This window comes from Anastrepha ludens, chromosome 6 (genome assembly GCF_028408465.1).
Source record: "Anastrepha ludens isolate Willacy chromosome 6, idAnaLude1.1, whole genome shotgun sequence".
NCBI classification, from domain to species: Eukaryota; Metazoa; Arthropoda; class Insecta; order Diptera; family Tephritidae; genus Anastrepha; species Anastrepha ludens.
Window position 1 is genome coordinate 33,688,613 of NC_071502.1, and position 120,854 is coordinate 33,809,466.

Consider the following 120,854-nt stretch of genomic DNA (forward strand, 5'->3'; position numbering starts at 1 on the left):
CGTGCATTGTTTTATTTTCGTGAACCGCTGCTTGAGACGCATTCTACGTATCTGGTGGCCAGACAACTGGATATCTAACACCGAATTGCATAGACGAAGCCATCAAAAACCAATCGCAACTGAAATAAGATAACGTGAAAGCAAAATTAATAAAAACATTTTTTTAATAGCGGTCGCCCCTCGGCAGGCAATGGCAAACCTCCGAGTGTATTTCTGCCATTAAAAAGCTCCTCATAAAAATATCTGCCGTTCGGAGTCGGCTTGAAACTGTAGGTCCCTCCATTTGTGGAACAACATCAAGACGCACACCACAAATAGGAGGAGGAGCTCGGTCAAACACCTAACAGAAGTGTACGCGCCAATTATTTATTTATTTATTTTTTTTTTAAATGAAGATCGCTTGGCCATACCCTACGGAAAGGTGGCACTGAAATAAGATGACAAACGCTGAACTGGAACCCCCAAGGACAGCGCAGAAGAGGCAGACCTAAGAGCTCTTGGCGTCGCTGCTTTGAAGAGGAATACAAAGCCGTGGACAAAACAAGGACCTGGCAACAAGTGAAAAATATATCCGGGAATGACACAAATGCTCCGCAACGGAGACGAAGGAATGATGATGATGACTGTTTTATTTGAATTTATGGGAATATGTGGCAAATGCGCAACATTTTTAATTCATTTTTAACTATCGCAGGTATACTGGTATACTTTTAATTTCTTACCTTTTTCATTAATTTTGGCATGCATTGAGCTACCTATAGAAGCAAAATGAATCACTGAAAATATTTTGTTTTGGGAAAAAAGGATTTGTTCGTATCGTTCTTTATGTTGACTCATTTCGAAGAAGGTTGAAGGAAAAAGTTGTTACAATGAAATTTATTGTAAAATATGAAATAATATTTATTTATAGATTGGGGGAGGCAAGCAAAGCATGTATAAGAGATTTTTGAATGCTGCAGAGTGTATCGGCTCCGATTGGTTGGTTGACTACAATATTCTCAGGGATATTAATTATGTAATATATATTTATATATAATTGGCGCTTACACACTTTTTAGGGGTTTGGCCGAGCTTCTCCTCCAATTTGTGGCGTGCGTCTTGTTGTTGTCCCACAAATGGAGGGACCTATAGTTTTAAGCCGGCTCCGAACAGCAGATATTTTCTATGAGGAGGTTTTTCATGGCAAGAATACACTCGGAGGTTTGCCATCGCCTGCCGAGTGGCGACCGCTATTAGAAAATTGTTTGAGATAGTATTTGGTTTGTTGAAAAATGATTCCATAGCCAAATGAGTAGTGCATTGAAAAACCACGGCTGGATTATTCATATGATTTTCGATGTTTGCAAGGACCAATGTGTTCGATAAAGTAAAGGGCTTTTCAATTGGCGCGGGTCGATTGTGGCGCTCTGTGGCAGCCATTTTGTTTTGGTGACATCTGTCAAATCTTTTGTTTATTATTCAGTTGTTTATGCCAAACCATCATGGCAAGTTACACGATTGAACAGCACGTTCAAATGATAAAACTTTATTATCAAAATGAGTGTTCATTAACGCAAACGTTGCGCGCATTGCGCCCATTTTTCGGTAGACGTGGTGGCCCTTCCAATTTCTTATGGCCCATATTGAACCATATGGACCTATACGACATGTGGTTCCGCAGAACGGCGCTACGTGCCACACAGCAAACGCCATTTTATTCCATTTCAACATCTACCCGCCCTTATTGAAAAACCCTTTAGTAAAAAAATTTCGTCTCGCAGCCCATCAACTTCCTTGCAAATACAAAACGTTGCCAATGCCATGACATCCAATATGTTGCAAAAGAAAGCAAAGGTCCATCGACTTGTTGGCCATTTTGATGTGAAGTTTGTGACCATTTAACACATGCAATCGACGCCAGCTTTGTGTGCTTTATAATAAATAATAGACGATGTTTTTTGCTTCGCCTTCACAATCTTTGGTATAATGAACGGCGGAAAGTAAATTAACCACTATATTCTTTTTTGGTGTATAGCTGCTGATTGTAACAAGATTTTCATGAAAGCCAAACAATGACAAAAGCGTTGAGCGAGAATTGCTCTTTTTCATTTCTGGTGGTTAGGTATTTATTGAAATGCACACAAAGCTAAAAGTCATTTTGGCAAATCCAATCCAATTCCATTTTCGTATTTTTATTTCCGAAGTGATTGGGCAGCTTTTAGTAACCAGAAGAATTTCCATAAAACTAAAAGAGGTTTAAAAACTCATAACCCTCCCCAAGGATAAACTGAGAATGCTCATGGGCATAGGCCATTGCAGACTGCGCAGTCATCTGCACATGATCGGGATATGGTCCACAGACTCCAATGCACCCTTTCCTTGAATACAGCGCTATAGCGCGGAGATGGTTAAGGCATCTCGGTCATTTGCAGCCGGTCAAATCGGTCATACGCTCAGTCCAACCCAGCACTATCTTAAGTTTAATAAGGGAACTGGGTCTGGCTGAGGCACTGTGATGTCTAGAGGGCACAAAAACCCATGAGGTCGAAGTGCAAATCTCCAATAAATCTTAATCTAATCTATAGCCAGACAAATTTTATCCTAAGACTCTATCAACCTAAAGTTTAATAAACGTAATAAACGTTGAAGTCTGAACTTGCTTCAAGTACAACTATCGTAATATACCCACATGAATCTTTACCTTGACATAACCAAAAATCATTAGTACTGGCATTTTTAAATTTAAATTTAAACAGGAAACATAATTAACTTACAACAGCTGTTTCAACTGATTATCGAATTCAAATCAAATTTAAAATAAAATGATTTCGAAATTTTCGAGCTCACTTGGGCCACGAAAACGCGTCAGAATGAGTTTCGTTTTGCTTTTCAAAACGAATCAGAATGCAGAATAGGTCTGCATATCTCGTAAGATTACAGAGCATAATTTTGCTTCATTTCAAAATGTACTAATAGGACTATGAATAAGTTCGTGCGGTTTTTTTTCGAAATTTGAAACTTTATTGACGTAAAATGGTTACAAATTCAATATTCAAAATATTGTCCATCGCTTACTACTACTTTTTCCCATCTTTCTGGCAATTCACGGATTCCCTTTGTGAAAAATTCGGTCGGTTTTGCCGCAATCCACGAATCGATCCATTTTTTGACTTCATCGTAATTACGGAAGTGCTGGTCAGCCAGGCCATGTTGCATCGATCGGAAGAGATAGTAATCGGATGGCGCAAGGTCTGGACTATACAGCGGGTGGGGTAGGACATCCCATTTGAGCGTTTCTAAGTATGTTTTGACCACTTGTGCAACATGTGGCCGAGCATTGCCATGTTGCAAAATAACTTTGTCGTGTCTATCGGCGTATTGCGGCCGTTTTTCTCGCAGTGCTCGGCTCAAACGCATCAATTGTCGTCGGTAGACATCCCCCGTAATCGTTTCATTCGGTTTCAGTAGCTCATAATACACAACACCCAGCTGGTCCCACCAGATACACAGCATGACCTTCAGGCCATGAATATTCTGCGCCGACGTCGATGTTGAAGCATGGCCAGGGTATCCATACGTTGCCCGACGTTTTGGATTGTCGTAATGGACCCACTTTTCATCGCCAGTCACAATTCGATGCAAAAAACCCTTTCTTTTGTGCCGTTGAAGCAGTTGTTCGCATGCCATAAAACGGCGTTCAACGTCTCTTGGCTTCAATTCATACGGCACCCAATGGCCTACCTTTCGGATCATTCCCATGGCTTTTAAACGTTTGGAAATGGTTGATTGATCAACTCCCAAAGTTTTTGCAACCTCTTCTTGCGTTTGAGCCGGATCTTGATCGAGCAATTCCTCCAATTCGGTATCCATGAACTTTGGCGGCGCACCCTCGCGTTCTTCGTCTTCCAAGCCAAAATCACCACTTTTAAAGCGTGCAAACCACTTCTGGCACGTTCGCTCAGATAGAGCATGCTCACCATAAACTTCCACCAAGATACGATGACTTTCGGCTGCTTTTTTCTTCATATTAAAATAATGAAGAAGAATTCCCCGCAAAAACACATTATTTGGCACGAAATTCGACATTTTCAAGTGTGGTAAAAATATTGTTGTTTACGCTTCAAATAAAAAACTTATACTGACGTTTGTGCCTTACGACAGTAGCTCTCCAATGAATGTTTGGAAATGTGGATCGATGGAATAATAATCAAGTTACGCCATCTGTTGTAAAACCGCACGAACTTATAAATAGACCTATTACAATACGGCAAGAAAAGAGGCACTGAGTGTTAAACAAAATTAAAGTGTTTGTCATACTTTTCTTTTTATTTTCAACATCAGTTAAGGCATCAAATTATATTTTTTGAAGCTTACCAACACGCACTTACTCATTTCTCTCACGCTTTAACAATCAAGCGGAATTATAAATAAATAAATCACAATGGTGAACGAATCAATATTAACTGAAATCTTTTCGTCAGAATCCTGGAGTTATTTCAATGAGTTCGAATTTACGACTAGAGATCTACGACTGCGATGAATTGTTACTTTTCTTGATTAAGAGAGTTGATGAACTCCTCTAATTTCTCTTGTATATGCCGGACTTTAACTTGAAATAGAAAAATAGAAAAGTTTAGCGTAATAAACATTTATAAATGCGATGTCAATTCAAAGAACGTACTTAATTCCTCTGCGAGTGTGACACGCTTTCCAGTTAATAACTGCGACTTTTTCTCTTCATCATCACTAAACTCGTCTAAGACTTCTTTAATTTCTTTGTCTAAACGACGCGCCTCGCGGTTGATGACTTGCTGTCTTAATGCATTCGAAGTAACTTTAATCACTTGTTGAATGCGCCAGAAAAGCACAACATCGCTACAACTTATCTGAAAAAAAAACAAGAACAACGAATGAAATTGTATTTTACGTATTTATTTGCATGAAATATAAGAACCAAGGCAAACCAGCAGCAAAGGCTATCGGCCTGAAAGTTATACATCTCTGTAATTCTTACCTCACATTCTGCACCCTGCTGACTGTATAGATAGTAAGCCTTACGACAGTCGTTTGCACGATGAAGTGCCTGTTTGAGGAAGTGTCTGTAAGTTTAAGAGAATCGCAAAATAGTTTGAAAAAATATTGTTAAGAAAATTTAATTCACTTATTCTATATAACAAAATGCTTTTCTTGTACGAATTATACCTCCTGTAAATGGGAAACCACGTTTGCCGAATATAATCGGTATCGACTTCAACGCCATCACGCTGCAAGTTTTTCCGAACTGTTGTTAATTCGTCATAGGACAAAGTGGGTAAGTGTTTCTATAGTTTAAAATCAAAAAAATGGCAGGTATAAAAATTCCATGTATGTCATAAAATGTCATGGAAACTAACATCGTCATTTCTCAGTACTTTGTCCAGCTCAGTTTTAACATAACGACGTTTAGATTGATCTTCTGTTAGCGATTTCCAGTGCGTCATGCGCGTAAATTGCCCCGGACCCAGCATTTCATTCAAGGTCTCTTCAGTCTGTGCAAGTTTAGCCTTTACAGAAGTTTCTAGGAATTTTACAGCTTGGTCCCACTCAGTTTTATCATGAACGAACCTATCTTCCAATGTGTTAAGCTGTATAACTCGCAGCATATCGATGGCCTTATCTTCCCATGAGTGTCGACGGGTGGCTTCGTCTACCACTGTTCCTTTGAGGTTATCAAATATGTCATCATGGTCCGGTGACTTTTTCGCCTTTTCCATCAAATTTATAAATTCATTTTTAAGAGCCTCCCAGCCTATGATAACATAAAACTATTACAAGACACGCACTTTTGAATTGTGTATACAACGTACCTGCTTCCACCGATTTGGCAGGCAAAGCTTGCTCTGCCCATTGCCGCAGCTTTATATCCACCATCGTATTGAAGGAGTCTGTAAAAAATGTATCGTCAATATAATAAAATGAAACATATGAAGAACAAAAAATGTATGAATATTTCAATATCTTCAAGCATATTTCAACACTTAATGCAGTTAATCACTTTGTAAAATGTACAAAATAGTTAAGTATGCAAGTGAGGTGTATTTCTGTATGTTATTTACTAGTATGCAGAACGATCCAAACTTATACGCGCCCGTTTGAATGCCTATTTAATAACAATAATTAATTACTCTTTCTTCTAATATAGATAACTTGTTAAAATGCATAGCACAATGGAAAAGAGAGTGGCGAGCTCGGCTACAATAATTTCTACTTTATATTTACATAATATTACTTTGAGAACCTGACTGTGCGGCCGGCAGGTAAATATTCTCAAAAACGTAGTTAGATAGCTTGTCCCACAGCTTTTCCGTCAGGGCCTCTTCCCATTTTTTAGCTGATATTTGTGAAAGCGTGATTACTTCATCCAAGATTTCGCCCTTAGCCTTGTCGAACAATTCATCTCTTCCCGATTCTCGAAGTCTGCATGTATTAATTTGATATTTAAATTAGCAATTTTCAACAAATAAATAAGATTTCGTTTACCGAGGGAAATTATTTTTCCATTCAGTTTCCAAATTAAATCTGGTAGCTTTAAATGCATCGGCTTGTTGTTCTATTGTCTCGCGCACCATTTTCCAAAATCGATCGGATACAGCCAAACTTAGATTTCGGCTAGTCACTTGATGCGGCATTATTACACCTCGCCGGCTAAAAAAATATCCATAAAAATTTGTGAGAAACTGTGTTAAAAGTAATTACTTACTGGAAAAGTTTCGAGTTTTTAAAAAAGTCTTCTTCATATTGCCGGATGGCTTCAATGCTGTCATCTTTGCGACCGCGCCCAGTCACAACAGCGTAGTAGCCTAGTGCTTTCATAGGGAATAATTTGCCCGAAAGAATCTTTCGAATCTATTTAAGAATGTTCCCGTAATATAATTATAAGGTGTTGCAGCCATCACAGTAAATTACTTACCCTGTCAGGATCAGCAAGCTCTTCCGCCAAATCCACTTTGGTTAGCACAAAAATGGTGCGTCGTCCTAGTGGATCACACTGCATCACGAGATCTGTCACATTACTTCGTTCGGCATCTACTGAACCGTCTTGAATGCATAGAATAATTGCATTCGGATTGCTCATGTAATGTTTGGTCATTTGATGTATTGAATCCTTTGTATCAGCCGCCATGTCAACAGTCATTGTCTATGCAAAAACAAACATCAGAAATAGAAGTATATTTTTAATTGTTGTTGATTTGTTTTTAGCAATTTTTATTTATAACATACCGAAATTATTCCAGGCAAATCTACCAAAACCATTCTTTGCAAACCAGGACCTTTAACTGTCATCGAAATTACTTCATTGCTGACGGTTTTCCCACCACGGACAGAAGCACGCATTCGTAATTCAACTTCTCGCCGTAGCTCTGATAGGTCAGATTCCTTATTCAATTCATATTCACGATCAGAGTCACGAAATTGGGCTACGTGATATGGCCCTTCTGCGAGTGTTACTTTTACTGGTGCGCGCGTCATCATTTCTCCGCTGCCTCGCGGAAATATGCGTGCTTTCGCAATGGATTCCAATACAGATGTTTTGCCACTACTTTGATCGCCAACAACAACAACGCGTGGCAAATGATCCGCCATTGAGTAACTTGTGTCGTAGCCTGAAAGTTCATCAAGCACCTCTGAATACATATCTATAAGCGACTTTTTGATTTTTTTAGCTGTTGTTTTTTTATTGGCTTTGAGTATTAAATACTGTTGCCTCAATTCTCGATTTTCCCGCTCCATTTTTTCCAATTCTTTCTGGTATTTAATTTGCACGTTCATAATCTCAGTTTGCAGTGATTCTACTTGGGTTTGCAAATTTTCTGAAACAAATGTTTGTCTAAGTAATGATTTAAGATCAAGATAATGATAATAGATGTGAAAGTTGCGCACTCACCATACTTTTTACGGCTTTCGTCTTTCGATAGACCCAAGGCCGATACAGTTGATTTGGATTTAATATCATCTTTAGCTAATTAAGAGAAATAATGTGAAAAGAAATTACTTAACTTTGAAAAAATATGTGTCTTTATATAGTTGTGATGCTTTTGAAATTCTCTCACTTTAATATATAATTTTTGAAAATGGACCTACATTCAGTGATACTAGCATTGCTGCCTTGATAATCCGCGGCTTCTATTGCATCATCCAGACGATTATCGAACCACACTTTCCATTCTGATATCTTCTCTTCCCCGAGTTCCTTTAGTTTAGGATCTAAATACGAAGACAAACCCACATAAATTACTTATGAAAATCATTACTTTTAGTAATGCACATCAGGTTCAATAGAATGTGGAAATTAGTTAGTTATGCCCAATCGAATATGTAAAATATTTAAATAACGGCTAATGGAATATTTTATTACCCTCCCAAGCCCTTAAAGTGAGAGAATATCTAAGCCGCACTTCTTTGCACTTCTTACCTATTTGAACAACATCCTTCATTACACTGCCAACTTCTATCAACTTTTTTGAAAAATTACTCCACCTATCACCTTGCGGTAAGACATCTTCCAACCACTTCATATCTGGCAGACCATCTTTCCATTCTTCATATTTCTATAATAAATAAAAATAAAAATATTTAAGTATATAAAGTGTAATAATTTTTGTTCATTTATACTAACTTTACTCAGCGACACCCCTCCACCGATAGCTCCACCAAGTACAATGTATCGAAGTTTTAAAGCCCCTCGTAAAATGCGGGCCACTAACATGCCGTACTTGCGCGACGGCGGGACATACCAACCATATCTACCGTACTGTTGAGGGCTAAGAAAGTCAACAGGAGCACGTTGTTGACCTTGTGCTTGTCGACCATATTCGTCGTACGGCGGTCGACGTACAGCTTTGTTACATAGCGTGGAATGATTGGAGCATATGACTTTTGTGCAGAGGTATGTGGCACGTTGGGCGGTTTCCCTGAGGGCATAGTAAGAATTATAAAAAATTAATACACGATGACGACATTCACACTAAATATCAGATGCCTGTTTCATAATCTCCCCTATACGCTTTTCTTACCGATGTGACTTCCTTAAATATACTCGTAACATATTTGCTAGTAGTATCTTTGAGCCGATCCTTATACGCGTGAAATACGCGCTACGGACAACAAATTAGTTGGAAAAATAATTATTTTCGCAGACCGTGAAAATATAACTTTTATTTTTCACTCGATTGTGTTGCTCTAAATTTGACATATAGCTATTTATGTTACCAGACTATTTATTGTAGCTGTGTTCGTTAAGTGCATAAAAGTGAAGAACAGTACATTGCAGATCAACCCTGATATTTGTCAAAGAACATTAGTACAAAATCTCGAAAAAAGGTACCACTTTGAGCACACCGGCTAATTTATAACGAGGAAATAATTTAAAAAAGGCTCGAAATGATTTGTGGTGTAGTGCGTTGATTGACTTTGAGTTGAATAATAGTGAAATTATTAAGGAATGCAGAACTTATATTAAAACATTGTTTGTATACGAAGAATTTTGTTGATTAGTGGAGACCGCAGTGGACACGCCGAAATCAGCTATCTCAAATGGTAATATACGTATATACATATGTGTGCACTACTTATTTAAGAGCAACTGTAAAAAGAGAATGGGCACAGGTACAAAACTCAAGATAGTGTTTGCAGAGTTATATGAACTATAGAAAATATAGTTTGTTTACTTCAATATTGCCTACTACAGTGTCCTTTCGTTACCGGAACGACCCGGATTTACTATATATACGGGCAACGACTGTCACTTCAGCAGCACTCCCCGTACAATTATGGGAATGTTATTGCTGCTACAACAAGAACAGTGTTTTTTCATAAACTTAGCATGTCAGCTACCATTATAATGAATCGTATCTAAAAAAAACACTAAATATAAACTACTTATTCTTCAATATCAATTCGTTATTTTTTATAACCTGGAAAACTGGTGAACTGACAACCATCTATATACATTTATAATATATATATATTGTCCGAGGTTCTCCTCCTATTTGTTGTGTGCCCCCAAAAAGGGTGTAGGCGCCAGTTATATATATAATATATTATATAAACTATAAGTGACTGGCTTCAAACGACGTAAGTAAAATTTTAGAGAAATGAACGGTAATAAACTCGCCCAAACTTTGTACACGTATTGCTCACAGCCTTTTTTAAATTCGATTTAAATATTATCGTGATCGGAAACCATCCTCACTTTTTATGTGTTAAGACTAAATTTCCGTCCGTCCCTCTGATGTTACAAGACATAACTCCCATTGTCAATGAGTTCGTTTCATTCAAAAATTAACTGATAGTTCAAATTAAGCTATACTAGAATGTGCGCGAGTATATGAAGTTCGGTCCGGATGGAATTTAGTACTCTTCTACTTATTGAACATGTTTAAGTACTTTATTATATAATATTATATATTCATACATGTGTGACTGTTAGCATCCCATGTACTTTATTATTGTAACAACGTTACACTTTCCCTAAAAAATTTTGAAAGATACTTGAAGTTATATCCCTCGATGGGTCTTAAATCCGCGTAGTTCAGGTAACGAAGAATCGGATAATTTTTGTAGTAAGGATTGTTGTGGCGTGCTCCGGTTTTTAGCTTATCTTAAACGAAAAAGCAAATCTGGATGGTGGAATCTCGTCTTTGAAAAAATTTTTTATATAATATTTTCCTTATTTAGTGTCTATTGCACTCTGAAATGTAAAGGTTGGAGGAATAAGATAGATAAGTTCTTGCTCAGGTAGGATAAGTTAGTATCAATTGTTCAAAGCTTGGCTGTGTTAACATTAAACATTTCCCATACATTTTTGAGGAAAGTTGGTGGAATGCCGATTTGTTAACCGGGCCCAAACTGTTATTTGAATGTCCAATCTAGTTCAGAGTATTTCAGAGTGGTCCTAAACGCCGTTCAATCAATTTATTTAGTGAGGTTCTTTTGCCAAAAAGGTAAAATGAAATATTTTTTTATTTTTATGAGTTTATCTTTAAATACTTACAGATGTCCTAAACATTTGAATATTTTTTTTAGTTTTTCAGTACGAGTTCAACTGTAGTCATTGTACAGAATTACAGGTTAAAACACTCTTCTTCTTCATATTTGTTTTGACAGGTACTCTAGGTGTGTAATAGAGTGAGTGATTGGCCTTTCTGCGTCAGCGTATGCGCGGGGCTGCTATGCCAAATAAGAGTTTTTATGCTAACATTAAGAACATTAAAATATCCCTAAAAAATAATACAAAATAAAATCTTTAAATTTTACAAGAAAAAATATTTTTAATATATTTCTTAGCTATAATAATGCTTTTTATTGAGAAATTTTGTTTTGGAATCAGGTGATCTCAGCTGTGAGCATTTTTTAACGACCAGTTGGGAGGTTCTACTTGTGTATCTGTACAATGACTGTGGTATATATCATATTTAAGCTTACTTTAAACTTACTTTACCGGCTACTTAAACTTATACTGAAGAACTCACTCTTAAGCATTAACGCAATCTCCTGAGAATCGAAAAGCAAAGCTATTCCTAAACTCATGTAATTTATAAGTACAAAATGAGACAAGTTATTGTAGTACGTTTAGAACGTGCTTAATGCATGTGACTTTGTTGCGATTTATTTATAATTACTAAGAATATTGCATTGAATATTAGATTATAATTTAAGGTTTGAATTAATTTAATTAAAATATCTATTTATATTTTTCATGAATTCTGCCTCTGTGTGAGTAGTTGTTCTGTTGACACATATGGTATTAAGAAAAATTTACTACGGGAAAGTATTTGCCTAGCTTACGAATCTTCTTCATCGTAACAAAACATTTTGAGCCAGTAATTTGCATTGCTTTTGTTAGACTTTTTTCTTCTAGAATTAGGTCAATATCTTCTATTGAATTCAATTCACAAATGCTTCCACGTTTTATATGAATTGAGTTGTCTGCTGCGAAAATGCAATTGTTTTTCAATTTGTCTGATTCAATAGAAACGGCTTCCTCGTCATATTCTTCCTTAGTTTCTGCAACCGTAAATGAATTAAGATTAAATAACGAATTCCTTAGATCGATTTGCAGATCAGATGTAAGACACTTTTGACGAAATTCATATTCTTGTGCCTCGGTTATGCGATCCAGCGACTGGCTCTCTCGAACACGACGGCGCCCTGTACCGCACATTAGCGATTCTGATTTTAAACTATTACCGATGCGAGTATTTTTCTCCTTGTCATCTTTTTGCTGTTTCTTGTGCCGTTCAGTATGCGAATTGCAATTTTTCCGCGTGTCATCGGTTTTATGTTGCTAAAATTTAAACTTAGTATTATATTTATGCTACTTTGGTAAGAATGAAATACAAATTATATGATCCCTTATAATTTTTTCCACAAAATGCCATTTAAATATGCTAATTTACCTCTTTACTGTGTTTTTGGTTTTCTTTTTTGCCGCTCCCGTTAGAGTTACTGCCGGCAACTAAATGCCCCGGTGGTATTTGGGATCCAGATGGAGGACAAGACTGATCTTGCGAATCACTTGAGTCATCGTGAGAATCTCGCCGATGCATGCGAAATCTTGTTGGAGTGTCACCAACAAATTTATTCATTTTTTTCTTGCTGCGCGCCTTAGTATCATCGTCTGATGCCTCGGAGCTACTGCATGATGGTGTTCGAATTTTGCTTAGTTTACTACGTCTATGAGTCAGTACCGGGTTTTTGTTACTCATTGGCAAGGGATTTAATTTCCCTATTTCGAGGTCTTTCATTCCCCTCACTGCGTCATCCACTGTTACTAATTTACCGGTGCTATGATTTACTGCGCCTTTTGTCACATTTGTATCACAGACGGCATGATTTTCGATTTGGTTAAGCTTATGGACTAAAGTAGCATCAACCGATGCAGTCATTTTTTCACGATCATCTATTTGCGTTATAGTGTTTGATTTTGTTCGCTCTTGAACAACACAATTCAAACGACCATCTGATATTGATTCACGCCGTGTAACAGCTATACGTAACTCATTGGTATCATTTGTGTTCTCATAACCCGACTCGTCTTCGTCCTCTTCTCGAACAATACTACACTTTCTGCTACGTTTATCCTATATTAAATATTTACATAAAAATATAGTTTTTTAGCTTTCAATTAAAAAAAACCATAAACATTGAACTAACCGTTTTAGATTCGGTTGCAGGTCGGGTTACCATATTTATGGGCAATATGATTTTATTCGAATCTGTAGATTTTATCTTGATATCTGGTATCTGCCCGCGCTTTATATCTGATAGGTTAGACCTGAAAAATCGGATAATCAATATTTCGTGAAAATTTTACAGGTATGCTTTTTTATGTAATACTTCGTCGTAACCACATCTGGTAAGAGAATAGGTGCGTGTTTTTTGGGATATTGTTCTTCGCGTCGCTTCCGAAGTTTTAGCTCTGCCAAAAGGAAATATGTCGCCGTGATGTGATTGTACTTGTTTTTATCTAACGCCCTGTATTGAATTGTAGATAGTTTAATGTTAAAATAACTGGACAGATCCCCTCGTACTTACTGCAAAATCTCTTCTTTTGAGGCGATATTTCCATTAATCATTTTCTGTACAATGAAGGCATGATCTTCATCACTGAGCTGCTGTCGGCTTATCAATGGAAAACTATCAGTTGCATCAAACTCAGAGATTTCATTTATCCAGGGGTGCGCCGCGATCTGTTCCAACGTAGCTCGATTTTTTGGGTCACGCACTAGCATTGAGCTAATTAACTGTTTGCAGTTCTGAGATATTTGTGGGGGTACCGTATATTTGCAGTCCATAATCATGGTTAGCGTCTCTGAATCATTAGCTTTTTCAAAAGGTGGTTGACCACAAACTAGCATATATAGAATTACGCCCAATGACCATATATCTGTTAAAAAACACAAACAATTTAGGTCATATGAATAAAAGTCTTTGACACTATCAATTTTCTTTTTAGTACTCACCAACTGCTGGTGCATCATAAGAATCGCCTAAAAGTATTTCTGGCGCAGAATAAGCCAAACTACCGCAAAAAGTTTCCAGCTTCTGACCCGGGGAAAACTTGTTGCTAAATCCAAAGTCAGTCAACTTAACTACACCAATTTTTTCAAAAAACACTACGTTTTCTGGTTTCAGGTCTCTGCAAAGAGAGTATAAACTATTTTAGAAGGTAAAACGAGAAACAAATGCATTTAATCAATGCAAAGATTCATAAACTTGTATTCAGTGCAACAACTTGTAACTTCATTTTGGTCGATCATAGACTCATATGTATGCACGGTGTGATGCCTTCAGATTTAGATCAAATAGAATTGCTCACCTGTGAACAACATGCAGTTGATGACAATAGGTGATAGCCCTTAATATTTGTTTAAAGTATTTTCGAGCAAATTCTTCGCTCAGGCCTCCTTCATGTTTCATTATGTAATCATATAGATCGCCACCATCACCTAATTCTAACACCAAGTAGAGTTTTGTTGGTGTGTCAATGACCTCATATAGTCGTACTACATTTGGATGCTGCACCAGTTTCATGCACCTATAAAAAGATACAAATGGATGAATATCTTATGATTTCTATAATTACAAATTAATATTTAAGATTTATTACCGCACTTCTTGAAATAAATGAGCTTTAGAAACGTCATCCAACTTTGTCTTGTCCACTACTTTAACAGCTACTTTAGCACCTGTAAATACATGTCGAGCCAATTTTACTACAGCAAAGTGCCCAGAACCTAATGTTTCTTCCAAATCATACAATCCAGCTATTTTCCCATCGTAGGAACTACCGCCACCAATGCTCATGGATTGAATTGATGTTGTTGATGCTCCAAACGCCATACTTTCGTCAAAATGCATCCGCAAATTAACTCAACAATCTTTATCGCAGCTGGCGTGTTATTTAGGCACAATAGACGTAGCAAAACGGGCGAAGGCACACAGCCAGCACGAAATGCTTACCTCATTTGGATTAAATGCAAAAACTAGACATGTTACAAAGGTCCTGTTTTTATCTTACGATTCTGATCCTTATCCAATTAATTAACCAATATATCGCGAGAACTGTAGTTTATTAGAGTTTTTTTAACTCATGCGATAGCGGATCAACGGCAATAAAGCAAACAAATTCGAGGATGCGCAACTGTAACTTATGTATACGTCTGTGGTGGCCCAGTAAAAAACTGGACTTTCTGACGGAATTAAACACTTATCGTTGTTTTCCCCATATAAACTCATAGAGCCAATTCACACTTCAGTGAATGTTATTTATTAATAACGAAATGTTTCCTGAATTCTTCACTGGATCTAATATCTGTATGCGATGGGCTCTGGCTGTGCCAAATGCATTTGCTATGGAAGATGCCAGACCGGATAAATAAAGCAAAGTCTACACTTTGTAGATTTTCCAAACTAGCAACCTGCTATGAGTTAAAACTCAGTTAGTATAGACATAACTTGACTAAACTTAAGAAAATATAAATGATTACATAACACTTCAATGTTTTGTTTTTGTATCTTCTGTCATATCTGTTCTATAATGCCACAACGAATAAAATTATTAAAAAAAATGTACATTTATTTATTAATAAGAGTTATAAAATCGAAGATATAGCAAACCTGATTCTCTTACCGCTATCACATATACGAAGTTGTCAAATCAGATTGCAATAATTAATCTACCCGTTTACACAGTATTACCTAAAATTAATCAAATTAGTAGCCAAATTTGTATACATTTTCTGCTCGGAGATTCATGTTGCTTAGTTGACATTGAGTATTGATAAATAATATGAAGAAAGGTAAAGATTTGGTTAGGCCCAGTTTTTCGTTCCTAGTTTAGCTTAAGCTTAGTTTGCTTGGAAAAAATAGTTATTTGTGCTTTGGGGAACTGGTCGTTAATACTACTACTACGTTTCCACGATAGTCGGTTCTACGTTACCGAAACAACCCGGATTTATATCCGGCCAAGGATTATCTCTCCAGCAGCATTCCCCGTATGTAAGTATGGTGAATGTTTATGCTGCTACAACAACAACAACAACTACAATTAAACGCCAGTTGTAAAAAATGCCAGAAATCAGAATAAAGTGACTACTAAGATTGCAAAATATTTGTCCTTTGTCGTTTAAACCAAGTTTCACCTCAGCACGCAACTGTTCAGTACATTTTGAATGTAATTTAATCTCAGGTTTAATGTTCAGCTGTTTTCTGTCTTGTTGTTGTAAAACATTCTTCATTCATTCATAAAACATTCTCCAAAAATTGTTGGGGAATGCTGCAGAATTAATAATTCTTGGCCAGATTTAAATTTGGGTCGTTCTGTTAATGTTTGACTGACTGTCGACGGAACGCTGTTTGCTCTCTCGTCGGCTGTGCAAAAAAGTCAATTCATCGTCTTTTGCATTCGGTCTGTTTAATTCTACTAATTCTATAAAAAAGTTCACTTCACTTTTTGAAAATGATTGCTTTTGTCGGATATTTTGTCATGTTTTATAACGTTTCGCTTTGTATGCAAATTTTTCCAACAATAGCATAGAAAATATAACTAAATATCGAAAAAGCAGTGTTGCTGCACAAGCACTTTACATATAAGGCATATTCCAATTGATAGAAAAGTACTCTAGAATGTAAATTTTTGACACCTATGAGGTGAATTTGTTTGCTAGCCAAGAGGAAGATTGAAAAACGTTGTATTACACATGAATATGTAACCCATAAATGAATTTTTGTGGACCTGTTATGACCAGTCATGTTACTCTTTAGTATTTTAGAATAAACGCCTGGTTATATGTACAAAATATCCTAAAAAGACAATCACATATATATGTTTGATAGGAACAATGATTCGCAGGCGCTTAAGCTAAACCAATTGCAGCTCGTAAATTTACGTGGCTTTTACAAAGTATCAAATAGGTTAGATGAATACCCATAATATATATTTAACGTGTGATAAAGAATGGCCTTAAATGTGAAGACTTAGAGACTCTGGAAGCAATGACGATTAATTATAAAATGTGGCATCATTGTTCTGATTGGACATTCACTTGCATGCAGGAAGATTTCCGAAAATCACCAGGAATTTCGCCTTGGGTTTCATGTATCGTTCGGAAATTGGCAAGTTGTTATTCTAAACTATGGCACACAAAAGGAGCAGGATGTGCCCTCATATTGGCAGTCATCACGTGTTGGAGATAAAAAAGCTTGAAAAGGTAAAAAAGAAGTGAGCTCTTTTCGCAGTATCATTCTTTCTTTTAACGGTCCCAAAATATTTGGTACTTGGAGCAGGTGAAGACGTGTGCGGACTGCGATTATTCTGGTCCTAATCTATGGATATGTCTGCAAAAAAACTGTTTACGCGTAGGATGCTCCGAGCAAGCTAATGACCATAGCACAGAGCATTTTCAGCTTAATAACTGCCACTGTCTCCATATGAACATGTCATCTCAGAGGCTTTGGTGCTACTTATGTGAACGTGAAATCTTCATTGATGTCAAACCAACATTGATAGAAGATCCCTTCATAAAAGCAATTAGGTCGGCGGTTGCTTTGCCCAGGGATGAGAATGATAACAGTGATGGAAACGTTGAGGAGGGAGAAGATAATCAAGAGATGTCAAATATTTCTACGGGGTTGGTTGGGTTACAAAATATCGCTAACACTTGTTACATGAATGCAGCTTTACAAGCGCTAAGTAATGTCCAGCCTATGACACATTACTTCCTCAATTGCAATGACTTAGTGGATCATATTGTCGAACAAAGCTCAATTCGCAATAAAGTTGGTTTGGCTAAAAGTTACCAGCGTTTAATGAATGACATATGGTGCATGGATGGTGTTGGTAAAGGTATGTATCGAAGCGAATTGTTAGTCCTTAGTATTTGTAATTTTTTAAAATATAATTCAAGATTACATTGCGCCTCGGGGAATATTATATGGAATTCGAAGTGTTCACCCAATGTTTCGCGGCTTTCAGCAACATGATACACAAGAATTCTTGCGCTGTTTTATGGATCAATTGCATGAGGAGTTGAAGGAAAATAGCCCTACATTGCCGATAATAACGAGTGCTGAGGTAGCATTAGCTGAGATGCATACTTCGGAAGAGCCGCTTGACACCGACTCTGTGTCTCAGTCTAGTTCAGTGTCGGACTCTGAGTATGAGACATGTGATAGCAGTCTTTCACAACATTCGAATCAACTCAAGGGACAGTTACACTCAGGTAGCACAGAGCGCAGTAGAAGACCGCGGAAAACACATACAAGCGCATCCCAGCCACAAGCAGTTGTGCATTCAATTATAAGTGATATATTTGATGGGAAATTGCTTTCCTCGGTACAATGTCTCACATGCGATCGGATTTCCACACGAGAAGAAACTTTTCAAGATCTTTCGCTACCCATTCCAAATCGAGACTATTTAAATATGCTTCATCAAACCCACAGCTTAAGTGCTCAAAGTCTTAATTCAATAGACACTTTGGCACCCAATAATACAGATGGTTGGTTTTCCTGGTTTTGGAAGCTTTTTCGTTCTTGGCTATGGGGACCTTCCGTAACGTTATATGATTGTATGTCGAGCTTCTTCAGTGCAGACGAGCTCAAAGGTGACAATATGTATAGGTATGTGTCGATGCTAATGCCCCATTTTTGTGTTAATTAATAATATACATTTTTAATAGTTGTGAGAAGTGCAATAAACTAAGAACTGGAATTAAATATTCACAAATTTTGGAATTACCCGAAGTGTTATGCATCCATTTGAAGCGGTTCCGCCACGATCTGTCATATAGCTCAAAAATATCCTCGCCAGTTCATTTCCCGCTTGAAGGTTTCGATATGAAACCATATTTGCATAAAGATTGCAAATCGACAGTCACATCTTACAACTTGGTTTCTGTGATTTGCCACCATGGTACGGTTGGTGGTGGTCACTACACCTGCTTTGCCCGGAATCCCGTTACAGATCGTTGGTATCGATATGATGATCAGCACGTCACAGAAGTACCACCAAGCGCTGTGCAGAACTGTCAAGCGTATGTTATCTTTTACAGAAAGCACCATCCTCAAATGGAATTAATACGAGCGAAGGCAAGTGAAATTTCTGCACTGAATCCTGTACATACCGCAGAAATACGATTTTTCGTAGCACGTGAATGGTTAACTAGATTTAGTACATTTGCGGAACCCGGACCAATCAATAACTGGACAATACTGTGTTCTCACGGTGGCCTTTTGCAGTCAAAGATGGCTCTGCTGGATCAGATCGCTGTACCAATATCCCAGCCGTTATGGGATTTTCTATATTGCACATTTGGGGGTGGTCCTGCCATAAATATGTTGTTTGAATGTGAAATCTGCAAAAGGCAAGCTGAAGCTTTAAAAAGACGCCAGATCTACGAACTATGCATATTCACAAAATTCACTAGCATGGATGTAGAACTTGATTGTGGCGCAATATATGCTATATCAATGCCGTGGCTGCGAAAATGGCAGCAATTTGCCCGTGGCGCTACCCATAAGGAACCTGGTCCTATTTCTAATGCCAATATCGCCCTCATCACAGATGCCGCTCAGTCATCACCTTTGCGACAAGTACGCCCAGGATCGGATTATGCACAGGTGAATGCCCCTCTATGGAGATTTTTCTATGGCATTTACGGAGGTGGGCCAGAAATTATGCTTCGGGGGTCGGTTACGGAAGAGGTTTGTAGAAAGTATGCGATGAAAAAAGACCGATTTAATTAATTCATTTCTATTTTTGTTTAGATCGAAATAATTGACCAGGACGAACAATACGATGGTGACCAGCTGGTGGACAAATTAGATCTTTCGGATACAGAGAGCAATATTGGAAATACTAATTGTTTTGACTTGAACGAATCTTTGACAGAATCTATGCACGAAAATTGTATTTCGGATAATAGAAGCTCAGAGAATAATACACCTTCGCCTACAATACGAGTTCCTTATGGAAATCACAAGGAAAGCAGGCATGCAAAACATTTTTCGGGAAATGGGAAAAAACTACGGCCCCCATTACTTAGAAATAGTCTTCGGAAAAAAACAGTCAGAGGACGAAATGCAATCAAAAGTGCTTTTGGGCCTACGGGTAAGAAATTACTATTTAAATCACCTCTTTTGCTTAAAATTCCTTATTCTAAATAGGTAACTACAATTTTCGGAAAAGCTTCGACTGTATAGAAAATGTTCCTGAGGAGAAGGTGCACACACATTCCACACACACATTAGATACCGAATCTGACGTACAACAAAGTGCATTTAGTGTAAATCAAAAGCAATCATTCCCAATCGATAAAAAGTCTAGAAAATCTAACTCGAAACAAAACTATGCCGAAAGCGTAGCATCATATTCTGAAGAAATAGTGGCTGTTCATGCGGGGCATGCAAAAAATAGATCAAAAAGCAAAGACTTAGTCACCCTTCAGAAATTTGTTCAATTGCCAGAATCCAGCGAGTCCACCGAAACTGATATTTAAGATAATCCGACTTTCGACTTTCGAAGTAGTCGTTGCAATTTTAGTTGATTTATTTCTGTTGGGCTATCTGTGCATGTATTTTTATATTCGTAAGTGTTTTATATTTATGTAAATTTGTCACTGTATGTAGATATGTACTTCAATAAAGAATGTGTCGATTAGGTAGAGGCTATTGTATGCAATGATTCAATATTTGTATATTATTTTATTAATGTAAAATGAGGGGGAAATACATATATTAATTGTTGTTATTCTTGTCAATTCCTTGCATGTAGGAGTTAAAGCAACTACAATAAGAAAACCAAAAAAAAAACACACACTTATAAGTATTGCAAATTTTGTGTTATTTTACCTTTTTGATAGTTATCTATTTGAGAGGAAATGCTGATAGGTTATCGGAAATTTAGTGCCTGACTAATTCTACTGAAAAACGACGTGAACAGTACCGAGGTCAGGACTGTTTGTCAAACTGAAAATTGGTTACGCTGCAAACAAAAATGAAGTAAATATAATACTAAGTCGAAAAGATTTTTTCACTTATTTTTAAAAAAATCCATATGTACAGATGGCGCAATATTAATCACCCTATCACCCTTGAAGACGGTACAACGACGAGTTAGACACACTTATCACGGGTGCAAATGTAATCAGGTACATCAAAGCGCAAAGGATTCGATGGTACGGTCACGTTCTGCGAATGAGCAACGAGAGAGCTATAAAAAGATCTTAAGATCTTCGAAACAAAGTCAGGCCGAGAAAACGACGGAGAGCTGACATTGAAGGCGACCTTGCAGCTATGGGCATATCTGATATCAAACGAAAAGCTGATGACCGATTGACGTGTAGGCGAATTGTAACGGGAGCAATGATGCGACATACATGTGTGTGCGCTTACTTATATATGCACATATGTACATATGTACTTTGAAAGCACCGCAAGATGGCGTTTAATGTCAATTTAATTATAATTGTTAATTTACCTATAAGAAAATGACATGCAGTAACTTTTCTTATTACATCTAATAATTTGCTTTGTAGCGTCATTTTGCCATTTTTTAAATAAAAACAGTTATCAAAAATAAATTTTTTGCATATACAAAACTTCCAAACATGTACTTTATATGATATCGCATGAAAAAAAATAAATAAAAAAAAATAGTTGGGACTAAGTTCGTAGCGTTTTTACAGCAGCCTTTTATTTGATGTCTTTATAGATTCCAATTTCTTCAAAAAATATTGTAGTGCATATAGCGTGTGATAGTTGTGTGATACAGTCGTTCATGCTATTAGACCTAGTTGCTTCCCATTTAAAAAGCAAAATACATCCGATTTTCTTATTTCGCAAATGTCAAATTTTCAGGCCAATCAGAGTAAAATTGAGGGAGTTACAGTTCTGTTTCCGAGGAGATTTGACAGTTTTGTTGTTTGACAACCAATTTTCACGATTTTTGCATATTTAGAAAGGCTGACGCTTCTGTGATTACGTGTCGAAATTTCAAGCCAATCAGAGCAAAATTGAGGGAGGCATTAAATTACTTTCTAAAAAATTTTACCGCTTTAAAATTAAAATTTTTTTGTAAGTCCATTTCTTTATTACGATCTGTGTTTTAAACATTAAGCAATATTTTTACTCAACTTACTTAATTCATTTAACAGAATATATGTATATACATATTTATAATGCATTCATGGAATACACAGGGTGGTGCAACCATATACTACTCGTAATTTTATAATAAGTAATAATTTAGACTAATTTATTATGATATGAGGCTTTTGTAGACTTTCTCTTGGGTCTGGTGAAGGTTCTGGGACTGGCAATTATTTCTGTGACAAGAGTGTTGAAGTGCGATTGGAGTCATGTATTGTGTGATAGGTATATTTTCTTATTTCTTCTATTATTGTGGGTACTTTAAGATCACGATGAATTTGTGCATTTGTAATATAATAAGGGGCGTTCGAGATCACCCTGAAGGGTTTATTTGAAGTATTGCAATGTTGGAATTAGCTGCAGTGCCACAAAGTTGATCGCTATATGTCCATAACGGAGTAAAGTTACTTTCGAGAAAACAAATGAGAATTTCGATGTAGTAACTAATTTAGGCTTCTGAGTTTTATTCCTATAGGTTTTAAATGAAAATTTGGTATCAATATGCATGTCGAGATATTTTGTGACCTTAGTTTGGGGATGACTATATTATTGAGCTTAACGGGTGGGCAAGCTTTTCGACTTAGCGTTAAAGTGACTTGAAAAGATTCTGTCTCGTTTGGCTTAATGCGCCACTCTTTCAACCAATGAGTTATTTCATCGAGTTCTTTTTGGAGTTTTTGGGAGACCACATGGGGTTGGGAGTCAATTGTGAGTAAGCCAGTGTCATCGGTGAAATTTCCAATATTTATTTCTTCAGAAGCTGGTAGATCGTATCTGCATAGCAAGCATAGGGTGGAGCCCATAAGAATCTCTTGGAGTACGCCACCTGCAATATCGATTTTCTGGTAGGACTTAATAAATATGTAATAGTGTATTGGTAGAGAGACTTTTATTTTATAGAGTAGAGATAAATTTGAATTAATATTATCAAACTCAAGATCGATAACTAGAAGTACCTAATGCTCATTAGTTTACTAATATACTTCCAAGTACAGTAAAATTTAAGGTTTTGCTTACGAATATCAGGTCTAAATTGCCACCACGTTAATTTGGAGAGCAATTAATTTGAACAAGATCAATCAATACCTAAAAAGGTATTTGCTGGAAGCATTTCACTAGTACTCTATAAATCACAAACGAAAATTCACCATTCCATCAGGGGGAATTTAAGTAAGGGATTTGGCTGAATTTAATAACTTAAAACTTACAAAATTATATATATTAAAATATTAAAATTAATAATATTTCACATACATAAAAAAAATTAAAAATTTGTAAATTAAATTTATTTCTAAAAAACTAGATACCTTTATAAACGAATAACATTTCATTGCTAATAATTTATTTAAAACAAGTTTGACACGTTAATTTTAATAAATTATTAACTCTTATAAAATCGAGATTAATAAATACCTACTATTGGGTAAGGGAATAAGCTTCCGCCCTCGTAAAAGAGGTGTCGCTGCTATAAATTTATGTTCACTTTAGTAATATATTGTTGATTTGAAGATGTATATGTGAGATCTCGATAGCAGTAGTGACATTCGTTTGAAGCCTAAAGATCCTTTTTTATCTGACTTCAAAAATGTCTACATTCGTCCCGAAAAAACAGCATTTGCGGGAAGTCATGCCTCATTATTACCTTTTAAAGAAAAGTGCAGCAGAAACGTGTTCTATATTGATCAATATTTACGGTAATCACTCTTCATCAAGTACAACTTGTAAAGAGTGGATTCGACCCTTCCAAAGTGGCAATTTCGACGTGAGTGATAAAGACCCCGAAGGAACACCGAAAAAATTTGATTATTGGATGAAGATGCATGTCCAACCCTTGATGATATGTCTAAATATCTAAAGAGTTGGATGTTGATAAATCAACCGTCAGTAAACGTTTGCACGCGGTGGAATGGTCCAAAAAGCAGGTAACTGGGTGCCACATCAATTGATGCAGAGGGATATCGAGAGACGTTTGATGACATGTGAGATGCTTCTTGAACGGCCGAAAAGAAAATGTTTTCTGCATCGCAACGTCACCGGCGATGAAGAATGGATATATTATAATAACCCTAAGCGTCGAAAATGTTGGAGCCTGCCAGGCCAACCAGGTCCATCGACAGCGAAAAAACAATATTCATGCAGCAAAGGTTATGTTGTTCATCTGGTGGGATCAGAATGGTGTTCTCTATTATGAACTCCTTAAACCATCTGAAACCATCACTGGCGATAGTTAACAACTGCAGCCAATGCGTTTGAATCGAGCTCTCAAAGAAAAGCGGCTGGAATGGGACGCTGGACGGGACAAACTGATTTTGCTGCATGGCAACGTCAGGCCACACGTTTCTAAATTATTCCAGAAATATTTAAAGGGACTGAATTGGGAAATCTTGCCGCTCCCGCCGTATTGCTCAGACATTGCACCTTCGGATTACCATCTGTTCCGATCAATGCAGTCAGCCCTTATTGCATCAAGTCAAAAGAACTTGAATTTTTCGTCAGAGGAATCCGTATGCTGCCTGAAATATGGAGTAAAGTTGTAGCTTCCAATGGCACATACTTCACATAATATTATCTATTATTTAATTGTTTAAATAATTTGCAACTTTGGCTAAGGAAGAACGGAAACTTATTCCCATACCCAATAATTAATTATTTAACCAACTCAGATATACCTGGTACAATTCATAAAATTTTCTTTTAAAATAAAAAATTTTCAAAACATCCCAATATTCTTTCCAAATACATACTAAAAAATTATTAACCTTATTTTTTCACTAAAAATTACTGAAACAGTATTTTATATAAATATTTTTAATAAATTAAATTAATAATAAAAATATTAATATTATAATTAACTATTAAAAATTCAACTTGCATTAATTTCCACAAAAATGTTGATAAATTACTATAAAACAACATATCAAAAATTTTTCTAGAAATTTTAATCAAAAACCGTGAAATTATAATGAGTTTTTGGAAATTTTCTAATTTTTATATAAAGTTTGAAGCGTGGATTCTATGAGGCAAAACTCGTTAAAATGCTGATTTGCTCGTTTCGATAATTTCGCGGGCTATAGTAGTTTAATTTTCCGTAGTCAAAGCTCTATTGTTTCATTTAGCACAAAGCTGTCTATTAAGTGCAAGTAGTGTAATATAGAAAAGAAACTAAACAAATTAATTCGAAACAACATATGGCATACTTTGCTAAGGCATGTATTCATTTGCATATGTACGTATGAGCAAGCTTATTCACATACATACATACACACGAAGAACACACAGTTATTAACACAATCACTGCACTCCAGAAAATTTAGAACTAGCGTAGAAATAGCTGATTAGAAGACAGTACTGGTCACGCGTTCAATCTAATATCTAGCTAGCAACCTAATACTTCATATTACTCTAATAAATAATAATAATAACAATAATAATATCTTACGGTCTACTTGAGTGCGATGGTGTTCCACCTAGTACAAATTATTATACACTGCAGAAGTTTGAATGCTTTCTGAAATGTAGGCAAATCACTTAGCGCGCGCTAATTTCGCAGTCGCAATTAGGGTGACATTCCAGACATTTTGTTCTATGCCAACGGAGAATATTTTTTAACTACTTCTATTATATTTTTCCCCTAAAAATTTGTGCTTTACTATGATTATTTACCATTAATGCCTTTAAAATAATGAATTTATACATTTATTAAAGCTTAAAAGTAACGTAACAATAACGAATCCACTGTTGTCACGTGTGAGAAGGGCCATTTTTTGCCTTTATTTCTTAGCTTTGACATACACAAGTAAACGACGGCACTTCAAACTCAAAATCGAACTCGTTATTTTCATTCTGCACCGTACATTTTATATTATTTCGAATGTAATGACGAAATATTTAACATGCGACTACCACTTCAGAAGACTCTCTCAGTTTTTTTACTGCAGGGTTCGTTAGGCACCCTTTATATGTTTCTTGTTGAAGCAAGAACCTTTAAATATCTATTTTTGGCTGAATTTATTTTAGTAATACACATTGTGAGATTTTGTGCGCGGTTCATGCTTTTCTGCGGTGTTTTAGTAAAATCTACACATTTAATCAGCTCACCGATTTTCAATTTCAGTTTGCATTTCTATTAGGAACAGTTTAGAAAACCGGCATGTCTTCTTGTGCTGTATGTGGTGAACCAACTAAAAACAAATGCTCAAATTGTAATCAAAGTTTTTATTGCTCCGAGGAGCACCAGAAAAAGCATTGGAAGGTGCATAAAATTAATTGCAGGCCATTCAAAGTATGTTGACGATTACGGTTAAGTGACTTCAAAATATTACAAAAATAATTATCAAAATGCACGTGCAATTAAAGTAATTATACAGATGCATACATACGTATAAATATAGCTTGTAAATACTCATAATCGACCGCCTACATTAACATTCAAAATACAATTCGTACTTGAAGGTGGAACACAGTAATGAATTGGGAAGATATTTGGTGGCTACCCGTAGCATAAAGGCTTTCGAAATAATTCTCAAAGAAGCGCCTTTAATATGTACGCCATCCCAAGTAACCAGCCCTGTGTGCCTAGGATGTTTGAACGGTATCGAGCCTTCGGACTATATTGAATGCGATAAGTGCGGCTGGCCACTCTGTGGCATCGAGTGCAAGAGCAAGGCAGAGCACCAAGCTGAATGTGAATTCACTGTGAAAAGAGGTTCGAAAGTGAGTGAGTTTAAAACGTTTTTAGAAGTTTCATAAATATGTTTAAAGCCTATGTTTAAAATTAAATAAAATACAGGATGATGTGAACTAAATTTGTACCCCCTAAGTAGTTTCCTAGAAATACATATACCTGTAGTCAACTATGTACGTGAATGCAACAGAAGATTTGATTGTTGTTTGTTATAATTGTAATGCTCACTCTCAGTTTCTCATTTTCTCATCAATTTAATTTTTTATAAGACGTTAAAGTTAAAGGACTAAATTAAGAAAAGTAAGTACTTGTCGACACTCCATGAGAATTACGCAGGATAAATCCAACTAGTAAAAAAATTTAGTTTACTTTTGGGCAGAACAATTATGGATTTTTTATAGTATCCATCATTGTGTATACTTTGTTTCATTGGAGTAATGTTCAGCTACGTTTTTTACGCTTTTATAAAACAGCAAGAACAACGAAGTTGAAAAATATAAAATAAATTAATAGTAAAGTAAAGTAAATTTTTTAACAGCTCTTTCGTGTTATATTCATATTATAGAGTGCTTATAAGTATTTAAAACTATTTATTTCAAATTAAGGTGTTTGAAACTTTAAAGTACTTAAAAAAACTAAATTGACGAGAAACTAAAAACTAAGTACTTTACTTTACTATGTAAAGTCGTTAGTTTGACCTGCAAAAGAAATTTTTCTGGATAATTTTTACTGTCGCCTGTTGTAATATATAAATTGTAGTGGGTAAATTTAAAGTTGGGAGTTTGTTTTCTTTCTGTTACGCTGACACTACCCCTTCTTAAACAAGTTTTTGGTGGTTTCTCAAAACGGGGGTTTCCTGCCAACAAAAAAAAAACAAATCAAAATAACCACAAAAGGAAAATATTATATTAAGAATAAGCTTAATGGGAATTTATAAGTAAAAGTATTTTCTAATAGCCCTAATCGGCAGGCAGTGGCAAATCTCCGAGTGTATTTCTGCCATGAAAAAGCTCCTCATAAAGACAATCATCCGAACGGCTTAAAACTGTCGGTTCCTCCATTTGTGGAACAACATCAAGACGCACACCACAAACAGGAGGAGGAGCTCGGCCAAACACCTAACAGATGTGTAAGCGTAAATTATTTAATTGTTTTATTGTTTTCATTCCTATTGGCAACACTAATGGATGTACGTATATACAAGATGTACTGAATGCAGAGGTGGGGCCAACATTTGACCGTTATTTTGAAATAATCAGCTGATTTGCTGACTTAACCCAGGATGTGAACCGAGTTTGTTTACGACGAAACTAAAATTGTGTTGGTGAGATAAGAAAAATATCAGGGCGGTCTACGCTAATGTTACTTCGTGCCGTCTGAACAACATCTGATTGGACGAATGTGTGAATACGTGTGAAATAAGTGGGCAGAATTCCACTACCGAATCCCCGATGACGTGGCGACCGAAGTTACTCTCACAATTTGCTGCGGATGGCCAAATTTTGTATTCTATGCTGCTTTCACACAAAAAGCGTTAAAAATGGATAATGAAATATACAACAATGCGTAAACGATTTTGCCAAAAAAAAATTTGATAAGAAAAGCAGTAACAATTAGTGCAACATAATTGGGCTTCAAAACCATAGACGCGCTAAATCCCGATATTTACTCCGATTAGCCACTGCCTTGGAGGATGGTTCCATGTGTAGAAGTCCACGCAAGTGGGGAAAGTTACTGATCGCCATTCACTTGGGAATGGCCAGGACGATTCTTCTGCATATGGTTCAAGCAGCTCACAACGGCCGGGATTAGCCCACGTATCCTCTGGGTAGCTTCCGAACACCCGTTCGGGAGTGAGCTAACGTGAGAAGGCGAAACATTCCAGGATAGCTGGTTGTGCGTTGGGTTTGGGACCCACCACTTAAAAATCCCCCCCAATGAAAAATTTGAAAAAGCCTCGGATGAGACCTCCCTATGCTGATGACGACCCCTGCAAACGAAATAAGGAATATGATTTGAGGGCATGCACCTGGAATGTCCGGTCCCTTAATGGGGAAGGTGCCTCTGCCCGGCTGGTTGATGTCCTCGTGAGAGTAAAGGCTGACATCACTGCCATCCAAGAGATGCGATGGACGGGGCAAGGTAAGAAAACCATAGGACCTTGCGACGTCTACTACAGCTGCCATGTAAAGGAGCGCAAATTCGGTGTCGGATTTGTTGTGGGAGAGAGACTTCGTCGCCAAGTACTGTCGTTCACTCCGGTGGACGAGCGTCTCGCAACAATCCGCATCAAAGCCCGTTTTTTTAACATATCGCTAATTTGCGCCCACGCCCCGACGGAAGAGAAGGACGATGCGACCAAAGATTCTTTCTATGAGCGCCTGGAACGCTCCTATGAGCGCTGCCCCCGCCACGACATAAAAATCGTGCTTGGCGACTTCAACGCCAGGGTGGGCAAGGAGGGAATTTTTGGTCCCACAGTCGGAAAATTCAGCCTGCACAACGAAACATCCGGTAACGGACAGAGGCTGATCGACTTCGCCGGGGCCCGAAACATGGTAGTCTGCAGCACCAGATTCCAGCATAAGAAGATTCACCAAGCCACCTGGCTGTCTCCTGATCGAAAAACACGAAACCAGATCGATCATGTTGTGATAGATGGAAGACACGCTTCTAGTGTATTAGATGTACGTACGATCCGAGGACCCAACATCGACTCGGATCACTACCTTGTTGCGGCCAAACTGCGCACACGCCTCTGTGCAGCAAAAAACGTGCATCTACCTACGCAAAGAATGTTCGACATCGAAAAGCTGCAATCACAACAGACAGCCAGAAGATTCGCCACTCGACTCTCACTCCTGCTCTCAGAGAGTACTGCCCAACAAACCGGCATCCACGAACAATGGAGCAACATTTCTCGTTCTCTACGTACCGCCGCCGAAGAAGAAATCGGATTCCGGCGAGCCCGAAAAAACAATTGGTACGACGAGGAATGTCATGCTGCCGCAGAAAGAAAGGATGCCGCCTATAGAGCCACGCTGCGATCGGGCGCAACGCGAGCCATGTGGGATCGCTACAGAGAGCTGAAAAAGGAAGAGAGACGTATTATCCGAAAGAAGAAACGAGAGGCCGAAATACGTGAGTGCGAAGAGCTTGAGATGCTGGCCAACAGGAACAACGCCCGAAAATTCTACCAGAAAGTTCGGCGGCTTACAGAAGGTTTTAAGACCGGGGCGTTTTCCTGTAAGAACAAAGACGGCGAACTGGTGACTGACGTACAGAGCAATCTTAAATTATGGAGGGAACACTTCTCGAACTTATTAAACAGTGACAGCTGCGCATGTCACCGAGAAAGTGAAGATCCCGATACCCCAATCGTTGACGACGGAATTGTCGTTCCGCTGCCCGATCATGACGAGGTGAGAATAGCGATAACGCGGCTAAAGAACAACAAAGCCGCGGGCGCCGACGGACTGCCGGGTGAGCTATTCAAACATGGCGGCGAGGAGCTGGTAAGGTGCATGCATCAGCTTCTATGCAAAATATGGTCGGATGAAAGCATGCCTGCCGATTGGAATTTAAGTGTACTCTGCCCAATCCATAAGAAGGGCGATCCTGCAATTTGTGCCAATTACCGCGGGATTAGTCTTCTAAATATCGCCTATAAGGTTCTAGCGAGCGTATTGTGTGAAAGGCTGAAGCCCACCGTCAACCAACTGATTGGGCCTTATCAGTGTGGCTTCAGACCTGGAAGGTCTACCATCGACCAAATATTCTCAATACGCCAAATCTTGGAAAAGACCCATGAAAGGAGAATCGACACACACCATCTTTTCGTCGACTTCAAAGCTGCATTCGACAGTACGGAAAGGAGTTACCTGTATGCCGCTATGTCTGAATTTGGTATCCCCGCAAAACTAATACGGCTATGTAAGATGACGTTGCTCAACACCAGCAGCGCCGTCAGAATTGGGAAGGACCTCTCCGAGCCGTTTGATACCAAACGAGGTTTCAGACAGGGTGACTCGCTGTCGTGTGACTTCTTTAACCTGATGTTGGAGAGCATCGTACGAGCCGCAGAACTTAATCGCTCAGGCACAATTTTTTATAAGAGCGTACAATTGTTGGCGTATGCCGATGATATTGACATCATCGGCCTTAACAACCGCGCTGTTAGTTCTGCCTTCTCCAAACTGGACAAAGAGGCAAAGCGAATGGGTCTGGTGGTGAACGAGGACAAAACGAAGTACCTCCTGTCTTCAAACAAACAGTCGGCGCACTCGCGTATCGGCACCCACGTCACTGTAGACAGTTATAATTTCGAGGTTGTAAAAGACTTCGTCTATTTAGGAACCAGCATTAACACCGATAACAATGTCAGCCTTGAAATCCAACGTAGAATCTCTCTTGCCAACAAGTGCTACTTTGGACTAAGTAGGCAACTGAGCAGTAAAGTCCTCTCTCGACGAACAAAACTAACACTCTACAAGACTCTCATCATGCCCGTCCTAACGTATGGCGCAGAAGCGTGGACGATGACAACATCCGATGAAGCGACGCTTGGAGTGTTCGAGAGAAAGATTCTGCGTAAGATTTTTGGACCTTTGCACGTTGGCAATGGCGAATATCGCAGACGATGGAACGATGAGCTGTATGAGCTTTACGACGACATAGACATAGCGCAGCGAATAAAGATCCAGCGGCTACGTTGGCTGGGTCATGTCGTCCGAATGGATACAAACGCTCCGGCTTTGAAAGTATTCGATGCGGTACCAGCTGGTGGTAGCAGAGGAAGGGGGCGGCCTCCTCTGCGTTGGAAAGATCAGGTGGAGAAGGACTTGGCTTCACTTGGTGTGTCCAACTGGCGCCGGTTAGCACGAGAAAGAAACGACTGGCGCGCTTTGCTAAACTCGGCCAAAATCGCGTAAGCGGTTATAGCGCCAATTAAGAAGAAGAAGAGCCACTGCCTAAGTAAAATAAAAGCAAAACCAGTCTAAACTGCACCAATTTGATATCCAGTCGCAAAACTTGCAGAACAGTCCGCTGTAAAATTGGCAAGATTAGACACGGTGAATATCCCTACGATGAAGCCATGCTGATTCGGGGATATGAAATTTCGAACGACGAACGCAATTTTCTGCTTGAAGATTGAAATAAATCAGACGCTGGCATATTTACTTCTAGTTAATAACATAATTGACACTATACAAAACAGACAAAAGATTAGCGAAATCTGCCACTGAATCCACATGCTTATTTTTATAAAACATTGAAGTTGGTATATTCGACTTCGCTTTTTCAGATTTAAAGATTTGCTAAATGCTTTTTGGTTCGCTTTAATATTGCCTTTGAAGTTTTGAATATGTTTGTAATTATTTCGGAGTGTTCTATTAATACGAGTAAGACTCAGAAGAACAGCACTTATAACTTTCAAAATGCCATGTAGTATTTGACGTTTTGAATTTTTTATAAAATTTATTGCAGAGGAAGAAATCTTGTATTTCCTGTTTGTGAACCAAACCAAACCAAAATATGACCGTTCACGCAAAAGTCGGTTCTATGCAACCGTATCTGGCCAAGGACTGTCACTTCAGCAGCATCCTCCGTAACTGTATGGGGAACAACAACATGAAGCTTAGATCTAAAAGCTCAAAACTGCGGATCAAGCTCTATTTTTTTTCTTTCTTCACTTCTCTCCGGAGCATAGGACCTTGACAAAACTCAGTCTTGCGTTGGTTTCGTTAATCTATTTTGATTGCTGACAGGGTATGTGTTTAGCCTGCCGCTACCAGTCCTAAATAGTGGGAATGCCCACCTGCCATTGCTTAGAAACAACGGCTTCTTACCGCTTGCAGCGCCATCTGTGTTTCCCATTTTCTGGCAGAAGGATCGCACAGATGGTTGAGGACTACCGAGGCCGCACTTACGCTAGGCTATCGAGGCAGCTCTATTAGATCTTGCAGTTTGACTTTAAAAATATCTGCTTCTATGAAATATTCACCTGCAGTGAGGTTCACAGTATATGCGTATGAATTAGCTTAAATTGTATATAGTAAAACTCTTGCATTGGTTTAATTAGCGCGTACATCCTTTTTGGGTGTTTGACCAAGCTCCTCCTCTATTTGTGGCGTGCATCTTGATGTTGTTCCACAAATGGATGTGATGTTGTTCACTTTATTAGAAGGTATCAATTTATTAAAGCATTTTTATATAAAATAGTTGCACAGGCGTCCGCCGTTTTGTGTAGATTCTCTTATACTAAACGCTATCTTTTCACTCAGTTGGTTAATTCTCAGAAATAACAGAAAACCTAAATTTTGATTTACTTCTATTTATATATTATTATTCTATTATCTATTTCTATATTATCAAAGATGCGACATGTTCGTTGCTCACACTTCTTTTTTGGCTAATACTAAAATATTATAATGAACTTTATGTGAATTGCACTATTCTATAGGTTTCAGTAAAACAATTTACAAATCCTCATCCTTTATATCAATGCATGGGTACGGTGCGCTGTTTGCTTTTGTCACAAAGAGATCCTGACAAATGGGAAAAATTTTTAGAGCTTGAATCACTGGAAAAGCAGCGTCGAGGTTCTATACAATGGAAGGCCGATTTGGAAAGTATCGGTAAATTTATACCAAGGTACGTTTCCTATCATTTTTATATATCAAAATATGGGTTATTCAAAGTAACTTTGAAGTTTAAATACGTTTATTTGGAAGTCCAGCTTTATTGAAAGTAAAGATAGGGCCCATTTGCTAACTCTTTCAATGCAAAGCAGTTTCTTTAACTCAAACTAAAAATAGAAAAAATAAGCAAATATACGAAAACTTATTTAGGGATGAAAATAAATATAAATTTACTCTGCTTAAACTATGTTCTAAACTGAAAGATCGGAAATCTCAACTTTGTGTTTTAAAAATAGTTCGGGTAGTATTATTCAAACAATTCTGATCCTCATAATACGAGTATGCGCTTATAAACTCGACTCGCTCAACTTTCAGAAAGCATGGCACATTAGTGATAAAGGATGTGGTCGATTGTATGGCATTGCAGATAACTAAAGTTCATCTAGTTTCAACAAAGATGCCAGAAAAACTATTATATTCAACCGGAGACGATTTTACTATATTAATATATTTATTTTTCAAACTACAGTGAAATTCCCCATTACGGACAGTCCTTATAACCGGACAGCTCCAATAACCGGACAAATTTTGGGCACACAGGTTTTTCATACATTTTTTCATACAAATATCATCCTAATAAACGGACACTCTAATAACCGGACGCGGACAAAGTATTTCAAACCATTTTCATAAAAAAATTTCTCATAAACGGACAAAATTCAAAAATATCACAAGCAAGCTTTGTTGTTCATTATAAAAATGAAATAGGTGATTCCCCTTTTAACATGTATGCACTCATTCAAGTCCTGTGTTTTAAATTAAGAGTAGTTTTCCATTCAGTTTGTTAAGTCAGTTGCATGCGAATGGTCGCGTTCAAAGGTTTTCTCCAAATGGATCAAAATGTTTTCACTGAGGACAACAATATAGAAGTTCAATTTGACCAACAAGATGATACTATGGCCATAAGTGATTCAGAAGATGAATTTTCAGAAGAAATAAGTGAGCCTATAACATCATATGATGAGGCTTTAAAACTTGTTGCGGGCTTGAAACAATATGCAAAAAATGACTATGTAGCTTTTCAGCACATTAAAAATATCGAGAGTCACTTTGAAAATGAACATTTTAAATTAAAGCAATCAAGCATTACCTAATTTTTTCAATCAAACTAGTATTGAAATGTAAAGACTTGTACAATGTACTTAATCGCTATATGTACATATATGTATTTATATGTAATACTAAAGTATGCAAATATTCTTTACTTCCAAAAATTTCTTAAATAAACTATGTACAATACAATTTATATGTGTGGTATATATTTTGTGACTTCATCCCTTATAAGCGGACATCTCCCATAGCCGGACAAAAACACTGCGACGGTGAGTGTCCGGTTATAAGGAATTTCACTGTAAATTGTTCACGAAGACGCGGACTTCTAATAACGGTTGACGTTGCTAAGCTTTTTCTTCCATATCAAAAAATTCGAATTTGTAGTTATTTGTGCACAACTTTAGCAAAGAAGAAAAAAAATTAAATGCGCAAAAACAGCTTACCTTTCAATATTTAATTATTAAACGCCTCCTGGAATAACTACGACCCGAAATGCTGTCGTTCGTATGGACTCAAAATTATAGAAGGAAGCCCCAAACGAGCTTTATATATGTAAACTTGGATACTGCATAAACTTTATTTACAAATACTACAGCAATTTTTGGTGGACTCCGTGCCGAGTCCTGTTGAAACGTCCATGGTCTGCCATCGAAATGTTTATCTGATCACGGCTTCAAAGCAACCTTCCGAATACTTTCCCGATAATATTTCGCATTTACCTTACCGCCAGGCTCGAGGAAAACGATTGGTCTCAAATTCTCGTATGAATGGTCGGTCAAATAAACCCTATCGTTTTGGAAGTTTACGAATTGCTCAATTTAAAAAATTGTCTCGTCAGAAACCACAATGTTCAGAAATTGACCGATTTCGGTCAAGCGAAGCAACTCCTTCGCTCTCTCAAATTTGACTTGTTGCTGCTTTGGCGTGAGATCAAGCGCCTCTGGTATTTTGGATCTTGTAAAGCTTGACTTTGGGATAATTTTTCAGTATGCGGCAGATGCTACGGTCAGATATTTTCAGTTCTTTCGCCATTTGATTGCCACTTCGTCGGGGATTTCGCTCAAGTCGCTTCTTCACTTTTTTAACCATTTCACGTGACGTTGCCGTCTTTTGATGACCACCTCTATGACGTTTCGCGATGCTACCAGTATCAGCGTAACAAGTAATGGTGCGATAAACAAAAACTGTATTTACTTTAAGGTGCTCGAGCTCACGAACACTCGCTGGTTACGTTTGAAATCCATTACTGATTTTCTTTTTCGCGTTTACTCTCGGCAAAATGCTTCCACGCGCTTGCAAACAATACTCTGGACTGTGATTTAGCCAACTAACAGACAGCTGATGCCCGCGCATCAGTTGCGTGAGCGGTCGGAAGTTGTTTACACTTCGAGGGCCTGTAGGTCCCTCTATTTGTGGAATAACATCACAATGCACACCACAAATAGGAGAAGGAGCTCGGCTAAGCACCTGACAGAAGTGTACGCGTCAATTACTATTTTTTTTTTATTGAACATTCAATTTTTCATTGAACAACTTTTTTACTACATAAAAAAACTGATTTTGAATGATGGAAATCTTTACGCGCTATGAATCTACCGATAGGATGATTAATATTACGCTAAAACACGCGGAAATACATTAACAATTTAATTTAATTTACCCTTTCTACAATACATAGTTGCACTTCTAAATATATTTTAATTTTTTCAGATTTTTCAAAACAGTTGATTTTAACGAGGATTTGATTATGAAGACAATCGGCATTTTGCAAATAAACGGTCACGAGGTACCAAGCACTGATCCTCCCCACGTAGCAATATTTAGTAATGCATCGTTTTTGGAGCATTCCTGTTGTCCAAATCTAGCGAAAAGTTTCACAAAGAATGGAAACTTGATCTTGTGGGCCCCAAAGCCAATTAAAAAGAATACGCACTTGAGCATTTGTTATTCAGATGCAGTTTGGGGAACCGCAGAGCGACAACAACATCTTATGCATACAAAACTTTTCAAATGCACATGCCCAAGGTGCCTCGATGTAACAGAATTCGGAACTAACTATGATGCCTTCAGGTGTATCGACACCAATTGCGTAGGAGTCATTTTGCCATCAAGTCTTAAGGAATGGAATTCTAAGTGGAGGTGAGTCATCCTATAATTTATAGTACATATAATTCATGAAACCTTGCATTTACATTAGCGTTTTATACCCGTAGTTGTTCGACATGTGGAAACAAAGCTGATTTATCCTTCATAAAGGATATCTTAGAAAAAGCTGGAAAAGACTTTGGAGCCATGAGTAAAACTGTGGAAAACTGCATTAAGTGAGTTGAAATGCACGATATTTATTTGCAAACTGATAAATTTTTAAATGGTATGACACAATCACAGATAGAGAGACATGGTATCTAAATGAATTTGCAAGTAACATATATTTCCTTAAAAAATTTGTTGTTGTTGGTGCTAGAATCGATTTCTCATTTCGCACCCCACTTCTATTCGGCTTATGAGTAAATTAGAGTGATTAGCAGGTGAATACGTCGGATGTTAGTCGCTGCCAATGCTTATACTTTATACCTGATCTCTGGACAAATAGTTTAGCACCTAACCTACAGCAGCTAAACCGAGACTTGCATTGCCTGTCAAGTTTTCAGATGTACTTGTAGTTAAAAGCTTGACCAATGCTGTGCTGAGTTGTCACAAAATTTCTTTCAGCTTCTGATCGGATATGCATTTACTCGTTTACGAGAGTTGACTTTTACATTTTGCGCCCAATAGTGAGAAATAAAAATGAAAATGGCTGTATTGTTTTTCAAAATATTCTCATTGGAAGTCAATACACGTCTGCATTTGCTTGAACCGACTTAAAGACTTCAACAGCTTTCCCCAAAACGTTGACCTCGCACTTTATTTTTAATGTTCGAGCTGTAAGTCTGATGGTCCATTAATTCGACCTTTTGGGTGCTCAAAAGCTCTTTTGTGAGAGTCGTTAGGTGAGAGCTCGCGTTGTCTTGGTGTATAATGATTCGTCTTCGGCGCTCGGTTTTCCTTTATTCTCGAAAACGTCTGGCAAAGGAATGGGTTTAAACTATTGAGAATTGCTTTGAGGTGCTTCTGCCGTGAACAACTTTTTTGGGATTAAGCTCGTCTTAAAGCACCTATACTATCGATTTTGTTTTGTTTTTGGCTTATAAACATAAATCCAAGACACATCACCTGTTACGACGTCATAGATGACGCGATATGTCGCATGACGACCTTGCGTTATCAATTGACTCATACTACAAGGATCGACGGCCACGTTCAAACTCATTTTACTAGCATTTCACAGTGGCTAAGTGTGGTGCTTGAACAACAAAAGTCGGCGTCGAAAGTTACTCAAAGTTGTCATCACACGAAAATTTTCACGAGTTAACTCCGAGCTCCTCCGCTTATTTGTGGTGTGCGTCTTGATGTTGTTCCACTAATGGACGGACGTACAGTTTTAAGACGACTCCGAACGGCAAATGGATTTTTATGTGGAGCTTTTTAACGGCAGAAATACACTGTGAGGTTTGCCATTGCCTGCCGAGTGGCGGCCGCTATTAGACAAAACCTTTTCACTTTGGTGTTTCATGCAAATGGTGTTTTGCATACTGACGGTTCTAAGATGAAATCGGGAATCGGATCAGGGGTTTTCTTTAAATCAGCCAATTTATCTACATATTTCATTCAAACTGCCGAATGCTGCTATTTTTTCAGGCAGAAGTCATTGCGTTCCTGCAGTCCTGCAGAACTCTGAGGGAATGCGGGAGCAAGGGGAAATATTAACATTTTTTCCGATAGTCAAGCTGCGCTCATAGCACTGACGTCGCCATGATACAGAGACAAACTGATCAACTCCTGTAAGGAGGAGATCAAATCTCTTGGGTGTGCAGGCAACATTTCAGGATCAGGATTCCAAGACATAGGAACATAGAGAAAAGGAAATTGTTGATGAGCTTGCCAAAAAAGGGTCAACAGAATTGGTCTCCGAGGTATTGACACTATTCATATTATTAATTGCACTTTTCAACATTTTTCAGGTATACTCAACATTATCAAAAGTGGCTGACCAGTAAGCACTTTTACATTTGTCAAGCTAAATTACAACTGGTGCAAGCGATTGGTACTGACCCCAAGGAACTGATGATCGTACCTGAGAATAAGCTCAATCTGAAACTGGAATATGTCAAAGAGCTGATCGATTTATATGAGAAGCTGGCACCATGTCCGTATTACGTGTGATATTAAATAAAGTCTATAGTTTACTACAACATAGTCCTATATTTCAGGTGAGGTCCGCATGTTGGGCACACTTTGTTTTGAGTTGCACTCAGCCATAGCAGAGCATACACGTCGGGTGGCCTTGCAGACTACGCTATCCCCGAAAAATATGCTCGAAGAGTCCCTACTCTATGTGGATAAGTGTATAAATTATTTGCAGAATGAATCTGATCTCTTTGTCGAAGGTCACATCCTCAAGCAAGCGAGAATCAACAGAGATGCTCTCAGAATGGTGCTAATAATGTGAAACAGAAACGCTAACTTATAATAAAATGATTATTTATGCATATGAAAAAAGAAAGATAAAACACAAAATTCATTTTTTACTTAATGTCTGACAATATCTGCGGCTGTTATACCATATTCGATTTTTTAGTAGTTATGTAGCAAAGAGCTAGTAGTGAATTACTTTTTCCACCATCGCAAGGATACGAGATTTTATGTTGGATCTAAATGAGGTGAGGAACGATTCATGTACCAAGCTTGGGCGAGTTTTACCCAAAAAAGGGCCTACACTGCACATTTTTCAATATTTCATTGCGTCATTTGAGTAATTTTACTTCATTTATAACAGAACTATCACTTTTTTTCTTCTTCTTTGAAAATTGTCGTGATAGGCATGGCTATTGACCATTTTATTCCATTTTCAATAGCAACCTTAGATAATGAGTGAGTGCACCAAGTTTCATTGATTTTTTTTTTATTTTGCTTGAGCTGTCGTGCACACGGATTGACATGGCTCTCCTTATCATTCTGAGTATTTCGGTATATACTAGGTTGTTCAAAAGGTTTTGCGGTTCGATAAGAAAATCACAATTTTATGGATTGAAATACACTTTATTATTCAGTATAGTCTCACTGAACATCAATACACTTGTTCCAACAAGAAATTGAATTCCAATTTATGAACTCCATCCCTGAAGTGAGAATCGAGTAGGGCTGCAAAATACGCTGTGTTGGCCACATCATTTGATGAAAAGCGCTTTCTACACATGCATTTTTTTAGGACTGTAAACAGATGGAAGTCGGTAGGTACCAAATCTGGTGAATACGGTGGATGCTTTAACAATTCGAACTCTAACTCAGGGATTTTAACCATTGCCAAAATGTTCTTGTGCCACGACACAGTGCATTTTCCTGATGAAAAATATTTTTTTCTTTAACAAACTGGGTATTCTTTTACGAGTTTTTTCCTTCAGCTGGTCTAAGTAAGTAATCCACAAACAAATTTCCTTGCTCATTCCAAAAAACCGATGCTAGCAGCTTCTTGGCCGATTTCTGAACATGAATTCATTTCGGAGCCGAAGAACCAGGTTCACCGCTTTTAGCCTCTTGTTTTGATTTAGGATTATGGTGATAGACCCAAGTCCCCAAGTCTCATCCATAGCGATGAGTCGAGTCTCAAAATCCACTTAATCCTTTCGAAATCGCTCTAAATGTTGCTCAGAAGGTCGCATTCGAATGTGTTTTTGTTCTATTGTTAGCGAATGCGGCACCCATTGTATTTTGTTGCGCACACAGCTTTTCGAAACCAAATACTTCAGCCAAAATATTGCTTACACTGCGCAATGAAATGCATTGAGCTTTTACGAAATCTCTTTCAGTCACTCGACGGTTTTCCAGTACCATATACTGTATATTTTCATATGATTTCTGGTGTTGTTGCTGTTTTTTTACACTATTGACGTGAATCGCCTTGAAGGCTTGTACGATCACGTTTAAATTCAGCAACCCATCTTTCCACTGTACTAATTGTAGCTTTCAACATTAGTTTATAAATTTCCTTTGCTTTTAAACCATTCAAAAATAAAAATTCAAGCACTGCACGATACTTGAGCTTTCGCGTTGTAGAAAATACTGTGACACGTCGATACTAAATGGCTTGTAAACAAAGAATGAATTGACAGATTGAGATGAAACTTGACTTACGTTCATATGAGTTCAGTGCACCAACTTAACAAAAAAATAAAAAAATGAAAAAAAAAATAAAAAAATAATAAAAAAAAAATAAAAAGAAAATGTAAAAAACAATATATAATATTTGCAGGTGGCAACGCCCTCTCTTATCGAACCGCAAAACTTATTAGACAACCTAGTATATGTATATACCTATCTTGATTCCTTTATGCTGTTACATAGAACCGTTATGTGAACAAAATTATACTACGCTTCAGCAGAAGTTCGTGGGTACAAAAATTGGTGTGGGAAAGTCACTCTTTGGGTTAAGGGGTTATATACAGTTAGAAAGACGAAAAAAGTGAATTTTCCAGAATTTTTTCTGAGAAAACTTTTAAATTATTTGTCTAAAAATTTGTGCACATATTATTTTATCTTTTAACTTAAGAGTTAGTATTAGTAAAAATATTTATTTGGAAAGGAGCTACAGCTGATCTCCGGGAGCTGTTCTCAAAAAAGACGTTTTGCGGTGACCACTATATCTCTGAACTGGATCCTCTGAAATTAAAAAACAAAACAGATTTTCTTAAAGTAATGATAAATCTAGTAATTAATCGAAGGAATAAGCAATATACATTTTTTTGGTAAAATTGCGGTTTCTAAAAAAAATCGACTTTTAACCAAAATGTCGGCCTTAAATTCTTTATAAAAAAAAATTTTTCGGTGAGAAAAAATCTTCGATCAATTACTAAAAAATATATTTAAGAAGCTCGGGTTAAAATTTGAGACTAATCGGTTTAGCCGTTTTCGAGTAAACCGACTTTGAAAACACCATTTTGAGAAAAATGCGTTTAAAGAACTTTCTTGTACTTTCAAGCACTCTGAAACGCCTTTTCAAATTTGCGTGTACTTCGAAAATATTAACCGGAACGATATTAAATTTTCTGTGTGTATTCTTAAATATATGTACATTAAGAAAATAAAAATAAAAGATATCGATTTTTTGAAAATTCTAACTGTATATAACCACTTAAACACCACTTAATTCTTGGGAGCACCGTTTAACTCTTTCGGTCCGATTTTGATGAAATTTTACGTATTTTATTTTTAATGTAGTAGAAAGATTTAGGTTTTAGCAAAATCAAAGCTTGCTCTTCAAACATAGATTTTAAAAACTTTTACCTACTCAGCACAAACTTTAGACACAGTGTTTGTTATCATTTCAAAAAGCCGACTGCTTTGTTCTAAGATGGTTTTGTTTAATATAATATTACTATTCAACCTGGTTAAAGTCTACTATAGTCTTCAGGTTCTAACAAGCAAAAGATGAAAAATATGTTACAGGATTATAAAGCTAAGCGATCAGCGACGAATTATAGGTTAAACTGATTCACAAGTAAAACTTAATAAACTAATTGGTAAACATCTGCAATACGGCAGGGGTTCAGTTGGGCCCAACCATCGTTTATCAATTTTTCATCAAAATCTCCTATTTCCCTATTTATAGCAACTAATAACTTAATGTCCTTCATCCGCCGTTTATTGGAGTTTGTTTATCACGCAGGACTTGACGAGGGAAGTGCGAATATTTATGTGAACTCTTTGCGGTAGTTACTTTTGCCAGCAACCACTGCCACTGAGAAGCAGTGACTTCAGCGAGATTGGCAGACTTTTACATCTGCTGTTGCAAAATAAAATAGCGAAGAAAAAGGTAAACACGCACTTAAGAATCGCGAGAATCAAGCATTGAAATGTTTAAATTAAATTACCTCCTAGCGGGTGCCAAAACATTTTACTTTGTAAGGAGGATCAAAATATCTATCCACCTTGAAATAGTATTTTGACTAAATTTCGCTTTAATAGAGCGGATGACTCCCTACCCAATTTCGCAGTATGTTATAAAAAAATCGTTTTAACTGTAACGACAATAGTTGACATTGAAAAGTAAAACAAACGGTAGATCCGAAAAAACCCACTGGTTATGAACGGGTTACTCCAAAAATGATATTAAAATTTCCAAGATCTTCAGCTATATTTTAAAACTCGGCTAATACCCAGAAACACAGAAAAAGTCGGAAAATATATTATTATAACAACTAAACCAGGAAAATTACACATGTAGATAATTTCATGGTATTTATTTTTTGAATATGATATCCGGCATATGTCCACCCCGGCTACGAGTTACGTGGTCCATTCGACCAGTCCAATTTTCGACTACTTTTTCCAATAAATCTGGGCGGGTGGCGTCAATTTAGGATTGAATAGTGTCCTAAATCTTAAACAAAAACTAGTTTTCAATACTATTTATGTTATTATTTATTAATACATATATTTATATACATATTTCATATTTAGTGTACTTCACAAGAAAATAAACGCAACTTGGTGTACGCTCATTTTACACAAATGTTAAATCACTAACAATAAACAGCTTAAAAATAATCCATTTCAGTTTCGTTTTTATGCGAATATTCTCTTCTTTGCGATTTTGTTTATTCTAAGTAATTAGAAACTAATCTATTTTATTAAGTTAACAAAAACCACATACAAATAAAATTGTGGTCATATCTTATTTTGAAATCCTGTTTGCTGATTAAAAAAAATTAGCAATGTCGAGATCCTCTCACTTGATTGTAGGATTCCATAAGAAACAATTAAAAATTTATGGATCATCATGGTCGCATGAGTTTCACTCTACCTACCGTTTCGAATGTAGAGTGGCAAATGGGTAGGATTCGATTATTATAATATTTACTCGATACAATTCACACAAGCGTACCCCTCAACCAAAGAATTATTTTAGTTCTTTCCCTCCTTCTGTTCTTCCGAGGTAGTCTGTTCAGAACTGCTGCTTCCCCCAGCTGCGCTACTCTCGCGTTCCGCGGACATCTATTTAAACGAGGAAAAATGTTTTTTTTAGTAAGTATAAATATTCAAAATAAAGCAAAATATGCAGTTACCTTTTTATATGCCATCTCAAAGAGTTTCAGCGATGATTGTTGCAATTGACTGGTGGCTTTTCTGACTTCCTCAGGCTCAGCGGTTTCCTTGTTGGCCAGGAGCGTACGCAAGTCAGCGATTTCTTTCTTTAGTTTCTCACACTAAAAGGAAGGAACACATAAAATAGTCATACATTTTTCAAATTCAACAATCAATTCAATTCTTACTTCTTCAGCTGGTAATTGGCTCTTGAATTCCTCCATCTTAGTCTCGGTGTCATGCACAATACTCTCTCCTTGATTGACCAATTCAATCAACTCACGCTTCTTCTTGTCAGTAGCAGCATATTCTTCAGCTTTCTTAATCATGTTTTCGATTTCATCCTTGCTTAAGCCGCCGCTTGATTGAATAACGATTTGTTGTTCCTTGCCGGTACCTTTGTCTTTAGCGGAAACGTGAACGATACCGTTGGCATCAATATCGAACACAACTTCGATTTGTGGAACACCACGGGGTGCGGGTGGAATGCCCACCAATGTGAAAGAACCAAGCATTTTATTATCAGATGCCATTTCACGCTCGCCTTGGTGTACCTTAATTTCCACTTGCGTTTGGCCATCAGCGGCGGTAGAGAATACCTGCGATTTCTTGGTGGGAATGGTAGTATTGCGGGAGATAAGACGGGTAAAAACACCGCCCAATGTTTCGATACCCAGAGACAAAGGTGTGACATCGAGAAGCAAAACATCGGTGACATCTCCAGCGAGCACACCACCTTGTACTGCGGCACCGACGGCTACAGCTTCATCGGGATTTACGGCACGTGAAGGCTGTCGGCCGAAAAGATCTTGTACTGTTTGCTGTACTTTTGGCATTCTTGTCATACCACCGACCAGCAAAACTTCACCGATTTCTGCCTTAGAAACCTCGGCATCAGACAGAGCCTTTTGACAGGGCTGAATTGTACGCTTTATTAAATCACCGACGAGGCTTTCGAGCTTAGAACGGGTCATTTTCAAATTCATATGTTGTGGGCCAGAAGTATCCATGGTTAAGTAGGGCAAATTGATATCTGTCTGTTGCGATGAGGACAACTCACACTTGGCTTTTTCAGCAGCTTCCTTTAAACGTTGCATAGCAATATTATCTTTGGTAATATCGATTCCAGTATCCTTCTTAAACTCAGACACCAAGTAGTTGACAATTGTATTATCAAAATCTTCACCGCCAAGCAGAGTGTCGCCATTTGTAGACTTTACTTCAAAAACTCCTTTCTGAATTTCCAAAATAGAGATATCGAACGTACCACCACCCAAATCATATACAGCAATTCTGTAATAAGAAAAATAATACAAATAATTTAACTCAAACGTTAGAATATTGATTCGAGTAGCAATTACATTTTGTCATCGGTCTTATCCATGCCGTAGGCCAATGCGGCGGCGGTAGGTTCATTGATAACACGCAACACATTCAGTCCAGCAATTTGACCAGCATCTTTTGTGGCTTGACGCTGTGAGTCATTGAAGTAGGCGGGAACAGTGACAACGGCATTTTTCACTGGTGTATTGAGATACGCTTCAGCTGTTTCCTTCATTTTTACCAAAATAAAAGCACCAATTTGGGAGGGAGAGTACACTTTGCCATCGGTTGCTGAAACCCAAGCATCGCCATTTGAAGCTTTCACTACTTTGTATGACAAATTTTTCAAATCCTTCTTAATTTCGGGATCATCAAAGCGACGGCCGATCAAACGCTTCGTCGCATAAAATGTGTTAGCTGAATTCGTAACTGCCTGACGTTTCGCTGGCATACCAACCAGACGCTCACCGTCCTTGGTAAAAGCAACATGGGACGGCGTAGTACGTGCACCTTCTGCGTTTTCAATAACCTTTGCTTGCTTACCTTCCATTACAGCCACGCAAGAATTTGTGGTACCCAAGTCGATACCGATGACGGCACCTTTGACTTCGCCAGATCTACGAAGAGATAAGCAAACAAACAAAAATTAATAGAGGTTAAACGGAAACAGAAGTAACAGGTTAAGCCTATAGTGAAAAAAGGTGCCTCGTTTACTTAATAACAAATTTACAAAACCAAGGCACAATAAACCGGTAGACAGTAGAGCAGTCGATTTGATTTCGTTTATACATTTTGATATTCTAACGACATATGAGGTCTGTTCATGAAGCAAATAGTTAATGAAAATTGTTACAAACTATCACGTTTTGGAGTTCGTGTACCCAAAGAACTTACAAAGTAGGGGAATGTGAGAGAGCAAAATAACCTTTCATTTTGAGGGGAAGCTGCAAGTTTTTACTGGATAAATTTTTTACTTGTAAGACTTTGCAAGTGAGAAAAACAGCTGATCGCAAAGTAAAAATAAGCCCGAATGAAAATTTGCGAATTGCAATTGCTAATGGAATGCTTTTCATCTCACAGCGATGATGAGATGGAACAAATTAGTGTTGACAAAATAAAATCATGTGTTTCCGAAGCTCGTTATTTTGCATTTTATTTGCTTTATTTATTTATTTTTTAATTTAATACGAGATAGCTTAAGTGAAAAAATTTGTAATTTTTGTAATTTTTCCTGCCAACAATTTAATCAGCTGTTCATCAAACTTGCAAATTGTTTACTGGTTTTGCGTTCATGTACTTTTTTTAATATATTTCTCTTTGAGAGAGACCTCTCGGAATTTAAGTTACTGGCAAGTTACTAGATAATTTTTACATGAACAGACAGACCTAAACTTAGTGTATTTACACTACGCTTTGATAGTTACATGGCCTACAGCATAATTGACACATAACAGAAAAACAGTAAAAACTTGTAAGTCTCTCTCTCTCAATTTCCCCTACTAGAGTTTCGCACACGAACATTTAAGACCAATAATTTTTTACAATTATTATTTGAAAAATTTACCTGATTGTTAAAAAACAACAAGAACGAGTTATAAAGATCATGTATAAATATGACTACTATGGACAGAACCGTTTTATGCGGGACTACAAGGCAACCATTTCAACCTAACCCATTAATTTTAGTTTCATTATTCATCTGATCGACCCCAGCTTAAACGCCGATCAATTTTTTATTTCAAATTAGAGCAGCGATCGATTTTACTGTACATTTTCTTTTGCCAAAAAAAATCTGGATTAATCCAGCACAACAAAGTATTGTTTGTTACAAATATTCACACTTAATTCCGTTTGTTTTCAATCAATCAAACTAAATTAAATCACTTGTTGAAAAATATCATATCTGATGAGTATACGAGTACATATGAGGGCTATTATTAGCTATTCCTTCGACAGTAGTTCGAGCGATATAAATTTCTTGTACTTATGTGGGAAATCAAAATCATACAGAGCTTCTAAAACGTGAGTTCAAAAGAAATATTTTGGACGCAACAGTGAACACTCGTGCTCATACCATTAACCCTTTGCATTCGAGGCCGTTTCCGCGCAGACTAACTAACTCGAAGCATTTGGTACCGCACTAATCTTATAGATAAGAAAATCTCACATAATATGAAAGGGACATTACGTTGTAAGATTATACATGCAGTGATTAGGACCGAAATCAAAGAATGATATCGCAAGCATAAAGAAGATATCTATCAATCACTACATAAGGAAGCAAATAGTTTCCACAGAACATCGAATTTCCGCACCAAACTATTGTAAGATGTGAGCGGGACTCATCTCTTGAGTGCAAAGGATTAATAAGTTTTATCTTCCTTTTATAACAAAAACCTTATTAATCAAAGTTCCAGACTTTGTACAAAAATCACAAAAAATTCAACAAATTTCGAAAAATTGTCACTAAAACTTTCATTTTTTTCGAATCGTTAGAAAGTACGATGTCTTACAGCCCATTAATATTTATTTTAATGAAAATCTAGTTTCACTCAAAAATCGCATTGATTTTTCTTTTTAATTTGGCATATGCTGTTGAGAATTTTTTCCATTAAAACCACATATTTGGAAGATTTTGAATAAAAAGTTAAAACATTTGATGACAATTTCTTGAAGATTATTAAATTTCCGTGAATTTTGTTTGGCTTGGAGCTTTAATTTACAAGGTTTTTGTATGAACTATATTTTTATAAAAATTTAAGGAAAAAGTTTTGGCACGAAAAATATTACAAATATCATGAAAAGACAAAGTGCCTCAATTATGTGAGCACAAGTTTACTTATCTACCTTCTTATAAATATCACATGGCAACTTTTTGCGATTGCCGAATAATAGTGCAATGGCCTCAACAGACCGCATGACACGAGCCTCTGTTATAAATAGATTTATTTAAATATTTATTTGAGACATTTTTAAACTACTTTCAAGAATATCAAGGAACAAGGGCCCATCGGCTGTCCTTGATTTTATAATGCGGCTATTAACGCTATAAATTAACGTTAGTTCCGTCCTAATAGTTTTAGTGATTTTATATTTATTGGAAGGGAACCCTCCAAGTAGAATAAGAGGGTCCATAGGTTCAAATATCTCCTGTCGGCGTGCGGATATTGCTGGACAAGTTAGAATGAGTTTGGTGTTGTGAGTCATCAGCAGGGTCGGACTTGGCTTTCATTGATGAAACTTATTTGAATTTATAAAAAATAACTTACTGCAAAGTGTTGAAAATTTGGTATTATATTTTGGGATATAATATATATTTCGATTCTATAAAGACAACGACCACAAACAAAAATTAAATATTGTTCAATCACGGCTTATCTGAAACTGTCCCCATGTAGTTGAAACGCCAGCACAATCGCCCGATCTCAATGTAATTGAGAATTTGTTTGTGAGTTCTTGAGTGAAATATAACACATATAAGAAATCATCGCAGAAGCAACCGATAGGGCTTAAAGCAGTTTTCAAACAAAAAGGCTACCTTATAAAATATTCAATATTAATTATTCATAAAATTTGTATGCAATTTTAAATAAGTTGTGAAGTCGTTTTACACTAATTTATACTTTTTTTTTACAAACGTTCTTAAATCAAATTTTTTAGATCGATTACTTTGAATTTATTTGTTGGTGCTCATAATTTAAATATATATATCTATGAATGTACATTCAATTTATGATTGCAAACTCAGTTTGCATTCGCGGAATCTGCTATGGCGGATTTAAGATTGTTTCGGAGCACCCGTTAGCAACTTTGTGTCATTCCACATGTTATTGGGCTTATAATAGTATTTATACTTGTGGTAAATTCTACAAACTTGCTATTTTTGATAATTTAGCAGCTCTTTTAAATTAAGGTTAAGATTTAAGTTTCTATGTTGCTTTGTTGAAGTTATTGATCAGCTCTTGGCTCGATAGAAATCCGTGTCGTTCTGGCAAACGTTAGGTTAAATGTCGTGGTAACGGTTTTTGCTGTAGTTAGAGGATTTTTGGACCTCCTACACTTAAATGTCCTCGAAAAATAAATCAATGATCTTCTGATCTTGCTTTGAACGATTTTTTTTGGTATTGTTCTGGGAACTCCGTAACGTTTAACTTCAGCACGTCTTAGACTTCTTCAAAAATTTTGCTGCATATACACCTCATATTTTTGGACCTTTGGGGTGTGCATATAGGAACACTGATTTGAATCGTAACGGACTCACTTGACGATATATATCGCACCCTAAATACAAAAGGGGCACAACTCAAAATTTTCCACACTCGAGCTTGACTTGTTTACAGTAGCACAGAAAACAAACTATGTGACATATCACGCTGAAATTTGCCATGTAAGCTTATAACAGTCCTACCAAAAAACAAAAAATTTATTTTTGCCATATGTCATCCGCGGACCGTTTTATTGATGTCTCGTTCATATTTGAGCAGAAGTACATTTTGAGTTGTGACCCTTTTGCATTTAGGGTGCGATATGCATGTGAAAGCAACAAAAAAGTTATCGGGCAAGATTCGCCGCTAGTGAGTATGACTATACGCATAAAATTTAGTAAAACTCACTTCTCACAAACTGGATAATTACCAAATTTAGAACCAATTAGTCGAATAGAGGCTCTACTATATAAATATACTATATAAATAGTTACGCAAATTTAAGACATGTCAATAATGCATTTGACAAACAATTTAGACCAGTAACCCTCCTCCATATATCGTTCCTATCAGAGTTAATCAGTATGGCATGACGCAATTTCTTCTAGAAAGATTTAATAAATGTTTGCCGACAATGTTTATAATATATGCATATATATGTATACTAAATATCACATGCTGATTCTTTATCAGATTCTTATTTGCACATTATTTTAGAAAGTAGATTTTACTTTAAAAACTACCAATTATTCAGATGGGGTTTAATGTAAAAGTTTAGAGTACTTACTTCTGACGCAGTTGGGCGGTGACGCCATAAGTGTTCTGCAATAAATCAAAAACATAATATTATATTTATATTAGCCGAATTACAAAATGCGTGATGATTGACTTAATTAGCACTTCATGAAATTCATGTTGGAATATTATGTAAAACGCCGCAGCGCAATACGGAACAAAGACCACATCACTGACAAAGGTACTTCGTACTTGCCTTTACTAAGAATTTTCCGTGATCTGGAGCAACAAATCGTTGTCCAATCAATCTTGGGATGAACTTCGGTATTCTTAACATTTTTTTCTTAATTTGAACCGAAATTAAATTCTTGCAAGCAAATACTTGATCTTAGAAAATTTCTCGAACTTCACTATCGCGTGTGGAGGAAAAAAAAGAACAGCAGCACGTTTTTTACTTTGTGACAGAAAACTATTGAAACCACAGAGTAACTAATATGCTCAAAATTTATAGAATTTTATCAAGGCACCTTGAAATTTATTAAACCAGTAAAGAGTGGAGGCAAAGCGAATTCATATAAGGCCAGCAGTAGAACAACTAATTTGTTTTCTCTTACGATTTAGTGGTTAGAATGAAAAAATTATGTTTTTTGTTTGTTTGTGCATATTCTGATTGAAATTCTGACATTCAAATCACTAAATTTCAAAAATAAAATACATGAATTATAATTTTGTTTATGCACTACTTCTATCACCTTGAATGAGTTTGCCGTGGTATCAAGAGCGCATAAAGTAACATCGTCAGATCTCGAGAAAGCTCCTAATAAAAGTTTTTTAGCCGGAAATAGCTGCTGTTTAAACAATTGCCTATATCTAGAAGCATAACAAACAAGCTATGAATTTCATTACTGATTAATCATATTTATCAGATTACATGAGCACTAAAACAAAAACATGCGTATTTAAGAAATTCGATGGAGTGACTAATATTTCATATTGATTTAAATCAGCGAAATTCTCTTGAAAAATTGTTTTCCTTCAAGAATTAGTAAAGAGGGAAACAACTTACTACATATAACTTATTTCTATTAAAGCTTTAAGAGTTTTAAAGTTCAAAGTAGTTAAAACAAATAAATTAAATAAGTTTTTTTTGTCTTGTTTCATCAGTGATTTGTTCAAGTCAATGTTCACAACTTAACATTTAAGTAAAACAATTGTTTCCAAACGTTTTGCTTTTGTACCAAGGCCCATTTATTGAAAGCAAATACTCGTTGGTGGTGGCACTAGAGCAACAACAATGTTTTGTACGTTTGATTGTCACGACAAGGTATTGGCGAAGGAGAAAACAAAAAATAATTCGCCTTGTTTTATTCTGTGCTGACAGCTACATGGACACAGAGAAAGAAAAAAAGAAATCAGCTGATTTACCAACACCACTTTTAATAAATTCGCCTTATTATGTACTTTTCACAGCTTATTAACATTTTTTTTTTAATTTTTAGTGACAAGCACCCTTTTTGTTTCGTTATTGGCATTCCGATTCGAGGCATAACCGAGAATCTGCTTTGCCCTTGTCGTATTAGAAACAAGGGTTGTTACGAGAAAGTTTTATAGGTTATTTGCGATAGATTGATGTTTAGTTCGGCCTAAATTCAAAATTCGTGTTCAGTATAGTAAAATTAAATAGACAATAATAGACCAGTATAAAAGGTCGCAATGTCAGTTGATGGGGACTCTGACAATGAGCTGGAAGAGAATTACTACACTTTCCTGAACCTTCCGCAAGACGTAAGTAAATGCAAGGTTTAATAATGATCAGCTGATTGACTAGTCCGCCGGTAATAAAAAAGTATTTAATTTAATAGGCCACAGGAGAGCAAATAAATGCTGCGTATAGAAAACTCAGCCGCATTTATCATCCAGACAAGCATATAGATCTGGAAAGTAAAAAAAAAGCGGAACAGCTGTTTAACCGAACTAAACGAGCTTATGAGGTTTTGTCGGACCCCCATAAACGAGCAATATATGATTGCGTTGGTCAAAAAGGTCTAAGAACAGACGGATGGGAGTTGGTACATCGTACCAAAACGCCCGCTGAGATACGCGAAGAGTATGAACGTTTAGCACAAGCTGCTGAGGAGCGAAAGCTACAACAACGTACAAATCCCCGTGGGAACATAACTATTAATGTTAATGCCACAGAGATATTTACACCATACGATGAGACGCAGCTTCCTCGAGTCGAAGTGTCTTCAATGAGCATTTCACAGTCTATTGAAGCTCCCATAAATCGTAAGGACACCCTCTCTCTTGGCGGAAATTTGTATTCGGCTAATGGTAATGGGAGTGGAAACTTTATTATCTGCGGGCGGCGATTAATTAACAAGGGTTGGTTAGAAATTGATGTTGGTGCCGGCAACGGTCCGCTATTAGGAGTAAAAGGTATATTTCAATAGAATATTTTTTTTATGTAATTGTAATAATGTATTACATAATTTAGGTGGGCGTACTCTTTCCTCAGTGCTTACACTGAATGGAGGAACCTCGATGAATTTCCGGGAAGGACGCATCAACCCTGCTATATTCTCAACCCTGGCAGTGCAGTTGGATAAGCACACGGTGGGTTCCTTAACACTCAATGTTAGCACGCAATCATCTATGACTACTCAAATTGACAGCAGTACTGAAAAACATGCATGGGCAACATCGTTTGTTATCGGTTTCCCGCACATATACCTAAGTGCGGCATATACGAGGAAAATGATTGAAAATGAGCTCAAGCTTAAATTGGCAGCGAAGTAAGTTTTTTCATATTGGACTGATAACACTTGGAATAGATTTTATGCCTACCCCTCAATGAATGTAATCTTGATTAGTTAAGCTTACAAAACCGTTGTTAAAAGCTAATTATAATTTAATTTAATTTTAAATGAATTGTATTGAAGTGCCTTCCATTTTGACTGTATAGCCTAAAAAGGGGATAGAGATAAAATATACTTTAATTGTGTATGTGACAGTCTCATAATTTCAGGTTAGGCACATTTGGCTTTCTGGCGGAATACGGAGCTGAAAAAAAGATTTCGAAGTATAGTTCAGTGTTTGCAGCCGTATCTTTAGGTATTCCATCGGGAGTAATGCTTAAATTTAAGTAAGCTTATTTGCAATTATTTTATGTCTGTATTACCTTATAAAAGAATAATCTTATATTTAGAATAGTGCGATCCAATCAATCGTATATATTCCCGATTCATTTGAGTGAGGAAATAGTGCCTGCCGCAGTTTTCTATGCTACAGTTACACCAATATTGGCGTGGTTCTTCATAAAAAAATCTATACTCGATCCTATGCGTTTAGAGCGGAAAAATAGTGAAATTGAGAAGAAGAAGAGAAGTAACGAACAGCGATTGACAAGGCAAAGGCAAGAAGCTTATGCTGCGGTGGAATTAATGCAACGCACGTACGAGCGCATTGTTTCGGAAGAAAGCAGTAGAGGAGGACTTATAATTACTCGTGCCACTTATGGGCAGTTTGAAGATGATAATAGCAATTTTCTTGAAAGTGCTTCGTTAGATGTAACAATACCACTACAGTGTCTCGTAAAAGACAGTACATTGATTCTGTATCAATCATCCAAGGTAACCACAATTTGTATATGGTAAATGTCACACTGTATAAACAATTGGAATTTTTTAGAGCGAACTGCCCGGTTTTTATGATCCATGCATTGGTGAAGACAAAATATTGAAAATTGAGTACTTGTTCAGAAATCAGAACAACGTCGCTTTTGTTAAGGATATGGATGCTGTGCGACTTCCCTTAAACAGCAGTAACTGATGCTGTATTTCTGTTAAATGGTCCAAATTTACAGTCATTATTTGGTGGAGCAATATAATATTTTCTGTATTTCGCGCTGTCCGAAATAATTAATGATTTTTATAAATTAAAATATAAACCAAATTTAGGCATCAATTTTTAAAACACAAATTTGTTATTGAAATTATTAACCCAAAGATAAGTCTACCAATTGTCGATAAATTAATATAAAGTAATCCCCCCTATAAAAGGATAGATTTGTTGCGCGTTGTAGGAAAACGTGTTGTAGAAATATTCTCGAAAATATCTTTTTTTTTTGTGTAGAGAAATATATTTCCTTTTTAACCTGGGTCTTGTTTCCTTTTCACTTGACAAAAATATAAATATTTTATTTAAAATAAATACTTACGAAAATAAGGGTTTTTTCAGTACATATATGTATATAGTATACATATATAATCAATGCTTTTACACTTCAAAAACTATGAGCACAATTTAAATTTAATTATCTATCGAAACTCATTTTCTAGCGAAATGGTTGTTTATTTGTTCCAAAAAATTGCAGCATTAAACTATTAGCCCTTTTACTTGTGGAACAGCATAATTATAAGTATAGTATGTAGATGTAGATAATGTGCACAATCTTGTATCGTATATATTATATCTATCAGCGTTTAATGTTCGCGAACACAAACTAAACTCGCATTGGAATGCGAGAACGTAAAGTAAAATTTCATTTTGGGGGGAAGCTGATAGTTTCTGCTGGAAAAATTTTTACCAGCAGAAAAAAACAATCAAAACAGGAGGTTTCAAAATAGGCAAATCAGAAAATTTAATTTAGCGTTGGGGAAAATTAAGTTTAACAAATTTACATATGGAAGATTTAAGTAAATTTACTTAGGACTACATGTGCCTGAATAATTAATTTGTTCTATCCCTCTCAATTGTACTGGTTGGAGCACGACGGTTTGAAGAACCTGACAGGATACATCTGCCACAAGCTGAGCCCATAAGATTCCAAATATCAGGGAGGAAGATATGTGCCATAGATAATATAAGGTTGTCAAAAAAGTCTTGCGGTATTTTTATTGAATTTTCAATTGTTCATAAAATTGGTTATAATTATGCGATTTAAGTCAAATATGCGCCGTTTTGTTCGATGACGAGTTCCCAACTTCATAATGCCCCTCTTATAGAAGCTCGCTTCCCTATTGCCAAAAAACTCGGAGAACCAATTTTCACAGGACTCTCTTGTGGACAACTTCCGACTACCAAGCTCGTTCGCCATGGACAGAAATAGGTGGTAATCACTTGGTGCGAGATCCGGACTATACGGTGGATGCAAAAGAACCTCCCATCCGAGCTCCCGGAGCTTCTGGCGCGTCACCAAAGATGTGTGTGGCCTGGCGTTGTCCTGATGGAAGACAATTCGGCCTCTGTTGATCAAAGATGGCCTCTTCTGCATGAGTGCTGCATTCAAGCGGTCCAGTTGTTGGCAGTACAGGTCCGAATTGAGCGTTTGGCCATAGGGGAGCAGCTCATAGTGGATGATTCCCTGCCAATCCCACCAAACACACAGAAGAACCTTCCTGGCCGTCAATCCAGGCTTGCCTACCGTCTGGGCAGCTTCACCGCTTTTCGACCACGACCGTTTGCGCTTCATGTTGTCGTAAGTGATCCACTTTTCATCGCCAATCACCATCCGCTTCAAAAATGGATCGATTTTGTTGCGATTCAGAAGCGATTCGCATGCATCCATACGGGCAAAAATGTTTTCTTGTCAAGTCGTGTGGCACCCATACATCGAGCTTCTTTTTGAATCCAAGCTTCTTCAAATGGTTTATAACGGTTTGATGACTCATGTCCAGCTCTTGGCCGATGCTACGGCTGCTACTATGCCGGTCTCTTTCGATCAATTCAGCGATTTGATCGCAATTTTTGACGACAGGCCTTCCGGACCGTGGCGCATCTTCGATCACCTCTGCACCAGAACGAAAACGTTGAAACCATCGTTGTGCGGTGGAAATGGAAACTGTATCGGGTCCATAAACTGCACAAATTTTATTGGCATCATGAGATGCATTTTTGCCTTTATCGTAGTAGTACTGTAAAATATGCCGTATTTTCTCTTTATTTTGCTCCATGTTTGCGACGCTATAACTCACGAACGACTAAAAGCAAGCAACAATTAATCAAACACGTGTTAGCACGTGAAAAGAGCTTTCCAAAAAGCTCTAGCGTAAACCGATGCGACGAATACAACTAGAACTACGCGCTTGCAAAGACAAGCTTGCGGAAAATATATGTGCGAAGAGGAGCAATTTCCATTGCAAATTCGTTGTTTTGTTTTTTCTCTTTGAGTTTACTGCCATTTCGTTGTCTTGTAATTTTGTTTTCGTGATGTTTCACTTTCGTATTGTACAGACGCTCTGCTCTGCTCATTAAACACGCTACACAAGGTTGCTTAGAGAATCTGACACAATTGTATTGCCAATTAAGTACTCATTTCTTCCTGTACGGTAAATTTGGTTACAATTAAGGTGTACATTTTAGAAATGTTTTAATTACCAATTAGATGCATGTTTTAACATAGTCTAATTACTCTCAGATTCTCGATCTATATTACCCATATTAAATTAATTAATCTTTACCCAAGCAGAGTTGGCTAAAAAACATTCATAGTTTTTCTGCTTAGCTTCAGCAAATTACCAGCATTTACATCAAACCATAGAGTGGCAAAACCATACCTGCTCATGCATTAAGAAATATGTACGTGGTTGACCGAAAGTTATATTTACCAAGGTGCATATTGAAAATAAATTTGGAGGAGTATAAAGATAGTATAAAAACCTGTATAAAATAATATGGGGGAATAAAGAATATATGTATGAACATTAATTATAAAAGGCGGATACTAGGAAATTTTTTAATAAACATTTAAAATAATGCTTATTGCTGTTGTTGTTGTGGTTGTTGTTGTTGTATCAGCATAAACATTTCCCATACATATACGGTGAATGCTGCTGTAGTGACAGTCCTTGGCTGGATATAAATCCGGGTCGTTCCGGTTACGTAGAACCGACTGTCGTGGGAACGTCAAATTTCACGAAGCGCTCGTTCATTTGTTCTATTTTGAATAAGGCCTGTGTTATATTTTTTTATGCATTTGGGTAGAAAATATATCTTTTAAATACATTTTTGCATCGAAAAAACCTTTTTGTAATCTTTTTTCTAGACTTAAGCTATTTGTTTGATGTCGAGTGTATTGCAAAAAAAAATTAGGTTTTTGATATCCGCACAGTGTGGCAGCGCTGATAATTTGCATTGCTATTGAATTGCAATTGGAAGAATGTTTGGAAGAGTATAGGAAAACAGCACCTAAGTGGGGTTGACATATTGTGCACTGGATGTTTAGATGGGGATTCCTGAGCTGGTAAAATTCTTCAATGAAATCTGTGTTCTACGACAGCAGATCTGGACAATCGCATAATAGTGATTGTGACCAGCGGCAATGGCACTCTTCACTAAAGCGAACGGAGTGAGGGCGATGCTAAGTCTGCTCGGGATGTGGGTACTATTTAGTGCATTTTTGAGCTATATGGATAATAAAAATGCAAGCTACTCGACGTTTAGTAAGCTTAGGTATGTTTGGTGTATTAAAACAGTCGGTCTTTCTTAATCTAATACTCTTGTTTACATACGCATTTCTGCAGCATTCGACATATGCATAAGTTTACTAAAGCGCTTAACATATCCAGTGATTCTTTAAGTAACAAAAATAAAGTAAACGACACTTTTATTTCTGGCAACAACTCTTCACTTCCTATCAGTGATGACTCTCAGTGGGATAGCTCATCATTGAAGCAGCAAAACATTACCAGCGAATACCGCCAATCAAACAGTGATTTAATGCTTAGTCAATGGCAGCCTATTAAAAGGCATAACCCCGCTTCTTTGAATAAGAGATGTAAAGAACCAATATATGATGATAGTGAGTTGTCTATTTAATTTATTCTACAACTTGTAATACACGTAGATATGCGAATCGCAGTAACAGTCGAATGTGACTTTAATAATGACAAATAATGCCAAAATCTTAACTACATTATTGTACGTACAAATATCAGGGATGGACTACTATGATATTTGGTTGTTTGATATATCTGCCAACAATGAACAAATTAAATACTAACCCCCCGTTGGACACCTTTTTTAAAAGCTTCGGTTGTGCCCCCGGGTGTGGCCTTTTTTCGTCCTGTTCGAGGATCCTTTTTAAAAGGTTATATCCATAAATCGATAGAAATTTAAATTTTAAGAAACTACCTGGAAGCTCAAGTCGTTAGCTTTAATAGAGATATGTTAAATTTGCGTCCAAATTCGAAAAAGCCAGTCTGGCCAGACCCGGGTTCTCAATGGAGGGTTAATATTATACTAAATACCTATTAAATTTTAATACGAAAGCAAAATATAATTGATTATAAGTGTAAAATAGAAATGGACACGCTCAGTGTAACTCTTTCTCACGTCTCTGTACTGTGACAACGCAACTCGTACTTCTTGATTATATTATATTATTGCAATTACATACATATAGTCTATTAAACTAAAGGAATATAAATAACAGCAAAACAAATTAATTTTCAGATGATGGACCAATAACTCCGAATACAACTCTTGAGTCATTGGATATTGTGGAATCGGAATTGTCTTGTTTATTAAAGCCTGGTGGATCTTTTGAACCACATGATTGCATTCCAAAGGATTACGTTGCTATTGTAGTACCATTTCGTGATCGTTACGCTCATTTAGCTGTGTTTCTACGGAACATTCATCCCTTCTTAATGAAGCAGAATATCGCCTATAGAATATTTCTCATCGAGCAGACAAACGGGAAAGCATTTAATCGTGCTGCACTTATGAATATTGGCTTCTTAGAAGCATTGAAAATATTTCCATGGGACTGTTTCATTTTCCATGACGTTGACTTATTACCTCTAGATAACCGAAACTTATATACATGTCCGCGTCAACCGCGTCACATGTCAGTTTCTATAGACACACTAAACTTCAAGTAATTAACTGTGCTTCCCTAAAACATACTTGAGTTTTTGTTTTTTCAATCGGCATTATTTATATTACAGGTTGCCTTATCGCTCAATTTTTGGTGGAGTGTCTGCGATGACACGCGAGCAATTTCAGCTAGTAAATGGCTTTTCGAATTCTTACTTTGGGTGGGGAGGAGAAGACGATGACATGTCAAACAGGTAATGTCCAAATGAAAGAAATATTTTAAGTGCATAGAATAAATATGTCAAACATTGGGTAGCTTTTTACGTTGATTTTCACCATGAGTGTGTATTTTAACCCTAAAAATATTCTGCTATTAGTAAAAAGATACGCGCGTAGGAACATATTTCGCAGGCAATCTTGAGTATGGCATTTAGTGACAAAACGGAAATATTTTGATTCAGTACATAATACGATTATGATTGTTCCCAAGGCGGCGTAATAAAAGGTGAAGTAATGAGACAGCTTTCTCTGTTAATTTTCTAACGCTCGACTGCCCCATATTTTACAATATTGCATTTATTCGCTGGACGTTTCATCTGCTGTTTCTTTGGATGCGTTTTGTTATTATTATCAAAATATGATATAATTTGCAACAGATTAGGTTGGATAAGTTGGTTGAAGCCCGCCATGTGAGCTTCATTTTTAAATATTAGTAAGATTTAATTTGGGCTGGCTGTTAATTTTTAGACTGAAACAAACTCATAAAAAATTAAAGACCAGTTTACCTAACATCAGAGGGATGGTCGGAACTTTAGACTTAATATGTGAAAAGTAGGCGGTGTTTTTATCCGATGTCGGTAATATTTATATCTGCTTTAAATTTGCTACGGAGCAACGCGTGTGTTAATTTTGTGCGAGTTTTCTTAAGTCGCTATAGAGAACCTAAAGTGTACGTGGCAGCGTAAACAATTTTCATTAATTTGTACCAATTTGTAATTTTGCATAATTTATAATAGAGATATCACTTTTTTTTGTTTTTTTTTCACGGTTTTGAAAATTACCGTTTTATGGGAGGTGATATGAACCGGATGAAGTGTAATATGTGCACCAGGTTTCATTGAAATATATTAGTTTTTCTGAATTATCGAGAACACGAACGGACGGGCGGACAGACATAACCAAATCGAATCCTCTAAAAACTCTGAGCATTTGATATATATTTGTGTCTTATCTATCTTCGTTCCTTTATGCTGTTACATGCAACCGTTATGTTAAGAAAAGTATAATACCCTAGAGAAGAAATGGGCGCGAGTATATACATAAATATATACCTATGATGCGGTTTCTACGACAGTCGGTTCTACGTTACCGAAACGACCCGGATTTATATTCGGCCAGGGACTGTCACTCCAGCAGCATTCCCCGTATGTAAGTATGGGGAATGTTTATGCTACTACAGCATCAACAACATCAAAATCAGACAATGTATGGGTTTTCCAGCGCCAAATGTTGCAATTCTGTTTGTTAACTTTGTTCAATCAAAAAGTGTCCCGATTTGTAAAAATCTAAGCATAAACTGACCCATCTTGGATATAATTTTAGCTGGTAAAATAAACATAAAATCGATTTTCTATTTTTATTTAATTTTTTTTAATATTTTTATATTAACTATAATAATAATTTATTACAAATACAAGATTAGAAAAATGGAGTGCTGACTTAAAATTTGAAATATGCAATGTTTGGTTGTATGATAAAAGTTAATTTTTTTTTAAATTTTACTGTCATATAAATTGCAGTGTTTGAAAAACTGCCAACTTAACTGCAACAGCACTAAAAAATATTTTAGTTTAGTTATGCTGTGGCTTCAACTGCGCTATTTAAAATAGCTTAGCCACAGTAATCTCAGCATAGCTCAGCGAAGTTATAAAAAACAATCCATTCATTCTTACATTACTAGCAACTTTACTTTAAAAGCTATGAGATGTACTACCTGTTTGACCTAAACAACATCTGTGGTCATCTTGTAATACAAAAGCAAGCCAATCGGTTTGTTCATGTAAAAATTATCTAGTAACTCGCCAGTAACTTAATTTCCGAGAATTCGCTCTCAAAGAGAAAAATATAAAAAAAGGTACATGAACGCAAAACCAGTAACAATTTGTTTTAAATTGTTGGAGGGAAACATCACAAAAAGTGAAAAAAAATTCACTTGAGCTACCTCGTATTAAATTAAAAAAATTAAGCAAATAAAATGCAAAATAACGAGCTTCGGAATCACATGATTTTATTTTGTCCACAACAATTTCTTCCATTTCCTCATCGATGTCAGATGAAGAACATTCTTTAAGCAGATGTATTGTTATGGAAATCACAGCTTTCTTCATATATCCCTTGCTGCCATCTATGCATTTATGTATATTTATTACAAAATTAGTTAATAACCAAGAAGTACAAACATAAAACACAAAAGATACTTTCAATGCTTTAAATTTGTATTTCGGAAACTGCAACAACTGTGACTGGAGGCTCAAATAAACTTTATCTAAAATATATTTACTTACATTCTCCATTTTAATCACGATTTTTATTTAAATTTAGAACTTTGACTCAATTCGCAATTTTAATTCGTGTTTATTTTTACTTGCGATCAGCTGTTTTTCTCACTTTCAAATTCTTAAAAGTAAAAATGTAGCCAATAAAAACTTGCAGCTTGCCCTCAAAATGAAATGCCATTTTGCTCTATCAATTTTCCCTACTTTTCAAGGTTTTTTTTTATACATGAAGTGCTTATAATATTATATTATATTTACAAGGTTCAGCGTATCTTTAGTTCCATGCCAATTTCATAAATTTTGTTTAAACTTTACGAGATGACTGACGCCAATTTTGATTTTTCTTTACAGATTAAAGCATGCCAATTTGTTCATATCAAGATATCCTGTTAATATAGCACGTTATATGATGCTAAAACATCAAAAGGAAAAAGCCAACCCGAAAAGGTAAATCACCCATCATTAATTATACTCCGATCGCATTATATACAATGAAATAAGGCAATTTTGAAATTTGGAATAAACTGCGTGTTAGATTTTTGAGGCTTTATTTTTGAGAAAATGAAAATCGTATACAAAAGATAGACTCAGAGTGGAAGGCTTGCCATTGCCTGCCTGCCGAGAATTTTCCGTTGCTGTAAAAAGCTTTCTGACGCCTTATGTCCGCAGTGGAGATTGAACCTAGTGAAGTGTGAAGACTGGTTTCTGCACAAAAATACCTTGCTCCCACTAGATATGTCCAGCAGTTTGTTAATAACAATAATATTGTTTATTCATTCATATTTTTTGTTGTATACAAAATTCTAGTCTACCCTTCATTTAAAAATGTTCATTCTTTGACCGTAGTTAGCTGCAAGGCAAACGCCTTTTTGTCATCATTCATTTAGTAGTTTCACAATAATACATATATTTCAAGTATTTACTTTAATTTTGAGCTTAACAAGTAAGAAAGTGCTAAATTCGGTCCTAACCAAACTTTATATAGCTGCACACATTCAGTAATTCAGTAACATTTAATTTGGGCTGGCTATTAATTTTTGGAATCAAACAAACTCATTGAACACCATTAAAGTTATAGCTTGGACGGAAAATTAATCTTACCATTATAAAAAAATGGGCGTAGTTTTTATCCCATCTCTATAATGAGCCAATTTACACGATAAATTTTCATCCTGGGTGTTTTGCACATTTTCTTTTGAAAAAGTCTTCGACACTTTCCTGCATTTCCACGATAACTTTTTGTTTGCGTCTTTTCTTGCGTGCTTTTGACGTTAATGGATAATTTTCTTTGGTCATTAGTTCGTTGAGCGCTAGCCCAAAGTGCACTTGAATTAAAGTACGAAAATGTGAACACGATAAAAGCGTAATGTCAAAAGTAAACTCCTCGATTTCGCTGACCATGCGTGCATGCCTATCCTGTTGACTTCTCTACACTTTTATCCATCAAGGCCAACGCGCATGACTTTCCATCCGTGGTGAAAATTGGCTCAATACTTATGTTGGATCTAAATGAGGTGAGGACCAAGAGGAGTATTGCAGCTCGTTTTTTCAAAACTTTACATGCGCCATATTTCTTGTTTTTTTTTTGGGCTCATCATTTGCAGCAAATGCGAGTAATTTTGGTTTATTTATATTGGTGGGTGTTCGTGGCTATTGACCGATTTCGCTTATTTTGAAAGAGTACCAAGTTTCAGAAAAAATTATTTATATTTGAATTTGATTTTTTTTGCACAAAGTTTTAAACTTTAAGTTACATGGTTTTTGTTGTCTTTGAAACTATATTTTTATATAAAAAAAAAAAAATAGTCAGAACTTCGTAATATGTCGCGGTGCTCTTATTGTGGACAAGGTGTACGAGTAACACATGTCTATATTTCGACACTTTTATGCTGTTACATATGTACATATAACCGTTAATTACAAAGTTATAATTCCCTTGTGCACACTTGGGCGCAGTTACAAACACGAGTTCTATTCTCACATTTAATCGATAGCTATGGTGAAATTACTATGGCTATTGTATTCGTATTCCCAGAGAACGCATATTTCGAGCCGTATTTACTATATCGCACTTGTTACGTTAAAGCGTAACAACTCAAAATGAAAAGGAAAAGAGTAACAACTAAAAAATTTGTTAGTTTAGCGCAACTACTAAACAAATAAGAATGAAACAACCGTTATATTGTTTTTAATGATATTTTCGTGCAATTACATATTTTTTTCCTTGTAATACCTATATTCTTAATATTTACGGGAGCAGTTTTTCGTCCCTACTGAAAATGTTCAGATTTTGAGTTGTTACGCTTTAACGTAATAAGTGCGATATGTCAGTGTCGCCTACACAACTACGGTGCGGTATTAAGTTGAAAGAACTACACCTTGAATAGCATTAAATTTACATAATCCGGCAAAGCGGACGGTGGTCTTAAAAAGAGAGATCTGAATCAGATGACCTCATCTGTGGAAAAATTGGTCAATCAATAGATTCCTTTTTTTACTATATTGAATTTTATACACCGATACAGAGGTTGAACATTTTTAAAGGGGAAGAAAATCGTACTATTACATCGACTCCCCTTGTAACCTTTTTATCTAAGTGCCTTAAATACTTTTATTATATAATACTATAATATTTAGCATAAAACCAATCAACATGGCTTTTTATCTAAATTGAATTGAAAAAAAAAAACAACTTAAATTATTTACAGATATGAGAATCTCGTAAATGGAATCAGTAAGATGGAAATGGACGGCATAAATTCCATAAAATATGATATATACAGCATAAAAGAATTTCCAACCTTTACTTGGTATTTAGCAGAATTAAAAATCGTCGATCAAACAAGTTAATATTTATATTCATACATATATAGTGAAAATAGTGATTCTTCAAATGTATAGTTTTTATAAAATAGTTATCATTGAAAATGTGTTTACTCTTATTGCTTATATTTATTATTAGACTCATTTATTACAATTATCATAAATACACTAATTGAATAATAAGGCACATTTTTCTAAGCTTTTGATGTTTTTTTTTTCATAGAAACAAAAAAAAACAGGTAAGAAATATTTTTTAGCTAGCGAAAACCTATGTCACTTTGCTGAGGCGCTAAATCAAAATTATTTTGTTCACTAAGTAGATAACTTTTTCTAACACTTAGTAGAGCACCCACTATTCTCTTTTTGGAGTATACGCCAGATCTAGCTTACAAACCTTCATGGATATAACTAAAACGATTCACTAAAATTTCATCGCAATCGGATGAACGGTTCGAAAGTGCAGCCAGACATGCATATGTGCATATATATATAAGCACATACATATATATAGGGTTTTTCAGTAAGAGCGCTTCAACTTTTGAACTTTTTTGAATAAAACACAAACGGTTTGACTTTTTTAACTAATTTTTTTTTTATTATCGAGTTTGAACATATACATTTAAGTATGAAATTCGATTTCTTTTGCATGACCACCGCGTGCACGTTTTACGAAGTCCAATCGTTGAACCCAATTTTCGACCACTCTTTTGCATAAATCGGCCGAAATTCCAGCAATTTCGCGTTCAATATTGGCTCTGAGCTCACAAATCGTCGTCGGATTGTTACTGTAAACCAATGACTTCACATAACCCCAAAACGGGACGGCTTGTTAAATGAACCGTAAAATGGCCGTAATGCCCTTAAAGTAGCAGCAACAGAACGATTATTTTCATAAAAAATTTGCACGATTTGCAATCATTGCTCAAGTGTGTAGCGTTCCATGATGAAATGTATACTAATGAAGTTTACAAATGACAAGCGAAAAATAAAAAATATTGCGTCGTTCGCCCTCCCTATCGGAAAAAAGTTGAAGCGCACCTATTGAATAACCCTATATATACACTCATTTATATATTTTTTTACCCATCGTAGCCGAATAGGTTGGTGCGGAAGTGCGTAGGTTCAAATCTCCGTGCACGAAATACCAAAATGTTAGAAACAAGTTTTTTTCTAATAACGGTTACCCCTCGGCAGGCAATGGCAAACCTCCGAGTGTATTTCTGCCATGAAAAAGCTCCTCATAAAAATATCTGGAACAACATCTAGACGCACGCCACGAATAGGAGGAAAACCTCGGACAAATACTCAACCATACAAGTATTTGTGCATGTTTAAGTACGAGTACGGTGCCGTAACGGTACTTTTTACGCTTGAATATATTTGCTGTGATTATATTCATTGAAATGCGTTCGTTTATTTATTTCTCTTAAAGGGTCCGCATTAATTTTTTGGGTCTTAGTAGGAGCACTAACATTTTTGTGAGTAATATATTTATTTAAGAACGATTCGGCATTCGTCCAAAATTCTGCGAATTGTTGTCTGTTTTATATTATAACTGGTAAGTAAGTAAAAAATAAAGTTTCTGGAGTATTTGTACAGCACTTTACTTTAGTTGAAATGATGCAGTAATGTCAAAAGAGAAAAATTGCACCCCAGCTCTTCGAAAAGCAATCATATAGAGCAAAAATCCGGAAAAGGTTTCTGAGTGTAAAATAGCAGATAACGACTTCCATTTCCTTGTGAGACTACGGAAGGCAGGTACAGACGGCCGCTTATTTTTCGCAATATTTTTCTTTGACAAAAAAAATTGTTAATTAAGTGAAGGCACAAATAAAAACGGAAAACATCTTAAATTCAAAATCCGGTGGTGTCTAAAGTGCCTAAAAACAGTTGATGCGGATTTACATCACTATAAAATATAAACATAGAGCCACCAGACAACAACGGCTACAGAGTATAAATACTTCCAACAAGGCGGCGCTACTTGCTGTACAGACCGTAAAACAATGGATTTACTGCGTCGTCGTTTCCTTTCATGCTTCTCCAAAGTTCAAAAGAGTTCAAACGCTCACACTTTGGCACGCAAGATGGAACTCTGAACGGTACGGTAGATGGACAGCGAGACTAATACCCGATTTAAAAAAGTAGGTAGAAAGAAAGCACGGTGAGGTTAACTATTACCTCACACAGTTTATGTCCGGACATGGGTCCTTTCGCAAGTATTTGTGGCGAATGGGAAAAGTGAGCCTTCCAAACTGGATATATGGAGAGTATGATGATGCGAAGTTTACCTTTTTTAAATGCGAGAGGTAGAACGTAGAGAGAACAGGTCTCCAACGAGCTATTGGTGTATTTACACCTGAAGAAATAATCGAGAAAATGATGATAGACGAAGAAAAATGGAATGCTGTCGCAGATTTCGTGGAGGATATTATCCGAAAAAAGAAGTGTGAAATGGAAAGTTATGCTGAAGAGCATTGAGCATGGGTTTCTCAAAACAGGCGAGTAAGTAAGCGCCCTTCTTAGGACGCCGTCTTGGCCCTCTACCTCGAAGCAATGCGGAAGCAGTTGTGGAGGGAAAAATCCAAGAGAGGAGGAGGGTTGTTTTTTTACTATATGGTGTGAAGGCATTTTTAACCCAAACGCAACCTTACCGCTTTCGGTTAGCAATTTATCTCTCGTCTCGGACCAGTGGATTGAATGCTTGGCCACCAAGATCATCGGATATTACACCTTTGGACTTTTATTTAGGGAATGTTTATAAAGTCTAAATGCTTTGCTGATAAACCAGCTTTGATTGAGTCATTGGAAGACAACATTACTAAAGTTATTCACGTCGCGAGTGATTCAAAATTGGTGTTTCCTTGCGGCCAACATTTGAAAGGGATTATCTTTAAAAAATAAATGTCTTGAATGGTTCTACACAAAAATAATAAAGTTTGCCCAATCAATTTGAATTTTCTTTGTTTTATTTCAATTTAAAGTCCGGTACCCCTAAATTTATCACCCTTTATAATTGCTTTCACGTTTTTAAACTGCCAATACTAAAGTAATTAATTAAAATGCCCAATAACCCATTTTATATATTAATTTATGAAACTATTATTGTTAAAGGGAAACTACATAATTTCTTTCTAAAAAAGCGCAAGACAAATGGAGGTCTGTCTCATCGTGTACTATATCGAAAACGCTGTGGCCTCAATATGATATAAACAGAACGCTTAAGGTGATGGGAATTCCCCGCCATTCAATTTCCAAACTCATTGCGGTGTTCATTGGTCATTAGGGGATCGGTACTCATGCGGAGAAGCTTCGAATTGGCGGCTAGGCGCTTGAGATTCATAGCGTGCCCTTTGGGGATGGCTGGAAGAAATTCTCCTGCCTAGATCCCTTTTCTCTCCTCCACTACATCAACAGCACTGGATGGCTGTAGACGATTTTCTCTTTCCTAAATTTTTTTCGCAGGTAGTTTTCCACATTATGGTATCAAAACGGCGCGTAAGTGCAACTTGTAGTGTACCTGGGGTACTCTTGCCATCTAACCTACCTATCTACCTTATGAAACTATTGATAATGAAACAAAAGGGTACCGTTAGAGTGTTTTTTATTATTCATTTTCACTGTGTTAATAAGAATACATATAAATTTACTTTGATTCGCATTCGGTTAAAAACTATTAATATTTAGGTTAATACTAAAGCGCAAGTAGTTTTATAAATACATACAAATACAAATACACACATAAGTATGTATTTTTCATGCAAATCATGAAAAAAAACACACACCTTTTTGACATCAACTGCGTACCTTCAAGTTAATTTGTAGACGCAATATTTCGCCTTAGTTGGTAAAATAATTTAATTTTAGGTAGGTGTGGGGGTTGTAACATTTGATTTGTTTGTTTTCTGTATATTCGTAGTAGTTTAATTTTGTATTATTTTAAAAAGAATACTTTCACAAAGTTCGTTTATAACCTCTCAGCAGCAGAAATGTGAGTTCTTCCAAATTTATTGTTTTTGCTACTGATTTTCGACGTAAAAAGTAAAAAAAAGGAAATATTCAGATGTGGTCTCATATATGACCATATATGGGTGCGTGTAGGTATGTATGTACGTGTGCTTACTTGTAAGTAATTTACGCTTACAATTTATTATACGACATTTTAATATTCGGTTTAATCTCTATAGAATCGATTATTTTGTCCTTGAAATGGCCTTAAACAAAAATATTAAAAAAAGTTAATAGGCAATTGAGTATTTTCACGAATGCATATTTTTTCGATTTTCTTGGAGTGAGTTTTTTTACATACATTTTATTAGAAAACAAGTAGTTCAGCTGAAATATCGCATTCTTATTAAACGATGACCAGAGGCAGTCATATTTGATATGTTTTGCCATATATGTACAAATTTAAAATATATGCTTGTGTACAAATATAACATATATACATACATGCATAAAAATGTATCTGTATATATATGTGTATTTCAGTAAACAAGCAGACAAATAAGTTATATACAAATAATTTTACACGGCTTTTCCAAAGTGTGTTTCAAACATTTAGCAACTATTCGATTTGGTTGCGTTATAATATAGAATATTATTAAATATTAGTGTTAAGTCTACATTTATGTACATTCGAGAATTAATTTCAATAAATTATTATTTGCATTTCGGTTTACATTATGGAACAAGGCATAGCACAGCAAAGTGGTAGACAAATTGGAACCACGGCACCTCCTTGTTTACTTTTAGATTTAGACCTGGAGCCAGACTCGTACTCATACATCCCAGATCCTTTGGCCCAACGTCCCTGAAAAAAAAAATGTAATTGCCAATGTAAATTTTATAAGTTATTATTATTACTTTTGTTTAAATTAAGTTAAAATTTAAAAAAGTTCAACAAATTTTTATAAAAATTCCACACCTTTAGGAGACGTTTTAGAAAAATTCTGTGTATGCAGTTTTGTAGCCCATTCAATTTTGTTGTAAAATTCAGTCAATTTAAAGTGGTTCGAAGTTCTCGTTGATTTTTGATAATATTTTGTTGGCGATGTTCATTTTCTTCCATATGGGAAATGCTTGAAATATTTTTGCACAGGTGTACGAGTATATGCATACTTATATATATATAGTATGTGGAGAAAATCCACAAGCCCGACGGCAAACAAAAAAAAATTATAAAATCAACGCGATTTTTGAGACATTTTGAACTTGCACTTACAAAAACTTTGTCGTGCTGCGATTAATTTGAATACAGGTCTATACATATATTACATAAATAATATATATCGTATACTAAATACGGCGGCCGTGGTGCGTGACTACCATTCGGAATTCACAGAGAGAACGTAGGTTCGAATCTCCGTGAAACACCAAAAATTAAGAAAACATTTTTCTAATAGCGGTCGCCCCTCGGCAGGCAATGGCAAGCCTCCGAGTGAATTTCTGCCATGAAAAAGCTCCTCATAAAAATATCTGTCGTTCGGAGTCAGCTTGAAACTGTAGGTCCCTCCATTAGTGGAACAACATCAAGACGCACACCCCAAATAGGAGGAGGAGCTCGGCTAAACACCCAAAAAGGGTGTACGCGCCAATTATACAGGGTTTGATTGAAAAGTAATGAGCCTTCCCGCGCGGAGCGCCTGCCAAGCGATCAACCGAATCGGCTGGTGAGGAAAATGATCGTTGGACCTTCCCCTTCCACTAGAAACCGGTCCCAGTTCGCTGGCAACAGCGGTGGAGTCAACATCGCTCCGCGCGTGAAAGCTGTTTTAAAAGTGTGTTAGGATTTTGCAGTGGCGAAAATGCAGCTGATCATCTTTTTCGATTCTCGGGGCATCGTCCACAAGGAGTTTTTTACCTCCAGGAAGCACTGTAAACGAGGCATTTTACAAAGAAGTGCTCCTTTGGCTGAAAAACCCCGCCGCCCGGGTTCGGCCCGACCTCGTCAACAATTGGACCCTTCATCACGACAATGCGCCGGCGCACCCCGCCTTCCTCTGCACCTCTGCATTGGCCAAGATGGGGGTTCCGGTGCTTCCCCATCCTCCCTACAGGCCAGACCTGTCCCCTCCCGACTTCTTCTTATTCCCGCGCCTGCAGTGGAAGGACCGCTACCAGCGGTGTATTGGCGCTCAAGGGTTATATTTTGAAGAATATTAGTTGTATAAGCCAAAAGGTTTAATAAAACTGCTTCAAAAAAATAAGGCTCATTACTTTTCAATCAAACCCTGTATATACATATATAAGTATATACTAAATACAAAAGTGTTACAACTCGAAAAATTGCAAATGCTCAGGAGAGGGGGAAAAACAGTTTCTGTAAAATGATGCCATAAAAAAGAAGACCTTCTTGAAAATTCTTGCTGAAGTTTTATTGATCTTATATTTTGAGTGAGGATTTTTTACTTCTGTAAAAATGATTTTAAAAAAAGGCATTCTTGAAAAAATCTAATTTTGAATGGCACTGATTTTATTCTGCCCTTCGTCATGTTTGTGATCTTTTCTCAATACGTTGCACTCTGACCAGGCAACATTTTCACCCTATACAAAAAATGAACGTTGTCCAGCTGATTTTAGTTTATCTGTGTCGTCAAAATAGCTGCGCGAAAATTTTAATTGTTACAAAAAATGGAAATAAATTGTTAAATTTTATCATTTATCATTTTGAACGTGTCAGTGCCAACTAGCATTGACTAGAAATGCTGGATTTCTTCTTCTCTCCTTAAAAGTTTCGTTATTTTTCATTCACAACTGTCATTTTTCGGCAATGTTGCCAACGAACATTTTCCTAATCCGCTTAAATTGTGAGAATTGAATCTAGTTGCCAATCTGCATTAGTTGCACTTCATTCCTGAGTTGATTAAGTAGTTAAGTCCTATTAACGCCCCTGTCTGTCTAGGCTATAACTGGAGCGACCCGTACTTATACCCGGCCAAGGACTGTTACTTCAGCAGCATTCCCCGTGTATGCATGGGGAATATTTATGCTGTTAGAGCAACAACAACATAGTTACTTTTCATTTTACTTAAGATAAATTTTATGTTATTAATTCGTGAAAAGCCTGTTCGAGAAAGATTAGTGCGAGCATTTTTAGCTTTCGGATCCATTTACATGCATTGATTAACCTACCCCAGCCGCTGATCCTGCTGCCATTTCTTCGCGTTTTGTTATCATCATCTCGTGCCCCGGTGGATAATACACCTCTTTGCCTGCCTTATTTACTGTAGGGATATACTGATTGGGAGTTGCCACAGCAGTTTCAATCTCTCTTTTTCGTGGCGTAGAAAGGTCAGTTCTATCCACTGAATCAACCTGATAAAAATCGGAATTAAGTTATTAAATATTATTATCCACTTTAATTTTTTTAATTTTCAACTTACTTGTCCAAAAGACTGCATAAGGTCATCGACTTTTTGTGGGGGACTGGAATTTACTGGATACTCGACTCCGTCAACAGGGAATGGTGCTGGTTGACTGGCTGTTGGTGGTGAACCATATGGGCTGCTTGGCCCCTGATGTCTATTTGTTTTAGATGAAGATGAGTACTTATAGGTGACGTGGGAAGTACTTGTAGGTCCATGTGGAGGATAGCCATTGTCACTGGGTGACGCTGGTTTGTGTGGAGGATGTGCTGGTGGTAAATATCCTGGGTGAGAATTTGGGGGGCCACCAGGCGTACCGTGAATAGTATTCACGGTATTGGATGACTCTTTATAAATATATCTTGTTGCTGATGGTCCGGGTTCATAGCTATCCTGCGGAGGACCATACGGTCCATTTTGTGGCAAATATTGTTGTATGGGATAATCAGGATGATTGTATTCTGGACCCGTATGAATATTTTCAGTTTTGTTGACTTTGTAAATAATAGTTTTGTTGGAGCCACTTGTTGGAGGGCTGCGTGGTTGTTGTTGTGGCAAGTTGTTTTGCAAAGTGTTAGTTTCACGATGCTCGCGTACTTCATAAATTTGATTGGAAGTAATGGGCCGATCATTGGACCTATTATTTAAGGAATAGCTTTCCGTGTTATAAATAACAGTTGGAGGCACCACTGGAGTTATGTGGGTTGTATGAGGACTAGATTGAAGCGTGGAACTATTCATTTCGTTACGTTGAATTGTATTATAGCGCGTACTTGAAGTTAACGGAGTGCGACTAAGTGTACCTGTGGCAGGTACTTCGTATGTGTAGGTACGCACTGTGGTGGTAACCTTCGTGCCGGGTACCGGTAAAATATCCTCCGTCAATGGCAGATTTTGAAGATCTTTCTCTAATTGGGTTGTTGTTGTTGTGGTTGACGTAGAAGGAATCAGTTCAGTACTATCAATAACACGATTGCTTTCGTACACTTTGTTTCTAGACTCATAGATGTTGCCTTTAAAAATATGTGCATTCAATTATTTCACCTTATAAGAAATTCTTAAAATGGCTGCACTTACTAGATCCATAGAGCTTCTCATTCGATTGATAGTCTTGCTGGATATTGGGATAACCATTCGATCTTAGTGTGTTATACTCCGATGTCGAGAAGCTATCAATTTCATCCTTCACCGCATGTGGCACTGACCGCTGAGACGATTTTACGACACGTGTGGTTTTTGTAACGGTACCAATCGGTTCAGTGCGTTCCCGTTCCCTAAAATAAAAAGGTAAAGACGTTCAAACACATTGAAACCTAGGCTGATTAGAATTAAAATTCGAGAAAAGATTCCGATTTCACAAAATAGAATATGGAAAACAGTACAAGTGGACACCGTACGTCTCCGGAGTGCTTTGCCGACCTTGAAATTGTTTGTCTCAATATGTATTTAAAGGAGTTGAAGTTGATTCCTCAGACATAATGAGACATTTTTATCATTGTTGATGCCTTCCGGACCAGTTTTGCAAATATTGAGGGAATTGAGTTTGTGTCATTTTACAGAATAACGGCTTTTTTTCTCACATATGAGAAAAGCAATACGAGCGCGATACTCAATCGTAGTAAATCTTCAATATTTCACCACATTCTTCGCCTTCTTGACTGGTGCAATCACCACTTACGCGATTTTTGCCGAGTTTAACAAAGCACATCAGTAATTTCTTGCTCGTGCTAACTGGAGCTAGTTGGACACACCAAGTGAAGCTTCTTCCCCAGATCTTTCCCCTGATCTCTTCCTCTACTACCACCGGCTGGTACCGCATCGATTACTTTCAGAGCCGGATCATTTGTATCCACTCGGACGACATGACCCAGCCAAAGAAGCCGCTGCATCTTTATTCGCTGCGCTATGTCTATGTCGTCGTAAGGCTCATACAGCTCATTGATCCATCGCCTGCGATACTCGCCGTAACCAACATGTAAAGGCTCAAAAATCTTCCGTAAAATCTTTCTCTCAAACACCCCAAGGAACGCCTCATCGGATATTGTCATCGTCCAAGCTTCTACGCCATACGTAACGACGGGCTTGATGAGAGCCTTGTAGAGTGTTAGTTTTGTTTGTAGAGAGAGAATTTTTCTACTCAATTGCCTGCTTAATCCAAAGTAGCACTTGTTGGCATTTTATAGGTGTGAATACTGGTGTTGAAGTAAATGAAGTCTCTTACAACCTTAAAATCATAACTGTCAACAGTGGCGTGGTTGCTTCGTATGGTCCTCGTTCAGCACCAAACCCATTTACTTTATTTCTTTATCCAGATTGGAAAAGGTAGAACTAATAGCGCGGTTGTTAAGGTCGATGATGTCAATATCATCGGCATACGCCAACAACGTTTTTATAAAAATCTGTCTGTACGATTAAGTTCTGTGGTTCGCACGATCTATAAAGAAGTAACACAATAGATAGTCACCCTGTCCGAAACATTGTTTGGTATCACGTCAAGCTTTTTTGAAAGGACCGCAAAGTTTCAGTTAGGGAAAAATAGTGAAAAAATAATGCAGACAAAATTCGAAATATTTTTTTTAAACTTTGAAATCTTTAAAAAAACCTAAGTGATGGTAAAAGCAAGAAACGTAGATTTGCAACCCTTTAGTTCCACGGACATATGGTTTTTCTTATGTGTGAAAAATACTGGAGCTAGGTGTTGTGTTTTATACTTACATTGTCTTATAATTCGCAGAAGTTGATAAAATATCTAAAAGAAAAAGTTCTATAAGATTACGAGCGCTGTGATAACTTCCTGTAACTGACCTTTATCTTTTGTGATTTCTCGTTCATTTTTCAAATCTTCCAACAAAGCATCCAACTGATCAATATTTGTATCCAGTGACTTATTCATGCTGGTTATGTTATTATTGCCTGAATTGGAATATTGATAGGATGACTTCTTATACACGTAACCTTTATCTTCCTTTTAGGGATACGAATTTTAGAAATATCAATGGTAAATAAAGCTGACGTGGTTACTTATAAGAATATATACCTTGTTACCCCACTTTGAGGGCGAATCGCCTCTCACTGTTGATGAGTAGTTTTCCGAGCTCGTTGAGTACTGCATCCCTAAAAAATATAATAAAGTATTTTTATTGAAGTTATTTAAAATGATGGCAATGGAGATTTAATTATGTTAAGAGTTCTGTGGAGTTTTTCTCGGAGAAAATTCTCAATAGCAATTTTTTAAATTTTATAATAATAAATTCGCATAGAAATAAATCAGTACCGAGTTACAAAGATGGCAAAGCTACAAACTTAGTGTTTATTTATTTATGTTAATATTTATTTCAAAAAAGTCAATAAACTACAAAGTTTCTTACTGACTAAAACGATAACTTAGTACTGAGTACAGAAAGCACCAAAATAAAATTGAATTTAAAAAACACATCCTCTGGCAAAGAAAAATCAAGCAAAATAGAATTCGAAATCCCGAAGTGAACGCACGAATGGGGCGGGCATATTTCTTGAGTTATTCATACTGAGGGTCTTGACGCAAAAACGAAACTTGAAACGAAGTATTCTCGCAGGAATAAGAAATTGAAAAGCTAGCAGTAATGCGGGGCAATCGACTACACCACTTAGCCTCGCAAAAAAAAACAAGGAAATAATAGTCGTGAACTTAAGATTGATCAAAAGGAGACGAGAATTGTACGGAGGGATGGGCATATTTAAGGAAAGCCTTTTGCATACGTTCAATTTTATCAATAGCAAATTTGTGATGAGGTCTCCAGATGAATACAAGCAAGGGACGAACAAAAATGTATAGAATAATTTCAGAGTATATGGATCTGTGAGATATGAACTATTTCAACGAACAAAGCCCAAGTAACTAAAGCCGAAGTAACTTTGCCCTGTCAGTGTAGTGTAATCACTGGTCGTCTTCGTCCAGCTCATCTAACGGTAGGCCCAGGAAATTTGCTGTTTCGACAGGTTGGGTCCAGAGGGAGAGGGGTGTTAGATGAGTGGGTTTTATGGGGCATGTGAAAAGGTGGTTAGTGTCGTGCGGGGTGCCTTCACATGCATACATAAGTAGGAGTTTAAAATGCTACAGTGTCAAGTTACACCAAGGTCTTTGATTTCGCTACAACATCTCGTAAACAGACGTTCCCACGACAGTAGATTCTACGTAAACGGAGAGATAAGCTTTAGGTCGTCCGCATAAAGTAAGTATCTAGAAAACGAAAAAAAGCTGTCAATATCATTAATAAAAAGGACAAAGAGTAAAGGCCCTAAGGCACTTCCCTGAGGTACGCCAGAGAAGGGGAAATAGAAGAAACCTCCCCGATTGAGACCACAATTTTATGTCGTCCCGAATTATTTCATTTGATGTTCCATTCTCACAGGCCGTTTTCAAACTCTGACAAGCGAATGATAGGCAGTCATGCACAAATTTACTAGGTTGCGAGTGCGCAATGCATTACAATAATCATGGAGCTTGTCCAGGCAACTAACAAATTATTAGAGACATCCATCATATCTTACGGATAACCAAATATTTCCAGAAAATTAATTGATATGCCTCATACAGATAATATTAAATCAAAGTCAATGGCAAAAGTTCTATGCATTCGCGTATACAGTTCGCTTGATAGCTATTTATACTTGACACACACACATATGCACATACGTACGTATGTATGTACACACCTTTTATGCTTGTGCTCATGACAACATTTGTATTTTGCAATAAGTAAATTTAGTCTCTACGTCATTTTTTATAATTCTGTAATTCACATTTCAAAGAAATCCACATGAATCAAAAGAAGATTTTGAGTGGGCGTCTCGAATTAGTTTAGTAGTAGGTAGCCTTAGCATTTATTTAACTCTGAGAAATGTTTTGCAACTACATATATATGTACATACATACATGTATTCAGTGAAACCTCTCAGAAGCAGATGCTCGCAATTTTTGTTCGCTTACGTGAATTGAAGAACAAAATTGTAAGAAAAAATTATAAAAACAATTTTTATTTAACACATTCCCAGCGGTTACACTTAATAAAATAGAGCTAACGAATAAACGATTACGTGGTTTACTTTTTGACATTCACGTAAAGTAATAAAAAAGTGTATCGTGGTGATTTAAATGACATTTTTAATTAAAAACGTGCGCCAGAAGGCACCAGTAAATATATTACATATTTGCAAAGAGCAACAACACCAGAAATCGTAGAAAAATTACAGGATGTCGTATTGCAAAATGGTCGAGCGAAAGAGATTTAGTAGAAGCGCTAGGCATCTCATTAGGCCGTATAAGCAGTATTTTGCCTGACTAAAGTAGTGGGTTTCCGAAAACTGTGTGCACAATGGGCGCCGCATTCGCTAACAATGGAACAAACACACATTCGAATGCTACTTTCTCAGCAACATTTAGAACTTTTCCGAAAGGATAAGAAGATTTTGGGCGTCGATTCATCACAATGTATGAGACTTGGGTGTGTCTCCATGGTCCTAAATCAAAACAAAAGGCTAAAGAGTGCTGTGAACCTGGTTATTCGGCTCCGAAACGAGTTCGTGTCCAGAAATCGACCAAGAAGGTACTAGAATCGGTTTTTTGGAATGCGCAAGGAAATTTGTTTGTGGATTACTTGCAAACTGGTGAAGCAATAAATTTTGAAAATTATTGTAATCTTTTAGACCAGCTGAAGTAAAAAATTCGTTTTTCAGCCTTTAATAAAATTACTAGGCTAGAAGTTGTAATGTAACAGATATTGAGATGTGTAAAGTATTTATTAATCAGTAATATATTTCCGTTCATTATTTACAATGTCTTCCCAACGTTTAGGCAAATTTTTAATTCCCTGCTCAAAAAATTGTTTGTCCTTGGAGCCAAAATACGCTTCGATATCCCTTTTTATAGCTTCTTTTGAGGAGTAGTTCTTGTTACTCATATGGTATTGAAGTCCACGGAAAAGGTGATAATCACAAGGTGCAATATCCGGAGAGTATGGTGGATGCGGCATTAGCTCCCATCCGAGCTCGTTCAGCTTGTCTAATGTTTGCCTTGCGGTATAAGGTCTTGCGTTGTCATGGTGAAACAAAACTTTGCGTCTAGTCACTAAAGACGGCCGATTTTTGTTAAGTGCCTCATTCAGGTTTGATAGCTGATGGGAATAATACAATAATCAGCAGTTATCGTCTGGTTTGGGTCCAGAAGTTCATAATAAACAATACCGGCCATATCCCACCAAATAGACAGGAGAATATTTTTGGGGTGAAGACTATCTCTAGGGGTCGGTTATGGTGTTTCATCTTTATCTAACCATTGGCGTTTGCGAACAGGATTATTGTAAAGGACCCATTTTTCATTACCAATAACGATATGGTTCAAAAAACTTTCATTTTCAAGCCGTTGCAGCAGCTGAGAACACACATTCACTCTCTGCTGAAGGTTGGTGACAGAGAGTCTATGCGGAACCCATTTTCCCAGCTTTGAAACCTTTCCCAACTGAACCAGGTACCTGTGAACTATTCTATGCGATGAATTTAACCTCTGAGCTATCATATCGACTGTCAAATTTGGCTCAGCTTCCACGAGTTCGAGTAAGGCGTCGGAGTTAAGGACTTCAGGACGACCAGCGCGCGGGGCATCCTCCACGACGCAGTTACCACTTCGGAATTTCGAAAACCACTTTTGCGCAGTCCTTACACTCACGGTATCTTCTCCGTGAACAGTGTTTATTTCTGCAGCAGCAGTTGTTGCATTTATACCACTTTTATAAAAAAAATACAAAATATGCCTCTTATACGCATTCGAAGATTCCATTTTATTTGTTAACAACACGTGCTTCTATCCGCGATTAAAATCACTTGTTGAATGCACAATATATCAAAGAAAATATAAATAGTTCCGTTATATTCCGCGAATAATTTTTTGTATGCACAAATCGTACAAAAGTGAAATTATGGGTAAAATACGCACGAACGTATGGACTGACCTGATATTATAATTTTGTTCGCGTAACGGTTGTATGAAAAGATAAGGAGTAATGCATGGACCAGATTTGAGCGAATTTTATTAAGGCGTTATTTAGATACACGCATTTACCCAATGGGAGTGAATTACCGTTATATGGGGGTTGGGCGAAGTTATTAACCGATTTCGACTATTTTCAGTACTAACCTACCTGAAGGATGGACGGAAGGGAATGACTAAATCGACTCCTCATATTTCTGAACGTTTTCATATATGTGTACATATACATACATATGCCCCCATCTATCTCGATTCCTTTATGCTCTTACACACAAACGTTATATGAACAAGTGTGCACAGGTGTGCAGATGAGCATCAGGATTTCATAAAATTTCGATTGCTAAATATATGCAGGTGCATATGTATGTACATATGTATGTGCATTCCATATTGTAAGGTGTTTGAGTGGGCCGCTTTCAAAGATTGAATTTCTTAGCCTTCGGTAGACACATCTATTTTTTTATATTACGTAAGCGACACACTGGGCTAAATTTCACCCCAATTCATAAACTTTTTTCCACAATCAGAGACAAAGTTTTTATTCTCACTTTTTTTGTTAAGTATTTAGATAAAATGAATTACTTCATTTAATTCATACAAAGGTATCAGACAATATAATAACATGCTTGGATTTTATTCACATAACGAAAATTTTTATCAGAAATAGGCTTTGCGAAATCGGATAACTATCTTGGAATTTAAGAAACTAATAAACTAAAAATAAAGTGGTAAGAACACGAGACAATAGCAAATAAAAAATACTTAGTGAATTATTAGTTAGTTAGTTAGCTAGTTACATGTCGTAGTATGAACTATATTTTTTGTATAAAATTAGTTAAAATTAAAAAATAAATAAATTAAAATAGTCAAAACTTGTCACTTATTTGATTATGACATAATTAATTTTGATGACGATTATAGTGTCCTGGACTTGTCAATATATGCTGTAGACTTTATTATGTAAAAAAAAAAATACGCGAACTACACACTGCGGTAAATTCGGTGCGCACCAATTACTGAGGACCTACAGCATGAGTTCGAAGAACAAAACCGACGTTGCTAAATACAGCTATATACGGTATATTTCCAGATGTTAGAAATAAACAAACTATAGCCCTTCAAATATTTTGTGAGGTGACTCACGCCCAAGTGTGTCTTTCGAAGGTTAATAAATCCAAATGATTTTCAAGTATTTCCAAGTGTTCGCTTAACTTTCGTTTATCCTGTGACATCTCTCACTCCCTTGCAAAATAATGCGACTAATTTATGGATTTGATCACCAGTTCTGTTAGGCAAACTTCAGATATATTTTTTAGCATCAGATGTTTTCTTGTTTTTCATTTCAGACACTGAATAAATTTACGCGCAATTCGTTTCAAAATTAAGCCACATGCGAGAGCTATTCCATGTCAATAGTGAAAAATCATAACATCGTCAAATATGCCGAAATAAATTTCTTGCCAACCGACCCATAAGTATAACTAAATATTAAAAAACGCCAAAAATTTCAAAGGTGCCAAAAACGACATCTGTGTAAACAAAGTGGGCCTCTATGTGAATATAATATTCATAAAATCATGTTATACAATACATACATATGCGCATGTTTCAAATGAAAAACTTTGTAAAACAATCCACTTGTAACATATTAAATGATCATATGTATGTATATGTTTTAAAAATTCATATCTACCTACACATAAGTTTATATGTATGTGATTTGTTGAAATCACAAATTATTAAAGAACATTTTAGCCATATGGACGTAATCACTTCTTTAAGCTACAACAGATATAGCGTCGAACAAACAAACAAATAGCCATAAGTGGAAGTCTAAACTAAAATATATGTACATATGTATATAAATATGTTCTAATTCATATAAATATGTAGATATATAAGTACATATGTACATATTTATGCATGACTGAGTGCACAAGCATCAAAATGTCATTACGTGTTTTAACTTTTTTAATTGAAATTACAATGAACAAATCTTTTTCACACATACACATAATTTCCGTATATTTATTGTACATATATACATACGTACATATGCTATCAATGCCACTGCAGTGAATATTTTTTAAATATACGTTTATACTCAGTAATGAATGAAAATGATTTCAATGTTTTTAGTATTGGTTCGTCATTTTGACGAATTACGCGGTAAATGGGTGTAGCATACGTAGGAGGAGAAAGTTAAAAGAGTAAAATGTATTTAAAGGTCAGAAGCCACACAAATAATATTTACGATCAAAGAGTAAACATGTGCGCACATATATGTACCTATATGCATATTTACATACTATATATTCGTATGTGTGTGTAAATGTACACTTGTCTATATCAAGGTAAACATTCACACGCATTTGCACAGTCGCATATACAAATCTACGCAAATATCAAAATCCATATGTCGAATCCATGTACAAACAAGTATTCGCTTGCTCTATAAATTATTTCCATGCACATACATACATACATACTTCGATTTACTTGAAATTAAAAAGCTTGATTCTCGAACCCGACCAGTCAGACAACAGCATTGAGTATTCTCGGAGCAAATGATTTTAAATGTATGTGTGTGTTTGCATAAATTCAAATAGTATGATCTCATATAGTCTCGTTTATGCCGAAAGAAACGCGTAAAACAAAAAAACAAAAACAAAAAAACAAAAAAAACGGAATGCCCGAAGGTGATGTCGAAAAATCAACACAACTGAAAACTGCTCGGACGCACATATGTGCACCTCTTCAAGAAGGTGTGTGGACACAGGAAAATTGCGTGCGCTTTTCCCCACCTCGTGAAGTGTAAACTGAAGGGAGTAATTTCACTCAAAATCTGAATAATAATGTATGATTTTAATAAATAACAAAGCGCTTTCAACCTTGACAGATCACCTCGAGTTTATGATGTGAATAGATTTTTTCTGAATGATCAGTTAACGAGCTTTTTAAGAAAAGAGCGACAGTGAGGCGTCTTAATGATGACTGAAAAATTACTCTTGTTGACTTGTAGAAGAAAAAAATACCGCATTGTATTCTCTAAAACAGTTTTCATCATCGCATACTGGATGCAATAGCAACTTAATTCACAAGTATTTATATATACATAGATACATACATATATGTATATATATATATATGTATATATCCTAGAAATTGCACACTTTTTAAATATGTACTTACTTACATATGTTCATACACATGTACCTATACATACGTATTTATATGTGTATATTCCTACTCATCCATTTTGATCTTTTTAAAATCGTCTCTTGCTAGCGTTTGCTGTTTTCAAGTGTTGGGACTAAATTTCGATTCAGACTGTAGACACACTTTTTTTAACTTTATTGGCATTTCGCATTCCAACATTGAGAGTGAGTGGGTGAACGAACGACTATGAAGAAACCGGCTGCGAAGATTTTTTGTGGAAAGCGCCAAGGACAAGTATCCTCGCTGCGAATTCTTTGCTGATCATGTCATTTTCTCAGAAATTAGCCGTTTGTATTTGTTTATTATGAATTACTGATGCTTTCGGAAGCTTTTGAAAAGCAACTGTTTCAGTTTATTATCTTTTGCATTGATTATTACTCAAAAGTTTTTAATTAGTTAAGTTTAGCAGGGATTTTTTATATTCCTTACACACACCTACTGTGCAGCTCAAGGCAAATAATAGCACATCAACATTTCGACAAGTTTTAACTATTTTTCTTTTAATGTGCATTTTTTTGCTTTATACAAGTATAGTTAATTTTTTTATTTTTTATATTTTTTGATTTATTTTTTTTTTATATTTTTTTTATTTATTTATTTACTTTTTTATTATTTATTTTTTGTATTAAAATGTTTTTGTATACTTTTTATATATATTTTTTTTACTAATATATTTTTTATTTAAATATTTATGTTTTTACTTTTATTTTAATTGTTTTTTATTATTATTATTTTTTATTTTTTATTTTTTTTATTATTATTTTTTTATTATTATATTATTTTTTGCTTTATGCAAGTATAGTTAATTTTTTTATTTTTACTTTTTATTTATTTTTTTTTATTTATTTTTTGTATTAATATGTTTTTGTGTTTATATTTTTTTGTATTTATATACTTTTTATTTATATATGTTTTATTTATATATTTTTTTATTTATATTTTTTATTTATATTTTTTATTTAAATATTTATGTTTTTATTTTAATTGTTTTTTATTATTTAATTTTTTCTTTATTATTCATTTCTTTGTATTTCATATTTTTGTATTTATATATTTTGTATTTATATATTTTTTATTTATATAGTTTTTTATAGATATATTAATTTAAATGTTTCTGTTTTTATTTTTTATTTTATGTTTTTAATACTTTACTTACTGAAACTATGTAGTTACAACAGTCAAGTAATATTTTTCTTCGAATTAAAGTATTTATAGGAAATAAATAAATATAGATGAATAAAATTTATATCTGTTGGCCACTCGCTCAAGAACAAGGAACAAGAATCACGACGTTTTTTCTGTTTAAGTCTCCGACATTGCTCATCTGGGTTGGCAAGTCGCTGAGCCTCAGAGTTGATATGTTTTTCGAGCCTTTTGGTGTGAGTTGCTGCATATAATTTGACAAATTTTGATACCGACATAATCTTGAGATCTCGATGTACATAAGTCAATGTTTCTCACATGCCATGGTGCGTTTACTACGCATTTTATAAACTTGTTTTGAAATGGTTGCATTTTTTCAATATTTGTTTGTTTAGCACAATTGAATATTTTATATCCTCGAGTTTACTGAGTTTCATCATCACCGATTGCTAAAATACACGTATGGCCAGCGAAAGTAGCCGTTATGATTTTTTTAATGACCGGAAGGTCAGATGTAAAAAGCAAATAGACTATAAGTCGAAGGAGACTTCCTTGTGAAACCTCGACATTTATTAGCTTAAGGCTTGAATAAGTTCCATAACGCTTGATTCTGAAGTATCTATTGTTTAGATATGAAGTTAAAATGTTTAAAAATTCATTTGGAAGCAATATCTTTTGTTTATGGGGTAGTCTTGCATGCCATACCTTATCATAGGCCTGAGCAACATCGGGAAATGGGGAAGAGCATACTTTCTTCTCTTTAATAGTTGAGTGAGTGGATCGAAATCCTAACTGGTGAGTAGGAATAAATATAGTTCTGAAGCTAACAACAACCATACAAATAGAACTTTCAAACTTCATATTCAAAAATTAGAAAACTTCCACAAACTGTTTAACGAATAATGAATAACGAATGCACGACATTACTTTATGTAGACAAAATGCGCAACACAGTTAAGTGGGAAATTGTTCGAAATGTTGATGTGCTACCGTTTTGTCACGGGATGTCCGTAGGTACATTTTTGTGGGTCCAAGCACTCAATTATCTTTGAACATCCGTATACACCTATGTATGCAGTATTTTCTCAAACGTCTATCGTATTATTTTTTTCGGCGCTAACGCCATTGTTGATCAATTTTCTCTATTTATTCTTCTCTGCTTAGGTTCTATTATCTTGTCGTTGATGATTTTCGCGTATGTTCATTGAGCGGTAGTGAGCAATGTAAATTCTATGATTGTATGAGTATAGGAATATATACATATGTATTTACGTGCATATGAACATGACTACACGCATATATAGTATATATGTACATACATATGTACAATCTAACACGTATGAAAAAACATTGCTCGTTCATAAACAAACAAAAAAAAATTAAAAAATTAATCTAAAATTAGTTCACTGCCACTGGGCATGTTTTGAGGCTGTAAAGACACTGTCGGCGATATTTATTTTATTTATTCTTTATTTTCTTTGGACGCCACATTCACATTTTCTTAACACAACCGTTTTAAATAATTTGACGATTATCATTCGCTTTTTGTGTTGTTTTTCTTTTTAAAATTTTGCTCAGTTTTGCTCAAATTTGCTAAGAAAGTTTGGCTAATTGCCATCAAAAATTACTTGCAACTGTTTTTCTCTCGCCCACTTCCTAATACCACCTAGGCATATGTATGGATGTGTGTGTTTATGCATGTATGTATACATCTGCATGTATGCGACTAGAAACGTAGGTAGTAGCTTTATATGCATGTATTACGGAGGATCGAATTGGGCAATTGCAATACATACATACGTATACAATAGAAATTTTCTTTTAAACCTGTCTTACTATCATATATACGTACACCTACGTATCACTAATCACATACATATAGTACATACTTATGTGTATAAAGATTGTGTATGACAACAAATGTATGTTGCTGCATACTTATTTATGTTGAATGAGGTGCATATGTATGATTGTTCAAATCGTTAGTTTGGTTTTGCAAAATGTCACAAATATCTCACATACTTTCTATTTTTTCGTGCCACCAATAATGCTTTGCTCTTCACCGTTCTTCAATTGTTTGAGTTCAGTTGTTGGTGTTAATAGCACAAAATGCTCCGTTGTATGTATCGGTATAGTACGTTGGTATTGCTTTCCTTTTGGCACTGATGGCAATGTTGATTTGGTGTTTGTATGCGGCGGCGGCGGCGGCTATGGCGAGAGTATGTATATAGCAGTGTTCGACCGGTTTCGTTGCGAGCAATACACGCATTCGCGTCGACAATCTATTGTGTACTGGTACTTGTGCTTGCGAACTGCTCTTGAATAGCCTGAAAGTGTTTGAGCAAAAAGATAAAAGAGCTACCAAAAAACTGTTCCACCTTCCAAATGAGGAGATGGGATAACACTTGAGCAGATTCTGGCAAGATCTTTACTCTCATCTCTCTGCATTAGCACTCGTTGAAAGATGCATTTTTCCATTCGTCTCCCAAACTGTTCTCTTATCTTATAATCTAAACATAGAGTACAATGATACAAAAATGCTATTGGAACTGTATTTGTAACGATATGCTCAACAAACAACAACTCACATCTGAGTATACGTACGTGTATACGTAAGTATGTAGCACATCTACTAGAGATCTGGAGCTGTTAGCTTGGGCTAAAAATTAAAAAGTAAAATGAATATACTCAAACTTCTCTTCTTGTTCTTTCCACTCAGAAACTGTTAGTGCAGTAATGTAAAAAAAATGTGAAGCTCTTTATTAACACAGAAACAGTCTTTCTGACAACCCCATCGATTTGAGCTCTGGTCACCATATAAAGAAACTTTTGTACATCCAAGATACTATGTCTGTTAACAGAAGGATGGGAAGTAAGATCAGCAAGAGTTCATTGTTTAATAGAAATATTCATACACATAGGCCATAAAGCCTGCGTTCAACTTAAATATTAAGTTAATTAAAACACAATATAAATTTATAGTTCAAATCATATTGTATATGATATTATTTATCAGCATATTTTATTGCTAAATAATTGATTATTGTACAAATATATAAAAAATAATAATAATAAATATTTTATTTGTTTATTTCTTCAATACAATCTTGAGTTACAAAAGCAAAAGAAAATAATAAAAATAACCTGTTTTAGGGTTTCACTCAGTCTATTTGGCATTTAAGTTTACTCTGTTTCCTCAGTGGTAATCTTCGCTCATTCTGCCCATAGAACACTTCGAAAAAATACATTACTCGTCGTTACATGCTATCGAATTCTTTTATCTAACAGATCCCACAGATTCTCAATAGAATTGAGGTCGGCCAATTGTTGGAGTGTTTTGAACTGAAGCCTAACGACCTCGGCTGTGTGTTTTGTGCTTGATAAGCCAACATGTTCGGCACTCCGTTTCAAATCTCTTTTTAAAATTTTCAAGTAGCATTTATCCATTGTCGATTCAATAAAATCCAACTGACCCACACCCTTTTGTCGCATTTCAACACCACACCATACAACGAACAAAATTTGTTTCTCAAGAGTAGCTCCTGATCTGCGCTCAACAATTTGACGACCTCTTATCCCAATAATACAAAATTTACTTACGTCTGAAGAATGACTTGTTTCCAAAACTCTGGAGGCTTATTTACATTTATATAAATAATAACAAATTCAAAGATTATATTGACATCACCACGCTGTTAGTTCTGTCATTTCCAAACTGGATAAAAAGCAAAGCGAATGGGTCTGGTGGTGAACGAGGACAAAATGAAGTAGCTCCTGCCATCAAACCTACGTCACTGTTGGCAGATATGATTTCGAGGTTGTAAGAGACTTTGTTTATTTAGGAACCATCATTAATATAGCCAACAATGTCAGCCTTTAAATCCAACGGAGAATCTTTCTTGCCAGCAACTGCTACTTTGGACTAAGTAGGCAATCGACGAACAAAACTAACACTCTACAAGGCTCTCATCATGCCCATCCTTACGTATGGCGCAGCAGCTTGGACAATGACAAAATCCAATAAGGCGTCCCTTGGGGTGCTGCTGCAGTGACAGTCCTTGGCCGGATATATAGTAAATCCGGGTCGTTCCGGTAACGTAGAACCGACTATCGGGGGAACGTTATTATTGCTGTTGCTGCCTGTTTGTGATGCTACTGCTTGGAGTTTTGTCGTTATTATTGTTTGTTTGTTTGTTAACAGTAATATCGTTAACAGTAATGTCGTTAACAGTAATGTCGTTATTATTGTTGCTCCTGCTGCCGGTGGCCGCCGTTATTTTTTAGTGTTGTCGTTGTTATTATTGCTACTGCTGCCTCTTGCTCTTATTGATCTTTATATTTGTTAATATTTTCATAATTTTGTCACATAACACAAATTTTACTTTTTTCATGCAAATAAGAAAATCGGTATGTGCGTGATACTTGTGTTTTTAGTTTTTCACCATAACGTCAAGATTTTTTTTAAAGGACTACAAAGGACGTTAGGATTTGAGTATATATAATATATTTATCACATGAAACAAAATTATCAAGAAAATAAAAAAAAAAGTTTCAAACAATCCGTGCCAAAAATTATGAAATTTTTGTTTGGATCAACCTCATAAAAATTATTCAAGATCTTTTTTGCCATTCCTGGAACGTGCATTTCCGTACCTTTTTTAATACAAAAGACTTAAGCAACAAACCAGAATTTAAGATATTTTTTGGTAAATTTTATTTATTGGCGCTAAACATAAATAAACGACCAAATCCTTTCTCGGAGAAGCAGCCCCAAATATGAACTTTAACTTATTTCCACGGCAGTCGGTTTTACGTTACCGGAACGACCCGGATTTATATCTGGCCGAGGCCTGTCACTCCTGTTAGTTAATGTTGCCAGTTATCATCAGAACACCAGGACCGACGTTTGCATCTATTCGACCAAAGGAAGATTCACCCGTGAATATTACGTTTGCCCACATCCGTTCAAAATATGCCTTATCCCATGTAAGTTTTTTTCTATGTGTGAAAGTGAGAGGAGCGGCTTTTTCAATATCCTCCGAAATTTTAGGTTTTTCACGTAAACGCCCTCTAATCGTGTCTTTGGCTACATCAACAACACTTTTTCTTAAAACTGCTTCATCTTCACCCAACGATAAGTTCGGCTTTGTCACAAGCAAATCAATGAACTTGTGATCGTGCTTTGGAGAGGTTTATATTTTTTATTTTGTCTCGACCCGGTAATCCTTAACGTTTAGCTTCGGTCGTCGGCTTCTTCAAATATTTTGCTGCAGATACACGTGACATTTTTGGAGTTGGAGTGGTGTGTACATAGGAACACTGCTTCATACGCTTTTTGACAAAACTAACGAATTGCACAACACGTACTGCGGAATGGATACGCCTATTTAGCAGCAATTACATTTTTTTATAACGGAACTCTAAGTTTGAATTTCGCCGGTCACGCTTCACCTGTATGTACACAAGTACATTTGTGAAGACAGATCGTTCCAATAAATTTTGGCATTTGATTTAATTTGACTATTCACGATGGTGCATATTACTGACTTAAAGTTGTTCACCTGACTAAAATTCAGTAGACCAATGACAAGGCAAGTTCGCCGATAGCCACTTCTTGTATTTCCTCGTAGCAAATCGAACAGTGCGTGAGAGACAGATGTGATGAAATCGGTTAGCAAGCTACAGAAACATTTCCTCGTATTGATGGGGATCTATGCTATCTTCTACTTTTCCTAATCTAGTTCTACTAATCCGAGATGCAATTCTAGATTGTGGTCAGATTGGCTGAATTAAGCTGCTTCCTACAACTTGACGCATGTTTGCTTTGCCGTAAAAAGTAATGCGTAACGATAAATAAAGTTTTACGCATGGACGGTGATTTTTCGGGTTCACTCAACTGGTAATGTTTAGCGTCTAATGGAGTTTGGAGTTAAATATTACCCAAAGATACCTAAATTCCGATGAAAGCGGGAGAATGTAGTGTTTAGTGTTTGGAAAGTCTAAGATGTGGCGGCCTCGGTAGTCTTGCGTAATTGCACTAGCCTGCCATCCCAGAGGTTGTGGGTTCGATTCCCACGTAAAGCACGGTCCTCGCACTTTTGCAAACTTTACTAGTTTCTATTAAAAAAAAAAAACACCAGTCTAACGGTTAGACGCGATAGAAGTGAAACCTTCCGTAAAACAAACTGAGAGAGAATAAGACGAAAGCAGCATTAGGAGCAAGATAATTATAGGTTCATTATAATATTGCTATAAAGTTCATATTTTATTTTCTTCATTTTATTATTATTCATCCTCAATGTTTTCAATTTCAACAAATGATACGAGTGGCTTATGATAGCTAAAATATGATACAAATGCTTTGGTTTCGATGTTGTCAACATGTCTTTGAAATACCGCGTCAATGGTTGTTTTTGATCGTGTTGTCGATTCAGTGCGATTGTTACACATTTTTAAATTGAATGTTGTATTGAGAACGTCAATTAAAGGAACCGCTGTGTCCAATGCAAAATTTACGTTAAAATCGCCACTTAAAATCATTGGAACTTTATTGTAATCTTTTCTAAGTATCCGCGATACTTCTGGTGTATACTTTATTAAATTTTCGTGAATGAATTCCGTGATGCTATTTATTGTTTTTTTTTCTGTCGATATTCACGACACTTTTCTGCATTATTTTTCGGCATAATTGCGGTAAATATTTAAAAATGAAAATATTTACGAATATAAAAATACACACGCGGTTGCTATTATGAGCGTCCCCAGCAAAACCTGCGTGACCGAAACTCTAACACAATTACATTTTTTTGAATGTTACAAACACATATGCACGCAGGTTTTGCTGGGGCGTGACCGAAACTCTAACACAATTACACATATGCACTCGTATTTGTTTGAAAATCGACTTTTTTTTTTGGTTCTCCGTCACCTTTGGAAAATGTGTAAACAGTAAGCAAACTTTATTCATATATTTTTCCTCATTTTTGCATCAGTAAAATTAAACAAACGCCGTAGCCGAATGGGTTGGTGCGTGACTACTATTCAGAATTCACAGAGAGAACGTCAGTTCGAATCTCGGTGAAAACACCAAAATTAAGGAAAACTATTTTTCTAATAGCGGTCACCCCTCAGCAGGCAATGGCAAAACACCGAGTGTATTTCTGCCATGAAAAAAAGCTCCTCATAAACATATCATAAAATAAAATAAAATAACTGTATAAAAAAAAATTGTTTTTCTTGTGATTCGAACCAAGGATTTCGGATCGGAAGCGCACATTGCTAGCCGCTCGGCTATCGCGCCATGCTGTTGGCGCTGGCCTAAAAGTTATTTAGTTCGTCGCTACGTGTATATGTAATATTCGTAGCCAAGAGTGTCGCTTTTTTCGTTTCACTTTTTCTCAAATCACTCCCAACGATTCTAAAGAAGTTTTCACTTCAAAAATCAATCCCGTATAAAAGTCAGCGCATTACTTGCATTGTGGCTGCTAAGACAAGCAAAAAACAAAGGAAAAAGGCGCAGTTACACCAGAGAATGTTAACATTCTCTGGTTACACATTGCATCAGTGGCGCCAGCAAGAGGAAGCGGGCAATAGCGGTAATAGCGCAGGCACACTAAATTTAGCGAAGTCCTCAACCATCTGTGTGATCCTTCTGCCAGAAAAATGTGACACACAGATGGCGCTTCAAGTAGTAAGGCATCGCTCCTAAGCAACGACAAGTGGGCATTCCCACTACTTAGGACTGGTAGCGGTAGGCTATTTACCTACCCTGTCAGAAAGCAAATAGATTAATGAAACCAACGCAAGAGTGGGTCTTGTCGAGGCCCTATGCTCTTGAGTGGCGTGAACAAGGAAAAAAAAAACAAAAGTGTGGAGGTTTATATTTTCTTGACTTAGAAGCCGCAAGTGCAAGCCAGCAGCTGAGTACAGCCTACCTAACATCTTAGCCATGACTAAGGGAGACAGCCCCGATACCATTAGAACCAAGTCATCGGCGTATGCTACTACTTTAACCCCACTCTGCTTTAACATTTTCAGAACTTTGTCAATATCAACTAGTCAAAGTAGGGGCGCAAGGACACCGCCCTGCGGCATCGCCCTGTGCACGAATCTAGTGACTTTAGCCCCTTTTGCCACCGCATTAACTTCCCTGCAGCCGATTAGGGACGAGATCCAGAGACATATAGGTTTTTCCACCTTTAGTCTATTTAGTATACTGACAATTGACTCATCCCTAACATTATTGAAAGCATCCTCTATGTCTATGAAGGCCGCGAAAGTGAATTGTTTGCCCTCCATAGATTTTTTCACAGTCCGTACAACCTCGTGTAAGGCTGATTCCGTAGAGTTCTCTTTCAGGAAAGCATGTTGGTCTGGAGATAATTTGGATTCGATGTGCTCTCGACTATGATAACCAATCAATCTTTCAAACACCTTTATGATAAATGAGGTAAAACTTATAGGCCTGAAGTCCTTGGCCGAGTCGCACTAATTTTCTTCCAGTTGGCGGGGACGCAAAGCAAAAATAAAAGCATTTGGCAATATGAGCATTATCGAAATTTTATAATGCGTGATTAATACTTTTAAACTAACTAAAACAAAATTAAATTGAAACATTTTCTGCCCTTTTTCCCTCCCAATAACTTGAGGGGTAATGCTCCAAATAAGCCAGCGTTAAGTCTTTTGTACTACTAATATCAAGGTGAATTTATACAAGGTGGTGGCAATAGAGTAACATTTACATGTATTTTGTTTTTACAATCAATGTTGCTGGCTGCAAATTAAAAACGACACGGACAACACCAAAAAATACTTCGCCAAGTTGGAACAACAACAGCTCCCCTGTATGCACAAAGTCTGAGAAAGTATTTGGCTACACTATGCAATCATTCACAAATAGTCTTTATTTTTGCAAAAATGAAGTACCAATTACATACATATGTCTTAGGAGATATATACGGCACATATTTATTTACATGCATATATATGTAAATATACAAATACATTTTCGTAAATATTATGCCGGTAAATGAAATCATAGATCAAATACAAGTTAAGGACTATGCGAAATTTCCAAAACGGTTTAAAACTTGAAGATGATACAAACTTAGAAGTATTAATTAGATTAATCTTTTGCCGGCACTTCAATTACTCGGGGCTTATCGATGATACGAGCAGTTTTGTTGCCTTTCTCAACAATACCAATTATCCAAGCCTGGTACCCTTCTTGCTTTTCGATATCCTTACAGTAAGCAGCTGCTTGTTCTCTGGGCAAGCAAATAAGAAGGCCACCCGAAGTTTCAGCAGAATGACCTTGTAATAACTGGAACATATTTCCACATGCCTTTGCTACTGCTGCCATCTTAGCAATTACTGGAAGGTTATGAATAACAAACGAGACATCCTTCTTTTGATGCGAAGCAAGTGTTTGTGCGTGTCCTAGTAGTCCGAAGCCAGTAATGTCTGTAGATCCATGAGCATTATATTTGTGCATCAATCTTGCGGCTGTACGGTTAAGTCGGGCCATTGAATTCATGGCGCGATGGTACGCTTTGCGAACGTCTTCTTCAGAAACCACAAGTTTAATGCGGTTCCATCGCTCTGGTTGGTCTAACCATTGATGGGCATTTACAGCGACTTGTGTACCAAGTGGTTTGGTGAGAACTAATACATCACCTACAACAGCATTATCCGGAACAATGTACTCGTTAGGTTGACAAATGGTTGAAGCTACTCCCCCAATGGTGCACCAGGGATTTACTACACTTTGTCCACCAGTCACCGTCGTACCGGCTTCTAAAGCAGAGTCCTTAAAACCGCGCATAATCAATGGCACAACCACATCCCGTTCTTTCTCCGTCATTTTAGTGCTGACAGCAAGTAGCATCAGCATGTTATCACAATCCGTCACTCCCATTGCATACAAGTCACTGAGTACGTTGGCACAAGCGATTTTTCCCATCATATATGGATCGTCGACAATAGGGTAGAAAAAATCAGTCGTCTGCACTAAACAAAGACCTCCATGACGCAGTGGGATAACTGAACAATCCAAACCAATACCAATGCGCGGTATTGCCATATTCATAAATTGAGCATCTTGATCCGAAGCATTCGAGTAATCCTGCTGCAAAGCCGCCACTAATTTTCCAAGAACCTCCTGAGGTACTTTGCAACCACGACCCTTCAGGTCAGCAAACCGAGTCAATCGAAAGGATGGCTCCAAATCGTGAGCTGTGGGATCAAAAGGTCGACGAAGTTCAGCACCGCTGCCGCCTCCTTGCAATTCTAGGTGAGCAGAATTTAACGCTTCCACTTGGTAGCTCATTTTATACACTTTATTATAACCACTATTAACTATTAATTAATTTAACCTTTTTCAGTAAAGGACCGATCAACGATTTGATGGAAAGTTTAGTTATCAATGAATGTGTTTTAGCGCTCGCTTTGACAAATAACTCGCATTCTCCCTTGGCACGCACACAGTGGTCGTCAACTGTGCACATACACAAAATTTCAACCCGCAAATGCGTCAGTATGGGTATTCACTGCTGCTATTGGTCAATTCGGCAATGGCGGCATGAATCGGGCGAAGTCAGTATTTCTCCCGGCGGTCATAGTAGGCGATTGACTGTATTTTGGCGGTGTTCATTGCATTTAATCAATAGGTAAGCTGTCAATTTTTGATGTTTTGGATTGCTGCCAGATTCTAAAATATTAAAATTCCTCAATTCAATGCTAATACACAAACGTGTAAGTCGACGATTTTCGTACGTAATCCACCAAATAAAATACCTCACCGAATTTCGCTGCCGGGATTTGAAAAACTAAAAGATAATTATCATATACATATATATAGTTTCTATATTTCTTTAAAAAATGTACATCGATAATAAGTTTTATCACTGAATTATCGTAGAACGATTTTCATACAAACTACTTTAACCAAACTCGTTTTAATAAAATAAACAGTTACTATTATTTTACGTTATTTTTGAAACTATGTATTGTTTTAGAATTAATTTTATGTCTAACCTACTTCTAATAGGTAATTACTTTTGTGCATACAAATTTTAATCAACTGAATGTGTATTAAGAAAAAACCGTTTATTTAATGCATGCTTCTTATAGTAACAACAAGATTTGTAAAATTAATTGTAGGTATATTTTAAATGTCTAATATATCAAATATGTTCTTATAAACAGCCTTTCAAATGTATTTACATTTCCAATTCTTTTTGGCAGAAATGGTTGTAACTAAGCTTAACATTTCTAACATCACTTTTGGCACCTTGTAAATGTAGGAGTTCAGTTAGAAAAACGTTGTTGCCAGGAATATGGTTTTCCAAATTGCCTCCACGTCTTGGACGGCATCTATACTGGTCAATGGGAACGGAGTTCTTCCTTAGGTTTTTCAGTCAAGCGATATAGCAATGAAATTTAATTACTAAAGCTTTATACTCCCGAATATTTCGATTTTGTGCCATATAGACAGGGATGCCAAAACGTGAAGTTTTTCCCTGTTGTGGTCATTTTTAATAAGACTTTAGCTTAAAGGGAAAATAGCTGTAGAACAAAAAGTGGAAAGTTTGAAAATGTATACTTTTTCGCAGTTTAGTTAATCACAAATACGGTATATGACGTTTCAAGAAGACCGAACACTAAAATATATCTAATCGAAAAAATACAATATCGCTGTTGGTATCAAATTCTCAAATATATAAACTTTAATGATGAGTATTAATTTCCAATTTAAAAACAATCATTGACATTATACTATCTCAGTCGCACGCAAATGCAGGTGTTAAATGTACCCAAGGAAATCCCCTGGGGTTGAGATACAGCATAGTAAAAATAAGACCCTTTTTTGTTCAATATCAATGGTATTAGTTTTAAAGTAATGAAAAATCATTTGTAAAATGACTGTACAAAGAAACATGTACTTAGTTTCAATTGATCTATTTGAAAAAAAGTAAGATCTAACTTATAAGTAAATATGTATATATTTCTAAACATAAATTCTAAGAATTTGCTTTATTTTTATACTATCGGTGTGTTAAAGTGTGGTAAAAACGATGGATTCTCTTGCCGGGAATAGGAGCAGAACGAGAAAATGAGTACATTTTTGAGGTATGTTTTTCTCCATGTTGTGGCATCACTGCAAGTGAGCTGCCTTGTTGAGCATGTAGACAGTTCTAGACGGTTTTGCTGCATGCTTATGTGGCTAATGGTGCCCACACTCACCGACGTAAACGTACGTTCCATGTCAGCTGACACGATCAAACTAATGAGAGCGCCATGTAAATTAAAACTCAGTATCGTATCCCTATGACGGTAACGTATATCGTGTTTTTGTGTTAATGAGAAATTTTTGATTGTTTCGTTGAAACATGTCAGCTGACTGCTCTCTTACCCGACAGTGTAGCCAACCTTACATTTCGAAATCATCAAGAAAATAAATTTTAATTTTTATAATTTATTTACCTACATATAGTGGAGACAAGCATGGAACTTTATGATAAGGGTAATCCTCATTATAAGGATCATAGTAGGCGATTGACTGTATTTTGGATTACTCTTATCATAAGATCCATGGAAGAAAGAAAATTATTTGGGAACAAATTGACAAGGAACTGTACACAAGTGGTGAGTAGGACTTATATTTATTAGTATTTTTAATTCTATACTGGAGTTATTTGAAAGGTGAGCTATTCATGCGAAGGCAGATAAGCCCGGAAGTCTGCGGCACCATTAGGCAGGGGAGCAGAATATCATAGGCCGTGGTATTTGCTTGGGAACATGCAATTTTTAAAGCCGCGCGTGATTTCTCGGCTGTAAGTATAGCTGATATATGTTCATAAAGTGATGACTAATAATGTTTCCTTAAAAGAATTCGGTGTTCGCAAAACGTGTGCCCATAAGTGGTCTTCCCAAGGCCAGTTGTAAATTTCGTGCCCTCACAATAGCCGCCAATGTATGTTCCTCTGCCAATACTATTGCCTTCAGTCATCGTTGCCACCAATAATGGTATGCATACCATCGTCATCGCCACAAGCGTGTATTGGTGTTGATTCTCATAGCCATCAACGTCATTCACGCAAGCTTCATCTCCGCTACCTCTATCACTTGCTTCATCCCAGTGCTCAGTCCCAGTCCACCCCAGATATCAAGAGTAAAATAACGCGATAAGTGCTGAGGTTGAGAACAGCATGTTGGAAGCTATGGCCTCTTCAAAAAAAGATGTTTGGAAAAGCAATCCAGCAATACAACAGAGGACACATTTGGAAAAATGTTTGTCGCAATAATTTCCCAAAATGAATGCAGCTAAGCAAACTCGGAGGCGGCCGCCGTAGCCGAATGGGTTGGTGCGTGATTACCATTCGGAATTCACAGAGAGGTCGTTGGTTCGAATCTCGGTGAAAGCAAAATTAATAAAAACATTTTTCTAATAGCGGTCGCCCCTCGGCAAGCAATGGCAAACCTCCGAGTGTATTTCTGCCATGAAAAAGCTCCTCATAAAAATATCTGCCGTTCGGAGTCGGCTTGAAACTGTAGGTCCCTCCATTTGTGGAACAACATCAATACGCACACCACAAATACGAGGAGGAGCTCTGCCAAACACCTAACAGAAGTGTACGCGCCAATTATTTATTTTTTTATTTTTTAAGCAAACTCGGACCATGCAGCGAATGATGGAGGTGGTATTCGAGATGCAACAGTAGCAGGAATGAGAATTTACTTTCGTAGTTGCGTAGTTTAATTATTTGTTCTTCCAAATCTGAATTAAATTTGTTTGAATTATTTTTTGTTTCTCTACTGATTGCATGTTTTTAATTTTAGTGTTTCTGGAGTTTATAACATATTTGTTTGCCATAGACGTATTTCTAGCTAGTAAGAAAATACTGAATTCTGAAATATGTATACTTTGTTCATGTGCATATTCATACTTATGTAACCTATTGTAACTATTGTGATTTTTGAAATATACCTGAATTATGTAGTAATAAATGAACTATCTGATAAATGAAAGTATTTGCTAATATTTTAGACTGCATGAATTTACAGTTGGACTTGGTATTTTTAAGTATATTGATTTAAATAAATTATATATATAAGAATTCATAAATAAACGTGTAGATGCTAAATGATTTTATATACAATATTTGTTTCACTTCACATGTGTTTGAATTTCATATGGACCCTACAGTGGAAAGGTCAATGTCATCTTGGTATGGTAAAGCTCCTTCATTTACGAAATAATCAGCAAGCCTATTTCGGAAATGATATGACATTTCAGAGTATCTTCGAATTGTAGACCACATACGTGGTAAACAAGTATTATTATTTATTTCACGTCGCCAATCCCCACTATGAACGATGTTACCAGCTTCTTGTCGATCAACATAATTTTCAGGGCAATACCAACGATTGGGATCGTTTAAAATTATAAAATTGTGTAATGCAATGCAGGCTAGCACTATTTTTTCGCAATTTGTAGGGTCGAATTCAATCGTCGTGCGAAGAACTCTCCATCGCGCCGTTAGTATTCCAAAGCTGTTCTCTATTACACTATGTGCTCGTGAAAGGCGATAATTAAAAATCTGGTGGACTCTTGGTAATTTAGAACCGGAATATGGACGCATTATGTTGAGTTTCAATGGGAAGGCGTCATCGCCAACGAAATAATGTGGTAATGTATGGGGTGATTCCGCAGATAATGGCGCGGCGGGCGGTAATGGCAAAGTATTTTTTATCAAGCTCTGTCCAAATGGTGTACGATGGAAAATACCTGTAAAATATATGCATTAGGTGAAATAACTTATATTATTTAAATTTTATTACCTCCGTCACTCTGACAACCACAACTTCCGATGCTTACTGCAGTGAATGTATACTTGGCATCACATACGGCCATCAGAACGATGCTATAGAATTTTTTGTAGTTGTAGTAGAATGAACTTGATTCGGCTGGACACTTGATTGCAATATGTTTGCCTTCGATTGCACCAACACAATTTGGAATGTCCCACATCTCCAGAAAATCCTTAGCAATATCCTTGTATTGGGATTCTGTAGGTTCGGCAACGTAATCTGGGGAAAGTAGCCGCCAGATAACTTCACAAGTTTCCTGTATTATTTTGCGCACAGTCACTTCAGCCAACTTATAAATCCGAGCAACGCTCTTCACGGATACACCTTGTGACAAATATCTAAACAACCAATATGAAAAAAATATTAAAAAAATATTAAACGACTTGAAGCCGCGCTTTCTCAATATATATATATATATATATATATATATATATATATATATATATATATATATATATATATATATATATATATATATATATATATTATTGGCGCGTACACCCGTTTTGGGTGTTTGGCCGAGCTCCTCCTCCTATTTGTGGTGTGCGTCTTGATGTTGTTCCACAAATGGAGGGACCTACAGTTTTAAGCCGACTCCGAACGGCAGATATTTTTTTATGATGAGCTTTTTCATGGCAGAAATACAATATACTTACAGCAAAACTAAAGAGATTCTTTCCTCAGGACCAATCCGCTGTTTTGGCTTATACAAGGAACTGCCCACTAATTTTAAAAGCAGCTCATACACAGGCGGGGACATCCTTGTCTCTGAAAACAATTCATCAGGCTCCAATGTATTCATTGGACGGAACTCTCTGACTTGATAACATCTTGTACCCGGAATTCTATTTAATCGCCGAACTTTACGCCTTTTCGACCTTTTTGTTTTCTTGTATTTTTTATATAAAGTATATATTTCACATAATTTAAGAAATAATTCGCAAATTTCGTAGTCTTCTTCATCCATTTTGTTACCGATGTGTTTAGTAAACAATTTTTATGTATGCAACCAAACGAAAACAGCTGTTTTCGCATATTTACACAATACATTGGTTTGTGTGGGTTTGTTTGATTGTATCGACACAATGTTGCCATTCATATTTTTGCATACACACTTTTACACACGTGCGAGTTATCTTTTACAATTTTTCATTGTATAAAAAACCAAAGCCAAAAACCAACAAATGCAAATAGTTCATTTATATATAATTTACACTATTAAACATGGTTTTTAAATTCTTTTCATGCGAATTTAAAATTTTCGAAGTTCTTTTTATAATGATTTTAAAATGTACCGCAGAGAGCAATCAGCTGACACGTTTTTACGGATATTCCAAAATCTTCGAGCGTGACCACTTAGATCGACATATTTTGCTAACAAATTTTTAATGATGAATAAAAAATACTCCCCTACTATTAAATTATATCTTTCTCCCTCACACTCATTATTATCTGCATACAATCAAAATTTCATTGAAGACAATTGGGTTCAAACACTGTAAAGGGCACTATTTCTTCATATCTTTATTTTTTTAAATTAATATTTATTTTGAACAAAATTGAATTTCATGTAATTTGATTGGTAAAATTATCACATTTCTCCTATTTGTGGTGTGCGGCTTGATATGGTCAGAGGTTTACCTGCCGAGGGACAACCGATATTAGAAAAGCCTTTGCTATTATTTAGTGTTGTACACACTGGATTTCGAACCAGGTCTTTACCGAATGGTAATGGGTTATCTTGTCAAAACATTCGGCTACGGCGGATACTTTATTTAGCTTCGACTACTTTGCTCATATGCGAAAGAAAGCGACGTCATACCCCTCCCGAAACAAAAAATTACAATTTACGTGTTCTTAGGACATGCTCAAACAAAGGGAACAGCTCATTTCATATAAAGAGATCAAAAGTGGCAATAGTTACTGCACAGTGACACAAAACTAACACATAAAAAGAAATTCACGTCGAAACGCAAGCTTTCAAAAAGTTGATATATTAAAAAGAAAAGACTAGGTATTCAAATAATTAGTTGCTTTAATTGGTTTATATATTAAAATGAAAAAAAAAAAACAAATAGTTGCTTTAGCGGAAGAAAACCAGGATCTGTTTATGCATATTGTAAACCTCGCGGAAATTTAAAAGCAAACCATAAATTTCAAGGTTTTGTACTTCCGTCTTGCCACCGCTTTTGTGTATGTAAAATTTCTGTAAATGCTGGCAAGAGAGAACATCTGATTTCACGTTTTTCATCGGACACGAATCCCATGAAATTTATGTCACTATGGAGAGTAGGTAGGTTAGGTTAGGTTAGGTTAGCCAGGTTGCTTAAGACACTCGGTAGCACATTGTGATACCTCTATTTGATTTCCATCCCCTAACTAAGTTGCTTAAGCCACTTAGATCTTTTTAAGAAGGTAACTAGTCCCTCCAGCGAAAAATTTTGCAAATTTCCCAGAACTTCAAAGAAACAATCGCTAAGATTGGCCGGTTTCTTTGACTATGTGTATCTATCATGCTACATTATTTGTTCTCTTCAATGCTAATTAAAACATGTATAGACACAGCTATTCCTTCTGTAAATCTGCTGATATTCAGAAATCATTTTCATTTTAAGGAGGAAAAAGGGCAAAGTTTACCGAACTACCAAATAACGAATCAAACTTTAAGGTATTCGGTGTGGAAACTCCTAAGATTTGTACAAACTGTTTGCGTATTTTATGTGACTAAAAAATCACCAAAGTTCCTTAATAATTGTGCATACCTCCTTTTCTTCTTCAAGTATCACTTACGTACCGTTTTGATACAATAATGTGGACCACCATTTGTAGAAAGATTAAGAGAAAAAACCGTCTACAGCCATCCAGTGCTGTTGATGTACTATAGTGGAGGAGAGAAAAGGGATCTAGGCTGGATAATTTCTTCAAGTCATCCCCGAAGGGCACGCTAAGGAATCTCAAGCGCCTAGCCGCCAGAGCCGGACATTTGCAGAGGAAGTGTTCTACAGTCTCTTTCTCTGCAGGATCCCCACAGCTTTTGCAATAGGGGTTGTACGGAATTCCAAGCTTCTCCGCATGAGTACCGATCACCCAGTGACCAGTGAATACCGCAATGAGTTTGGAAATTGAATGGCGGGGGATTCCCATCACATTAAGCGTTCTGTTTCTATCGTATTGATGCCATAGTGTTTTCGAAATAGCACACGATGAGACAGACCTCCATCTGTCTTGCGCTTTTTCTGTACAGAAATTGTGTAGTTTCCCTTTAACGACGGCCAAGGGGACACCGATGTCTGAGAAGGAGACAGCTTTCTGGCAAGCTCATCGGCAATTTCATTTCCCTCTATATTCCTGTGCCCAGGAACCAAGATAAGGGAAATGTTTTCTGCACGTTCGAAATTTTGAGTTCCTCCTTACAGGAGTTCACCAGAAACGAGCTGCAATACGGCGACGACAGGGCCTTGATCGCAGCTTGACTATCGGAAAAAATAGTAATAACTCCCTCTCAACAGCGATCCCGAAGCATTCTGCATGCCTGCAGGATCGCGAAGACCTCTACTTGAAAAACGCTGCTTGTTTCCGGCAGTTTAATGGAGACCGAAACTCTGGCTAATTTAGAGTAAGCCCCCGTTCCCACTCCAGACTTCATTTTGGATCCGTCAGTGAAAACAGAGGTATCTATATCCGTACCGACTCTCCCCTCTTTCCAATCTTGCCTGCTCGGAAAGATAGCCCTAGCACAACCTTCAAAGCACAGTTTGCGGATGGAGAGGTCAGTGCGAATAACAGAGAAGGAAGGGCAGATCTGCTTCAAGATGCTACTATGTCCTACAGGAAGTTGTCTCCAAATGCCAATCTCCTTCAACCTAATAGCACTCTGAGCAGCAATGGATTAAACCTGCAGATCCACAGGAAGTACGCGCAGAATAACGTTGAGCGCAGCAGTGGGACTTGTTCTACAAGCACCAGTGATGCCCACACATGCAGTTCCTGCACTCTCTCTAGTTTAGTGGTCAAAATTGGCCAAACCCCTTAGTTGTACATCCAAAGTACGACACGTGCCTTGAGACCACATTTTTGCCGAACATAGATTCACAGGCGTAGAAGGCTATATTGGCCTTCTTAACTCAATTTTCTATGTGCAGCTTCCAGTGGAGCTTGGGGTCAAGTATTACTGCAAGATACTTGACTTCCGATGAAAGAGTAAGGCACTGGTTGTTAAGTCTTGGAAGCTTAAAAGGAGCGGCTTGTATTTTCTGGTGAATAGCATCAACTCCGTTGACTCTGAGACCGCAACTAGCACCTTCCAAAATTTCAGCCATTACTGATGGAAAGGGACCATTAGGGACCAAGTCATCGGCATATGAAAGAGTGACTATTTGAGCATTTTATAAAAAATACAAATCTATAAATCTAAAAAATAAATGAATGTTTAAAATTTTGCGTGATTAATTCCATCATTATTTGAGATTTTGACTGATTTCTTGGCTGAAATATTTTGCACATCCGATCTATTAGTGTTTTCTTATCTCGAAAAAAAGTTCAGCTCATTATGAAAGTATTACAAAAATATTACCTGGTTCATATGAGAATAGGAAAAAAAATCTAACACTTCTCCCCTGCTGGCGCGGAGCAGAACAAATGCGACATTATTATGTTGAAAGGAAATGCCATAGGCTATCTTATAATAGGTTCACATCTACTTTTTCGAGCTTAACTCGAAATCCGTAATTGAAAAACGAGATTATCCATACGAAATTTCTCTCCCAAAATCTGAGATTATAATGAAATCTTAGATTATAAAGGTACTTTTGTCCGTACAACCTTGGGTTTTCTGTGTTATCGACAACTAAATATTATTACGAATGTAAGAAGAAACGTCAAAGTAAAAACTAAATGAAACGGACACCGGCAATGAAAAGAGGTTTGTAGACATAATTTTAATTAAGTTTTTGTTAGATATTATTAATTATGCATTCATATTACAGGAAAAAGAATGTGTCCATAGACGCTTTGGCCTGTTATTACTTATTATAAAATGTAATATCGAATTTCGCATGCATAACGCTCTATTAACAGCAGCAAATTGCAAAATTAAATTAAATATGTCTTTTATTTGACTTTTCTTCATACTTTTAATAATAATTAAATAAACCAAAAACACTCAAATATTCCACCAAACCAATTTCTGTGAAGAAAAACCTTTCAAAGCAGTCTTGACAGCTGATTGCCAATTTTGCAGCTAATCTGCCATTTGTGAACGGGTAGATTCATTTTTGTTGATTTATGAAAATATTGCAAAAGCATGTGGCTAGCACTGCGAAAATATTGCGTAGTTCAAATGAGAAGCACAAAAAAATTCTTCCACAAATTATATATTTATTATAATAAAATGTGCATGCTTATAAGTGAATTGAATGTAATAAAATATAACGATTTACTTTCAATTTTTTTAAACATTTAATTTTTCCCCTAACTTTTATTTAGACTTCGTAGTAAAGATTTAACTAATCCCGTCCGATTAGCTGCAGTTAAATTTTCACTGAAAATATGCCTCTTGGTCTGGCAACTACTACTAGGGCAAGTGGAATCCATATTTAAACAATAATATTGTGCAATAATATTAGTGTCCAACTCATTTTGAGTTCTTCGTGGTCTCCAGTTGGATTTTCTTTTTCACGATGACCGATTGAACGCGATACCAGTGACATGTATTAGAACTCGAGTGAAAATCGCGTAGTTAAAAATTTGCAATTATTTAGTAGAAAGTTTATTAAAATTAATTTATTGCACATACGAATTATGCGTTTTATGGAGCTTTAAACCAAATTTGTAGGCAGATCGCGCACTGCTTCAAACACCAAAACGAAAGACTTAAGCAGCGAACCACATCCGCATTTGTGTCAATGTCGAATTTTCTCTTAAAGAAACCTGTTTAAAAAAAAAAGTATGAATAACTTGTTGCTTTGTTGCACTTTCCTTTTGCACTTCTGTGCATTGGTGAAGTTAGAATATGCCTTTAACGAGCCCAAATATAAGTGCCCATCAAAGTAAGTGTTGATCGAGTCGTTTAAACAAATATATAAACAAATAATATTATCTACTTGGCAAGGCCGCTAGTTATATACCCTTGTACCTGTTGGAAAAATACTGATGCTGGTATCTATGTGACATGTGAAAACTCGAACTTAGCGACGTTGTCCGTTGCGCTTGAAAACCTTGGAGCTTTGGGTACTCCTGTGGAGCATTTGGAAATTCTTAAGGGACATTTTGGTAAACTCAAAACAAAATAAAGTAAATACACATATACATATGCGTATATATGCATGTATTTGTTTACAGTTCGTTTATATGGGCCAGTGTTCTCCAAAGTTAAGCCCAGATTACTTACCATAGCTGATACCCCAATCGAAACTATTGAGGATTATCCTTTTTTTGGTGTAAACAAAACTGTGGAGGAGCTGCATATATTACGTACTAATCTGTCATCGTTTACTACGCCATCATTTGGGGTGATATTTTTAAAAATTAATGCATGCACTATTTGCGGAAAATCATAGATGTGATATTAAATTTTTAGATATTAGGAAATGCAAAGCAGCTCATTATTGATGGCCATTCATTGAAAAGTGTAAATAAGAGCATCTTCGAGAATCAAAACATTGGAAACACGCTGGAAGTCTTAAGGATTATCAACGGTCCACTAAGTGATGTGCCAATTGAAGCTTTTCAGGTATGCAACAAGCTATGAAAACATTTAAATACTCGATTTGCCAAGGAAGTAGTTATATATTGATAAGTTTATATATAATTGCCGTATACAGCCACCTCCAATTCGTGGTGTGAGTATTGATGTTGTTTGGAGTTGACAGATGAAATTTTTATGAAAAGGCTTTTAATCGCAGAAATACACTCGGAGGCTTGCATGGCATTTTAATTGAAGAGCATAATGCAGTTCTTACCCAAGAAATCCTCTAAAAATAAATGAGTGTACACTATGATTTATTAGGTGAAATGGTTTAAGTGCCCGTCTGGAACTCCCCAAGTAGCACTAAATCAACGTTTTAATATGATTTAGTAAGAAAGCAGGCAAATATTGAATGATGCTCATCGCTGTATAAACATATACTAATTCTTAGATTTTCTGCGATGAGACCAAAATGTTGGGCTATTCCAATTATGAACCAATTAAAGCGTAGCGAAAGCCGATAAGTATTGGTAAATCGCAATAAAATTCCAAATGTTAAGCTAGGCAAACTTTCTGTTATAAAATTGAGCTTGCAGCATATACCTGTATTGGTGTTCAAGAGTTGGCCTTTGTAAAAAATGAAAAACAAAATTATAAGATATTAAAAATGTGGATTCCACACGATGGCTTTTAAAACCCAATTTGACGAAGAGTTCGATACAATTTGGGTTTTTTTTGGGTAACACATGAATAAAAATAAAGCCTGTTAGGTAAAAAAACGAAATATATATGTATATATATATACAGGGTGCGCCATCTTTTATGTCGGTGAATACCTTTTTCATTTAGTCGATCGGTTGCGACTTCAACACACACGTTTTTGATACGTCAATTCAGTACAATTTCAACCATGGATCGCTTTACACCAAAACAACCGAAATCGCCGCTATAAAATCCGAAATGCTTGACAAGGTGATGACAAACGCAGAAAAAAGATCGCAGTTTGTGATTGCTTCTAAAGATGGCCTCTTGATTGATATTAAAATAGTTTTAATAAATTGTAAATAACCAAACCGAATAAAAATACCTCACTTATACAAATCAGTTTTTTGTTTTTTCAAAGGTATTCAATGTTTTCATATCGACATAAAAGATGGCGCACCCTGTACCCGCGTACACTCTTTCGGGTATTTGGCCGAGCTCCTGCTCCTATTTGTGGCCTGCGTCTTGATGTTGTTCCACAAATGGAGGAACCTACAGTTTCAAGCCGACTCCGAAGGGCAGATATTTTGTATGAGAAGCTTTTTCATGGCAGAAAAAGTAAAAATATAACTGCTTTATAACTGCGGAAAAGTCATCAAGACGCCACCGCAGAACACAATGTGAACCTGTTAGAATATATGTGCCCCACTCGGGGAGAAATGTCGCGAAATGGAACCAAAAAAGCTTAGCAGAATTAGAACAGTTACATTGTTTGCATGGCTGAGTATTCAAGGTGCATAAGATATCGAAAGTCTTATTTACTCCATGATAAGTTGACTAGAAGTTGATAAGAAGACGAGAAAGGCATTATAAAATTGTTTTACTTTATTTACCTTGAAGAGAGATTGTGAAACACTTTTTTGCCACTTTCCAATGAGAGCATATTCAAAGTTTTTAAATACCGCTATAATAGACATAAATATCGATTATATACTTTTGAGAAATTGTCTGCGAAAATTGTAACAGGTACATTTTTGAGTGTGCGATATAATATTTTTGTAAAGAGAGCGGCAATTTCAATGTCTTTGAGGGTAATTTTACTAGGCGTTTTTTGTGTACTATTGTGATTTTTAATTAATAATTGCCTACTATTGAGGGGTTATGGGTAGTCAGAGGCCCGAAAAAATGATGTTTTTCAATCGTTTCTTTTTGCTAGTCGATTACTTTATTTTACAAAAATAAAAAATAGAATTAATACATCATGTTCGACTTGACTTCAGCAAAATTTGGAAAAAAAAATTAATAATTGTAAAAGTTATCGCTGTTTGAGTGCAACCCGTTTCTCCAAAAGTCCCTTGCGGTGATCATGACAAGTCCTTGGAGATTCAACTAAAACCAATTCGACAAGAGAAATTAATTTTATTAATAGATAATTTTGTGCCTGATCGAAGCTTTTTTTTCAAAATTAACAATATGGCGCCCTCAGGAAATATTTTTCAGATTTTCGAGAAAAAAACCGACAATTAATAGTTAATAAAAAAATCGAAATGTTTGAAAAAAATCCTTCGATCAGGTACGAGTACGAGTTTTCTATGTTTTTCAAAAGCAATATAAATTTTATTGATATCTACCAAGCGGTTTTTAAGTTACAGTGTTAAAAGTTCAAGTTACAGTTACCAGTTCAAAAACATAGTTTTGAGAAAAACGCACTTAAAGTTTTGCTACTGATTTATTTAGCGTTTCAACGAATTATTTAATCACGTACACTGTGTCAACTATTCCTGGGCCATTAATAGTTCTTTAGCCGTCATAGCAGCTTCCAAAATATCGCTTTGCTGTTGCCTACGTAGCAATCTACATTCATAACAATAAAATCCGAGAAGTCGGTTGTTACTGGTATCTACTTGTGCTCGAACGCTCCGGAGCACCCGAGCGCCCTTTGTTAATTCTTGATTAACTCGAAAAGTATTTGTTGGATTCACTTCAAATTTTCACACAATATTTTTAAGATATTATACTTTATGAAAATACTGAAAAAATTCAATTTTTGGAAACTCTTACTATTCTTAACCCCTTAATATAATAAAAATATATAATACTTAAATTTATTCTTATTTACTTTTGACAATATTAGAAGTAATACAGTTTTTTATTTCCATTTTAGCCTCTGCGAAAGCTGAAAGTACTTGATTTACATGGAAACCAATTAGAAACTTTGAAAAGAAATCAATTCAAAAACTTGAGATCCGTGGAAGTTTTAGACATAAGTTTTAACAATCTTAAAAAACTCGAGGCGCAACACATTGCTGACATGACCAAGCTGGGCTGGTGCAATGCGTCGCACAATGCGCTCACAGAAATTTCAAGGTAAGTAATAATTTTCCCATATTATCGATTCTCAAAACTCACTGCATAAAATTCAATATTTGCAGAGGAACTTTTGCGCGTAACTCCGTTTTGAAATTACTCAACTTGTCACACAACAACATCACGCGACTAGATGCCAATAGCTTCCGCGGAATGAGGTTTTTAAGGTAAGTTAAGGGACAGCCACGACATTAGATTACAGTTTATTTTTTGTCTTCTATTACAAACGTATTTTAATTATTAATTAACTCAGGTTTGTAAATGTCAAATCTCTTAGGCGGCATAGGGGCTTCTTATAAATATTTGTATGGGCATATTAATTAGTTCCTTTACCACTCTATACCTAAGGATGTACTTGTGTAATAACTTATATGATACTTACCCGCTTTATTGGTTTATTTTCTAGTATTTCATAATTTGATTCTAATATTTGGTCCTTTCGTACTAAAATATTATAATTTATTAAAGATAGAAACCAACCTGTCTTATGCCGTTCTCAGATCGTGTAAGGATTCACAAGTCGAACAGACTTAATTTTTGAACAGTTACACCCAAAATTATGACCTTAATCCAACATCGAGGTCCCAAACTTTTGGATAATAATTCAATGCATAATAGCCGCCGTAGCCGAATGGGTGGGTGTGTGACTACGATTTGGAATTCATAATGAGAACGTAGGTTCGAATCTCGGTGAAACACCAAAATTAAGAAAAAGTTTCTTCTAATAGTGGTCGCCCCTCGGCAGGCAATGGCAAACCTCTGAGTGTATTTCTGCTATGAAAAATTTCCCCATAAAAATATCTGCCTTTCGGAGTCGGCTTAAAACTGTAGGTCCCTCCATTTGTGGAACAACATCAAGACGCACACCACAAATAGGAGGAGGAGCTCGGCCAAACACCCAAAAAGGGTGTACGCGCCAATTATATATAATATATATATAATTCATAAATTCAAGATTCAATTAATTCAGAAGTGCATTAAAATTTAATATCACACCAACTAAATATTTTATATAAAAAATAAAATTAATCTATTGTAAAAAATTTAAATAATATTAAATATAAAGATTTACAGGGTCTTTTCACCTTTTAATAGGACTATGAATAAGTTCGTGCGAGTTTTTTTCGAAATTTGAAACTTTATTGACGTAAAATGGTTACAAATTTAATATTCAAAATATTGTCCATCGCTTACTACTACTTTTTCCCATCTTTCTGGCAATTCACGGATTCCCTTTGTGAAAAATTCGGTCGGTTTTGCCGCAATCCACGAATCGATCCATTTTTTGACTTCATCGTAATTACGGAAGTGCTGGTCAGCCAGGCCATGTTGCATCGATCGGAAGAGATAGTAATCGGATGGCGCAAGGTCTGGACTATACGGCGGGTGGGGTAGGACATCCCATTTGAGCGTTTCTAAGTATGTTTTGACCACTTGTGCAACATGTGGCCGAGCATTGTCATGTTGCAAAATAACTTTGTCGTGTCTATCGGCGTATTGCGGCCGTTTTTCTCGCAGTGCTCGGCTCAAACGCATCAATTGTCGTCGGTAGACATCCCCCGTAATCGTTTCATTCGGTTTCAGTAGCTCATAATACACAACACCCAGCTGGTCCCACCAGATACACAGCATAACCTTCAGGCCATGAATATTCTGCGCCGACGTCGATGTTGAAGCATGGCCAGGGTATCCATACGTTGCCCGACGTTTTGGATTGTCGTAATGGACCCACTTTTCATCGCCAGTCACAATTCGATGCAAAAAACCCTTTCTTTTGTGCCGTTGAAGCAGTTGTTCGCATGCCATAAAACGGCGTTCAACGTCTCTTGGCTTCAATTCATACGGCACCCAATGGCCTACCTTTCGGATCATTCCCATGGCTTTTAAACGTTTGGAAATGGTTGATTGATCAACTCCCAAAGTTTTTGCAACCTCTTCTTGCGTTTGAGCCGGATCTTGATCGAGCAATTCCTCCAATTCGGTATCCATGAACTTTGGCGGCGCACCCTCGCGTTCTTCGTCTTCCAAGCCAAAATCACCACTTTTAAAGCGTGCAAACCACTTCTGGCACGTTCGCTCAGATAGAGCATGCTCACCATAAACTTCCACCAAGATACGATGACTTTCGGCTGCTTTTTTCTTCATATTAAAATAATGAAGAAGAATTCCCCGCAAAAACACATTATTTGGCACGAAATTCGACATTTTCAAGTGTGGTAAAAATATTGTTGTTTACGCTTCAAATAAAAAACTTATACTGACGTTTGTGCCTTACGACAGTAGCTCTCCAATGAATGTTTGGAAATGTGGATCGATGGAATAATAATCAAGTTACGCCATCTGTTGTAAAACCGCACGAACTTATTCATAGTCCTATTAGTAAAATTTTAGCTTTTCGACTAAAATATAAAATTCTATAATATATTTATAAGAAGCAGCTTGCACTTCGTTCAACTGTTCATACCAGCCTTCAATTAAAAGAGTAATGATTATGCCACCCTTGCACAGTCAAAATACTGCGGCCAGTTAAAGTTATTCAGTGCGCAGGCCTGACTTTTAATATAGTTCAAAAACAAAAACAAACAGACGAGTAAAAAAATATAAATTTGCCGACTTCTTTTTCAAAATGAAATATTCGAAACAATATTTACATATACTAATTAAATCGGCTGCCGTAGGCGAATGGGTTGGTGCGTGACTACCAGTCGGATTTCAGAGAGAGAACGTTGCTTCGAATATCGGCGAAAGGCCAAAATGCAGGAAAATATTTTTCTGATAGCGGTCGCCCCTCGGCAGGCAATGGCAAAACTCCGAGTGAATTTCTGCCATAAAAAAGCTCCTCATAAAAGTATCTGCCGTTCGGAATCGGCTTGAAACTGTAGGTCCCTCCATTTGTGGAACAACATCAAGACGCACACCAGAAATAGGAGGAGGAGCTCGGCCGAACTCCCAAAAAAATTTGTACGCGCCAATTATACATATACTTATATAATTAAATCGGTATTACTTTTCATTAAAAACTAAAAAAACAAATTTATAAATTAAATTAAAACAAAAATAAGTGGTAAAACTTATAAAATAATTTATAGCAAATTTATTAATGATTGCTAATTCTATGCATTCATTTTCAATTAATTATTTAATATTTTTAATATTTAATTTTAAAGCTTATCCCTTTTTCTTCTCTTTTTATTTTAAAGCTAACCCTTTTCTTAACATATTGAAATTAATAATTTTTCACAAAAAAAAAAATGTATATTATTAAAAATGAAAAATTTTTAAATTAAATTTATTTTTTAAAAATTTCTAAAAAGTAGTATTTCATTTGAATAATTTATTTTAAATAATTTTGACACTCTAAGTTTAATAAACTATTAACTCTTATAAAATCGAGATTAATAAATAATTATTAATTAACTGACCAACCCTATCAGGGTTACAAAGTACAATAAATATAATGGGGTTGTTTTTTGTAAATACAATTTTTCAAAATATTTCAATATTCTTTCACAATCTTTAATAATAAACTATTATTAATATTAGCGAAATAGAGCATCCAAGGAATAAAACACGCAAATTTAATTATGTGAGAAATGTAATATTTTCCAATGACAATATACAATAGGAATACTTAGAGAGAATATTTGAAAAGTATCTAAGTAGTTTTGTAGTTGAGTTGTAATACTGGAAACTAAGTGATTATGTTTTAACAATTAAACTAATTTTTTCGTTAAAAATTACTAAAACAATATTTTATGCAGATTAAATTAATAATTAAAAAAATTAATAAATAGATATTAAAAATTCAATTCATGTTGATTTGCACAAAAACCGTTGCAATGTAACTGAAATGCACCTTATTTTTTTTATACGATTTTTTTACATGAATTTGATTTAACGCAAGCTAAAAAGAAAAAAAATCTTTTTTTTCACGAATTGTTTTGTTTTAACACAATTTTGAATATTTTGTGGATTTTTTTCAATCTCATAGAGCAAACAAAGTGCGATTTTCGACGATTCGATGCATGTACGAAGCATTTAAATTAGTCTCAGGAAAAGTTTCTGTAAATTAGTTTCAGGAAAAATTGGTAGACTTTGCTCTCGCAGTTTAATAATTTATTTCTGATAATATATTTAATGAATTGAAATTAGTAAGCAAGAAATCAAATCTTAAGTGAATTCTACAATAAAAGTTTTTTTTTTAATATTGTTTTCACCTAATTCTCTTTTTACACGAATTTTTTGGGATCTGTCGTGAGAAAGAGAATTAGGTGTAATTATTAATTATTTGATCAACCCTGATACACAAGGTGCAAAAAATACTTTTTTTGTTAATAAAAATGTTTCAAATTTTTTCAATATTTTTTTCACATTACATAATAAACTGTTGTTAAACTTATTTTTTCACTATTTTTTCACAATACATAATAAACTATTGCTAAACTTATTTTTTCCCCTAAAACATTATTCTATATTATATAATTATTTTTATTTATTTTTTACAACTAATATAAAAAAAATGAAACACATTTTTACTATCCATTTTTTTTTTTTTTGGGTTTTATTAATATTGGAAAATTAATAAAAAAATAAAAATAAAAAAATCGTGGAATCACAGGCCGGTGGAGTGGGCGCTACATAAAAAACGGTGATCCATGGTTGACATGATTCCAACCCTTGTAGTGATCTAAAACAAACAAATTAAAAACATCTTCATTAGTTAAGATGTCGCTATCGGATTACGCCAAATCAAAGAAAAAAAAAAATTCACAAAATGGCGTCAACTTGAAAAAAAATTGTTTTCCTTCTTTTTTTTACCTTTTCAAATTTTTAAAAATACTTCAAACTTAAATATTCCAAAATCCGAGGCAGGCGCAGTAGACAGTTGTATAATAAAAAATTCTTATCAAACTTTAAAGCGATCGGTCAAGTAGAACTTCAGATATCATGACGACCTTCTCAAAAAAGTAGTTTTGAGGAAATTGCGTTTGAAGTTGCAATAGAATAACTTAGATCATAATATTTACTACTCACTGTGGATTAATCGGCGATATATTTCCAGATATATGTATATGTTTTAGAGAAGTATAAAGTAATATATATATACATGTATAGAATAAATAAAGGTTGTGTGGAATACAAATGATGTTCTGGAAAGAACGAGTCCTCAAGTCGTCCGGTAACATCTGCCGTGCATTGTGCGATTCGCTTCACTCGGTCGGCTTAGACGCCACGTCACAAAATCCGCTGTATCGCCGAAAATAATTCGTATTTTGAAAAAACCGTTGAAGGGCATATTTTTGAAGGTCTAAACTTTGAAAATATGCAAAAAAAGTCGATTTTTTCAAATTTCTAGACCAGAATACCTCCTTAAAATGGCCACTTTAAATTGTCGTTCTAGCGGCACCGGGATGATGCGCATATATTTTAGAGCTAAAATCAAATTTATCATCTTTAAAATTTTAATATCAAATCCACTTTCAAAGTCTACTCCTTGATCTGTATACATATATATTTTATTTTATTATATTTACAGACGCTTGTTTTTGAGTGACAATAAAATAATCGACGTTGGGAGAGGTACTTTCGGCTCTATTGGTAAAATTGGTACTATTGACTTGGCCAGAAACTTTCTTAAGAAAGTTGAGTTTCAAATGTTCTCACAACTTAATTATGTGGAGGTAACTGCATTCGATTTGCTGATATTTTATGAATTTACTGAATCAATGTGCTTATTTCAGGTAATAGATTTGGCTGAAAATAATATAACATTGGTGGAAAAGCATTCCTTCAAAGATATATACCAAGCAACGATTAATATTTCTCATAACTCTTTGGAAAAAATAGAGCCCCTTGCATTTGAGAATTGTGTAAACATCACAGTCTTGGATTTGTCCTTCAATAGACTAACGAACTTCTCCCGCAATGCATTTGACCTCACTACTTTTGCTACCGAGTTTCAAGTGAGCTACAATTACCTCACGAATTTGGCGCAGGTGACAGGATAACTTAAATTTGAAATACATATCTATGCGAAACATTTCTAATAATATTTATTGCAGGTGCCAGTTTACAATATGACAGGCATTAAAGTGCTTAATGCATCTCATAACTACATAACAGAGGTGCCGAAGAACTGCTTCCCGAAGTTGTACGAGTTGCACACCATTGACATATCGCACAACAACATCTCATTGATCGCCAATGGTGTCTTTCAGACACTTTTTTCACTACGTCTCTTAAATCTTAACCATAACAGTTTAAGAGAAATTAAGTCTTCAGTTTTTGGCACACTTCCCACATTGCTCGAATTGAATTTGAGTTACAACAAATTAACGTCGATTGTGCGTGGAGCGCTGGCCAAACTTACAAGTCTGCGCTTTTTGAATCTCAGCAATAATCAGCTGGAAAAGCTATTTCAAATTCCCATTTCTCTGAATGAGTTGAATTTGGAGAGTAATAGTTTGACAGGAATATCAGCAGGTACCTGGCCAGTTATGAATTCGTTGCTGTTTTTGAACTTAAATGACAATCAAATCGGAGATTCATTAACAGTCCAAAGCTTCACAGGGCTACTGGTGCTCCAAAAGCTACACCTTAATAAAAATGGCATAACCCAGCCGCCTGTCGAATGCTTGGCCGGCATGTCGACGCTTCAGTATTTATACCTCGAGGTTTGTACATTTATGAGTATATTCAGGTTAGGTTGATGGCAGCATTATATTGAACTAATATCGGTTTCATTATTTAACAGCAAAACAACATAACAACTTTGGAGAAAAGTGCTTTCGGGAAATTGCCAGTTCTGTTTGAACTCAATTTGTACGAAAATGGTGTTAATGACATAAGGTCAGTATACGTTTTATGCGAAATGTGAGAATTATTAATGTTGTTTAACTGATAATATCAGCAAAACTAAAGTGTGTCAGTACCGCTAATGCTTCTCCAATTTGAATTTATAGCAAACGCTCTTTTGAAGGACTTTTGCAACTACTCACACTCAACCTCTCTTCCAATGCAATCAAAAATATACCAAACGATGCCTTTATTGGTTTGCCATCTCTAAGAAAATTGGATTTATCATTTAACCAGTTGACGAAGTTGGATAATAAAACAAATGGTGTACTTGACGATTTGCTTAGCTTGGAAGAGGTACATACATATCTACTAGGAATAGTTTTTATATACATACATAATAGGTGGCACAAAATTAGTCATCCAATTCTGTTTTTGCACAACTTTTTTACTAAACAAAGAAATTATTTTGAGCGATGAACATTTTTATTCTTACACTTATACCGTAGTCAGACGGTAGCGTAATCGGGTTTAAATCAGGAATTAAGAGCAACTAATGCAGATTGGCTACTAGACTTCATTCTTAATAATTGCTCGGATTAGGGGAATTTCCGATAGCAACATTGCCGAAAAATGACAGTTAATATCTATTGAGAATGAAAAATAATGAAACTTTTAAGGAGAAAGACTTGGTGCAATGCTAGTTTGCACTAATACGTTCAAAATTACATTAATTGTTTTGATATTTCGAAGCAGTTTGAGAAATTGCAATTTAAGATTTTAAAATAAATAATTATTTTTTAGTATCAGGGCAGCTAATACCCGCATTTGTTGCATGAAGTCCATATTTTACTGATTAACTATCCAATAATCAAATCAACTGTTCACTAATCCGCGTGACAATCGTCTGTCACACTACAACTTTAATCAGAATTAACTGTGCCGGTAATCCCAATTAACAACGCCGTCCGTCTAGGCTATTACGCGCGCCATTGTTCGTCTGTTTGTGTACTGCGGCTGTCTAGTGCACAGGTGTCAAATATTAATTTAGGGAAAAAGAAATCCATTATTTTCGCGGTAAATGCCTGTAGTGATCTATATCACGTAAAGTATCGATCAAACAATTTAAAGTTCATGCTCGTTGTTTAAGCTTGTTGCTGTTTGTTCCATTCAGTTGTGAGTTACAGGGTCTTAACAATGAAGTCAACAAAGAAAAAATTTGGTACATTTTACAGTTTTGAGTTTTTCTTTGATAAAGGCGAAAATGAAAGCCAGGCCGCTGAAATTGTGAATGGTGCCGATAATGTAATAGCTAATTACATGCAATTTGGTTACGTCAATTCCGTACAAGCATTTTTGATGGTAAAGAAAATGTCGATAATGCCGAGAATGTCGATAAAATCACAGAAATAATCGAAGTTGACCGGCATGTTAGTAGTCGTAGCATTGCCCAGGCGCTAGAGATTGGCCATAAAGCAGTTTTAAATCATTAGCGCAAAAAATTTACGCAAAAATAATGAGTTTTTTTCCCCCAATCTAAAATGATTGCTGTGCGACGCCATTTGCCAGAAACATAAATCTTCTGATAGGGTGATTAATTTTGCGCCACCTTGTATATACACATAAAATAATTTCATTCTTTGTTAATTCAGCTAAATTTGAGCCACAACAAAATCAGTTTTGTGACAAAGAAAACTTTTCCTTCGAATCAATATATTCCGTACAATCTGAAGTATTTGGACTTAAGTTATAATCAAATGCCGGTGTTGACGTATGACATTACCTTTGGCACTAAAAAACTGCTTACCTTAAATTTGTCCAACAATCACATAAATGAAATTCGAAGAGGTGTTTTGGCAAATTTTACACAGCTACAGTCATTGGATTTATCAAATAATGAACTAAATAACCTGGCCTCAGAGGAACATGTGTTTGATCTGCCTAAGCATCTGACGAAAATTGACTTAAGCAACAATGAAATATACAAAATTCCATTTTCGAATTTCCAAAAAGTTGTACAATTTGAAAACATTGATTTGCGCAACAACAGCTTGACCGAGTTTCCACAATTATTGGTGCAAATGCTGCGTAACGGTACCAATGTGTCTTTTGCTGGCAATCCTTTAGACTGCAGTTGTGCTGCTCGTCCACTGAAGCATTTCATGATGGAAAAGTCAAACTTGGACTATGATTTGAGTAATATTGCATGCAGTACTCCGACTTTTCATCAAAATCTGCGATTGGTAGAAGTGCTAGATGAAAACCTGCAATGCATATTGGAGGATAGGCAACGCTATAGTGGCGTAGCTTATGAAGAGCTTGCCGATGTACAGTTTCGGGACATTAAAATGTAAGTAATAGTTGATCCACCAAAACTTGTCTCAAGTGAATACTGAAGTCAAATATTGTTGCCCCTTTACATAGCAATGCCAATGGAAATCTCACCGTGCGATTCTTTGTGACGGCCGCCAGAGATATAGCCGACTTTATAGTATATATACGCAACCACGAGAACGATGTGCTGTATCAGGGAAATGTGGCGTACAACGAACGCAAGCATGAAATACAAGTCAATACCATACGGGATAAGATACAAAAGGAAAAGGCTGAAATATGTCTAATTTCGAAGGACAGCAATGAAATCACGGGTCGCTGGTACAGCACCCAGTGCACAAATCTGCCCGATCTGAAAGAAAAACGCAAAAGCATATTTCAGTTTAATTCCAGGAGCTCTGCTCAAAGAGTAGCTACGGGAAATATTTTGGCAATTGTAATCCTTCTGATTACGATTATTTCCTGTGGTTAATACTCATTTTCAGTCCACGAATTTAACTGTTACCACACCAATAATTTTAGCACTGCCAAACAAATTTTATATGTCCTGCTTTTGTATTGCATATTCACCCACTTGTGATATTGTTTTTGTTATTGTACATTAAAAAAATAAAAGTTTTAATTTAAAAAATTTGATAAAGCGCATTTTAGTAATGTACCAATGGCCCAACTTATACAGTCACTCACACCTTATTTGATACAGATACGATTTTTACGAACATCATCAAAAATTTGTGGTCGGTTTTAAGGCAAATATAAAAAAATACGACATCCATAACAAATCTGATCGCAAAAAGGCAATACTTGAAGATCAAACGAATTCAGAATACCCAAAAAAAATTTAGTTGACTCCATGCCACATACACTTCAAGCTGTAATTGACAATTAAGGATACGGGGAAAAAAACAAAAATTAATAGATACATACGACTACGGTTATGGGTACTTCGTTATGGTGCGGCACCTATAATCGCTTATGCTGAAAACAGTGAACGACGTACGCAGTCCCTTACCGCAGCCCCTAACGAGCACAAAAACTCATCTCGTGAGAACAATTGCGTTCTTTTAGTTTATTTACATATTTACACAATACATCGGTTTGTGTGTGTATGTGTTTGGTTGTATCTACACAATGTTGCCATTGATATTTTTGCATACACAAATTTTCACACATCCGAGATATCAGTTACCATTTTTCGTTGTTTAGTAAACCAAAGCCAAAAACCAACAAATGCAAATAGTTAATTTATCTATAATTAACATTATTCAACCGAGTTTTTAATTATTTTAATAAAAATTATAATTTTTCTTAGTTTATTTTGTAAATGATTTCGAAATGTACTGCTTGGCAACACTGTGTGGTGAGAGAGCAATCAGCTGACAGCGTCCTACGGGAATTTTTAAAAATCCTGAGATAAAATCTACGATACTACGATACGGAAGGAAGGAATTTTTCATTTACATAGGGGTTCTCATTAGTTTGATCGTAACAGCTGACTGGGGACTGCGTTTACGTCGTTCACTGTTTTCAGCATTACAGAGATGCCCATATGTTTGATTAAAACAGCTAATTGTTATGGTTACGGTTATAGCTACGGCTTGCAGCTTAAATATGGACAGCTCCCAACTTTTCGCGCACGTCGACAAAAAACGGATATAAACAAATAAAAATATTCCAACCCAAGTGAAATTGCAAGAAGTACAAGTTTAGTAAAATGCAGTTATTATTGTAAATAATCGATTTTTCCAGCTTTATAAGGCATATTTCACTAATTTTTAACTCAAAGCTCTTGCTGCCAAAGCATTCATTGTTTCTCGCGTTGCGAAGCGAACGCCAATGCGACGCGGAAATGGTATGTAGATGGACCTTAAAGGTGTTGTACGTTGTGACAGCGCCATTTGGTATGCCATTAGCTCAATGTTGTATTTTGGAAGTACGCGAGGATTGGGGCAAATGATTTGATACGAAAATGCATCCAGGTTTTGAAAAACAGTGCTAACGCTAAAGAAAGGCTAAAAGAAGAGGCCTAATAAGATGCGAAGCTCGATAACTTTGTTTTTGCTTTTACATGCAAATGTTTGGTCAAGGAAGCCGAGTAGAGAGATAGCGAGCACAGAAGTGGCGAATAGAAGAGGTCTTCCTTCATTTTGTGAGAGAGCGCACCCAGGAACTCGCGGGAAGTCGCTGGCTGCCAGAAGTAAGGCACCAAAAATAACTGTCGAAAACAGTTCGCGTTTGGGTTAATGGAAAAATGTTGTGATTTAAATATTTATAGTTCCATATTTACTTTAAATTAAATTGAATTGAAACGTAATAATTCAAATTGAAGTAAGTTTTTAGAATTTTCCAAAGAAGGATATAATTCTTATCGGCTTTTACTTAGAATCGTCTTGTGTACATACAAGACTACTTTTACATACATGCAATTTTATTGATAACTGTGTGTTGGTTCATGTCTGTAAATTTGTATATATCTAAATATTTTATTGTTGAAAAGCGTAGGTAAGGGAATCGAATTTGATTTTTGAGATATTTTACAAAGATTAAAGGTTATCTGTTTTAATTTATTCTGTTCGTGTTTCACAACTTTTATTACCCACTTTTTTGTTAATAGGACTATGAATAAGTTCGTTACGGTTTTACAACAGATGGCGTAACTTGATTATTATTCCATCGATCCACATTTCCAAACATTCATTGGAGAGCTACTGTCGTAAGGCACAAACGTCAGTATAAGTTTTTTATTTGAAGCGTAAACAACAATATTTTTACCACACTTGAAAATGTCTAATTTCGTGCCAAATAATGTGTTTTTGCGGGGAATTCTTCTTCATTATTTTAATATGAAGAAAAAAGCAGCCGAAAGTCATCGTATCTTGGTGGAAGTTTATGGTGAGCATGCTCTATCTGAGCGAACGTGCCAGAAGTGGTTTGCACGCTTTAAAAGTGGTGATTTTGGCTTGGAAGACGAAGAACGCGAGGGTGCGCCGCCAAAGTTCATGGATACCGAATTGGAGGAATTGCTCGATCAAGATCCGGCTCAAACGCAAGAAGAGGTTGCAAAAACTTTGGGAGTTGATCAATCAACCATTTCCAAACGTTTAAAAGCCATGGGAATGATCCGAAAGGTAGGCCATTGGGTGCCGTATGAATTGAAGCCAAGAGACGTTGAACGCCGTTTTATGGCATGCGAACAACTGCTTCAACGGCACAAAAGAAAGGGTTTTTTGCATCGAATTGTGACTGGCGATGAAAAGTGGGTCCATTACGACAATCCAAAACGTCGGGCAACGTATGGATACCCTGGCCATGCTTCAACATCGACGTCGGCGCAGAATATTCATGGCCTGAAGGTTATGCTGTGTATCTGGTGGGACCAGCTGGGTGTTGTGTATTATGAGCTACTGAAACCGAATGAAACGATTACGGGGGATGTCTACCGACGACAATTGATGCGTTTGAGCCGAGCACTGCGAGAAAAACGGCCGCAATACGCCGATAGACACGACAAAGCTATTTTGCAACATGACAATGCTCGGCCACATGTTGCACAAGTGGTCAAAACATACTTAGAAACGCTCAAATGGGATGTCCTACCCCACCCGCCGTATAGTCCAGACCTTGCGCCATCCGATTACTATCTCTTCCGATCGATGCAACATGGCCTGGCTGACCAGCACTTCCGTAATTACGATGAAGTCAAAAAATGGATCGATTCGTGGATTGCGGCAAAACCGACCGAATTTTTCACAAAGGGAATCCGTGAATTGCCAGAAAGATGGGAAAAAGTAGTAGTAAGCGATGGACAATATTTTGAATATTAAATTTGTAACCATTTTACGTCAATAAAGTTTCAAATTTCGAAAAAAACCGCACGAACTTATTCATAGTCCTATTATATTTAAAAATTTCAATGTATTTTTTATACTTATATTTTTCGAGCTTATTACTTTATCAATATTTTATTACTTTTGCATTTCAAATTTGAATAATTTCGTTTAAATGTCAATTGTGGAAATTGAAAATTTCCAATTTTTGTTGAAAGGGTTAGGGCTAGTCAGAGGCCCCAAAAAATTATGTTTTTCAATAGTTTTGTTT

General features: G+C 36.1%; 11 protein-coding genes and 1 long non-coding RNA gene across 17 annotated transcripts; 6 read left to right on the forward strand and 6 right to left on the reverse strand.

Moving 5' to 3' along the window:
• Window positions 1–4,262: 4,262 nt before the first annotated feature.
• LOC128868130 (dynamin-like 120 kDa protein, mitochondrial) lies at window positions 4,263–9,232 on the reverse strand. 4 transcript variants are annotated; one of them, XM_054109893.1, is made up of 16 exons: window positions 9,033–9,232; window positions 8,636–8,930; window positions 8,432–8,567; window positions 8,101–8,223; window positions 7,904–7,978; window positions 7,240–7,829; window positions 6,929–7,156; window positions 6,719–6,864; window positions 6,499–6,663; window positions 6,257–6,435; window positions 5,826–5,903; window positions 5,373–5,767; window positions 5,182–5,300; window positions 4,994–5,078; window positions 4,661–4,865; window positions 4,263–4,588 (listed from the first exon to the last, which is right to left on the reverse strand). In XM_054109893.1, the coding sequence occupies exons 1-16, from the start codon at window positions 9,062–9,064 to the stop codon at window positions 4,524–4,526; spliced, it is 2,916 nt and encodes a 971-aa protein (XP_053965868.1). In that variant the 5' UTR covers window positions 9,065–9,232; the 3' UTR covers window positions 4,263–4,523. The 4 variants fall into 4 exon arrangements, with proteins under 4 accessions (XP_053965868.1, XP_053965867.1, XP_053965870.1 ...); XM_054109892.1 differs by having other exon boundaries at window positions 6,248–6,435; XM_054109895.1 differs by lacking the exon at window positions 8,101–8,223.
• Window positions 9,233–9,329: 97 nt separating this feature from the next.
• On the forward strand, window positions 9,330–21,700 carry LOC128868129 (ubiquitin carboxyl-terminal hydrolase 20). Of its 3 annotated transcripts, XR_008455065.1 has the most exons (8): window positions 16,893–17,231; window positions 17,308–17,866; window positions 17,928–18,642; window positions 18,702–19,725; window positions 19,789–20,131; window positions 20,188–20,608; window positions 20,883–21,021; window positions 21,085–21,700. XR_008455065.1 is itself a non-coding variant. In XM_054109890.1 (7 exons), exons 2-7 carry the CDS (start codon window positions 17,157–17,159, stop codon window positions 20,517–20,519), a joined length of 3,048 nt encoding a protein of 1,015 aa, XP_053965865.1. In that variant the 5' UTR covers window positions 9,330–9,555; window positions 17,077–17,156; the 3' UTR covers window positions 20,520–20,709. The 3 variants fall into 3 exon arrangements, 2 of the variants coding, with proteins under 2 accessions (XP_053965865.1, XP_053965864.1); XM_054109890.1 differs by lacking the exons at window positions 20,883–21,021; window positions 21,085–21,700 and adding an exon at window positions 9,330–9,555 and having other exon boundaries at window positions 17,077–17,231; window positions 20,188–20,709; XM_054109889.1 differs by lacking the exons at window positions 20,883–21,021; window positions 21,085–21,700 and having other exon boundaries at window positions 16,894–17,231; window positions 20,188–20,709.
• Window positions 11,615–15,387, reverse strand: LOC128868131 (SNF-related serine/threonine-protein kinase). The gene is made up of 8 exons (XM_054109896.1): window positions 14,630–15,387; window positions 14,339–14,557; window positions 13,983–14,158; window positions 13,555–13,906; window positions 13,357–13,494; window positions 13,174–13,294; window positions 12,417–13,100; window positions 11,615–12,304 (listed from the first exon to the last, which is right to left on the reverse strand). Exons 1-8 carry the CDS (start codon window positions 14,878–14,880, stop codon window positions 11,765–11,767), a joined length of 2,481 nt encoding a protein of 826 aa, XP_053965871.1. The 5' UTR covers window positions 14,881–15,387; the 3' UTR covers window positions 11,615–11,764.
• A 4,498-nt stretch (window positions 21,701–26,198) lies between the features above and the next one.
• LOC128868132 (uncharacterized) lies at window positions 26,199–39,213 on the forward strand. The gene is made up of 7 exons (XM_054109897.1): window positions 26,199–26,452; window positions 26,623–26,883; window positions 33,318–33,508; window positions 36,319–36,747; window positions 36,822–36,929; window positions 38,670–38,854; window positions 38,919–39,213. Exons 1-7 carry the CDS (start codon window positions 26,321–26,323, stop codon window positions 39,155–39,157), a joined length of 1,545 nt encoding a protein of 514 aa, XP_053965872.1. The 5' UTR covers window positions 26,199–26,320; the 3' UTR covers window positions 39,158–39,213.
• Window positions 39,214–43,107: 3,894 nt separating this feature from the next.
• On the reverse strand, window positions 43,108–50,514 carry LOC128866300 (heat shock 70 kDa protein cognate 5). Its single transcript, XM_054106909.1, has 6 exons — window positions 50,308–50,514; window positions 50,104–50,138; window positions 45,150–45,728; window positions 43,977–45,081; window positions 43,770–43,910; window positions 43,108–43,698 (listed from the first exon to the last, which is right to left on the reverse strand). Exons 1-6 carry the CDS (start codon window positions 50,386–50,388, stop codon window positions 43,609–43,611), a joined length of 2,031 nt encoding a protein of 676 aa, XP_053962884.1. The 5' UTR covers window positions 50,389–50,514; the 3' UTR covers window positions 43,108–43,608.
• A 1,071-nt stretch (window positions 50,515–51,585) lies between these two features.
• Window positions 51,586–54,217, forward strand: LOC128865660 (dnaJ homolog subfamily C member 11). The gene is made up of 6 exons (XM_054105896.1): window positions 51,586–51,836; window positions 51,914–52,490; window positions 52,549–52,846; window positions 53,080–53,196; window positions 53,260–53,683; window positions 53,742–54,217. The coding sequence occupies exons 1-6, from the start codon at window positions 51,765–51,767 to the stop codon at window positions 53,880–53,882; spliced, it is 1,629 nt and encodes a 542-aa protein (XP_053961871.1). The 5' UTR covers window positions 51,586–51,764; the 3' UTR covers window positions 53,883–54,217.
• Window positions 54,218–57,177: 2,960 nt separating this feature from the next.
• On the forward strand, window positions 57,178–64,428 carry LOC128867742 (beta-1,4-N-acetylgalactosaminyltransferase bre-4). Its single transcript, XM_054109200.1, has 6 exons — window positions 57,178–57,503; window positions 57,575–57,852; window positions 58,506–58,932; window positions 59,003–59,125; window positions 61,778–61,873; window positions 64,135–64,428. The coding sequence occupies exons 1-6, from the start codon at window positions 57,373–57,375 to the stop codon at window positions 64,274–64,276; spliced, it is 1,197 nt and encodes a 398-aa protein (XP_053965175.1). The 5' UTR covers window positions 57,178–57,372; the 3' UTR covers window positions 64,277–64,428.
• A 3,408-nt stretch (window positions 64,429–67,836) lies between these two features.
• Window positions 67,837–85,286, reverse strand: LOC128865980 (uncharacterized). The gene is made up of 8 exons (XM_054106430.1): window positions 85,025–85,286; window positions 74,654–74,730; window positions 74,422–74,581; window positions 74,332–74,365; window positions 72,694–72,890; window positions 71,635–72,629; window positions 71,384–71,566; window positions 67,837–69,062 (listed from the first exon to the last, which is right to left on the reverse strand). The coding sequence occupies exons 2-8, from the start codon at window positions 74,726–74,728 to the stop codon at window positions 68,928–68,930; spliced, it is 1,779 nt and encodes a 592-aa protein (XP_053962405.1). The 5' UTR covers window positions 74,729–74,730; window positions 85,025–85,286; the 3' UTR covers window positions 67,837–68,927.
• A 6,589-nt stretch (window positions 85,287–91,875) lies between these two features.
• On the reverse strand, window positions 91,876–93,508 carry LOC128865737 (inactive selenide, water dikinase-like protein). The gene has a single exon (XM_054106042.1). The coding sequence runs from the start codon at window positions 93,327–93,329 to the stop codon at window positions 92,127–92,129; it is 1,203 nt and encodes a 400-aa protein (XP_053962017.1). The 5' UTR covers window positions 93,330–93,508; the 3' UTR covers window positions 91,876–92,126.
• Window positions 93,509–95,077: 1,569 nt separating this feature from the next.
• Window positions 95,078–97,148, forward strand: LOC128867903 (uncharacterized). The gene is made up of 3 exons (XR_008455039.1): window positions 95,078–95,647; window positions 95,705–95,835; window positions 95,892–97,148. It is a non-coding gene; the product is annotated as an uncharacterized LOC128867903 (long non-coding RNA).
• Window positions 97,149–97,160: 12 nt separating this feature from the next.
• On the reverse strand, window positions 97,161–98,849 carry LOC128867902 (putative nuclease HARBI1). Its single transcript, XM_054109506.1, has 3 exons — window positions 98,530–98,849; window positions 97,844–98,211; window positions 97,161–97,790 (listed from the first exon to the last, which is right to left on the reverse strand). The coding sequence occupies exons 1-3, from the start codon at window positions 98,838–98,840 to the stop codon at window positions 97,192–97,194; spliced, it is 1,278 nt and encodes a 425-aa protein (XP_053965481.1). The 5' UTR covers window positions 98,841–98,849; the 3' UTR covers window positions 97,161–97,191.
• A 4,681-nt stretch (window positions 98,850–103,530) lies between these two features.
• On the forward strand, window positions 103,531–117,383 carry LOC128867575 (toll-like receptor 3). Its single transcript, XM_054108942.1, has 13 exons — window positions 103,531–103,920; window positions 103,983–104,143; window positions 104,213–104,382; window positions 104,451–104,603; window positions 107,425–107,627; window positions 107,693–107,794; window positions 113,164–113,308; window positions 113,369–113,623; window positions 113,690–114,301; window positions 114,382–114,476; window positions 114,590–114,779; window positions 116,075–116,772; window positions 116,847–117,383. Exons 1-13 carry the CDS (start codon window positions 103,820–103,822, stop codon window positions 117,226–117,228), a joined length of 3,267 nt encoding a protein of 1,088 aa, XP_053964917.1. The 5' UTR covers window positions 103,531–103,819; the 3' UTR covers window positions 117,229–117,383.
• The last annotated feature ends 3,471 nt before the right edge of the window (window positions 117,384–120,854 follow it).

Coding starts and splice junctions, on each gene's coding strand:
- LOC128868130 (XM_054109892.1), bottom strand. CDS start 9,064: ATGTTACGAGTATATTTAAGGAAGTCACATCG. Junction 8,931..9,032: donor TATTTAAGGAAGTCACATCG/GTAAGAAAAGCG, acceptor CTATGCCCTCAG/GGAAACCGCCCAACGTGCCA. Junction 4,866..4,993: donor AGCAGGGTGCAGAATGTGAG/GTAAGAATTACA, acceptor TTTTTTTTTCAG/ATAAGTTGTAGCGATGTTGT.
- LOC128868131 (XM_054109896.1), bottom strand. CDS start 14,880: ATGCATTTTGACGAAAGTATGGCGTTTGGAGCATCAACAACATCAATT. Junction 14,558..14,629: donor CATTTATTTCAAGAAGTGCG/GTAATAAATCTT, acceptor ATCTTTTTATAG/GTGCATGAAACTGGTGCAGC. Junction 13,295..13,356: donor CCAGATGTGGTTACGACGAA/GTATTACATAAA, acceptor CCGATTTTTCAG/GTCTAACCTATCAGATATAA.
- LOC128868129 (XM_054109890.1), top strand. CDS start 17,157: ATGGCACACAAAAGGAGCAGGATGTGCCCTCATATTGGCAGTCATCAC. Junction 17,867..17,927: donor CATGGATGGTGTTGGTAAAG/GTATGTATCGAA, acceptor ATATAATTCAAG/ATTACATTGCGCCTCGGGGA. Junction 20,132..20,187: donor AAGTGCTTTTGGGCCTACGG/GTAAGAAATTAC, acceptor TATTCTAAATAG/GTAACTACAATTTTCGGAAA.
- LOC128868132 (XM_054109897.1), top strand. CDS start 26,321: ATGTCTTCTTGTGCTGTATGTGGTGAACCAACTAAAAACAAATGCTCA. Junction 26,453..26,622: donor TTAATTGCAGGCCATTCAAA/GTATGTTGACGA, acceptor TCGTACTTGAAG/GTGGAACACAGTAATGAATT. Junction 36,748..36,821: donor GAATGGAATTCTAAGTGGAG/GTGAGTCATCCT, acceptor TTATACCCGTAG/TTGTTCGACATGTGGAAACA.
- LOC128866300 (XM_054106909.1), bottom strand. CDS start 50,388: ATGTTAAGAATACCGAAGTTCATCCCAAGATTGATTGGACAACGATTT. Junction 45,729..50,103: donor ACCGCCCAACTGCGTCAGAA/GTAAGTACTCTA, acceptor ATCTCTTCGTAG/ATCTGGCGAAGTCAAAGGTG. Junction 43,911..43,976: donor GCCAATTACCAGCTGAAGAA/GTAAGAATTGAA, acceptor CCTTCCTTTTAG/TGTGAGAAACTAAAGAAAGA.
- LOC128865660 (XM_054105896.1), top strand. CDS start 51,765: ATGTCAGTTGATGGGGACTCTGACAATGAGCTGGAAGAGAATTACTAC. Junction 52,491..52,548: donor TCCGCTATTAGGAGTAAAAG/GTATATTTCAAT, acceptor TACATAATTTAG/GTGGGCGTACTCTTTCCTCA. Junction 52,847..53,079: donor AAGCTTAAATTGGCAGCGAA/GTAAGTTTTTTC, acceptor TCATAATTTCAG/GTTAGGCACATTTGGCTTTC.
- LOC128867742 (XM_054109200.1), top strand. CDS start 57,373: ATGGCACTCTTCACTAAAGCGAACGGAGTGAGGGCGATGCTAAGTCTG. Junction 57,504..57,574: donor TCGACGTTTAGTAAGCTTAG/GTATGTTTGGTG, acceptor GCATTTCTGCAG/CATTCGACATATGCATAAGT. Junction 57,853..58,505: donor AGAACCAATATATGATGATA/GTGAGTTGTCTA, acceptor ATTAATTTTCAG/ATGATGGACCAATAACTCCG.
- LOC128865980 (XM_054106430.1), bottom strand. CDS start 74,728: ATGCAGTACTCAACGAGCTCGGAAAACTACTCATCAACAGTGAGAGGC. Junction 74,582..74,653: donor CCTCAAAGTGGGGTAACAAG/GTATATATTCTT, acceptor TATCCCTAAAAG/GAAGATAAAGGTTACGTGTA. Junction 69,063..71,383: donor CAGCAGGATCAGCGGCTGGG/GTAGGTTAATCA, acceptor TTTTTTTTTCAG/GGACGTTGGGCCAAAGGATC.
- LOC128865737 (XM_054106042.1), bottom strand. CDS start 93,329: ATGAGCTACCAAGTGGAAGCGTTAAATTCTGCTCACCTAGAATTGCAA.
- LOC128867902 (XM_054109506.1), bottom strand. CDS start 98,840: ATGGATGAAGAAGACTACGAAATTTGCGAATTATTTCTTAAATTATGT. Junction 98,212..98,529: donor AGAATCTCTTTAGTTTTGCT/GTAAGTATATTG, acceptor TTGGTTGTTTAG/ATATTTGTCACAAGGTGTAT. Junction 97,791..97,843: donor TGGTTGTCAGAGTGACGGAG/GTAATAAAATTT, acceptor TATATTTTACAG/GTATTTTCCATCGTACACCA.
- LOC128867575 (XM_054108942.1), top strand. CDS start 103,820: ATGAATAACTTGTTGCTTTGTTGCACTTTCCTTTTGCACTTCTGTGCA. Junction 103,921..103,982: donor AAATATAAGTGCCCATCAAA/GTAAGTGTTGAT, acceptor CTACTTGGCAAG/GCCGCTAGTTATATACCCTT. Junction 113,309..113,368: donor CACAACTTAATTATGTGGAG/GTAACTGCATTC, acceptor TGCTTATTTCAG/GTAATAGATTTGGCTGAAAA.